The 144,179-nt window shown below is 40.8% G+C and overlaps 2 protein-coding genes and 1 long non-coding RNA gene across 10 annotated transcripts; 1 reads left to right on the top strand and 2 right to left on the bottom strand.

Moving 5' to 3' along the window:
* Positions 1–28,508: 28,508 nt before the first annotated feature.
* Positions 28,509–99,504, bottom strand: RNLS (renalase, FAD dependent amine oxidase). Of its 3 annotated transcripts, none has more exons than XM_057415728.1 (6): positions 99,360–99,504; positions 98,333–98,475; positions 97,880–98,041; positions 46,301–46,474; positions 33,849–34,024; positions 28,509–28,804 (listed from the first exon to the last, which is right to left on the bottom strand). In XM_057415728.1, the coding sequence occupies exons 1-6, from the start codon at positions 99,455–99,457 to the stop codon at positions 28,652–28,654; spliced, it is 906 nt and encodes a 301-aa protein (XP_057271711.1). In that variant the 5' UTR covers positions 99,458–99,504; the 3' UTR covers positions 28,509–28,651. The 3 variants fall into 3 exon arrangements, with proteins under 3 accessions (XP_057271711.1, XP_057271712.1, XP_057271713.1); XM_057415729.1 differs by having other exon boundaries at positions 97,880–98,038; XM_057415730.1 differs by lacking the exon at positions 46,301–46,474.
* A 2,054-nt stretch (positions 99,505–101,558) lies between these two features.
* On the bottom strand, positions 101,559–125,974 carry MARCHF7 (membrane associated ring-CH-type finger 7). 6 transcript variants are annotated; one of them, XM_057415725.1, is made up of 11 exons: positions 125,881–125,974; positions 120,472–120,628; positions 116,202–116,360; positions 114,141–114,312; positions 112,430–112,597; positions 108,498–109,614; positions 108,091–108,260; positions 106,838–106,947; positions 105,349–105,462; positions 103,483–103,531; positions 101,559–101,709 (listed from the first exon to the last, which is right to left on the bottom strand). In XM_057415725.1, the coding sequence occupies exons 2-11, from the start codon at positions 120,616–120,618 to the stop codon at positions 101,684–101,686; spliced, it is 2,232 nt and encodes a 743-aa protein (XP_057271708.1). In that variant the 5' UTR covers positions 120,619–120,628; positions 125,881–125,974; the 3' UTR covers positions 101,559–101,683. The 6 variants fall into 6 exon arrangements, 4 of the variants coding, with proteins under 4 accessions (XP_057271708.1, XP_057271710.1, XP_057271709.1 ...); XR_008972954.1 differs by lacking the exon at positions 103,483–103,531 and having other exon boundaries at positions 106,815–106,947; XM_057415727.1 differs by lacking the exon at positions 116,202–116,360.
* A 226-nt stretch (positions 125,975–126,200) lies between these two features.
* Positions 126,201–143,945, top strand: LOC130602638 (uncharacterized). The gene is made up of 3 exons (XR_008972950.1): positions 126,201–126,335; positions 138,394–138,513; positions 143,682–143,945. It is a non-coding gene; the product is annotated as an uncharacterized LOC130602638 (long non-coding RNA).
* The last annotated feature ends 234 nt before the right edge of the window (positions 143,946–144,179 follow it).

Genomic DNA, 144,179 nt, shown 5'->3' with positions numbered 1-144,179 from the left:
AGGATGGAGCCACAAGTTTCCATTAGCAGACAGCTTAACAAACGAACACACATGCTAAGAGCTGAGTCCTGCAGCACCAAACTCCCCCTGTGCACTAGCCTGTATTGTATTCACAGAGAATTTTTTTTTCTTTTTTGCAACATTCATTTAATTCCTAGATTTGGATTCTTTGATCCAAAATTCCTGATCAGCAGAGTGCTCTGATGCTTGGGAATTCTGCTGAAGCACAAATTAGGGGTTTGTGCCAATGTAAGTTACATCCATAATGAAGGATCAGCAGATCATGGTTTGGGATGGCTGGAGTAAAGACCACACAGCATCTGTTTTTTCCCAAGGGAGTCACTCTCTACAGGAAAGCAAAGCCCACCTTTGCCCTGAATTCATGCAGTAGTAGTAAAGGAAAAGTACACAGCTGTTGGGGAGGATCATATGGGCTTCAGATTTTGGTGGTGAACTTCTTCCAGCTTCCTGACCTGGCATTCCACATTTCTAGTACATGTTTTTCTATGGAGGTTGTGTCTGGCATTAACACTAGTTCTAGTCTAGGCTCACAGTGACTCACAAGTGACAACCTAGTGATACAACAACAGATATGATTTACAGTCCATAATGACTTTTGCATGAAGCAAAAGGGCACCATAATTAGAGAATCTGGGTCCCTATCTGCTAGAATGAGGTAACAGTGATGTCTGCAAATCATGTCATGTTTTGCTTATGTTGTCCAAATACTTGTGCCTGTAATTTTTTAGTAGCTGGGAAGAAGTTAATCTAGGCACCGTCATGCCAAGAGGCAAAACATACGTGCTTATACCAGGCTCCGCGCTGGCCCCTTAGTACACCAGTGTGCACAGTCCTTCCATGTACACAGGACCTAGAGAGGAGTCTGTCTTCTGCAGCAGGTGCTGAATATCCAAGCAGTGAGAGCATGCCCAGGTGGAGGTTTGCAATTTCACTTCTAATTCAGGTTTCTCAGCAGCAGCACACCTGAGGATGAACATACGGAAGACTTGAGAGAAACAGGGCAGAATCTTGATATGAACGATGTGGGTTTAAATGACCACAGAAAATGTGGAAAAGCTGAATCTGTAAAAATACCCTCTGCTGTTGAGAAAAGCTTAGCAAAGAGATTTGCAGGTCAACAGTACTGTTTTCCTGAAACATAAGGGCATTACTCCTGCTTTGTTTCAAAGCATTGTGCTGTAAAACAAAAAAATTCAGTTTAGCTGTTTAGTTTGTAACTGCATGCAGCAAAGGTCATGTAAGGGGAATGAGGATTCCCCCCACCTCCCTGAGGATCTCTTTCCCTCTCTGAGTGCCTCTTCTCTGATCCTGCCCATGCCATGGTCAGGGACTATTGTGAGACCTCTTCAGAGTCCCTGTGGCCCTACCCAACAATCCCAGCTCCTTCTCATCAACTTGTAGGTTGGGTGCTCCAAGCCCTAAGCAATTTGATAGAGGATTATCTTTAGCAATCTTTCTGTCACCTCTGTTTCTTGAGGTAAATGTACAGGTGCACATTGCATTATTGCACTTACTGCTCCAGGCCTAACAGCAATAAAGCCTCCTGAGATGCACGTGTATTTGATTGCTTGATTTTTCTTGGAAGCAAAGAAGAATTTCCCCCTCCTGCAGTGGAGCCCATGCTCTCCAAGTACCCCCTGCAGTTCAGGAGGTGAAACCTTTCTTAGCCCGTGGGCATGGTAGGCTTCTCATTATAGTCATGCAAATCTCTTTCTACTATTTCAGCAATGCCCTGTGCACCAGCTGTCATGAGCTCTCAGGCTGGCATCTCATCTGTGTATGCCTGAGCTTTGGTGTTTGCCAGCCACCCTAAATGTGGTTAGCTGCACAGAAACCCAGGGTTCTCTCTCAGCAGCCAATCACGTTGTGGAGAAAGACACCATGGTTTGAAACTGCCTGAGTCCTTCTTGTCTTCTGATTTGTGGTTCTCAAAACCTGTTTTGATCACTCCCTTCACTCTGCCTAACAGACACAATGTTAGATGCTGTGCTTCATGAGCTGCTGTTGATGATTGCTGCTGGACTTGTCTGCTTTTCTCTCTTTCTTTTTTAAGCATATCCTCCTTAAGCATATTCTCACAGGTGCTTCACTTATCTCTGACCAGCCCATGGCCCCTCTGCTATCTTTAGGGGTCCCTGAATGGAGAACTGGTGTTCATCTGTTTTCCTTCTTATGTTCTAAGCTGGTTTGAAGGAGACATGTACATGCACTTGGCTGGACTCCAGATACTGCCTCTTTCCTGCCCAAGAGGTTAAAGATAAAATCAAAGCAGCCCAAACACAAAAGCGACTCATGCTTGGGAGTATGAGTATGACCTCCTCAAACTTGGGAGATGCAGCTTGACATCCAAGGGCATATTCAAGGCAGTGAGACTGATATGATTTCTGAGGCTTGTGGTTTTGTGCCCTTGCCATGCCCAGTGTGTGGTTTGTACATTGAGGCATCCACACTTTTTTCCTTCTTTTGAAGAACAAAGATGTTGGCCTGTGCTTTAGCTGAGTGGCCACTGACTTTCTTTGAAAGCATGTCATCCTATATTACCAGTTCAGGCAGGATAGCTCCTATAATTTGAGTATAGATTTAGTCCCAGGGACTCAGGGAGTTCCTTGCTCAGTATTTACCCTGTGTAAGCCTGAGATGGTATTAGAGAGAGGAGCAGACTGTGGGTTTGAGGCCTGCTGCTGTAACTTGCCTTTTTCACTTCCCAGCAGATGTCCAAGTCACTTGGATGTCTGTGAGACATTTCCATGTGCTCTCATGTTCCCATGGTCTTCACACCAGTGTCTCCAGATTTCTGGGTAGGAGATGCTGAGGTACAAGAGAAACAATTGGAGATGGTCTTAAGTCAAAGTGAGCATGGATGGGATCCTGACACTACTTGGGGCTAGATGAAAAATTGCCAGTGCCACGATTTACTGGATCTTAAGTCACTTTGGAAGCATTTGACATGGTGCTCTGAAAAAAACAAAAGCTAAAGACCTCAAATGTTGCAAAATTCACATCCCAAAGACAGCAACCTCTGCTTGCTTTCCCTGGCGGAAGTGATCCAGCTGGTTTTTGGTTCACTGAACATCAGTTGGGAGTCTTCTTTCCCACTGAGTGCATTTACTGCTTATTTATCCTGGTGAACATCAAGTTTGGAGAACGGTTTTGCTACTGCAAACAGTAGAGATCAAATAATGATGCTGAAGTGCTGAACAGGGGAAGAAAACAGGTATTGACACTGGATGTAAAGACCGCAGAGTAACCTGGTAGGAGGTCCACTCTGTAAGAACCATATCTAAATTATTAACAAACCCCCACACTGCTGATGGTATCTGGATGCAAAATGGCATCTCTTTCTACAGCAGCAGTGGGGCAGCCAGGAGGGAGCTGTCAGCCAGGTGGAGACTTCCACCAGTCTTTGCAGGCTTCTGGGAAATTGGACCTCAGCCTGTTGATGTCAAGGTGTATATTAATAATTGATACTGAAAATCCTTCATGATAAGTAGCAGGTGATGGAAAGCCCACATATGTATTCTATGAAGCATGGGAACCCAAAAAGCTCAAGTTTAGCACCCATTACTTACTGTTTTAGCTTTACATAGTTATTTTTCTTGCCTAAATGATGCAGTCCTGTGCTTAACGTTGTGTGATAGACCTAATTTCTTTCTGTGGCCTGCCCACCTTGGAGGCAAGGTCATAGTTTGCTGATCTAGCAAGCCCTGATTTTTCTTTTTCCTACCCATGATCACACAAAATAGCTTCTCAAACATATGTGTCATGCCCTCAATTTTGATAATCAGTCTGATTAACGAAATAGTTTTCTCAGAGAGAAAGAGGAAGCTATAGGAAGGTTCTGCTCTTTTCAGCCTTGTTAGTGCAGGAGCAGAACAAACTACAACCTGCAAAGCACTGCAGGCTGATGTCCTGATGATGCAGAGTCCTCAGCCCATGAAAAGCAAGAATGGCTAATAGCACAATGCAAGCAAAACTATCAATTTCTAAATAAGTGTCTTCCTGTGGACTGCAGTGGAAAGAACATCTACCTGCCAGGAGGATGCTTGACATTAAAACAAGTGTTGAGGGGTATTTCTTTTCACAGAGGCAGTGTTTCCACTCCTGTCATTGATATTCAAATGCTGTGGGTCCAATTCTGTTTTCATTTCATGCAAAAAAAAAAAAACTTGTTGAAAGAATAAAAAACAAGTGGTTGTGAATCTTCAGGGCTCAGCAAGAGTCAATACATAACAGCTGAGCCTCTGTGCCAGAAACTTTTCTGTATTTCCCTGCCTCATTGACATATGTTGGTCATGCATTATGCCTGCCTCTAGTTTATTATGCATTAAGTAAGTGCAATGCTAAATATAAAGATTTAAATGTTGTTTAGGTTTTACAAAAAGTCCATAGCAGTCCCTGCATCACACTAAAAGAGCAAGGAAGCCTTGCCAAAGAGATGCCTTATGGGTGATTTCACCAGGGCATCCTTGTGCACAGCCAGGCAATACCAAAAAAGGTGTCCTGTATGTGTTTTCCAAATGCATTTTACACAGTATTGGTTCCTGCATGAAGCCTTTATACCCTGAGTTGTGATATGATCGTGCTTGAATTGTTCTGATATGCAACATAGAAGGTAAGAGTTGCACTGCAGGATGGGCAGGGCATCATGCATCTTCCAACAAAGATGTGGTAAGAAAGCACGTGAGATGATAGTACATTTTCATCTCAGATTCAGTCCAAATCTGCCACAAGATCAGCATTTCTGGTCAGATAAAACAGCTTCTGCAACTTTAAAAAAAAAAAAAATAGAAGTGTGTGTGTGTATATATATATACACACACACATATGGAACTTGGCAGATTTATTTAGCCCAATGTTTTGGAGCATGCTCTCTTCTCTCTAAATTATTTCATACAGTGGTGCCCACTGCAGGAATCTGTGGTCATCACTGAATTAGAGCTTACATGTAAATAACATAAGCATCGGGGTGACATTATTAAATAAAATAATAATTAGACTGTCCTGATGAGGAGGTCCAATTCACAGGCTGAAGAGTCAGGCCATGCTACAGCCTTGTACCCATTTCCAGATGCATCCTTCCCTTCCTCCTGGGGCTGGCCTCCCAGGACATCGCCATGGCTAAATCCTCAGGCAAAAAAGTGGTCCCTGGGTGGGTCCTCAGTGTGGCAATGAGGGAGTGCAAAATTCCCAGCTGTGACGCACGCTGGCCCTATTAAACCTATAGCTAGTCCCCGTCCATGCCAGCAGACCCACAGAAATGATTCTGTGTAGAAGCAGTTAGTAGAAAGAAACATTCATCCACTTCTTGCCACATGACAAAATGTTAATGCAATCCATATGCCCATACATGAAAAAGAAACTGTATCTTATGCAAACCAGCTGTCCCTCAACAGGGAACAGCCTTGGAGCTTCCACCTTGTCTTACATTTTTTAAGAGGGGTGTAAGGTTGATGAAGAAATCCCTGTAACAGCCTTTTGAAGTAGGGGCAGCTGAGCTGAATCCTTCCTCTTCCTCCAGCTGTCCAAGTGCCTGTGGCAGGGCAGGTGGGATTAGAGGCGGCACTTTATGGTTGGAGAAAGAGGATGTCACAAATAGATGGGAGCCCACCACAGGGAAGAGGGTTTCCTGGGCTGGTACACACGGCTGGCAGCTGTTCTGCCAGAGGAGGCTGGTGAATCTGTAAGGAAGCCACTGGAGATGTCAGGACCTCCTGGCACCTCAAAAGTTTTGAGCAGAGCTCAAGCTGAAAAGGCTTTTCCTGTGTTGCATTTGCTTTTCCTTGGGTTTTCAAAAAGGATCCCTGCAAAAATGACTTTTCTTGAGCTTTGAACAGTGGCTAATAAATGAAAAAAAGTACTGGAATTCCACTTTCCACTTGCTTAACTTCAGCATCTTCCCAGGCATGCTTCCAGAAAAGTACATTAATATAGTGGTTAAACCAAAAGATGCTACTACAACTCTCTCACTGTCCAATACTGGATACGAGGACATACCTGCTTTAGCACACCAGCTATAAAATACTGATATAAAATATAATACTGATATAAAATCTCCCTAAGTTGATGATTGCCTTGGTTATTTTAGTCTTAACAGGTTTATAGCCATTTGAGTGATGGAGACCAAACAGGCCCTGGTGTAAAATAGAAAGAATCCTGCATAAATGAGCATATTTACCTTATTTACAATTTAGCTCATTAACTAGGTTAAAACCCCGGCTTGCTGCCTCTGTGAAAAGGCAAACCAAAAAGTCAGCTAGAGGTGCCCCCATCTCCATTTACAAACCCAGGCATGGGGAGAATATGTGTGCCAGCGACACCAAGAGCCTCTGCTTTCAGTAAGGATTTCAGTATTTCTAGTGAGATTTGGTATTTGGGGCCGGACTCTGCTCAAAGGGGTGCAGAAAGAGCCCCAGAGACACCAGCACAAGCTGCAGCATGGGAAATCCTCTGTAGCTGAAATCCAGGCTTTTTAACACATTTGTTAGCAACCTGGTGCTCTGTTTTGCAGAATGGTAAAGCTGAGGGACAATGGTGGAGAACTGGAGATTCGCTAACTGGTTGCAAATTGATGCACAAAGGGAAAATAACTCAAATGCCACGTATGAGATAGCAGGCTCTGGCTGATGATGAGCACTGCAGAATGAGATCTCGATGTGTTGATGGATGGCCCCATGAAAAGCGCCAGTCCGTTGCTCAGGAGCATCAAAAAAGGCAAAAGAATTACCAGGAAAGGAAAAGAAATCACCACAATGCTAAAGCACAAATCCACCATGCTCCTATGTTTCGGATGCTGGGGGCGGTTTTAGTCTTCCCATCTCAAAAGGGATACAACAGAGCTGGGAAATATTTGGGGAGGATGAAATATCTGTAATGGCTTCTGTAGGAGGGACTGTGTAAGCTAGATCTGTCTGGTTGTATATAACCACTCTGGCTATAAAAAATTAGAGTGCACTAAATAATCAGATGGCACTAACTTCAGCTGGAGGTGGATTCAGTTTGGACAAGAGGAGGGTGTTGTTCTCATGATCTGTGCTTCCCCTGCAGGGTCCCATCATGCATGGTTCTGGGGATGTGAGGAGGTTTTGTGAGTTTAAAAAGGTGATGAAGAGGTTCAGAAATGAGGAGTTTTTTCAAGGGTACTGCTCACTTCCAAAATGATCTATTCCATAAAATCTCTGAGCAGCAACATACCAGAAACTGTGAGAGCACCCAGGTGAAATTTCCATGCATGTTTTTCTTATTTTTAAGCCCTTCCCCAGGTTTTTGGCTATAGTTTCAGTCAGGATCCTGGGCTTAGTGGATTTGCACCAATAGAACCATTTTCATGTTCTTCTGATACAGGAAATCAAAGAGAGGTACCCTTGTGAAGAGGATGTAATGAGCAAGCCATCATGCATCAGTGATTTCTGCTTTACATCATGATGCAAGCTAAACATTTAATGATGAAGCCCTGAATTCAGAGATTGAAGGATGGATAAATAAAAAGCCCGAGCATGTGTGAAAGGGTGAAAAAGCATTCTCTTTCAATAAACTTGTGTTGTTAGGTTTCTGAGTAAAAGAACTACAGGATATCTCACAATCATTCAGTCATTCATGAACTGAATCTGTAAGCAATATTGACAAGATAAAAGCCACTTGCACCAAAATGCTGAATAAGCAAAGAAACCTATGCAATTTGCAGTGTGTTCATGGCTTATTTTGCCAGCAGAAAAGGGTCTCAGACTTCTGGGTGATTCACTTACTGCTATTTGGCTCCACTTCAGAGGTGAAGGTTTCGGAATTACTCACTGCCCCATGCTAACGAATCGGAAGCCATGTAACGTTACTGAAGTATCTTGCAGTTTTGCCTCCTTTGAACCTCCAAGAGGTACTGAGCAGGTGACTTGACTTAAAAATGAGACCTCACTACTATCTTCTTTCCCAGCTTGATGCAAGTTTTATTCCAGTTTTAAGCAAGTCCTTGTTTTAGACATACTGGTTTGCTCATGGCTGACACTAATGAAGACTCAACAAAACAACTTCAGTACTTCACTGTAAAGAGACAAGTGGGTTCATCATTGATGATACAGTCATTATCCAAGCATCACAAAGATTTTTCCATAGTATCAAAGCCTCTCTTTTCTAAGACAACTCATGCAAGGAAGGAAAATCTTTGGTGCACAGTGTCTTTGGCATGGGGCAGGATCTGGCAGAGATGGGGCAACATAGAGTGAGAAAGCTCAGCTTCTAACAAGCATAATCCTCTTTTTACTCTATAGATGCCTTTTTCCCTACCCAAACTTCTTCCCCAAGAAAGAGAAGTAGTAAATGAGAAGGACATGTATTTGTTGGTGGGAAATAGGAAAAAGCGATAGTCCTGTCATGGAGGAGCTGGACTATTCAGTGCCCAGTTGTTAATGCTTGTATGTAGAAACTCTGCACAGAACAAACCCAGGTTTATTGTAGCTGGTCAGACCCAGGAGTATTAGAAACACCTGTTTAAGAGCTCTCTCACTCAGAGGAATATAGGAGTGTCTCCTCAGCTCTGCAAGGCTAGGAATCCTTGAACCAGAGAGCTAAGATCCAGTCTCCACTGTACTGGAGCAGACAAAGCTCAGCATTGTAACTTCATTGGTAAGGTACAGTTTCAGTGGGGTAAAATAGAATCATAGAATCATAGCTGAAAACCACTAAGTTTAAGTTGCTGTAATTGCACAGAATATTTTTCCTCACTCTGTGTTTAGTTTGTCTTTTCCCTAGACACCTATCTAGGTATGACTTATACAATCTTGAAATGCCTAGAGCCATTCCAAGTAGTCCTAGTTTTGTGTGATCTTCAACATGTCCAACACAAGCTCAGTGCACATTCGCATTGGAGTTGCATTTACATATGTGTAAGCATGATGCTTGTGCTGAAACTAGAATCTGACACGAAAGAACCAAAGAAAAAAAAGCAAAAAAATACCCAACAAAGCTTTCCTTAAGTCATGTATCTAAAACACTTGCAACAGGGAAGTTTGGAAGCCAGACAAAATTATTTGTTGTTCTGCTAGATACAGTTATTTTTAAAGCCCACATATGTATTCCTTTTCCTTCCATAGGTCTGTCATTAAAAAGCTACAATGCACCCCACACAGACCTATTTCTAAAGGTGTAAAGCTTTGCCCACCAGCAGAAGCAGAAGGGCTCACAAGAGATACTATAGTGGGGATCCTGTTGCAACAAATGCCTCAGACTTGCAAGGTTGGGAGCTGTAGTAAAAAATACTCAGTGGCATCTCATTCCATGTATATGGATTTACAAAATGACTGTGACTATGAAGCCACCCAAGGCTTCCCTGACAAGCCAAATTCTGCTTTCTAGGGTACAGGCCGAGCCTCAAGGTGTATTGCATGAATGTACCAGCCTGGTGCTTCTCTCCTGGGGTGGAGAGGCATGGTGACAGCAAAGCAGGCTCATCCAGGTTTCCTCTAATTGACTTGTGTTTCACCAGCAGTGAACGTGAGGCTTAAGGGTGGGTTGAACAAATCTCCTGCCTGCCCTGCACCTACTGTCTCTGGGCTGCCGTAGGTCATAACATGGATGCTACTGCTGCTCTTAACGTTATCTTCATGGATGGTGCCTCCTGGCCAGATGCAACCAAAACTCTCTAAGGCAGTGCAAGGCTCATCTTTTCTACAGGTTGCTCCTCCCAGCACTGGAGCCATCTCTTGTTGGATAGTGAGGAGGAAGAGCAGTTCTTGCAAGAATTCACGGGTTTCTCTAAAAGCCCTGGCTTTGGCCCATGTAGGACTCCTGGTGACAGTGTTCCTAGCCTCTGTGTTTCTGCTGGGAGTAGGCCTTTCAACTACATGGTCACCTTTGTTTGCTCCATGGAGCCTCCTTGGCCAAACAAATATTTTTATTAATACTCATCAGCAAAAACATAAACAGATACTGAGTTATATCCACAGGCTCAGTTCTGATTATTTGACCTCTAGTTTCTATTGACAACAGCAAAGTAAACAATTTCTGTAGCGACTCAATGCTGTTTTCAGCCAGGAATAAACAAGAACATGAGATGCACACAGTGAGGTATAAGTTATTAAACCAGAGACCTAAAGCCATTGAAACCAAAATGCTGCTCCTTGCTCATCTTGCAGGCTTGTTTTAAACCACGACAGTTTGTTCAACATGTTTAACATGGACAATTTGTTTAACAGTGGTATAGATTTGAGCTAAGGCATCTTCCCCCCTAACCATTTTCATGTCAGGTTTTCAGATGGGCCCCAGAGTCAGCTGCAACTTTTAGGAGTGTAAATGGGCAGTGAAGTTTCTGGGAAGCCTGTAAATGTACTTTGTATGTACTTGCAGAGCTGGGTATCTTCATCTGAAAACTTGGCCAGCTCTCAGCAGCTCTTCATGTTTCTGAGGCTGTCACCTACAAACAATTAAGGCAAGGTAACACTGGTAGATGCACTGAGGACACATTCTAGTAATGGAGGATTTCCCCAACACTGCAAAATAGAAGGTGAAAGGAGAGCTTTGCAAATAGCTTCATTCTGGAGGATCCCCCTTGGGTTTTGGTGCTTCTTACGCCATCTCAATTTTACAGAGGGGCTCAGCTGGGACCTAGGAGTGGATCCTTGGCCTCCCATCTAAACTGGCTGTGTTTGCTGTGCCTTTCTGCAACCCACCAAACCCTCCCGCCAAGACCAGCTCAGAGTGGTTTGGTCACAGTAACTGAATGATTATTTTAATGCAGATCTGCCCAACAAGCGAAGTTGCAGAGAAGGATGTCCTTGCCAGATCAAAGTGAGTCTGAATGCCTTGTTAGGAGGAACAAATCAGGGTGTGCTCATACCTGTAAAATATTCCTCCAAACTAAAAAGTGTTTGGCATGACTTAAGGTTAACTCTTGACCTGATCAAGTATGTGGAACTGTTGCAACAAGTCCAGAGGACAAGACCAGAGGAGGGCCATGAGGATGATCATGGGCTGGAGCACCTCCTGTATGAAGATGGGCTGAGGAAGTTGGGGCTGTTCAGCCTGGAGAAGAGAAGGCTGTGTGGAGACCTCATAGCAGCCTTCCAGTATCTGAAGGGGGCTATAGGGATGACAGGGAGGGACTCTTCATTAGGGACTGTAGTGACAGGACAAGGGGTAACAGGTTAAAACTTAAACAGGGGAAGTTTAGATAGGATATAAGGAAGAAGTTCTTTACTGTAAGGGTGGTGAGGCACTGGAATGGTTGCCCAGGGAGACTGTGAATGCTCCATCCCTGGCGGTGTTCAAGGCCAGGTTGGACAGAGCCTTGGGTGACATGGTTTAGTGTGAGGTGTCTGTGCCCATGGCAGGGAGATTGGAACTAGATGATCTTGGGGTCCTTTTCAACCCTGACTGTTCTGTGATTCTATGATTCTATATTTTAAATTTAAATCTTAAAAATAAACCAGAAAACCCCAAGGTCTGGATTCCTGAGAAACTCACATCTGCTCTACTTCATAAACTTACCTAAGCTGCACAGGTAAGTAAGTTTGCAAGATGACAACCCGAATACCTGGTGTCTGCACAAGAGCAGCAACTATATCTGCAAGATAAAGACAGTGCCCACTGCAAACCCAGCTTTCAGCTTGTATGAGAAATCTTTTAGGGGAGACAGCTGTTTCTGGAGGTTGCACTGAATAAACCCTGGCTCTACATTCAGATCCTTCAGCAGATAAGTGCAAAATAATAGTTAAAACACCAAGCAAGCCACCATCCTTGTGCTGGCCAGATGTGGTGGTCCACTTTTTGATCTCAGGCAGCACTTCCCAGTTTACAGTTTGTGCTGTGTGACTTGTTTAATTTTCTGCCATCCCAAGGCAGCAATGTTTGCAATACTTCACAGCTTTCCTACAATAAACAGCCACTTCTAATGCTGGAATAAGAAAAAAGGTTTGTGGGAGGTGAAGTATGGAAATTCAGAGCTCATCTGCCAACACCACCCATGGAGAACCTGGTCCCTATGAACCCTCATCCTCTAGACTAACTGGTCCTGAAAGGAGGCATACTGATAACAAATAGAAGTTGGATGAATCAGAAGCAAGTTAAGTCCTTGCTCCAGCCTCAGAGTAGCCTCTTCAAAAATCATCTTGTCCAGCTGGCATTACATAGATCTCCTGGTAAGGAGATCTTCAATGCACAATGGTGTAAGCTCTTCTTGATGGTCACCTCCTGTAGGACCCATCCCTCCTTTGGCTGAAATGAAGGATGCTCTAGCATCTGATGCACCATCTGCTTGGGGTTTGCCCCAAATATAGTCAGATGCCCTGTGATCTCTGTGAGCTGTTTGAAAAAAAAGATGCTCTTGTCTTGGTTGAGTCAAAGCCATTGATTTCCACTTGTGGCACTGGAAGAGCAACCCCTCTCTGCTCTTTTTTCTTTTCGAGATTAAATAATCAGTATTGGCTTTTAAAGAGTCACTGTCAAGGCTAATTCATTGCCGCAGTGCACATGTATCTCTTTCTGAACTGGTGCCCCTTGAGTTTATGATGCATACCTTTTAAAGCTGCCTTTTCAGGCTGCAAGATACTACTTCTGACATGCAAACCAGTGTTTTGGGCCAACACAAACCCTGGATTAAGACGGAAGCATTTGCCGAAGTTTCGTTGGTAGTAAGAAAGGAAAACCCAAAAATACCCAGGCAGAGGAAATAACAGAAAGATATCCCCAAAAATGACCCAACAAAATTACTCAACTACTCCACGGGCAGGTCACAGCATGGAGTGCAAGTCACAAGGCAGGATGCCCTGGCCTGCATTTCTGTCTTCAGATCAAGTAAAGACAGTGATCATGCAGTTCGGTTTCAGGGTGTTACTTAGGACTTACCAGAAATATTCCAGTGGACGCTTTTCCTATGGAAAAAAAAAAGATAAAATTGCAATCTGATGAGCTTCAGACAATTTTCAGAGTGAAGATCTCAACAGACTTTGTGCTGGAGAAACGAGTGGCTTCCCAGGAAGCCTGGCAGGCGGGTTTCTACCAAACACCCCCAAATCTCCTCCACCCCCTGGGATCCCAAAACGTTAGAGGAATCACACTCCCCAGTTTTGGAGCAAAACCAAGGGAATCAAAGATCAGAGAGGCTGGGGAATGAGTCTTCATGGTTTGTTGAAGATGTGTTTTCTTCCACATGCTGCAGTCACATTCAGCCACACTGGACGCAGAGCAGCAGTCAGTGCTTCTGGCTGGTTTTGCATTTTGATACAGAGGTTTCTCAGGAATAGATTTCAGGAGACCTGTTTATCTGTCCTGCTCTCTTTCCTACCACACCAACCTGTCTTGTCAAGCTCCTGAGACTATTCCTTGGTCTTTGTGTTCAACCAGTAAGTAAAATAAAATCATAGAATCATAGAATAGTTAGGGTTGGAAAGGACCCCAAGATCATCTAGTTCCAACCTCTCTGCCATGGGCACAGACACCTCACCCCTTTGTCCTGTCACTACAGTCCCTAATGAAGAGTCCCTCCCCAGCACCCCTGTAGCCTCCCTTCAGATACTGGAAGGCTGCTACGAGGTCTCCATGCAGCCTTCTCTTCTCCAGGCTGAACAGCCCCAACTTTCTCAGCCTGTCTTCATACGGGAGGTGCTCCAGCCCCCTGATCATCCTCATGGCCCTTCTCTGGACTTGTTCCAACAGTTCCATGTCCTTTTTATGTTGAGGACACCAGAACTGCACACAATACTCCAGGTGAGGTCTCACAAGAGCAGAGTAGAGGGGCAGGATCACCTCCTTCGACCTGCTGGTCACACTCCTTTTGATGCAGCCCAGGATACGGTTGGCTTTCTGGGCTGCAAGCGCACACTGAAGCTGGCTCATGTTCATTTTCTCATCGACCAACACCCCCAAGTCCTTCTCCGCAGGGCTGCTCTGAATCTCTTCTCTGCCCAACCTGTAGCTGTGCCTGGGATTGCTCCGACCCAGGTGTAGGACCTTGCACTTGGCATGTTTAAACCTCATGAGGTTGGCATCAGCTCACCTCACAACCATGTCAAGGTTCCTCTGGATGGCATTCCTTCCCTCCAGCGTATCAACCAAACCACACAGCTTGATGTCATTGGCAAACTTGCTGAGGGCGCACTCAATCCCACTGTCCATGTCAGCAACAAAGATGTTGAACAAGACTGATCCCAACACCGATCCCTGAGGGACACCACTCGTTACTGGTCTCCAGCTGGACTTTGAGACATTGACCACAACTCTGTGTGCGGCCATCCAGCCAGTTCTTTATCCACTGAGTGGTCCACCTATCAAATTGATGTCTCTCCAATTTAGAGACAAGGATGTTGTGTGGGACAGTGTCAAATGCTTTGCACAGTTCTTCCATTCCCACATGCTAGTGTAAAGTAGTCTATAAAGTGAATTATCTCTAGAGCTATGAAAAACAATGACCCCGTGCTCTTGTAAGTAGGTCTTCCATATGCTTTTCCACAGGATAGTGAGAGAGAGATACCTTTTAGTGGCTGGGCAGAGCTCTCCATGGATCTCTAGTTCTCCTAAGGCTGTACAAGGAGGCTTGAAACTCAGGAGAGCTTGGTGTTGGCTGCAACGTCCCTAAGCCAGCCTCATCTCTCCAAGCCCATCTCTAAATGTGCACTGAAGGATTTGCTGCATTTCCCAAAGCCCTTAGCAGGGAGCTGAATGATTAACAAGTTTGAGGATGTTGCTAGATAAATTAATGTCTCCAGAGAGCAGCCACCTTAACCAAAACCTCCTGACATCATGCCATCTGACTGGCATGACCTAGGCATTTGCACGAGAATCACAGGAAGGGCATTTTAAGGAAGAGGGGGGGAAAGTAGGGCAGTTATGCCTTTGTAGAGGAATAAATGAGAAAAGCCAGTTTGTTGTGGTGGAAGACCACAGCTGCTCGTAGTTATTAATGTCTTTCATTTTCAGCACAGAAAGGGTATAACCTGTGGTGCCTCTGCCATGGGCACCTCCAAGAAAGAGAGCTTCCCAAACCAAGAGGAGCAGCCTTTCGCCATGATTCAAAAATGGGAAGGGCATTGGCAAAAGTCAGTGATGTGTGGCTGAGGCTTGCCTGGCATTTCAGGGAACGGCTTGGGTGGGTTTTAATTTGCTTTCAGTTTGTTTGGATAATGTTACCTCTTTCACTGGGCTTTCTTCTTTTCCATGCTGGGAACCTTTCTGCTCCCACTCCCATCCAACTTGTCTTTCCTTAAAACACAACTTTCCATGCAGAGTAGGGAAGTAAAACTCTGGATTCCATTGCTTTATGACCAGTTAGAATAATGTTAATTGCTCACAACTAGCCCAAAGAAACCTCAAATACCAAAGAACCTGCAATAAAAGGCAATGTCTTTGAAGACTGTGCAAAAGACCCTGGTTTTAGTATAATGACTGCTATTAGCCAAGAATAACATGCATGTATCAGTCTAATGTTCTTAAATCTGAACTGCAGATGACTAATTAAATAGACAATTCAATGCCTCATAGAGTTGAAGGGTTACAGCAGCTCCATGCTCCGCACTGACCTTTCAGTAGTTGCAAACTGGCTGGCTCTCCCATCCCTCCCCCACAGGCTGGGACAGCTGTAAACATCCCTATAATAATGAGACAATTGTAATATCCTATTTATTTTGCATTAAGAACCAGCCCAGCAGAGGCTTAGGTGGCCCCAGGGGCTGGGCAAGCAAAGTCTTTCTGTGCCCTCCTGCCACGACCTGGCTGAGGCTTGCCCTTAAACCCATGAGAGCACCAGGGACCGCTGCATGCAGAGAAATGCCTCTGGTGCTCTTGCTCTGCCACTCCAAGCAAGTCCAGCTCCAGTATCTCCAGGAACCCTTCTGTGAGATTAAAATAGCGACCCTATTCCCTCTTTGCCTCTCACCAGCTCTTCCCATCCCTGATTTTCCCCCGGGTGCAGGAGCAGAGGGTGGGGAGGAGAGCAGGAAGTTGCTGACGCGTGTGGTTGGATTTCAGTTTGAACACTGTCCAGAAAGGAGCACCAAATATTAGTAAACAGATCAGGAAACATCTCTGTGTTTGGCGATAACTCTGCTTTTCCAAGGCAGCAACCTCCAGTAGTTTTTCTGCTAGAGAAGAAGACCTGCTTGGTCACTTTGCTTAAACTGAGGCAGCTCAGATCCTGGACCCCCTTCAGACCACGACCTTCAAACTCAGGTCTCTCCCCTTGGGGAAACTTGCTGTACCTCCTGACTTCGTGCATGGAGCCTGCACAGCAAAGGGTGCATGCTCTTGTGCATGCCCAGGGGATTACAGAACCCTGCCACCATGTCCAGTACCTTTGTAATGATCCAGGCTGAAAAGGAAAGGATCAAGATGGTTGGCTTATTTTGCTTTTCAAAAGAAGATTATGAAGCAGTTTATTTGCCATGTGTTAGACAGGGAATTATTGCATACCAATGGGCTCTTTAGAGCAACGAATAAAAGCCTACCAAGTCCCAGTGGTTCAAGCTGCAGACAGTCCCATTTGAAAAAAGACCCAGGAGTGAAACAAGAACTGAAGCAGGTAGCTGAACGAAGTCCTAGTTTTACCATTTATCAGCTAGTGGATTTGAGATCAGAGAGGAGTAAAGTCATATGCTTCATAGGTAGAACACGTCATCAGCTCAGAGAAGCACATAGGATTGGGAACTACAAGAGGGATAAGATAGCAAACAACATTGTCTTCCAAGGAATTAGCTTGCTGAAATAAACATCTAACCTTGTCTAAATCCAAAGCAAAAGCCATAGATCTTCCAGTGGAAGGAGGACATGGCTGGAGGACGTGGGTGGCATTTCTGAATGCTGCTTGACACTGAAGGAGTGACTGACTCTTTTTGAAGAACTACCCTGACACTACTGAGGTTACTGGAGGGCTTTCTATTATCCTAGCCATTGAAGATACACCCTTCTTTTTCATTGTAAACATTTTACCCAGCAGTGCAACTGCAGTGAAAATCCTTTTGATTAAACCTGCAGATAGATCCCATCCAAGGGGACAAGGCACATTGTCTTGTGAAGGTTCATGTGTCAATTAGTGTATGAGCTACTTCAGGTGAGAAGAATCATCCCGAACAAACACATCTCCCTGGTGATGCTAAAGATGTTCACATAAGGTCCTCACCGAAACCCCATCAGAGAACGCCCCATGTGTGTGGGTCATCTCTCTGTCGAGTCATCCCACTGTCCGTGATGTTATTATTAATAGTAATTAGTCCACTACTATTATTACTACCAGTAGCAGTAGCAGCAGCAGCAGCAGCAGCAGCAGCAGCAGCAACAACAACAACAATAATAATAATAATAATAATAATAATGCACTGCATTTAGTAATAACACTTTTGTGGTTGTTGCACATATGCCTTCTGAGAGACCTCTGGGCTGGAGCAGGGGATTCAGTTTCATCCACCGATGGACAACATGAAGAGTATAATGCACCCAGCTTCCAAAAGGAAAGCCTCAGCTCTGCACATACCATCAGCCAAGATGTCTGGAAGAAGAATTTTTGATCTGGCACTCATGGTATAGTTATGTTGAAAGATTTTTGCTGCACAGTCTTCCCTCCATGCCTGCATGCGCTGTCTACATGAATTGCCCTGCAGAAGCATGCAAGTGGGATCTGACTGCTTTTTCTGGTGTATTTTGAAATGATCTTATACCACACTGCCAGACTGGGAGGTATTTTATTTCTCCAGAAGGCGGGGAAAGGAGCTACTGAAGCCAAAAAATGCCACACCATCTCACCATGGTGAGAGGGGAAGTTGCACCCACTGTGCCATGCACCCCTTCCTACGGCACCATGACACCCTCTGTGTGCTACTCCCCTGGCTTTTCCACCAGGTGTACAAGATCAGCAGTGATTTAAAATGAGGCAACCAATGCTGTCTACAATAATTAACAAATGACATGTCCACTGAGATGACACCTCCACTGAGATGCCATCACACAAATCACCTTTTGCTTTTGCCATTTCAGTCACCTTCCTACACTTCTGTCCTACCTTGTCTGGTTTATACAGATAAGGCTCTTTGGGCACAGAGAACCGCTGTTATAAAAGAAATTAAAGGGGAGCCCACCTCTCCTCCATCCCCTCTGGGTCTGGCCTGGCCATCCCATGCGTGGTTGTGTGTCCTGAGTTTGCAGGGGCTAAACCCTGCCAGCGCCCACTGGGGTAGGACCTGTGCAGCGGGTCAGAGTGGTCTAAGGGGACCTCCGAATCACAGGCTGAGCGCAGGGGAGTCAAAGCAATGGATGCAATTAGCAGCCCGGCACCTCAGCAATGTGTAAGGGTGGATTAATTTTTGGAGTAGTCTCATCCTTACAGGCAGTTTTGAGGAGGTTATTTTCATTGCACCACTCTCTCTCTGCAAAGGTTTTCCTCCTGTGACCCTGGGACTAAGAATGAGATTAGGAACAGTTCACATGCACTGAGATTAGACCCCAGATTTCCCGTCTGTGGTTCTTTGTAATGCAGTGGCATGCCTACATGCATTTCTAGTTCCACTTGTCCTCATTCTTCTGTCAGCGATGAGAGATGTTACTGTAGGGAGGCGAAAATTCCCTCTCTTGCACCCCATCCTGGGCATCCTTTATCTCCAGCAGTGCAGGGTTAGGAAAACGTGCAGGTTTAGTGTCCCGAGGGAAGCCTGCAGGACCGGCTTTACCATAGATCATCTATAATCAGCCCAGAGCATATGTTTTGGTTTGGAAACACCAACTGAAAGCATCCCGAGGAAATTCCTCATGCAGCCTTCTAGTGCAGCTGGGAAGTTAATGCACAGATTCAAGGGGCTTTGCTGGTAATGGGCTGCAGATTAGTCATGCATTCACCTTCTGCAGGGCTCATCTTCAACTCTCATTCCCCCAGTGAAAGGGCTAAGCGTGCCAACGTAATTTAACAAGGTTTGCAAATAGTTTCTATCCATCTAGCCTGCACGTCAGGCTTACATGCAGCAAACAAAAACTATGCTGAGGCATAGGATGGAGACTGAATCTTTTGCTGGCAACGGCCAACTGGGAATAAGAGTTACTTCTTTACAGCAGATGTGTAGCTCAAAGTTCACCATAAGCGCACTCACATTGACAGCACAGCATGTATTGTTCTACAAAAAGGCTAAGCTCAACCCTTCAAAAGACTATGGAACAACTAATTTCATTATTTGAAGAATAAAGTAAACGAGAGAGAGTGACAAAATTAACCCTCTGTTCGCTCTGTGGAAGCAGGGATTTCTTTAATGACCGTGAGTTAAACACCTGCGCTCACACATGCATGCAGAAAATCTGTCATATGGTCTCCTGTCCCTGTTTTTCTCACTAGTTTAGGGGTTGAATATATCATATTCCTTCAAAAATGACTAGCTGGACCAAGGTCAGATAGAGCATCCCCACATGAAGTCCTCTGTGCATACACTGCCTCAGTGAATAAAGCTTGGGATTTTCATCTGCAGTTATGACCTCCAGGGAAAATCAAAAGCAGCAAATAATGTTGTTTTTTTTTGCTCAGAATTATCCATACAGAAATAGATTGTTCTCTTACTGACCAAATGAAAAAATACCTGCAGGCAAGAAAGGTAAAAGAAAACAAGTCCCATGGGAAAACTTCACCTGGGTATTTTTAGGTAGATTTGAGCAAAGAAAAGTACATTCCTACCATTGTCAGCAAAACCACTTCTACTGGTGGATCTTTGCCTATACTATTTATTTGTTCAGAGGAGGAGATGAATGCACTCCCTCACTGCAACACTGATTTTAGCCTGGTGCAGTTCCCTCTCATTCAGCGTGACAAGATTCTGCCCAAAAGCTGACCCTAGCTCTTATAATTTGTAAAAACTGCCATAACAAACCACGTGTATCTGCTTTTCTGCAGCCATGCTCCAGCAGCACACCAGTGACTGGGGATAGGGAGGTTCACCTCCTGGTGTTTTCCTGGGGCATACATCCACCTCCTCAGGCTTGGCAGGACATGGCCCAACCACAGAGTAATGCAATGCCAGCAGCAACAAGGACCAACCACATCCCCTCCTGTATACAGCCATGCATCACTTGGCCATGTGGCTGGTGCATGAATTATTCCTGAAATTCTCTCTGCACAATCAAATTCCTCTGTCTGGAGCTAAGCTGTTCACACAGCATGAGTCCTACCTGCAAGTTTAGCACTAATGGAAAAACTCAGGAACACTTCACACCTAAAGAAACATCCATCCCAGATCAGAAGGTTAATAATGGGGGGTTGTCAAAGACCAGCTGTAACATGTGTCTGCAAGGGTGCACACGTGTGGAGGGGTTTGGCAGAAAACTGATGCTGCTGCTCCAGATTTCTCAGTGAACAGGACAAGGGAGTATATCATCTACCAGAGCTCTCCTTTATCCTCACAAATGCACCCCACGCAGTGATTCCCCACAAAGAGAGGTAAGCCCCACCCCACCCCCAATATCTTCTCCACTGGGTGAAGTCAACTCAGGTGGCCCGGAAGCTGTGAGCAGGCTGGTCCCAGGGACACCCAGCTCGCACAGGGAAAGGCTGTTTTCTTGGGGCCCATCAGGGTTTCCTGTGCTGCAGTTTGCAAATGCACAACTGTGTCCTCTCATGGGCTCTTTTACTTCCCTGGGGGAAGCTCCCCTGCCCCTGGGAGGGAGCATCCCTGGTCCTGGTGTGGCTCTGGGTGGTGCAGAGAGAGGAGGGGGCAATTCCCTTGAGGTGTTGCTACTGATGCCAGAAAAGACCTGGGGTGCTGGTTGCATTGGTGTCACTCTGCCAGGACGGTAGCAGGTTGGTCTGCCTCACATTAGGATGGTGAATACTCAAGGAGGGTGTCAGTGAATGGCATCTGTGTCCGTTGCTATAGTGGGGACACATGTGAAGCAGAGGACATGGTCCTTGGGAGTGGGAGCTGACTTGTAACCACCCTTTGTAGCCTCCTCATGAGCGCCTGCCCAAAAGCAGTCAGCTCCCCCTTGCAGAGCAGCAAAGAAGCAGATGGGTCCCTTTCATTTGCTGTTTTGCTTCCACTTTCCAGTGCTTGGTCCTGAGGTTGCAAATATGACAATCTCTCTTACTTGGCAAAACAGCCAGGAACCACATCTGGGGCAGAAACCCCAGCTTTCTCCATAACCCAGAGTTGTGTCCTGCTCCAAAATCCCTTCGCAAGTCCTTCAGCAAGGGCCAGGGTACTGGCTTAAGCACTGGCCTGTGATAAGTTAAGAGCTTTACTTATACTTGCTCCAATCCCACTGTGCTTGCGGTTCACATTCCCTATCTGGACTCCAAAACTGTCTTTGAAATAAAAGGAGTGTGGGATTTGCACTGTGCAGGTGCGCTGAGGGAGGCAGCAAATCCAAAATGACCAGGGTGTGCAGGGTGCTGATAGTCCAGGATTTGGACCAGAATTGCTCCAGCATCTCCCTATGAAGAGCACTAATCATGCACAGCCAATGCCTATTTCTATAACACATTTGTGAGCAGCTTGAGAACAAAAATCTCTTTGTTCCAGAGGATTTCTGAAACTCCATTTCTCCTGTGATGGGGAATGGCCACATGCATGCTCACTGCTTGGTGGCTGCAAATGAAACGCCAGCTGTGTTTCACTAAGCTTTGAGGTACTGAGCTGGGATTTTCTGTGCACTGAAAAGGTGGTGAAGGAGAGTGGCTGAACCCCTCCTCCCCTGCCAGCTCATCCCCTTTCCCTCTGCTCTGGGCAAGGAAAGCAGCTGCTGGGACAGAGGCTGACCTATATTCCAGTGCTCAGTGGTGCCTCACTGGTCACCACTTTCCCATCCCCCCCAGCCTGGGGTTAAAAAGGCAGAGATGGCCAAACCTGTGCATGATGCGAGCATCCCTTCCATGCCCTGAAACAAGCCAGAGGAAACAAGACCTCAGACCTTGCAGCAGGGCGTGCTTCACTTTAAAGATCATGATGTGCGTGATCATCCTGGAGGGAAGATCTGAGTGGACGATAGTGCTGAGAAAGGAAGGATGTTTCGGCACTGGCACAGGTGAGGGAGGAGGTGCCATTCAGCTCAACAGGAACCCTGTGCTGAAGAGATAATTTCAAGCTGAGCTGTGGTTTACCGCAGCGTCCTTGTGACCGGCTGAGCGGTTGGGTGGCAGGGGTGGTGGGGGACGCACTCATTTTCCCACAGCCGGGTCCTTGCGCAGATGTGTCAGTACTTGGCTGGGGCAAAGCAGCAGCTTTCTGCCCACCCACGTGGCCCCAGCTTGCATGAAACCCCCGTGCATTAAACCCCCTTCCCCAGATTTCCAGAGGAATCAGGGAGAAGGGTGACAGCCACACACTGTGTGGTTCACAAGGACCTGGGTTTCTTCCCCCACTGGGACAATGTGCAAAGCTTACAGTGATGCTCAGCTGTTATGGGATGAAAACTGGGGAATGACAAGAATCACGAGGCTTTTCAAGGATCTTTGCAGACCTCAGCACCACAACCTCCAAGATGACAGCAATCTGCTGAACACCTTCTTTGCTCAGTGCTAAATCTCTCCACTTGCAATTTGGTAATAGCTCTCCTAGGGTTATTTCTCACCTGGTTTCATTCATTTGCTTCCAGAGGAGAAACTTTGCTCAGCTCTTTCCAAAAAGAAAGCCAGTCACTCTCACTCCTCTTTGGCAGACTGTTTCACTGTCATGTACAGCTGCTTCCTCTACAGTGGCTGCAAGCCCCGGCTGCGTTGTGCATCATTGCAGCAGTGTCATCACTGGCTGATCTTGAAGGTGCCACCTGAATGTGAAAATGAAGCAAAAAACCCCTAAGGAAGCAAATAGTGAGGCAGTGTGCTGAGACAGGCAGAGCTGCAGAAGGCTCCAGGATTTCAGGGCTTCAGCTCTGCCACGCAAAGCCGCTTATAGATGGCACATCCGAGACAGAATCTGGATTAGAGGCAAACCCGGCTCTGGCCCCAGGGAAATCTCTGTGCAGCAGCTCAAGGTGCTTGCTGGGCAGCTCAGGGAGTGCCCTTATCACCTCTGAGAGACCTTGGGCTCCTGATCCCAGCACCAGCCTCCTAATGGTGTGTCATCAGCCATTTGGAGTTTGTTACACTGCATTGTGCAGCATGGAACAGCCGAGCAAATGCTACCTTTGCCCAGGCACCCACAAAGCCCTTCAGTGCCAGAACTCAGTCTGCAGCTGAGGTCAGGAGTAATAACCCAGACACAACTGTATGATTTGGTTGGTATGGGGCCAGGCTCCTCTTCTTTGCATTATTTCAAAGGGGAACTCATCTGTCAGCATTGCATGCCAAGTTGGTGCTGCTGCTTAGTGATGTCTGCTTTTGAGCAGGTGCTGGGCCAGTACAATGCTGTCACTCCATCAAGAAGTGTGGTTATGGTGGAGGGTGGGGATGCCCACAACTTGCCCCTATGCAACCTGCTGTAGCTGTGGCATTGCTGGGAGCAAGGTTGGGCCAGAGGCCTTCGTTCTCAGTCACACATGCCCTCTAGAACAGCCAAATATGATGATGCTGGCACATCCCAAGGACAGCAAGATCTCTAGCAAATCCTAGCCTCTGGGAGACCAGGTCTGGCTCCAGTAGCTTTGGCTTCTGGGATGTTTCACAGCTCAGTGCTATGGAAACCTGTCGTGTATTTTCACCTGGGCAGCACCTCCCATCTGCAGCTGCTTTTAAAAAGTTAAAAATAAAATAAAATCTCTTATTTTCATATGCTTGCACAAAAACATGGCTCAGAACCTTGGAGACATGCAGTTTGTAAATCAACGTGAGCTGAGGAGCTGGGCACTTGTCTCCTCTTCCTAGCTCTTTTTAGAAATGGACCAAATTCCTACAAACTGCACTAAGCACTAAGCAAGAGGTGTGCAGATGGTTTTACAGGTCTGGGAGAGTTATTCCAACTAACAGCTACAATATGCTCCCGCGCAGGCAGGGTCGTAACAAGACATCCTCTCTGCAGCCTGGCACATGGGCAGAGCAGCCCTGGTTTGGAGGGAAGGGCTGAGGAGGGGTTGGAAAGGGGTTCCCCCCAAGCAAGCATGACATGGGATATGTCCACTGGACATGGCAGAGTCCTGGCCTTCAGCTGAGAAGGTGCCTATGGACTTAGGCTATCATATGCAGCCACAGCTTCTTACCCTGCAGCTCACCTAGAGCTAGTTTAGCCTAGAGTGGAATGTTTTCTTCCAAGGCACTGCAACTCACATGATGAGCATCTACACTCAATATCTTCCTTGCCTTGGGAAGGGAGAGGTCTCTGACAGTGGGACACAGGATAAGCAGATCTGTCCTTGCTGGGGCTGCAGGCTCTGACGGGCTCTCAGCAGTGTCCTTTGGCTTCCTGTTAACACCTGGTTTCTAAAAGACTTTTATCTAGTTCACAGTACTTTTAGTCCATCTGAGGGATCTGCAAGCAGGGTCAGATGCCAGGAGTGGGTAGAGACCACTCTACCCAGAGTGCAGGGTGGGATCCTTACCCATAGACTTTAACCTTATGCCAGAAGGATGCCCTTCAGGAGAGGGTGTGCCACGACTTCAAACCCATCTCTGCCAGGGTCTCCTCCAAAATTTGTGATGGCATGGGATATGACGGCTCCACCTTAGTATCCCTGACATGGTGTCAACAGCATGGACATGTGCCACATATTCTGCCCACTGCGCTGAAAAGCACCAAACATCTCTTTGCCCATGCCAGAGATTTCAGTCGGTACTGTTTCCAAAAACACCTCTGCAAGAGAAGCATGTGGATGTACCTCCTAGAAGGAAGAAAGGCCTGGAAAGATTACCAAGGATGGCCTATGAGTGGAAGAGGTGGCAGAGTAAGGGGTCTGATGGGTCAGTACAGCACGCTTGGCTTTTTCAAATGATTGAGGACCATGCAACAGCTATGATGCAAAAACTGCCTTACATGGAGACAAATGTTGGGTGGATCATATCTGGCTGAGCCACAGGTCTCACGATGTTTCTATTAGCGGGAGATGACAAGGTGTACTTGTGTCTACCAGCCCTTCCTGACAACCCCTAGTCTGCTATTTGGTGAACAGTATAAAATCTTTCCTGGTGAAACACACAGCTGATGCCAGTCTTGGTAGGACAGTAACCAATAAGGAAAGATTGCTGTTAGAGACCTAAAGGTATAGTTAAACATTCAGAGATCAGCAAAATGCATCTCACACACCTGAATACATTACAAAAGCATTTGATGCCACGGGCCAGCCCTTCAAAGCAATGTTCACCAGGTGGAAGTTAACACAACTGTGAGTTTAAAGTCTTTGAGCATTTATGGGCCTGTCTTTCCTTGTGATAAGGAAGACAACAACATCGTCATCTCAGAGCTGAAACGCTTTAATTCAACTTTGGGCTCTAGCTGTGGCTTGTGACATATAGGAGATCAGACGCAGCTGTCACCCTTGTCTGGGAACGAGGAGATAGTAGTTGTAATTGATGGATCTGCCAGTTAATCGAAAATTACGTCCATCCAGGGTAAAGCCCAGGAAATAAACCAGACAAGTCTCCTCTGTTGCCACCCTTTTGGATACAGTGGACTCTTTGAAACATCACCACTCACCACCCGCCTTGCATGGGAAAGTTAATACCGTTGTCTCCCTGTTCACATCTAGAAAATGAGGTATCGCCACAGGAACCCCACAGAGACCTTAAGTGCCTGCTGTCTGGAGCGTGTCCAGAGGAACATGTCCATGAACTTTTCTACTCCACCTTAAAAAAACAAGGTGGTTTTGTTTAAATCTTCTTAATCTGGGAGGAAGCTATAGGAAAAAGGCATTTTGATAGACTGTAATGATAGAAGGAAGGATGAGAGCAATTTGAGACTCACTGTGATTCACATTTGAAAACCTCTGAATTGAAAATCTCGTAGTTCAAAAAATCTCTGAATCTGTGATTTGCTTATTAACAGGTATTTTGAGGTCTCACAAGACCAAAGCTGTAAGATTGCTGAAAGGATGGGGTCAGAGACATCTCCACTTATCTGTCACTTGTGGTATTGAAAACTGTTGCTGATATAAAGCCCCTGTGACAGCATCATAGCTCTTCAGAGCATGCCTGTTTGTGATGCAGTGAGAGGAACAACTCACAGCATTAAGTCAAAGATGCCTCATTTCCAGTTTTCTGCAAGTCACATTCTTTCAGAATTGATCTCTATTTGGAGTTTTAGTGGCTTGGCATGCTTCCATTCAAAATGGAAGAAAGAGGAAGGAAGTGGAAAATCTATCTTTGCAGAAAGGAGCAGAAAACAAACAGTGATGATAAGAAAAACAGCACAAGCAAAGAGTCTGTAAAGATCCCCTAAATTTACAGCCTGCTCCTTCACCCTTGCAGGAAAAGGACCCACATCCTTCCCTGTGCACTAAGGCAGAGCTTGCATGAAGGCAGACTGGTGGGATGGGTCCTCTGCCTGCCATGGTGACATCTTCAAAGGGAACTGATAATCCAGCAGAAAACTCTCTTGTGCAGCGTGTTACTCCTTTGGGGGTCTGCAGGACAGCCAGGTCAGGATGGAAACTGAGGAGCACATATGAAAAATGGGGCTTGGATGCTTCCCTATGCCACCCTCTGCAGGGCAGGGCTCTTTGATTAAGGCTTTCCAACACTGCAACATAAACCCCTATTTCAGCTGGCACTTTGGTTGCTTTCAGACTTGTGCTAAATCAAGCCAATGCTAAATGCTTCACCAAACTGGATTTATTCCATGACCATGCGGCTCTTCATGGATACTTTGATCCATGGAAGGCAGGAGTTCACATGCCTTTGCATGTGAACATGCATGAGCACCAATCATGAACATACATGAGCACCAATCTTCCCCGTTTCTCCACAACACGCAGTGATTGAAACCTGAGGGTTTGAAGCTGGTTGGTTCAGACACAGTAGCAACACCTAATTTTAAACTCAAGGTCTTCATGGAAAGAATAAAAAAACATCAGTAAAACTGTATGGTGTCATGTATTGTCCTTCAAAGATGTTTTTAAAATTAATTTAAGTTTTAAAGTTCTTACTGTCACTTAAAATACTGCATTAGAAACAGTCAAACGAAGCAGACAACAGTGTTCAGTTACTGTGAATACAGGATGTCAGATATTTGTGAAATGGAGGGGTAGAAGAAGCTGAATGTACTTCTCTAATGGTTAAAATTCTGTCTGCTGAAAATAGCATTTTGTTATTTTTAGCGCTGTAGTATAGAGAGGTACTAAACTTGTGACACATGATTTAAGAGGAAGGGCAAGTTAAAATCAAATTTAGAATAAATAAATTATTTCCCGGTTAATTTCTGAGTAATTTCAAAATTTACTTCACAAACACAATTTAGTACCTTAGAAATACCTGAAACTGTGACCAGTAGCACTTTGAACACCATTATACTTGCTGATTATTTTTTAGTATTTCAAATCAAATTTCTTGTTCATTCACTCACACATGTATTTATATCCTTTCCGGGATCTGTCCCTCTCTTTCTACATCTGTTCTGCCAAGACAAGGTATAGAGCTGTCTAGAACTCACCTTTCTTTCAGACTGGCTGTTTATTTCAAACTAGTTTAAACTCAAAGGGGTCATGATGTAACTGCCTGATATGTCAGCCCAGTTTTCATATTAACACACTGCCATTGACCATGCTTAGATACAATTCTTTTCCTCTTTCCTCTTGGCATTTGCCAGGCAAAAAGCTTCCATACTGGCTGCTCATACCGTGACTCCTCCACCACCTGGAAGGAGGAAAGGGCTGCTCTTTGTTTAGGGAAACCTGGACCAGCAAAGAGCTACGATGCACTGGCAAATACTGAATTATTTTAAGTTCACCCACTTTCCTGGCCAGTCTGCTTTACTGTGTTAAGCTCACGTCACAGCCCAGATGTCAGTGTCTATTCCCAAGATGACTTTGGGATAGCAGTTCTGTTGCTGTGAGAAGCATACATGTCTTCTCTTTAACATTCTTGCTTTTATGAGCACAACTGGGCTGATACTGTTTAGACCGCATCCAGGACAGGTACCATATTTCAGTGGCACACCATGGCCAGTAACACCACTGAACTCTTAAATGAGCTCTTCCAGCAATCTACAACCAGGACTCCAGAAAACTGTGGGCAAAGAAAGCTGAACAGCAGAAAACTACTATCCCTCATTTATACGTTGTCCATGCCTGGAGACATGGTTAGACTTGCATAGGCCATGCAACTTGAAAAGCATAGCAAGGTATGCCCCATCACTGATTCCACATGGCCAACACCATGTTAACACAACCCATGACCAAGGCTGATCTGCATCAGAAGAAATACCTGCATGTACATATGAAAGCTCTGGGATCAATAGTGCATGTTCCTTCTGTCACTTCCAGGGCTCAAAATGCTTGGAGGAGTAAACTCTGCAGCTCCATGGGGTTTTGTGCTGTTTTAATTCAGGTTCCCCTCCTTGACATAATTTTCAGGGGCTGTAAAAGTATCAGGAGACTGTCTGAAGCTCAGTGCTTCTGACTAGAGCCAGAAAAAGCTCTACTTCAAGCAAAGTAACCACGTAAAATTAAATTCAATTCCATCCCAATAATTATTAAAGCACAACAATAGATCTTCCTTTATTTATTTTTGCAAGATAGAGGCCAGTAATGTTAACACCAAACTAGAATTCAATCCAATATAGTAAAGTTCATCATAAATCTAGACTAAATTTAGCAGCTGACTTTGTAATTGCTATAAACGAGACTTCACAACCTCTGCAAGACTCATAGCAGAATCTATGCAGCCATCAAAGTTGGAACGAGTAAATCCATCACCCCCACAAACCAGGAGAGGTTGAGTATGAAGAATCATTTGTCCCAGAGAATTTGGCACAGCTTTTGTAACCTGCAAAAGAAAAGCATACATGGAGATGGAAAATAGAGTGGTTTATTTACCTGAATTTCACACCAGAAAGGTCTGTATTCCTGAGAAATATGCCTTCAAAGAAAGAACCCCTTCCACCCCAGACTGTAGGTCCAAGCATCAACGATCAGCATACCATAGCAAAATATGGTATTTGTCTTCTGGAGTTAAATAATTAAAATAAAGCTTTCCTAAATGTGGAAATTTAGAAACTTTACAGCCCTGCCCTGTCTCATTCTCCATCGGTCTCAGCAGAAATGAATTGCCTGACCCTGGATAAATGAGGTATGGAGATCTCTAAGCCAAAAGGTATGAAGATAAACAATCTCACATCAGTAAAGGTGGGCTTGTAATAACTGTCATGATGACCTGCCTATGCTCCATGTTGCTGAATAAGCATACACATAGCCTTGGGACAACTCACCCTGTCTCCAGCTCTGTTATGCTGGTCTCCTTTTTCATCTGAGTAGCACAACAAATTTTAGACACTGCTAGAGATACAACCAACACCTTCTCTGTAAGTAGCATGGGACAAGTTCTGAATAAAGCTGCTTTGACAAATATTTAATATCATTCTCAATATATGTACTGTATTCATTTTCAATATAATTTCCCTGGCACTTCACCCTCAATTAAACTTTTATCTGTGGAGTGGCAGCTCTTGAGCAGTTCTGTATAATATTTCTAAAAGGGTATGGACTTTGCTTTGGCCAGTACCTATTAATCTGAAGATACCTGGAATTCATGTGGAGAACAAGACCTTTTGATGTTGTATTTCACGACAAATACCAAAGTATGTCAAATGGCAGAATAAAAGTATACATCATTTGTGTTTTTACCATGCTTGGCTGTGTCACACATTGTTGTAGCCTGTTTCAAACCTGAGTGTCCACACTGCACTAAACCAGCGCATCCCAGAGCAGCAGTGTTGAATCTCAGAATGGAGATAAGGCAGCAGCAATGGCCTAAGGATAAACACGAGAGCAAGGCAAACTCAGGCAGAAAGGATAAAAAAGATAATAAAATGTGGGACAACTTGATGATGAAGTGATGAGAGGAGGAAGGTGTGAAGAAATAGTCTGAGAAAAGGAAAAAAACCCCAACAAGACCCATAAGGATGAAATACTGAAAAAGAGGAAAAAACATCTAGAAAGACAGAAAGAAACGGATGAAAGAGCAGGAGCACAGCAGTAGACCAGCAATAGTGATCAAACCCTGAAGATCATAAAGAGTGATGAGCACAATTTTTTTCAGTTGTTTCTTGACTTTCTGCCTTTGATCCAAAGATATGTTTTAGATCCAAACATATCTTTTGGTCCAAAGAAATGTTTTGGATTCCTGTGCAGTAAACCGTTACTGTATCCCATCATACAACTGCCAGCTTTGGTGAACAAGACCTGAAGTCCAAGGCATCCTGTTCAGTCCAAGGAATTTTTCCATTGATTCAAATGTACACTAAGCTAGCCAGTACCATTCTGTTATCTGCCATTTCCAAGTATGGGTCAGCTGCAAAACACTCACATTTATGTTACTGGCTGCATTTTGTGTTACTGGCATGTTAGCATCTCTTTAAAGGAGGTAATTATCTGAAATTAAGTTGCAGCCAGTTGCAACCAATTCTCCATTATTTAACTTAGCAGAAGAGTCTAGCCATGTATGGTAAATCCAGCTGGAGATTGTCTTTCTCAGCACTAATTTTAGGTCAGTAGTTTATTCCCGATTTTTTCTTACAGATTGAGGTCACTAAGCATAAACAACAAAGAAAGGTTTAGCAGAAAAAGGCTTTTTGAGTGTCCTTCCTTCTTGACTACCCAGTGCGTATTTGATGCTGACTGTACCAAACAGCTTCTGGTTTGTCATACTGGTTTGACCACAGGATGAGTATTTTCACATCTCAGCATGCATCTTCTTGACTGTGTGGAAGATTTTGTGCTCAAATATAGCAAAGGCCACAGTCTAAATATAGGGACTGGGGAAATAAATGATCCTACCCTTTCTGAAGGTGTTGTTCAACATAAATTCCAAATTACCCTCAGCTATATGGCCCAGCCTGTTGGATCTCCATCCTTAAAGACTTCAAGACTCAGCTAGACAAAGCCGTGGTTGAGGTCACCTAGTACTGATGACAGTTCTGCTTTGAACAACAGGTTGGACTAGAGACATGAAGAGGTCCCTTCTGACATCCCCTCTGAAGAGGTCAAATTTCTATGATTCTGTGTTTTCCCAGTATCCCTTATACATATAAAGTGACTCTTGCCAAAGCAACATGATGGGTTAGGGACTGTTGGCTCTGAATACTAATAGTGTCGTAGTGTAATTAAAGCAGGATCCAGAACTGCAGCAGTAGAGGTTTGGAAGTCCTAATCTCTCATCTGCCATGGATAATTATAATGTCTGCATTTTAATCCCAGGATTGTGTTTGGCCACGTGAAGGATGTTACAGGCAGATTTAATTAACAAGTAGGATAAATCCTGTCTAAGAGTCAAGGGAAACATCCACCTATCTTATCAGTTCCCTTTGCTTCTGTGGCAACAGCTTATTATAACTGAAAGCAAATATAGCTTTAAGAGAAAGAGGGAGCTCTGTCCCAGATATTTAATTTAGGTAGTGACTATTTTATAGGGTGGCATTAGAGATCTCTTTATTGAGATAACAGATCTGACCTACACTGACCTGTTTGCAATCTAAGACATACTGACATTGATCCACTGAACTAGAGACTGGTGATAATTCCTCCTGTGACACAGCCATAAGGCACAAGCAGCTGCTGAAGTCCGTGGTATTGGTTAGTAGCAGCATGGTCAAAAGCAGGCACAGAGGCAGGAGAAAAAGGTGGGAAGAGCTGTAAATTGCACAGTGGTTAGAGAAAATAATAAAGTATCATTCAGTGGTACCATATCTGGATGTAATTTTTAAAAAGATAATCAGAACACACACCTAATGATTTAGGGAGAGAATAGTTTTGAAGCAGTTGTGAAAAATCAGAGTTAATTCCTACAGTCACTGTTCCAGCTACCTCTAAAAGATGAAGCAAAAGATATGATTATAATAAATCCTGTATGGCCATAATTTTGAAAGGCTACAAAAAGCATAGTTGTTCGGTAGAATGCAATTGAGAATGCAGTATTTTTTTATTCAGTAGCAAGAAATTAACTGCCATTCTTGTATTTTCCTTTATTCATTTACAGAAAAGATCCAGAGCACCCCTGCGGAGAAGGACTTGGGGGCGTTGGTCGATGAGAAAATGAACATGAGCCGGCTTCAGTGTGCGCTCACAGCCCAGAAAGCCAACAGTATCCTGGGCTGCATCAAAAGGAGTGTGACCAGCAGGTCGAAGGAGGTGATCCTGCCCCTCTACTCTGTGCAGCCTGGAGAAGAGAAGGCTACGTGGAGACCTCATAGCAGCCTTCCAGTATCTGAAGGTTGCTTATAAGGATGCTGCGGAGGGACTCTTCATTAGGGGCTGCAGTGACAGGACAAGGGGTTAACGGGTTCAAACTTAAACAGGCAAAGTTTAGATTGGATATAAGGAAGAAATTCTTTACTGTAAGGGTGGTGAGGCACTGGAATGGGTTGCCCAGGGAGGTTGTGAATGCTCCATCCCTGGCAGTGCTCAAGGCCAGGCTGGAAAGAGCCATAGGCAACATGATTTAGTGTGAGGTGTCCCTGCCCATGGCAGGGGGGTTGGAACTAGATGATCTTAGGGTCCTTTCCAACTCTAACTATTCTATGATTCTATGTTTTCATGGTGAAATGAATCAGAATGGGCCATATATGATGCATATGCTCACATGTCACTTTTGACACTAAGCTAAAAGTGTAAGTAGGGCAAGGAAAACACAGATTAAGCCCTTTCATTGCAGACATAAACAAAGCAGCTGACTTTGACAAATTTTATGATAGAGCTCTGTGATAGCAGCAGTATCTGGGGTGTACTAATTCTGTTTAAAAATATTTGTTACTTAGTACTCCCTTTCCAGAGGGGTAAACCAAATGTCTGTCTATTGGAAAGACACTTGTGCTCACAAGTAGTTTGAAGCAGGCAGGTAACAGAACAGAAGGAAAGAGCAGAAGTCACAACCAGAAAAAGATAATGTAAGAGTGACAACTGTACAAAGATACTGTTACTAGCAAAAAAACTCCGAGAACTGATAAAGAGCAACATAGAAAACACACCACGATTTTTGTATGAGTCAGAAAAATAAACTTTGTGTTAATGAGACCAGGTTTCTAAACTGGATGCAGATCAAAGGGTATGAGCAGACTTCACAACAGTCATCTCCAGTAACTTTTCCAGATTTCATAAGAGGAAAAATTTTTAGGGGACTGCTTTAAGTAAATATTTTGCATCAACTTCCACACTGAATTTCACCAATGTAATTTAACTTAAGAGGCTTTGGTAAACACGTAGATACACTCCAATACTTTAGGAAATTGCCAACAATTCCCTTGGATTTCTAAAAGAAGTCTGTAAATTATACACATTTTGCTATTATTACTCTTAAGTAGTTTGCTTTAAAATATTTTTTGCATAACATACTATTAAATTGAACTGGACCAAATCAAACAATAACAGTACATCTGAATGCAAGGACTTCTGCTACTCTGCAGTAAACTGGGAATTTTGCTAATAATGCCACGTACTTTCATATACAGAAGAGACAGATCAAATCATATTTTTAAATATCAGCTAAAATCCCACTGAAGCATGTGGGATATACTTCCTGTGCACTGCTCCTGTCTCTGCTTGCCAGGAGTAGTGCAATGTACCTTTCATCAAGGTCCACTACATAAAAAAAATGACTAGAAATGATCTGGCTGTTGTTGGCCAGCCTTAGGTGCTGTTCATGGCTACGTGGAAGAATGTATTATGGATATCAAGCAACTATCCCGTTCCCTCTTGCTCACTGAGGATGAAAACCACTGAGTTGTATGATGCCCTGTTTCTTGCGATGCCCTGAAAGTCTGTACTACAGCACTACCCCAGCAGCATCATCCCAGTTGACTGATATCACCTGAGAGTACCTGAGAGTATCTCCATTTCTGACACTTGATGCTGGATGGTTTAGGTAGGGATGGCACAATCCTCTCCAGGTAACTGAGAATTAACTGCTGCACCTCTGTAGGGTCTGAATCCAGGTATTCGCTTCCAAACGTCACAGTTGTGTGAACTACAACTGAGGGCCCAATTTCAGGGGACTCTGAAATAAAGAAGAGAGATGTTTTCAAAAGATTACTTATTAATACCTGCCTTCCCTGCATGCTGACAATGTCCCTCTAGCCCAGGCCTCAAGAACAAAAATATCTGTGGCACCACTGTGTTCCTCCAGCTGGAAAAAAACACAAGGAGTAACAACACAAGTTGTTCACAAGAAGCACAGTGAAGAAATACAGGCTTTTTGTGAAATCTGTGATGGTTTTACCATTGCAATAACCCTAGCTCTACACATCTCCTAGAGGAACCTCAAGGCATTCCTATACCCTGTAAATAGCAGCTGGAAGGAGCAAGGAACACACTGGAAGTCAACTTTTCCCGTTTCCTCCAAAGCATTTTAACAGGCTCTACAAAGAGGGCAACCACCTGGTAACTGTGGCAAACTGGCAAAAGAGAACAACAAGAAAAAACACGTAATTTGTAGACATTTTTCCATCCAGGTTTACAAATAGTAAGAATTGCTGCCCCTACAACAGCAGTGCACTTGGAGGCATGTGGCTGCTGCCACTCATCTGCAACGTAGTTGGGTTGGAGGTGAGGCTTCTTAAGGGGCTACACTAGCATCTGGAACTCATTTAATCACTGGCAGTGGAAAAGGGGAAACCCTTTAAAAAAGCCTGAAGCTCACCCAGCTGTATGGTAAGATTAAGGCATTTAACATGCAACAGTGTTTACATGGTTGAAAGACTAGAACAAAACCAATACTTTATCTTCGTGGAAGGGAAGAAGTGGAACAGAAGCCAGGGCAGGTTAGATTGAGAAATCAGCACTTCCTTTTGTCCTGCACAAGTGAACACAACAAATTTTGCTGCTCTAGCAACTTTCAGGAAATCGAAATGCATTCGTCGACACGCACGTGTTGGGGAGTGTGAACTTTCAATAACTTCTGCCCTCAGGCACATAGGTGCAAATGAGCAAAACCAAAAAAAAAAAAAATAAAAAAATAGAACAAGTTGTCCCTTAAAAATCAACCAGGCTGCAGTGTCAGGGGAGGAACTGAAGGCACCTCAAGTGCTGGGGTTCATCCCAACAGACTTAGCCAAGCTTCATTACGACTGGGGCTGATTGTAGGTGCTCTACAGCAAGGGACTTTGGTCCCTGATGGCATGTTGGCTTGGCACTTTACAGACACCTGGAGAGCCAACAACCAGTGGCCAGAGACACTGCCCAGAATAGGGGATTTTCAGGCTCAGTGATTTCCCTGTGCCAAAGCATGATGAGGACCCAGAAGATTCTTGTGTGAGCCACTCCTACTGGGGTTGTTTTACTTCAAATAAGCAGGATGCGTTTGCTGGTGCAAGGACACAACCTGGGTTCTGCTGTATTTCAGCTGAGAGCTCAAACTCGACAAGCTGGTTGTTAAATTAAGCAATTCCCTCTCACGCCGTCAAACTGAAATTTCACCTTTTGGAAGCTAAATGTTTGAATTGGCACATTCCTAGAAAAATATTTTAGTTTCAGCAAATGAGCATTTTATGACCAAAGGATCCACAAAGAAAGAGGCAGCTGAACACTTTCTGACTAGTTCTGGCCAACCTTGATAGAATTCTTTATCTCTCTGTTGGTGATGTCCAGCTCCAGCTCCTCCAGCTGGAAATTCCCTTTGAGAAGATGACAAATTCCAGCTTTTCAAAGGCAACCAAAATGCCTTTTTCTGATAAGCTTTCTGTCCTGGGCTGATACTTCAGAAGACACTACTGAGGTGCAGCAGTACCGAGTCCTAGCACCCACAGCAAGCATGAAAGAAATGGCTTTAATGTCCTTAACTTAAGGAAGGATCCCTTAATGAGTCTCTTGGGTTGACAGCTCAGTCAGCCCTTGCTCTCAAAAACTGTGAAAATGTGGCAAAAAAGGTGGGAAGATGTTTCCTGGTTGTGTTCAGAAATGCACCCTTACAGCCCATGTCTGCAGGCACCAAGCCATGGTGCTGCTTTTTCTTAGAGTTCTCCTTTTCTACATAAGGCACTCCTAAGAGCAGAAGATCATTCACTTCACTCCCTGGGCTGGGCTTGCAAGCTCTGTTTTCAGCAAGTACTACAGCTCTTTTCCTGGGCGATTTCCTGAAGTGTCTAGAAACTGAGTTTGTTTCCTATAATCTGAGGTGCTGATTTTGCTCTTTGTATCTTGGGCTTGAAAGCCTGAGCTACTGGGGATGGACAGGCCCAACATACCCACCCAACAATGGATTTGGGATGAAGGCAAGGCAGATCTGGGGACTAAGTACTATGAAACAAAGATCACTCTTGTCTAGAAGCAGAGTCAACCAAACAGGCCACCTTCTTCCCTGAGCTCTGATTAACTGATTGCCGAACATCCAGCCTCAGCCTCAGCCTCATCTTCCTGAGATTTCTCCCACCATCCCAAAGCCTGGTTTCACAGGCTAGCACAGGGCATATCTGTGTTCACACAGCTTTTCCAGTTGTCTGGAAAAACACCAGAAATGCTACTCAGTCTCTCCTTCCCATTTTGGGGGAGAAAACAGGTATTCTGACATTCCTACATACAGATTCAGGGACAGCAGACCAAGTAGGGAAGCCTATTAGGTGTGTTGGAATTTATTACAGTGTGCATGGTATTCTGGCAAATTCTTCCACATAAACTTGGCAAAAAGGCTCACTAAAAGACATCTAACTTTTTAATAACCTAAATACTCATTGCTTGCTGTGACTTGCTATAGCCAATGGTTCTTGGACAGGGCCGCCTTCTTTCAAATCTCTCATCTCTTCCACAGCATGTACAAAACAAGTTTCAGGAGAACAGGCAATTCGTTCAGTTTTTGATTTCTCCTTTGAGCTACTGATAGCTTGGAGGGCTTCCAGAGGCCACTGAGTCACAGCCTTCCAGTACTGAAATATGCAGCCTGCAAGGATCAAGTTTAGCCTGAAGCCCTTTTCTTTCTCCTGCAAAAACACTGGCTTAGAGGGCAGTTTAAAATACACTTTTCCCTGAAAACAATGGGTATATCTCACCCTTGATGCACTGGGTATGAGCGGCTGTTCAGCCACGGCAGAGATAAAACCATCATTTTTCTCCCTATGCATTTAGATCAGGCTGCAACAGTTAGCTTAAAAATTATAGCTTCTGGCAGGGCTTGTCATGAGATTTTAATTTCTTTCATCTGTGGCAAGAATGCAAGCCACCTACAGTCATGCTAGTAGATGACAAAGTAGCATGGGAGATGTGGCATGCCCAAGAACACTTGGCAGTGTGAGGGGTAATGATCTAAGGGTGAATGGAAGCAGAATAAGAGCTTTCAACTTCTCCCAGCTGCATGGCAATTAGTCTGATCAGTTGACGCGGTGGAAGGCATAAGATGCCAGGTAGATCACACCTTGAATGAGATGGCAGAGTTGGCTGTAGCTTATACCTACTTGCATAATGAGCAAGGAGCCACGTTGCCAGAGCTGGCAGCAGTTGCTGAGGGACCCCAGTGAAAAACTACAAGCAACAAACTTGTGCCTGGCTCTCCTTCCTTTGTGAGCTGCATCACCACAGTGGCAAGATCTGGTGCCTACCCCGTGTCTTCTGGTCTGCCTGTTGATTTGCACCAGGAAGAAAGTGACTTTTTGTGCAGAGATCTTGTTGAGGCTGCAGCCAGGAAGGAAAGTGCTGGTATCATTCTGTGCAGCAACAGCAGTTTGGCAGACATAGTTTCTGCCCAAGCTTCAGACTTTCCTCCATGGCACAGGGAATATGCAATACCCTAACTACAGATTTCCTTCTCTTCTGCATTAAGCTTTCCTCATTCTACTGTTAATTTCTTTTGTTCTGCTGCACTGCACATGACCAACACAGGATAGTAGATGCAAAGCGAGAAATGTGAGAATAAACACTTAACATTCAAGGTCCATGTAAACAGAAAAGAACTGCATGATTTCTGGCTGATCCAGCCCAGCATCCACTCTGTGACAGGGAAGGTGTCACAGCAGCTGCTACATCCCTGCTGGGCCCAGCAGCAGTAGCTGAGGCTGTGCAGACCCTGCAGACTGTGGAATAGCTTGTTCACGGGGATGGGAAGAGTGGTGGAGTCAGGCTCTGATGTGGGCCCCAGATTTAACACGGCCACTATCTTTGGGATGTCTTGGCTCATTCTGAGCAGCCTGCAAGGCTAAGCAAAGTAGTAGAGATGAATAAATCCCTTTTTTTTTGGTCTCAAAGTATGAAGTTCCACCACTCCCCCACAGAAAAGTCTAGTTCACAAAGACCTTATGGGAGATGCTGAAGCACCTTAGGGCAAAAGTCCAGCTGCACTGTCAGTCTGATCAGCAGTGTTTTCCCCTCTTAGCAAGTCTGAAACCACATACATGGAAAAGGAAATGGATGAATTGAAAATACAGGAAATAAAACAAATGCAGAATTAAGTAAGTGGGGAATTGAAAAGTGAGGTTCTAACCACATCTTCCACATCCTAAAGGGAAGGTGACAGAGATGACACAGCCAGACTTTTCTTAGAAGTGCAAAGCAACAGGACAAGAGCCAATAGGCACAACTGCAACGACAGAAAATCCCAACTGGACATGAGGATCCAGCCCTTTCCCATGGGAGTGGGGCATTCCTAGGATGGGGCCTTGAGTGGTGGTGGGGTCTCCATCCTTGAGGTCTACTCTGATTCAGCTGGACACCTGCTATAGCTGTGATGTTTGCTCTGCTGGGAGCAGGGTCAGACCAGAAGCCCCAACCCTGCTGCCTCCAACTGGGGCCTGGTAGGTTTGTATAAGCCCATGAAAACAGACAAGGAAGACTTCCAACACTGAGTACTGTGAAGGAGAAGCTGTCACAGGTAGAAGACGTATGAACTATCTGGAAGGGGTGTCAAGGACACAAAGCACGAAAGCAATTAGAGTTCACCATACACTGCACTTCAGCCAGTTATAACTGAATTAAGTACTGGCAAAGTCTCCCCATGTTGAACTCTCTGGGGAAACTGAATTTTAACCTACAACCTGGAAATGAGGGGAAAGCTGTTTGGACTGTAAGCAGAAGGTGGCCATCAGCTTCTTAATGTTTTGGGACTGTCTCAACACTCGTCATTAAATCCCAGCTAGAAGAATCACACAGCCTGGGTAAAAAAGAGGACACACTGCTGACAGCAAGAATTTATGCAGGATTAAGCCTGTTAGGAGTATTAGCTTTCAGGAAAAGGATGGGGCTACTAAAAGATGTCCTGAGGAAAAGCATAGAGAAAAGCCCAGGGCCGCATCCTCAGCATAGTGGCTTGCGGCTCAAGAGCATCTGGCATCAGAAAGGTGGCTCCTAGCTTTGAATAACACATTTATTGTAGGATAATAGGTAGAATAGAAGAGCACAGTGTCCTGGGTGAAGCGTTCAGCAAAGCTGCTTGGGCTAAAAGTGCAGCTGTCACTGTTATGGTGAGATAAAAAGACTTGTGGGCAAATTCCTCCACACACTCTGTATTGCAGGACAGTGACAATGTGAACAGCCCCCGGTGCCAAGTTCTCCCATGAGGACCTTCTTCTGTCCTGGGAAGTTCTCAGACGTTTAAAGTCAGTTTAAAGTCAGCTTCTGTGGTGGCCATGTCCTCCTTACCATCAGTCTAAGGGAAGGAAGGGGAAGGAAAGATCACCAAAGGATAAACACCTCAATAAAACAAAACATAACTTCTGTCCACAAAAATCTTTGCCCTTGCAAAACGTAAAAGCTACTCTTCCCTGGTGAATCTATGCCAAGGTCAGGAGGGTTGGACTAGATGACCTTTGAAGGTCCCTTCCAACCCAAACTGTTCTATGGTTCTGTGAAAACCTGAAGTCAGAACAGATATTGACAAAAAAACCAAGAGATAGTTTTGCTTCCTGCCCCTCAGGATTTTTGAATCTTACTGGGGAGATGTGTTTTGCCATCCAAAACCCATTCTGGTCCTGGGTAGCATGAAGAGAAGGGGAAGGGCTTCATCACTGCCACATCAAACAAACCCTCGAAGCTAGGCTGTAAAGGAAATACTGATGGGTTAATAGGGAGGGCAGCATAGATGCTGGAACTGTATCCTTACTCCCTGGGAGGGGTCAGCAAGCTGCCAAAAGACATGCATGTAGGCCTTATAAAACTGTATCTAAAATAAAAGAAAGAACAGGATTAACTTTACCACACCTAGCAAGCAAGCAAGCGAGATAGAGGTTTGCTTTCAAAATGCCATACTGCTATTCAGCAAAACAGTTAGCAAGCTTTCCAAGTTATCCTCAGAAATTCTTGCGGTTCATAAGGTCCTGTATTCTCCCTGGAATAAAATCTGCTCTGTCTTGCAAAGCACATTTTGGAAGACTCCATGTAAAGAACAGCACTAACTTTTTTATATTCACAAATTGGGTATTCCATTATCCTTACAGGCAGCTTCATTATTAGCTTTCTAAAAGGAAGGCAGGGCAGACAGGGGATTATGAAGAAACTGGCCATGTAATGAGGTGAAAACCTAAATAACTCTATAACTCTTCCATCTTCCTAAAAGTTCTCATGTCAGTACTGAGAAGATAAAGGCATGTGTATTTTAAAATTAAAAAGGATACTCAAGAATTACACTGATCCTGAAAACCTGCAAGACGAATCTTCCCTTTAAATTATATAACCTTACAATCCTGAAGCAAAATATTCCGTTTTTATCTGTCATCTATCTTTAGACTCCAGAATGTAAAGAGATGCAAAGACTGCAGTATTACTTAGATATGGCTTGAAATATTTTATACTGAAGAATTCCCACTGTCCCAATGACCAGCTATAAATATTTATGGGGTATTTGAGGCAGCCAATCACACAAATATTTACTATTCATTCATACCACACAGGGAATTCAACATACAGCTCTTGTAGGCTCTTTCTTAAGTAATGCTTAAGCACATTACCTCTGCAGACAGAGACGCAGTTTTAAGAACAGCAGCTGAGATCCTCAGCTGATGCAAAAAGCCTTCCTTCTCAGAGGATCAACACGCTCCAGATTACAGTGGTAACAGCAGTACAGAAAACAGAAACAACAGCTTCACTATTGATACTTCCACGTAAATTGAGAAGAAAACAGATGTCACCCATAGTTATCTGTAAGGAACTAGGCTGTGTCACAATGAAGCCAACTAATGGTGGTAATGTGCTGCCAAGAAGAGCTGCCAGGGACTTCCCTGGGTGCCTTCCCCACCCAGCAGACTAAGCTGTGCCTGGGTCAGGCACACTATCTCCTCCCCATCACAGCAAGGGTTAGTCCATCACAGAAGATTCAATTCCTCTCTAACAGGGCAAACAAAGACAAAACTCTGAGAAGTCAGGCTGCTCTGTTTCACCCCCCTGGACTATCAGAAAGACGGCTTGTTCTCCATTACAGAAGTTCATAGGACATGCTGATGAGAGTTACATTGAATGTGAACTTATGATTTAAAGAATACCATTATACATTAGATGTCTGAAGAACCAGCAGCCCTTGAGCAGTCTGCATAAAGAAATCAAGGGGAAAAGAAAAAGAGAGGGGATGCTGCCATATATCCTAGCCAGAAGAGGTCTTATGAGTCTGCAAGTGCCATGCAACAAGCAGCGATTCAGAGCTCTGCAGCTCATCACAACACAGCAAGGTGCCAGTGGTCCTGGGGGAAGTGTGCAACTCTAAGAGCAAGCAAAGGCTGAGATTTCTACAGAATTAGACTGCAACTCACCAGCTCTGCTAACAAACCCATTCTATTGTATAATTATATCAACAAGGCTGTTTCAGGTATTTCACTGATAAAACGTGAAACTTGTGTAAGAGAAAGTTTTATTCTCTGCTTTAACAAATGAGTCAAAACGGACTACGGTATCTCATAGAAATGAGAAGGACAGTTGGGACTTTCACAGTGAGGGCTAGACTTTCCCTTTTAATCTTTGAGGGCTACACTACTTGCCTTTAGGTAGATTCCATATAGATGGAGCTATTTTTCTGGATAGTTACGTGTTTAATGAAGAGTCCCTTATCAGAAAGCTACAGCTATTTCATTTGGATTTCTATAGTTCAAAGCTGTTAACTAAAATGTTAGTATTTGGGTGGTAACAAGGGTTAAATAAATCTCCTTAACTGCAGATACATCAAAGTATGTGTAGAAACACCAGAAAAATCAAATTTCAGTTTGTGTCTGATCCATTAGTCAGTTTTACTTGTGCTTAGAGAACTGCAGCCACGCTCCTCTATCGGTTGAGGATGTACACCATGTGATAGGCATTGCAGTCCCATCTGATGGGCAGCAAAGCAATTTTCCCTCTTAAGATTATTGCAATGGAGGGATGCATGCATGCAGGTGCTTGAGAAATAATATACAACTGAATATACAGGGGCAGTGTATATGGCATAGGGGAGGAATGGTGGAAGTGGGACCATTCAGACATGTGGTTTAAACCCAGTCAGGTAACTCGTTCACTCACTCTCCCCCTTCTTTCCCTCCTCCTACTCCCGGAGGGACGGAGAGAAGAATTGAAAAGAATGCAACTCCCATGGGTTGAGATAAGAACAGTTTAGTAACTAAGGTATAACACAGATCACTACTGCTACCACCAATAATAATAATGAAAAAGGAAATAACAAGGGAAGAGAATACAACATCTCAGCACCAGCCAACTGATAACTCACTCCCCAGGCCCGACCAAGCACCGACCCATACTTCCTCCAACCCTGCAGTCTCCCAGCCCTTCTGGCTAACTCCCAGTTACATCCTGGGCATGACGTGCTGTGGTATGGAATACCTCTTTGGCTAGCTTGGGTCAGGTGTCCTGTCTCTGCTTCCTCCTGGCTTCCCCTCCTCCCTGGCAGAGCATGAGGCTCACAAAGTCCTTGGCCAAACCAAAACATCATTGTTATCAGCTCTGTTCCCAGGCCGAAAGTCAAAACACTGCACTGCACCAGCTACCAAGAAGGAGAAACATGACTGCTACTGCTGAACCCAGGACAAGACATCAGCTGGAGAAGGTGATGGCTTTTTGGGAAGGATGACTACCCTGAAAGATCTCAGCTGCTTCACCCAGGAGATCCAACATAAATCTTAGCCTGAGCATTTCTGCTGTCTCTCTCTGAATGCTTACATTTTCATTTTCACCACCATATTCTTCAAATGAATCACAACCAATCAAGGTTGAAGAATGGAAGAATGGGAAGTATGATGAGTGGGGCATGGTGTTTAAACATCAGCAATGGGACCCCCCCCTCTCCCACCAAAAAAAAAGAAAAAGGGTGAACAAAGGACAGCAAGGTGCTGCTGTACCTCCCACTGAAATGTTCTGGAGGTCAGGAGCATGGAAAGAAAAATACAAATGCAAAATATTTGCATATGTGCTAGAACAAGCATAAAGGAACTTCATATTCAAGTGTTTTGGCTGCAGTACTCCACACATGTAAATAAATTTCACACTCAGCTCCTCTTGCCCATGACTTCTTGAAGTATGTATGTGTGTGTGTATCTCTACTTTCAGCAGAGCTGTGCATGCATTTGAAGTGAATCGCTTGGTGATGACTTCTGATTTTTATACTTCTTTATGTCAGCATTACTGAACACAATACAGGCATGCTTTCCAACCCTCCTGTGCTCCACGCAAGCGCTCACAGCCAGAAATACGGCTGCAGCTAACATGTACTGCTGTCTCCCAAGTACTACTTTTCCTGGAACAAAGTGTAAATCTGCAAAATGCAAGTTCATCGGAAGAGACAGCACAGTCAAGGCAGCTGGTTGACTGTTTATATTTCAGAAGGAGAGACCTACCAGAAAGAACCCATCTTCAGTTGCTGGCCCCCAGCTTGTTTCAGCCCTGTGAAGGTATATAATTTGTTCTTCTTAGAAAATTTTGTTCATATAAACAGATCCCTCCACAATACGAGGGAAATTGCAGTGAGAAAGGTATGTGTCAACACTTATGTTCTGGTTGTTTCTATATATTAACAATATAGCACAAATAATACACTTTCTATTTGGTTAAACTGCATTTGGAGACAGCAAAGACACCATATTCGGTATTCAATAATTCCATTATAATTCCATATTTGCTGGTGGCACTTTGAGCTAATATATGCAAGCAGTTGAGGAAAGGACAGGTGAATTTCTCCCTTGGGCTGTCTTCTTCGGCACAGCTAGAATCAGGCAGCAGGGACTGACAACACCAGTAGGTGCTATCAACTATCAAGTACTTATCATCAAACACAACAATGGCAATATAATCTTACATGCAAGAAAATCTCCAGCTGCGTATTGTCAGTCACAAGGAAACAATGCCAGAGAAAAAATAAAATCACTCTGTATTTGGCTTTTCTTAGACTTTTTTTTACATATTCACTATTGGTCCCTCCTGGAGAAAGCATATCAGGGTAGCTGCATCTTTATTTTGCCCAGTTCAGCCGTTCTTTTGTTTCAAAACCTTTTCCTTCTTTTCAGACCAACAGGCTAAATTCTTAAGAAAAATAATAAAACTGGGCTTCCACACTGGTGACTTGATTCATCTCTCCAACACCTTTGCTCCCAGCATAAACTACTGTTTCTGGAGGCAATTCAAGAGCTATTGCTACCCAGCTGGCTTTGGTGCAAAGAAGGACATATTTGAAAGAGCCAACTTGAACTTTGCAATTACCACAACAAGGAGGAGTGGAAGGTCCTGTGTCTGACACAGGACAACCCTATGCATTAACTGTGCTAAGCAACAGACCTTTCTGAAAAGATCCTTCTGGTTATTGGTGGATCAACCATTGAATATAAGCCAGCAGTACGAAGGTGGCAGATCACATCACATCAGGACCTTGAACAACATGACAGAATTTTGCAGCTGGATCTAAATTCAAACTTTGCATGGGGATAGGACCAGACAACCTCTAGTCGTCCTTTCCAACCTGAAGAACTGTGAGTCTTCAACTGGTAGAGGCAGGCAATGGAACAGGGGGCGATATCCACAGGCTGAACCTTGGGAAGTTCAGATTGAAGATCAAGAAGCATCTCTTCCTCCAGCAGAGGTGCAACCATGGGACAAGTCACCAGCAATGTGGGGGATCTCCATTCTTTTTTATTTTTAAGCTCAGATAGACTAAAGAACAGCTGCCCCGACCTTGTGCTAGCACAGCCTGCTGTGAATGGGAGCTGAAGCAGAGATCTTCGGAGGTCCTGGCCACTAGAACTGCTGCTATACTGTCATACATCCTTATGATAGCTTATTACATCAAATTGCATGTTTACGGTAAAAAGAGGGAAGGCATGCTCAACCTTATAGCTGTTTTCTAGCACGGTGACAGTGTGTAGATATAAGGGTGATGGGCAAGGTTTTCAGTGCCCCGCCCAGACGGTTCTAACATAACTGATGTCTGCAGACTGGCCAGAAAACAACAAATCCCAGCTGAACACGGAAGACTGCAAACAGAAGTCTTCCAGGTCTGAATCTCAACATGCTTTAGCACGGTGAATTTGGTAATACGTAATAATTACATATTTAGCAGCAGTCGATTATGAAAACCCTTCCTTATTCTGGGACAGTGAGTAACAGTGCTTTGTAGGTCACCACAAAGGTGGGTAGGCTTTTACCCCTACTTCACAGATGTGGTTAAATCTGGGCATCATTGCAACGTGAGCAAGTAACAGAACTGGGAAGCGGTTTCAGCTCCAAATGAACTTGATTAAACTCAAATGCTAGTGTTTTTTTCTTTAGCTATTTTGTGCCAACATATTCATGGTATATGAAATACATTTAATAAATAAAACATATACTTTCTCAAGTGCCATCTTCCAGAAACAGATGAGATGTGTCTGCCTTGTGGGCTGGTCTCCAAGCTTTACTGAGAAGCTGCACTTGTAATGGCGCAACCATTCCAAGGGTTCTCCGTGATTATTAAAGCACACTGGCTAACTCTAAATTGGACTGAATAGCCTCAATTATATAACTCATTACTACTTGCAAGCATGCTTTGCGGAAAGAACAGGCAGGAGTTGTACTGTAATAGATAATGGGAGATAAATTGGCATGTGTGTGAATCAATGTTTAAGAAAAGGAACTCCAGCTCTTTCTTGGAATAGCAATATTTTGATGTCTCAAATCCCCTGGCACTGGTTTTATAAATGCAGTAACGTAAACCATGTGCTGGGTGGTGATTTTCTGAGGACCTTCCCACTTTCATTGTGTATTTTATTATAGGCCAAATGTGACATGAAATGCTATCCACTGTGGCGGAGTTAAATAATTGCTCTGTTGAGAATAGCAACACTCAATTAAACAGCATTTTTCATGATCTACACCCTCTATTGTCACTGTGTTTAGGGGAAATAATGGGAGCACTGACCTATATTGCGTTTCTTATTGTCGATGGAGATGAAGCGTATGCAGGGATTATCAGTGATGTACTGCGCAGCCCAGGGGACATCAATCCGTGTACCGGCTTCATAGAAAAGTCCCAGAGCGTAGCGGGAGGAGTAGCTCACAGATTCCAGTTGCTGCTTTTGAGTTTCATTAATTACTGGGGAAAAAAAAAAAAAAAAGTAAGTCAATTTCTCTTCTCTCAGAACATTAAATATGTGAATGCTGTGGTTAAGCTGATTATTCCTTCCTGAAAATGACCAGACTGCTACGAAGAATTTAATATTAAGCCTAGTGCTTTGTAACATTTTTTCTGGGACACTTCTTCATGAAGTTTTAATGGTGCATTATGCAGAGTATGGCCTCCACATGCAACCCTCCCCCATCTGGTGACAGCTTATCTCCCAGTTCTCCCCTAGTTGCTTCTGAGTTGAAATTTCACTTATGGGTGACTTTTTTCCAAATCTTTTCTCAAAGGGTGAATAAATGGGAATAAGTGGCTTGGGTTGCCTCTAGCACATCAACTAAAATATTGTATAACTCTTCAAAACCTCAAATGACTTCACATATCAACAAAATGAACACATGGGACTCTTGAACCTCTGGGGAAAACAGCCCTGCAACTTCTGTGTTGCGACTCAAATGAATGTAGAAAACACTTCAGTACACAAAGGGTTCATAATGAAGTTCAGTTCCTTCAGCTGAAGGTACTTTGCAGCAGTTTAAAACATTTCAGAGCAAATACGAATCCACTCCTCCCTATGATTAACTCTTATATATTCTAATTACAGTAAGATCCGCTTTTTGCCTCAATTTTATAATCTTCATAAAAAGCTGTACAAAGTAGCATTAGCCTCACTGCGCATTCAAATCCAATTTTATTTCATGCCAAAGAGAAGTACAACAGTTTGATTAATTGTGGAGTTAGGTACCACATCTCTTCTTCCTACTGAATGGATGGCCAGTGCTTCTGTGAGCTGGAGCAGGATGCGCAAAGACAAAAAATCACAATGGTGTTCCACTTGTATGTGAAACTGCATGCTCAGTTGGGCTTGTTTGGAGATTTGATATTGAGAGGTGAAAGAACAATAACTGAGGTGCTTCATTTTATGTACAATTTAACTGACATGATGAATAGCTTGTATGAAGAAAGGAGCAGCTGACGGCTATATCTACCATGGCACTTCCCACAGGCAGCAGGCTAGGTGTTGAGTGGTATCCTCAGACAGACTTCAGCAGAAGTCCTGCCCCAAGACAGTCCAGCCTCATGAGTGGGACAGGCTGAGGTGGGCTGGAGGGGGCAGCTCTCCATGCAAGGCTCCACAGGTGAGAGGCATCTGCAGACTCATGCACGCCAAGCTGGCCAGGAGTCACAGCAGTGAAGGCCAACTAGCCCAGTGCGAGAGCATCCAGCAGGTCAAGGGAAAAGTATTATTCCCCTCAGATAAGGCCAAATCTGGCACCTGGACACACTGTGCAATTTGTTGTGCCCCCAGTACAAGGGAGACAACAACAAACTGGATAAAATCCTGTGCAGGGTCACTAACAGGGTCCACTAAAGGGGTTGTCCACTCCCAGGAGATCAGCCAGACACGACCCCAAACAACTTGCTGCAGCTGCAGCATTGCACCTGCTGGGAGCAGTGTTAGGCTGAAGACCCCTGCCCTGGTGTCTCCAGTCAGAGTTGGTGGGACTGGACGATTCTGTGTACCATACCCACACAACAGTTACCTCTATCTGATTGCAGTTAATGTGCTTTGAAGAAGAACGCTGGTGTGACGTGACCGTGTCATGACTAATGCTGCTCCTCAGAATCTTCATCTCACAGTCACTCCACCAGCACATTCTCTCCCCAGAAACTGGTATTTCCTGCTGTGCCAAAGTGAGAGTCTGGGAACCAGGGCTGTAAATCAAACCTCTGTTCATGGTGCCAGGATGCAGGCACTCCTGAGTCATGCAGTGCCAGCAAGGGGCAGGAGCCCAGAACCGCTGGCAGAGCGTTTTCCAGCAGGATACACGTTTGAGAGCACATTCAGTTATGCTGAAATCCTCAACAACTGCCACAAACCTGTAAAACCTACCTACCACCAATATGCATCAAGCTCCATTCCCACCATCACTACTGGTATACTGCTTTCTCAAACAGCACCAAGGCTGCATGTATTATTAGTCTATTTACATACCAATGACAACAAGCAGGGGAGAGTGTCACCCCTGAGTCCATCCTGGTGGAGAGGAGGGCTGGTGTCAACACTGATCTTACCAATCTGTGGGTGACCATTTCAGTCTACAGGTTCTGAGTTCAAAGTCTTTGCCATGACTAGTCCAGTCAGGCAACACTTCCATGTGGCCTTCCAACATATGTAGGGACACAACTCATGTCCCTGTTCAAGGACCTCTGACAGTCTCATTATGTAAGCCATGAAGTCTACTATGTCTCAGAAGCCTTGGTGAACCACCAGAGAAGATTCACTGAGGATACTGAGGCCACTCATCACAGACAGGTGCCTTCGAAAGGAGGATGCGTGGTCTGCAGACTCTCACAATCTCTCACCTAAAAACCCACCAGTCTACTCTTAGGTCTCTGCCCCATCCTGTTGTTTATCAAGTTGTGGATTTTTTCCAAGATGTCTCTCCACATTATTCCTCTGTACTTCATGGAGAAGACCAATTTCAGAGGCTGCTTTTTGCCTCCTGCCCTGAAGCAGTGACCTCAGGTACAGAGTGCTCTCCTAACTGAGGTTACTGACTGGTCTCCCCCACCTCACATAACATCCACTCCCATACCAGCCTTACCTAATCACCAGCACATGAGAAGATCACTAGTTAGATTCCATCTCAAATCCCATCAGATATAAACCTTGAAATGCCTCATAAAAGTCATAAAAAGCTGGGGAGAAGAAAGAAGAAGAAATAAGACATCTTGCACCTAGGGGGTGGTGCTGGAGCTGCCTGACAGAGGAATCCAGAGGACAGGCCATCCCAGGAGAGCAGGACTGGCTGAGCAAGCATGATGGGGTTTGAAGAAGCTCCCTTTCCCTCTGCAGTCCAATGACCCCTCCAAGAAGTTGTTGAGGCCATCTGCCTCCCACCTTGCCCTTGTATCTTTCCAAGGAAGATCAACTCCTTTCCAGGGACCTCAGGAACTCTGCTAAGCACTGGGTCAAAGACCCTTAAACCTCTGCTGTCACCTTCCCTTGGCAAAGCTGCCTCCATGTAAGTTATGGCACAGAAGGGTTCCTGTTTGTTATACTGCTGGTCTGCAACCAAGATCCAGTAACAGTATAGCATGGAGAATACTGGTGGTACGCTACTGCCTTGAACAGGCTTTTGCACCACACATACATGCTCTCTATAGAAGAACAACCCTGTACAGCATGTTCCAGAGAAAACCAGAGAGTTTCGATTGCAAGAACTTCTCTTCAAGGTCATCTCTTCTTGCTTCATCCTGAGCATGTCCCAGATGAGGAACTGTTGGTTCCCATCTTGCCCCAGGAATTCAAGACATGATGTAGACCCTCTGTCTGTGTCTGTAACCTGGATGGCTGGCTCTGAAAACCATAATGTGCAACGGACACTGCTCGGGCTCCCTCTGCCTTCATAGATCATAGAATAGTTAGGACTGGAAAGGACCTTAAGATCATCTAGTTGCAACCCCCCTGACATAGGCAGGGACACCTCACAGTAAACCATGTCACCCAAGGCTCTGTCCAACCTGGCCTTGAACACCATCAGAGATGGAGCATTCACAACCTCCCTGGACAAGCCATTCCAGTGCCTCACCACTCTAACAGGAAAGAAGTTCTTCCTTATATCCAGTCTAAACTTCCCCTGTTTAAGTTTGAACCTGTTACTCCTTGTCCTGTCACTACAGTCCCTAATGAATAGGCCCTCCCCAGCATCCCTATAGCCCCCTTCAGATACTGGAAGGCTGCTATGAGGTCTCCACGCAGCCTTCTCTTCTCCAGGCTGAACAGCCCCAACTTTCTCAGCCTATCTTCATACAGGAGGCGCTCCAGACCCCTGATCATCCTCGTGGCCCTCCTCTGGACTTGTTCCAACAGTTCCATGTCCTTTTTATGTTGAGGACACCAGAACTGCACACAATACTCCAAGTGAGGTCTCACAAGAGCAGAGTAGAGGGGCAGGATCACCTCCTTCGACCTGCTGGTCACACTCCTTTTGATGCAGCCCAGGATACGGTTGGCTTTCTGGGCTGCAAGCGCACACTGAAGCTGGCTCATGCTCATTTTCTCATCAACCAACACCCCCAAGTCCTTCTCTGCAGGGCTGCTCTGAATCTCTTTCCTGTCCAACCTGTAGCTGTGCCTGGGATTGCTCTCACCCAGGTGTAGGACCCTGTACTTGGCATGGTTAAACTTCATAAGGTTGGCATCAGCCCACCTCACAACCATGTCAAGGTCCCTCTGGATGGCATTCCTCACCAACAGCGTATCAACCGAACCACACAGCTTGGTGTCATTGGCAAACTTGCTGAGGGCGCACTCAATCCTACTGTCCATGTCACCAAGAAAGATGTTAAACAAGATCGGTCCCAACACTGATCCCTGAGGGACACCACTCGTTGCTGGTCTCCAGCTGGACATTGAGCCATTGACCACAACTCTTTGCTTGCGGCCATCCAGCCAGTTCTTTATCCACTGAGTGGTCCACCTATGAAATTGATGTCTCTAAAATTTAGAGACAAGGATGTCATGTGGGACAGTGTCGAATGCTTTACACAAGTCCAGGTAGATGACACCAACTGCCCTACCCCTGTCCATCAGTTCTGTAGCCCCATCATAGAAGGCCACCAAATTGGTCAGGCAGGATTTCCCCTTAGTGAAGCCGTGCTGGCTGTCACCAAGGACCTTGTTGTTTTTCATGTACCTTAGCATGCCTTCCAAGAGAATCTGCTCCAAGATTTTGCCAGGCACAGAGCTGAGACTGACTGGTCTGTAATTCCCCAGGTCATCCATTTTCCCCTTCTTGAAAATGGGGGTTATATTTCCCTTTTTCCAATTGTTGGGATCCTCACTTGACTACCATGATTTTTCAAATATGATGGCCAGTGGCTTAGCAACTTCATTTGACAGCTCCTTCAGGTCCTGCAGATGGATTTCATCAGGTCCCATGGACTTGTGCACATTCAGATTCTTAAGTTGGTCTCCAACCAGGTCCTCTCCTACAGTGGGCCTAAGGTCTTCATTCTCACAGCCCCTGCGTCTGCCTTCCTCTGGGCCAGGTTGCTCCCCTGGGGCACAGGGCTCTTGGGTGTGTAGGGCCACATGCCAAACCTCCAGAGCAGCCTGGCAGGGTGGCCACCCTAGGCTGTGTCAGGACAGTGCTTTCATCACAGCTTTTCATGCCATTCAAAGGTTTTGTGTTGACCCGGGCAATGGCAGGACTCCCCCAGCTCCATGAGTCTCCTGCAAGCTGTCATCTCTATCTTCCATTCTTACCCTCTTCCACAGCTTCTCTCCAGCTTCTGCAAGCACCCAGGACTGTGAGATTTCATGGTGTGGCACCACTGCTTAGCAAAGCCTGTGATGAGGAGGCGATTAAGCAGGGATGCAGGGCAGGCTGAAGGTCTGTCCTGGAGGAAAGGATACCAGTGTGACAGGACGTCACACATCCCACCCCACTAGAAAAGCTCCCTGGCCTGTGTTAACTTCCTACTCAAGCGATGAATTTAAAACCACAAGCATACAGTGCCAGCATCCAGGAACCATCCCGGGGGATCTTTACTGCCAAATCGGAACATGATGTTAGCAATTTCAGCAGTGCTTGTTCCAGTTCCTCCTGGCAGATCACAAGAGTCTGGACAGGGAACAGACCTGCTGCTAAACACACAATGCCTGGCAGAAGGGGCAGATCTCATCCAGAAACTCCCCCTGTCCTCTTTCAGGTAAGGGCTCTGCACAGCTGGGTTTTGAGATGTTCATCACCACCAGGCCCCCTTCTTACAGCTATAATAAATAATCACAATGTGTTATGCATTCTTGCTGTGCTTCAAAAGAACATAAAAGTCCTATAAACAAGCAAATAAATATGAGGCTGTAATATCCCATCTAAAACACTACTCTTTGTCCGGGTTACTTCGGCAACTCATTTCCCCTCAGGGAAAAGAAAATAAACAAGAACTCCTCCAGCCTCCAAAGCAAATTCCCCCAGCAAAGCTCAACATCCAGGAACCTCTGCGCTGTGGGAATGCATCTGAGATGAACTGCCCAGCTGGCGGGGGGACTGAGAGTGGCCTCTGCTCCGCAACACACATGGGCTGCTGCAGGGAAAGGGACTGGCGGGTTTTAGTTTGGCTTGTTACATGGAGCACTTCAGCAGGTACAACATTAAGTGTCACCAAAGCCAAGCCAGCCAGTTAGCTCTGAAGTACCTCTTTCAAGACTTAACATTGGTTTATGTACCCATCTTTGCAAGCTATAAAGTTTCAGAAGGTGTTACGGGTCACTGGAGATGGATGCTGAATAGCACTGTGGTAATCAAAAATAAGTTACAATTTTATCAGCTCTAAGTACACAGGTACACAGGGAACTTGGCTGGGGCATGTTGGCGAAAGTGGGCGAGGGAAGTCAACGATCCCAGCTGAGCAACTTCCCTCCCAGGAGAGGGATGAAGAGGGAGGGCAGGCGCTTTGAGGGTGTGGGCACCAGGCAGACTTGACAGAGCTGTGACTTAGTGGATCAAAGGGCTGTAAACAGCTAGGGTAGGCTGCTCACAGCAGAGAGGGAAGGAACAGCTTCGGGAAGAAGTTCCTTTCCAAAGCCTTGGGGAGACTGAATAATGTACAGAGTAATGACACCTGGTTATACTGCTCAGTGGCAGAAGGCAACTCACTGACAGTGATAGGCTGCTCACTGACAAGAACTGAAGCCCAGAAACACTGAGGAGTCTCTCCACACTCAGTCCTGCCCTGTTGTTGGGTAAGCCAGAGCTGGAGGGAAACCTGCAGGGTAGAAACAGACGGGCAGCGTCGCAGTGCTGGCCACCCCACACACAAGTGCATTGGACTCATGGTCAGCCTTAGGTTTGAAGCAGCTGCAGTAAGTCATCGGGGGCTATATAAGGGTAAGTCAGGACATTCCTGAGGATGGGGATCCCCAGCTGCTCTGGCCCTGTCGCAGGGATGCCCTGCTCACACCAGGAAAGCATGCTTCCCAGGGGCTGGACAGTTTCCCATGATGCAGCTTGGCTGATGCCTCTGGGCTCTTTCTGACCAAACAATAAACCAGAAATGACTAATACCCATTGTCCCAAACAGTCATGTTTATATCTCAAAATTTAAAAGTGCAAGAATTACTGATGTACCTTTGCTAAACAACTTGTTTAATTATTGTTTAGGTTTTTTTAAAGTAATGTCTGATTTACTGGATTCTAAACTGCTTCAAAGTTATAGAAACTTTGGTTTTATAGCTTGATTAGACAAGTAAGATGGTGATGTCAAATTTGAAATCCAGCAACAAAAAAGCTGAACTGTATGCTAAGAGCTGTAAGACTGAGGTTTTTCCCCTACTCCATCCATTATGCATTTTAGCAAGGCCAACAAGTTGCTCTCAGGACATGAAGTAAGCCTTCATTTTGAATTTCCATACTTTTATTGGAAAACCAGACTGTTGTTTTAATATTGTGTATGAAGCCACAAAACTATTATTTTTTCCCTTTCCAACAGAAATGGTTAAGATTATTTTAATAACATTTTGGAAAAAAAAAAACCAACCAGCTCTCAGACCACAGAAGTGGTCTGCATAAGAATCAGCCATACTGGTATTTTTAAAGCAATGAATGAAGGCATGAAAATCTTCTATTTTCCACTGAAAGACTCAGCTACAGCTGCACTGCAAATGCCACTGAAGTAAATGTCCTCTGGAGATTTCATCACATCAAAGCAAGGGGCATGTATACTTTATTTGCTGTTTCTCTAGACACTGACAGCAGAGTGGATTACTTATCTGTAACACGCAATAAATACAGTAAGGGCCTTTTATCTACTGTTCCTGTACTTTAATGTCACCTTGCTGCCTCACTCATGGCGTGTGAAGGAGAAGACAAGAGATCCCATTAGAGCCAGCAAGAGAGCCGACGCTTCAGCTGGCAGGCTGGGAGCACAAGCACCATGTCACTCAGGAGTCCAGAACTGAGCCCTGCCTACCATCACTGAGGCCAGGGAAGCAAAAATAAACCCAGCTGCTCTGATGGCTAAGAACCAACGAGGATGATCAAGGTTTAACCCTCAATGTTTAGTCATTTCCCAGCAAGTAAGGGAGGGTACTGCAATATGCACCTTTATCTGGAGAAAGGCACTGCAGAAGCCAGAAAGCACCTTTATCATTCACCACTAGCAGTTGTTAGAAGCTTTAGCAAGGACTGGACTTGCAACTTTGAGCAAGCAGAGATGGGGAAAGAGACATGGTGGGTCAGTAAAGGATTCAGGTCAGTCTGGTAACTGAAGCAGATAGGTTACACATACTTCACACAAAGTCCTATGTACTTGTCACTGTAAGTCACAGATGCTGGGTACAGGGAGAAATCATGTTCAGAACTGCAAGTAAAGGCAGATGCTACAATGTAAGATGCATTTTAAATAATACTTGCTTTGGAAAGTTTTGTTATTCCTAATTTAGTACTTCTAAAAGCTTGTGGATACTTACCTCTCTCAAGCCACCACATGATTTCAGAGCTCAGCTGGGATGCCTGCATCCAGCCCTTGCATGCACATAAGGATGTGTAGGCAAACTTGGGTAAACAAATTGAGATCCTGGTTTGAAAGACTTCCAGGAATGGGGAGGGAAAATGTTCTTATATTGGTCCACCATCCAGTCCTGATGGTACAGAGGATGTTGTATCCTGACAACCAGCAGCTCCAGAAAAGACAACAAACAGCCAGATACTGCTGGTGTTTTAATGCACACATCTATCACTTGATATGTTCAAAATCACTTACTAGGTATGCCAAGGTAACTGTAAATGTAGAACCACCTAGACTTTACCAGCCACTGAACACTGAAAAAATAAAACTTACAGCAGTACTTTAAAGGAATGATAGTGCTATCAAAGTAGCAAAATATGAGGATGCTGGACTTGCAGGTTTTTTTCAGGAAAAAATTGCCCTTTTTAGTCTTAACTTGTTGTACTGGAAGCTCCTAATCTTCTAATCTGACAGCTTCAGCTTTGGTTGTAATAGCATTAGAGCCTGGCTTGAGCTTCATGAGTTTTTCAGAGTATCCTCCCAGTTCAGTGTAACTCCAGCTCCTTGTGGGCCTGTTTTCAGCACTTTCTTAAGACATTCCTAGCAAGCAGTCTGACACAGGTGTGTATGATGGTGCTAGTAGTTTCTGCTAAGCACAACAGCCCTGCTGGGGCTGTAAGAAATCAGAAAAAAATGAAAATACTCTGAAGGATACTGTGATTTGTATCAAGGGATGTCACATCCCCCTGTATCTGTCCACAAGGACTACAGGAGGGAAAAGATTCTTCTAGTCACCCTGCGTGCTTCCTCCCTGAGTTTTAGCAAGCAAAAACTTCAGCTGAAGCTTTGCCAGTGACCACGGCTTATGCAGTGCCTCAGAACCAGCTTCCGCTTTGTCATATTTGAAAAGGAAATATTCCTTTCATCCCTAGAAATGTTCACCATCAAGGCTGGATGGCAAAAGGTCCCTACAACCTGGGAGGAAACCAGCTTTTATCACTGCCCAGCCGCCCCAGTTTTTAGGGCCTTTGCTTCCTCTTCTGAAAACAAAATCAGCCTTGTACAACTCCAAGTGCCAACCTGCCATGGGATGACACAAAGAGAAAGAAAATGTCCCGTCCATTTCCTCTTGTTTTCTCTCCCACCTTCTGGAACATTCTGTCAGACACACAGATTTAAGAAAATCTGACAAATTCATGACGGATTGTGGTAGGTGTTGCTTATTTTCCAGCAAATGGATAAGCTGGTGCACAAGCCCCCTTTAACGCCTAGTGCTCAACTCAGCCTTTGACTAGGAAGGTTTCTCTCCACCTCCTTCATTTTTTCCATACCTTATTTCTGTGCCCACACGCTTCTCTCACAGCTACATTGTCAGTAACCCTGCCACTGACTTTAGCCTCCCAAAGGTTTCATTATTTCCTTAGACTGCTTTGCTTAAGATTTTATTTGCAGCAACTGACAGTGACACGCTGACAGCGAGTCTAAACGCATCAACCAGATGATGCTGGTGACAGAGTATTTGTAAGTGGCTAGTGATCACCATGATTTAAAAGTTCAAGAGGAAACTGTGGTTAAACTGCAACAAAGATATTTTTAGCCTAGATATCAAGTTAAGAGATTTTTAACACAACTCTTGCCCAGCAGAATAGGCAGCTCGGCTAAGTACCTGGAGATACAGTTTACTATTACAGCTGACAGAGGGCTGCCATAGCTCTGTTCAGGAGATGAATTATTCAGGATGGCACATTATCATAACCTTCATGTAACAAAGCCTCCTTGGATGACAACCTCTTTTTCCTTAGCTGTCTTGTGCAGGCCTTTTCTCTTGGAAAAGAAGGCACTGCCCTGAGCTCTCTCTAGTTGAGTCGTGACAAAGGACAGATTTCTCAGGCAATCCCCCTCTGCACAGTCATCAACCCTGACACTGCGCCACAACGCTGGCCCTCTGCCACCGTAATGTCCATTTCAAGATGCAGACTGTTCCTGCTTCTGCCTTTGCGTAGGAGGGAGCAGAGGTTATGAGAAAGTCTTCAGTTTTAAGTCCAGCTTCCTTATCAAACAGCTCAAGAGTATTTAAAAAGCACTATAACAGTTAAATGCAGCCACGCCTATACCTGCATTAAAATACTAATACACCATGTGTTACTTTTCCTTCGCTTATTATGCTCACTTTTATTTGAATAATCCTGCCTGGATGCAACGCAATGCTCCCTCCTGCGTGTATGCAGCATTCAAACTAAAACGTATTTCAAATCACTGCAGTCCTGGCTGACTTCGCACAAATCTTTATCTAAAATTTGTCGCACATGAAGGTAAGGTGTCTTTAGAAACACAAATGATTAAATGGAAAAGAAAGATGCTGGGGAAAAAAAGACAAGTTTTTTTTATGAAGTTTATGATTTTGAGAACTAAGCTTGAATACCTGTCCACCAGCAGCTCTTGACAAGATGATTAACAATTCACTACTACACTAAAACCTTCATCAGTTTTCACATGAAACATTTACAGTAGTCTCCTACACCACCACACACTCTGAGTCAACTTTTGCTGTCATCAGAGAAACGAAATTGCACCATTACTAGGACTGGGGACAAAGCTGGCAAGCTACCACCACGTCCAGCTTCCTGGATGAAGGGCAGATGAGAAAGCAGGAGAGATAAGGAACCAGGGAAGATCTTGGCCAAACACTGGACTGTGCTGCAGCTGCTGTGCTAACATTCATTTAGCAGCTCTGAAAGGGCCATCCTGCTCTAAGAGCTGACGCATTTGGGTGCGTGCACCCTGCCATCACCCTAAAGGCCAAGCCCAGTGCCTGCCTCTTCCAGCCCAAACTGGCAAATAACTTGGAGTTTTGTTGTAGGAGACTGGTATATGAGCATGCTGCAAAGCTATCATTGCTTTCTCTCCCTTTAATTACTTCTGCTCGGGTCATACTTCTTACAAAAACAACCAACCTTGGTCCAAAGCAGTATTTGTTTTTTACTTTTAATATATAATTCAATTTTTAAATTTAACAGTCTTCTGTCCTCTTTCCCCAATTCCATAGCTTCCTCTTAACCTGTACGCTCAATTAGACACAGCTGAGGAGCTCCATGCTGTTCTCTTCAGCATATATTCTTGGTGTCCAATTTGCAGATGGCTTTAATGCATTGACATTAGATTCACAATTTTTGTGTTTTTATTTATGGAGAACTTTTCAGACTCATTATTTGGATGACTGGGTTGTAAGCGCAGAACCTGACAACCAGAAATCTAGTAATTGCTTTGGTGATGCCATCAGAAGCAGCACAGCCCCTGAAGATGCGTACAATGACAGCACATAACTTTTTAGCCTCACGAACTTGAAGCGTATGCAATGCTCACACACAACACACCACAGAAATTCCATTCACTGTTGGTTTTTGTATATATGGTTTTGATTCAAAATTAATGACATCTTGGTTTAAAATATGAATCTCTGTTAAGCTTCCATCTTGGAAAGAATAGGATATGACATTATAAGCAAATAAAACTAAAGGAGAAGACAATAACTGATTTTTCACATTCGAAACTGTTCTTACACTTACACCACCACTGGGGAAAGAAAGACAGTCTCGTAATGGTTCAAAATGCCTATGATTTAGCTGGGAAATTTCTTCCAGTTTTGACTGGGAGTGAGAAGAGATACCTGACAGACTGGACAGGTCAGGACAGACTGACTCCTTCCAGCAAAGGAATGAAACCACCCAGGATTACCCAGGGGATTTTGGACATGCTTGGAAATTAGAATCCCGTACAAAGAACCCTAACAAATTAGTCAAAAAAGTCCAAATAAAATATATAGCACACGTGTACGCTCCAGTTTCTAGTCTGCAATCATTCACAGGTAATGCTATAGAATATATATATGACATGCTATCATACAATGCTCAGTAGCATGACTGCAAATGCAGTTTTCATGCTATAGGCAGAGCAACATTTATTATGTGTGACTCTTCTGCAAAGCCTGATAGTCTCTGTGATTGAAGACAACAGAAGCTGAAGACATCTTTGACAAAATCTGATTTTATCCTGAGACCTCTGTATAGACTTAAGATCCCATCTTTGAGCTAAGAGACTTGGAAAATCTTACCTAAAAAAATTATTAAAGCTCACTGTCACAATTTCCTCTGGATTAATTTGCAAATTAATTTGCAAAAGTTACTTTGTAACTTGATGTAGGAAGGAAGCTCTTCTAAGTCCTCTGTAACGACATGGCACAGCAGGAAGATGAATCTGGATTAATTTGCAAATTAATTAGGACTTAGAAGAGCTTCCTTCCTACATCAAGTTACAAAGTACTACACACAGTTCTGTTACTCTCTGGTGCCAAAATGTAAAAAGCTCATTATTTACATAATCAGCATCATAAAACATTTAGCAAATAACTTATGCACCTACTGTACACAGCACTGAGCTGAATAATGAAGTTGAGAGGATATATTTTATTTAAATATGACACTAGTTGCCAAAACAGCATTAAAAGCTTTTCAAGACAACAAAGAAAGATGTTGACTTACTGCTCTGTGTTTTGACTCGGGCAGAATAAACACATAAATAAACTGAATTAGATCTACCTGACCTTTCTGGCTACTGGGCTGCAGCTCCCCACTAACTACAGTGGAAGACACTAAAGGCATGGAAAGCTAAAGCGTGGTAATTGGAGGCTCATCCACAAGGTCTTGGTAGAGACTGCTTGCAATGCTTCCCTATTACTAAACTGAAGTCAGTACCTGTATTGGAGTATTACCCAGTGGTAATGCACACTCACAGAATCAAAACGCAGCTTTAAATAAGGGACAACACAGTTATTTCAATTTAAATAAGTACTACATAAAATGCTCTCTTGTATTAATTACTGAGGAAGGATTCAGCTGACCACTGGAAATTTCTACTTAAGACCAAAAAAATTAACATATTTTTCTCTTTTGGAACACATCTACTTCATTACCAGGAAAAGGCAAAAGGCAAAAACCACAACTGTACACAATATCAAACTTGCAGACACACAAAGAACGTATCTAGCAGCATCATGATATCCCCCTCTTCTGTTTTCTGTTTATTTAATTCATATTTAACATTCATTTTCTTTCACAGTCCTAGGGAGAGATAAGCTTATATTTTCATCAGATCTCAAGTTCTCACTGAAGTTGGTCAGATTACGTGTCTACATCAGATACAGGAAGTTAGGATTGTTCTTTTCAATCACTTTAAACATTTACATTTCTGATCATAAAATGAAAGGGGAACAGAAAAAAAACACTGCCGTTTGCAAATAAAAACAGAACACATTATAGAGACTAGCACCTGTATTAACTTAAACCAGTAACTGAATGGAGATGGTGGATTATGGTGAGAAGCAGCAGCGCTGGAAGCAGTGCAGACACGAATCCTGGAAATGAGTGGAGGAATACCTCCAGAAGATGCTGCAATCAACTTGCATCCTACTTGAGCAGGCCAACTAGACAATTACACAACCAAGAGAAAAACACTAGAGAAAGAAGTCTCTCCCTTCCCATCCCTTCTGCTAACAGTTACCTGGCTTTCTGTCACAAGGAAGACCCAATGTCAGCTCTGAGTGCATCCCAGCCCACCATCAGCACTTTTCTCGCAAGTTATTTTGGTACTGCAAGTTTAATAATACCTTGTATTTCCACACATTTAGGTAAGGAATACAAAACCAGGAGGTGCTCAGCCTAATGAAACCTGAACAGTAGCCAGAGTGCTCAGCTTTGGTCTACATCCTCAGCCTCTGACAATGACCTGTCTTGGGCAAATCATGTAGCCTTCTTATACTGAGGTTTTTTAGTGTTAAAATGAAAATAATTATAATGATCTTTTTCATAATGTTGTGGGAATTAATCAATCAAATTCCTTCACTGACAGCAGATGTAGTAGAACTGAAGTAGATGTAGACAAGAAGTGGTTTGCTGCCAGTCCCTTCCCCTGTAATAGTACAGCTATAGTTTCCATGTTTTATATTGGTAAGGAAAAATTGTGTTAAATACTGGTGGATCCGTCTACGGTTTTAACTATTTAAGAAAAATGGTTATTGGGGAACTAAATGACCTTACTTGTCTGCAGGGAATCTTTGGACATCTTTTACTAGAATTAATTCTCTATATTTTTGTTTTCTCAATTCATCACAAATAGTCACAATTTTTTAATATTATTAATGGCCATGAATTTCCATCTGCCACATAATTTAGCTTAAATGTTTCCAAGCTGCTCCTCTTCAGTTCATTAGTTTGGCCTGAAGCTACCTATGTATTTTATAATCCTCAGACAGGTCATCTAACACCTCTGCTAATTTCTACTCTCTTCTACTGCAATAAACCTGGACCTATTGACAAGAACCTCACTGCATACATCTCTTGTAAAGGAGACTGTTGGACCTAGCAAGAATAGTGCTCCTGCAGAATTACTCTCCTGACACATGCCTAGGCACATCTCCAACCACACTCACCTTGCGTGGTCACTTCACTGAAGAAATGTGAATTACTGTATCCAGATTTTGCAATACCTTGAAGTTGGACACCTGACTTCTCTAAGAGATATAAGCCATGATTGTACAGTCAAACTTGTACATAACTATGAACATCACATGGTACGGGTGGGTGGTTTGCGTTTTGGGGGGGTTCTGGTTGGGGTTTGTTTTGGTTTTTTTGATCTGCAAAGAATGATTCCCTTATGGAGCAAATAGGAACCAGCTGCCTAATCTATTCTGCTTCCACCACAACAAAGCTGAGACCAGTATTAATGCAAAGAAGCAAACAAAAAGCAGTATGGAACCAATCCCAAAGTGAAAAGGGATTCTGAAATTAGTTTTAGTAAGACAAGTCCTGAAACTTCTTAGATGGTTCTGTCCTTTCCCTTAGATTGTTGAGCTGAAAATCAGTGAGCAAGAAATATTGAATCCTACTGTTCATGTCACCATATGCTGAGGAAAGTGTCCGCTAATTAAAAAGCAAAAGGATCACGATCAGAAAGCTACCAGTGAGAAGCAGAAGAATGGCACTGGCACAGAGTAATGCAAGTATTGAGGTGCTAGAAAATTCATGGCAAATCACAGACAAATATTTGCAAAAAAAAAAAAAGACTAAATTATATTTGGCGGAAGTCTGTGATTTTCTACTGTTGGGATAAATCTCATCACAAGCTTAAACACTGAATACATTTAAATGTAATTTAAGCTGCCAATGAGGCTTTCAAGTCGATGTTTTCAAAGGCATACAAATTATTTCAAAGGATGGGCTTGTATTCTACTACAACAAGACAGAGAGAACTGCGCTTGGTTTGTCATCACACTTACTTATAAGACAAACGGTAGGAAGATGCAATAGGTTTCACGGGAATAGAGGAAGACATAAGGTAGAAAGTGAGAGACACTCAGAAAGATGACACAAGTCAAAGACACTCGTTTCTCACCTCACCTTACGCACACACCTGTAGCACTAGTAGCTTTCCAGTTATCAGCCTTTTGCCTAATCACATCCAAATGCTCCCCGTATTAGAGGACTTTTATGAAGCCTTTAATTCACCCAAAATGTTTTTTAAAAGCAGCCAATAAATGCACCTGCCTAACTTACTAGGATTTTAGGGGACTGCGGGGAAGGAAAGAAAAGCTGAAACTTTATTCTCTCTGAAGGAAAATAAAACTTTCCTGAAGAGCAAGTTTATTATAAAACGTATCTAATGGGAAAGTTTACTTTTAGAACCTGTCTGCACTGTAATAATTAGTTCAACAGAATCTGGGACAAGCAGTTTCAGGAATCCATATCCTGAGATAAAGCTAAATAATACTTGGAGTGTCACAGGGCTGATGATCTTTATAAACATGTCATTAATATCTACAGATCCAAATTTTGACAGAATTTAAAGCTTAATATTCACAATATTGTGTAAAAAATGTTAAAAACCATCAAATCCATTTATTTTAATTTGAGAAATAGCTAAGCAGTCTTGAAAGATACAGAAAATCTACTTGCTGGGAAGAAGAATCACATAGATTGTGGCTATATTTCTTTCTGGTTTCTATTTTGCTTTCTCCCCCCCCCCCAGCTGAATTAGTTATATATAAAGTTTATGGGGCCTTCCTCCCAGAAGTTCTAATAAAGCAAAGACTGAAAAGCTGAAACAGTTTTATCCTTTTACTATTTATAGAAGCGTATTTGAATTCTTATGTGCATATTTCAGTAACTAAAAGGGCAGGGGAGTGAGGAAAACATTGTTTCCGATGTGTTCCAGCACTGCAAATGGAAGAATTTGATGCAGTGTATAGAAAGGGATATGAAGGAGAGAAAAGGGAAAAAAACAGGGCTGAATAAAGAAATATAGAAGAGCAGATGAGAATCAAGGTACCAGGCAGTATGTACAGAAGACAACATGAAATACAAGGCAATAGGGCCTGAGAAGACAAAAACATTTACAAACAAAAACATTTAAGAAATATCACTTTTCAAAAAGCAAGCAAAGAATGAACCAAGATAAACATGAACTAAATGAGAAAAACTTAGAACTGAAGTTAAGAGAGAGGCAGACCAGAATGAAGGCTCACAGCTGAGGTTAAAAGACACTTTTGTGCATTTCCATGGCAGATGTTTCATCTCCCTAAATTTAGAAGAGACAATGTGATGAATCCTTTTGCTGAATTGGCAAGGTACTTCATTTTCAATTATGCGGCTCAAGAATTAAAGTTGCCTTGGCGGGTACTAAATGTCTAAAAGCCTCAACCATATTCTGGTACCTTCACTGTAGACAATGTGGGTTTTGGAGATATTGCTTCTGCTAAATTAATTTTACTATTTTCTTCTTCAACTGCCCAGTGTTTTGCAGCACATACCAGTTAGAGGGTCTGCATACTTTCTTCAGGTCCAGACCTTAGCCACATAAATAGGCAAGCTCTTTCCCACTGAAATTTAAACATAAATTTAATGTTGAAACAAGGGACACAAAAGATGCACTGGTGGCATAAATCTAGTTTGTTGAACACTGCTGAGATTCTTATCAGTAGGAGTCCATCCAAACGGAGACATTTAAGTGAGGTTTACAGATGTCACTGGTGCGTTGCAAAAAAAAAAAAAAGATGATTGGAACTTATTTTGTTTTTGCAGTTGACTTAATCTAAAAAATCCATAGCATTTGCTTTTAAAATATCTCACACAATTCAGGCAAGCTCACTTGACCACAGTGAACTCAACATTTAATGCAGGATTGCCTGCAACTGCAGAAAACTACACATCATGCTCTCAGTGGACCACAGCAGCCATGCTGCTACTGCTAACATCAGTATGTATGATGAGGACTGCTCTGCTTCCCCAGACAGCTTTTGCCTGCACCACTTCATGTGTTAGAGCTCAAATGGGAAATAAGTTTATGGGGCTTTATACTGGATGCCTCCTATCAACCACAGCTTAGTGCAGCAGCTGTCATAGTTACCTTTAGAGTTCAGGGTTAAAACTGATGTTATTGTCTTAAATTAAATATCTCTGCTTACTGATGTAGTTTAGAGGAAACCTGCAGTCACCAACACTTCACTGAAGCGAAGACAGCTACCAGTTTAGAAGATTAAATCTTTTAAAGATTACTCTCCATAACTTAGCATTTAGTTGCCAAATATAAATTAAAATTTCCACCCACCCACCCATCCTCCAACAGGGAATATCTCAGGTTCCAGGAGACATTGTCAGAACTTAAAGACACCTCTTTCATGATTTCCACTGTAACTCATAGTCTAGGGAGCTGCTTTTCTTCCCCCAGATATGTGACGAGTTGCTATTTACTCTTCTGAACTGCAGAACCACGCCAGAATAGATCTATCATAAAGTACCTTTAAAAAATTATATTCTGTAACTGAGTGTGCAGTACCAATACCAGACCCAACAAGTTTCAATTTCATTCTACAATTTTAGGAAACAAACCAAAGGCTAAGAGAATAAACAAATAAACCTGAATAATGTTTCAAGCCCACAAGTAGATGCAGTGGTAAAATACACTAAAATACAACAAATGCAGAAATGTTCATTTGTATTATTGTCCAAATACAGAACAGGAAGAAGACTTATATCACATAAGGGCAGATGACAAAGCATCTTCAAATACAGAAATATAGAAGTACTGAGAAAGCCGTTACTATTACAAGGACTTGATTAGCAACAAATAATAGTGGCCTCTAATGCAAATTTTTAACTTATCCTGGAATTCTAGGGAAATCAGAGATGTGGAAGGGTTTGAATATCATGCCAAAAAGAAGTGACTCAGGTAGGGTGCAAAAGCCGACATCAGTCCCCAAGCATAGCGAGTGAAATCTGATAAGGAGCTCACTTATTAGAAACAACAGAATTAAGGTCAACATGATTCCAAAATAGGTCTTCCTGAACAAACCTGATGTCTCTTTGGAGAGACTGCCCATTTGGTTGATTAAAATAAGTACATGCAGGCAATACATGAATCTCTGTAAGGTACACATCTTAGGCCTTATGTCATAATGCTTAAAAGAGAGCACCATAATACAGTGCTAAAGCACATGCTAAACAGGTTAGGAACTGGTGGGCTTGACAGGTCTTGAAAAGCAGCTGTCAGTGGATCTCTGCAGAGACTGGTAAGAAGCTTAAAAGTATACAAACAATTTAATTGTTGAAAAATTAACGGCAATGAAATTTGCTAATGGCACAAAGTCTGTCTGAGTGGGCAGCCATGCATGATCTGTATCACCATGCAGGAAGCTAAAGCCGCAAGTAGGAGGAGAGCTTAAATTTGTGTATAATACTTATCAGATGCATACTGAAATGCTGCGTCCAATTTTGATCTTTAAAAGGATCTGGAAGATGTCTTAGGTGGGATAATTAAAGAAGCTCAGCACTTCTCTAGAACGAGAATTGCCATCACTAGGAAGATCTGCAGCCAGCCCCGTAAAAACACTTCAAGAGGCAACAACTAGACAGAAAAGATTTCAAAAGCACAGTTAGTTAACTAACAGGTGCTTCATCTTCGATGGTTTCTGCAAACCCAGAATGCTGAAGTGCCAGAGGGAAACCTAAGTATGCTTTATTGTCATCTATGTTACTGAGCTTAATATATAGATGAAAGATGATTGTCTGTGACATACCAGCAAACAGGCACTGATCGAACGATCTGCTTGACCCTTTCAGACTTTAAGCAATTCATGAGACCTGTCTGGTGTCAATCCACAGTTGTCAATGAGTTTGAAACAATTTCATGTTTATTCCTAGGTACAACCTGCTCCTCATCAAAGCAGGGAATGAATTACGGAAGGGCAAGCACTCAAAGTCTGGCTTTCCTTCCAAAGGCTTGGTTGATTTATGCTCTGGAAACATACAGAATGTGCTCTCATAAAGAAAGGGAACTCAGATGAGGAGCAGAGGGGAGTTTGCTGCACACGCCTTTTCAACCACACCTTTAGACAGGAGCTGTCTCCTTCACCCTACTGCATCAGCCCATATGACTCATGTAAGTCAAGATCAAAATGTGACTTCTGCACATACAACAACTGACTTTGTACCAAAGATATTACATGGTTCTTAGTGATTCTGGTTCTTCATACTGTATGCAGTCTGACAGAGGAAACCCAGTACTCAATTACTGACTAGATCAAATAGCTGCTATTATTTAACAAAACAGCTTTCAAGAACAGTTATCAAAAAGTCTCTCATTTCAAGAGAGTAACTGTCTGGCACTACTGAATAATTCTTAATGAATGGACAGGCCAAGGAAACTTCCCATTTTTGGCAATAGAGCCTTAGCTGAAAAGAAATCTTAAGTTTGTATAAAACTCTGTAAGGAGGGGGAGGGAGAAAGATGGGAGGAAATACCTTTTAAAAAAAAAACAAAACACCCAAGTGTATCTCAGATTGCCTGCACGGTAAAAAAATGTCTTAGGATGCGAAGAGCGGAGGTGAACAGCAACTGGCATCAATCTGTTGTGGCCCTGCCACTTAACTTAAGCTTGTCCCACTGGCATTACTGCAGCCTCACTGCCCAGACAGCATGATTCTCTCTTCTTCACCGGGACTGATTCACATAGCCCTTCTGCCTTACCACTTGCGACCTGGATGAGTGGCTATGAGAGGAAGACGAGAGCCCACAAGGAGCCGGGCATTCGAGCTCAGAAAACAGGATGCAGGATCTGTCCCTCGGCCCGCGTACAGCCGCGCACAAAGCACTGGTAGCACCGCCATCTGCTGCAAGAGAGCTGAACGTCAGCCAAAGTCATCGCTGCAACACAGCCTTACAAAGCACCTTCCGTCCTTAGGCATGAATGGTCACGTAGGAAGGTATTAAAGGCAACCGTCTTTGCCGTGTGAAGCATTATGTAAGCATCGAACTTCAGCACCTCCAGCTCCCGAGTCAGGCATTGAAATGAAGTATAGGGCTCTGCCTCTTTGCTTTCCGAGTCTTCTTGTTGTTTTGTGGGTTTGTTGGTTGTTTTTTTTGTTTTTCCATATTTCAAACTTCTCTCACAAGTTACACAAAGTATAAAAATAAATTTATAAAAATAAATTTTCAGACATGGTCCAAGTAGTTTAGACTGTAAGGTGACTCTTTAACTCTGGATTTAGAGAACAAACCAAAACCAACCCCCCTGTTTTTTCTGTATGTTGCAGAATAAACTTGATACTGCTGTAACCACATGAAAAAAGTACTACCATGATAGCTGCAAAAACAGTATTTCTATTTCTCAATAGTTGTATGATACAATCAAAGCTCTGCCAATAACTGCTAGAGAGAAAACTCCTGCCACCCCACGCTCCCCCCAACACGCTCAGGGAGAAAAAAAAAAAAAGTTAAAAGTGTTAGTAGAACTACACTGTGAGATTTAAAAAACAAAACAAAGCAAAACAAACAACCCCCAAAAAACATCTTCTGTGGAGTAGAATTACATTTCAAAACAAAGAGCAAGCTCTTGATCAAGCAATACAAACTTGGGACCCAATATCTCGACTCACAGCAAAAACACCACTGATGCCCACGGGAAGTCTATCTGGGCCAAACTGTTTACTGAAAAACTATGTAGGTTGCAAAGTAACCGTGGCGATATGCACCACTTCATTGGAAAATATGATACTGATCATTTCCTGGGCAACATTTAACACTGCCCTTTTATTATGTGTTGCATCATTGTTAATTCACATCTAGTAAGGAACAAAGGTTAAAAGGCCTTCAATTAACACACTTAAAGCTGAATAAAACTGCCACTAGATCTTCAGGCTACTGTTTAGAAGGTTCGCTCTCAATCACTAGGATTGGAAATGACTTATTTTTGGCAAATCCCTTCATTCTGTGGAACATGGACTTGCCACAAAAGCAACAAAAGCCCACTATGTGAGTGGTCCAGGCTTTGTGGAGTATTATGTTCCTTTCCTGGATCAACTTGTGTATGTTCAAATGTAATCCAGAATAAGCAGCTAAATGTTATCACATTAATAGTAAATAACAGCAGTGCTTTTCAATTTAAACAGACAACCCAAAATAGGAAACTTCTTTTTGAAGAATAAACAGTCAGGAAAACTTTGTTATGTTTCAGAGCATTCTGATGAAAACCAACTGGCATAGGTTCTTGTCCAACAAGAATCTTGGAACAACCAACTTACCACTGGAAACCGATCCAGTATTTTCTCACCTAACTAACCAGAAGTCAGAAAGACAAACAAACAAAACCAACGCCACCACAAGAAAACCTCTCTCATTATGTGGAAGCATTTCTTTCCAAAAATCATGTAATCATATCTTGGCCATTAACAGATGGTCTGCCTGTTAGTTCATACATAATGCACCTGCTTAATTAAAACACATTATTCTAGGTTTCCTGCTTATATCTTTGGCTAAAAACAAAGCAGAGCAAGTAGATCCTAAACATGCAGATGTTGCAATTTATCTCTCATGCTCATTCACTTAGCATTAACACATGCCCCTTCCTACCCTTGCTCTGTTTTGATTTATGAGAAGGGTAGTAAAGTACAGGAATTATTTCTTCTGATGTCTGAAATCAATCTAGTACATAAGGTCCAAGTCCTAAATGAGGCTTTTTATACCATCACACAAATAAGAAAAGAGACATCAGTATTCAAATTACATCAAATCACAGAATGACCATAATGGTATTTCATGGTAAGAAATACCCTAAGCAACAGTCAGTATCAGCCACTTAAATATGTATTGTTTATAAAACAGAAAACTCTTCTTTTTATAAATAAAATGTTTACCTATACGATTGACATTTCTTTACAGCCATACTTAAAAAAAAAAAAAGCTTTTTAAGTTAAGAAAACACTTGAAGGTTGAAGCTTTCCTAGTCCAAGTCTCAGCCTGCAGCAGATTTTGCAGTTGAGTAATAAACCCTTTTAAAATATGGTTTATTACGGAAATACTGTCAGAGCCGTAATTAAAAGTAGGCGCCACAACAGTAGAGCTGCTTACACAACAAATGGATTCTGCTAAGAACATCTGGCACATGCTGACCGCTGCACTAAGTGCTTTTATTTCAGCCCACCGTTTCAAATGGCACTGTCGGTACAGTCATCTCAATGAGATCATTCATACATCCCACTGCACAGCCCATGGAGCACTTGACAGAAATGAGAGAGATGAAACGGTTGCTAATGTCACTAGCAGCAGTTTGAAACCATGAATGTGCATATGTCTCCCACAACAAACTAAGGGATCGCTGTTGTCTGGAAAATGAAAAAGGAGCTTTAAACCACACTTTCAGGTCTGATACTTAATTCAACTTTGGCTCAATTCTGGTGCATGGGTCACAAAGAATTGTGCTCCCATGTCAACAATATTTGTTTTCTTAAATTTTCATAAAGGGTGAAATCCTGGCCTCACTGAAGTCACAGGAAATTTTGCTAATGGCTTTAAAGCCCAAGTTTTACCCAAAGTTAACCAGAGAATCACCTGCTCATTAAAAAAAAAAAAAAAAAGCTTTTAGAAAAATGATGCTTAATGACAGAAATTCATAACATGATGATGAAATGGATCAAGACTGATAGAGAGTCTGATAAATGTAAAGACAACCTCAGTATCCTTCTATCAAAGAACTTTGGAGTCTGACTGTAAAAGTGTGCCTGTCCCAGGCAAGAATGTTCCCAGAGCACAGTGCCTCCCATCCTACTACAGCCTTCATTGCAACATGCACACCATGTGTCTAGGTTTAATCCCACAGTTCCTTATCCTGAGGCAAACAGGATTCTTTCCCAGTCAATTATGTTAATTGCAAAAGAACTTGTCTGTCCCTAGGGAAACTGTGGGAAGATCACTGCATCACCACGCCAGCGATTCTGGCCACATCCTCAGTACCACTATAAAACTGCAGGGAAGGAGAGAAAAAGAAGGGCTTTTGCTTCCAGGCTTAACTAACGCTGTTAGCTGTACAAGCTGACTAGTTTCAGGAGGATGCAGAAGGTTGTCTGAATAGATGGTATCCCAAGACACAGGCTTTTTGTTTGTTTGCTGGTGTTTTGTTTTTTTTTACAGGGTACAATACAGGCACAGTCTCCCCTCAATTTTTGCAAATGTACTTGGGCATCAGTACAAGTGTCCCCATGGCCAAATTCCTTTTGCATTTGGTCTTCCCAAAAAAAAGGTGTTAGGTGTGTGCAGGACGCCACAATCATATAAAGCATGCCTTGACATTCAGGTTATTCAGTGAAAGAAATGTAGTGCTAGTACATGAAAGAAGCCCTGTTTAGGAATATACGAAGACACGAGATTGAAAACCATGTCTGCTAATGAAAAGCTCACAGACTGTGCTCTATCCAGCCCACAAAGAGAAGACCAAGGAATAACTTAATCCCACTGGGATTGCATAAGTATGGGAAACAAACATTTAATAGAGGACTTTACACTTTGCCATACACTAGTCTAGTAAGATCTAATGGCTAATTAAATCTAGACTCATTTCAAAGCACGACATAAAGGGAGAAATAAATCAATCAAAGGAAAGGAAAGGAAGACCTCTTGCCGTTCCCAAAAACTGGAAAATCACAAGCCAGAGAAAACCCTACTAAAACACACCAAGCATTGTTTGGATCCTCCATCACTGAAAGTGTTTATGCCAAGATTGCATGTTTGTTTCTAGACTGGCCCCAGTTAAAACAGTATTATGGCCTTCAGGGGACTGTTTTATCTGGTCATAGATGTCCTTCTGGGCTTTCTAATCTGTAATCTGATTTTCAGTCACAGAACTGCACTATTATATTCTCTTCGTTGGCTCCATCCTTGGAAGTGCCATGCAGTGCAGGATGTGGTAAATAAAAAACACACAGCACTTAATCTTTAAACCTGGCTGGGATGAGATATGGTGGAAAGACTATTTGTGGGCAATTTAAATGAATGTACTATGTTTAATTCACAACATACATCAGGTAACACAGCAAAAGGCACATAACAGGATCAAACAATTAAGATTTACTGAGAAAATACACTAATTCTAGTTGTTTAGGAGTAAAGATGGCCTGCCCCTCAGACAGCCACTAGATTTTTATTTTCCATTCATCAGTTTCCCTCCAAAGCCTGGGACTGAAATAGGTATTCATGTTGGGTTTAGTGACATCACATTTAAGAACATATACATTCTCTATCACACTGACAAATTTTGGTGTGTGAAACGAGAACAGAACTGAAAAATACGCATATCTGAGTACAGTCTTTATGTTTAGCATTTAACCAGTTCCAGCTTGCTTCTGATCACTTTTAATTCTTTATGGATTTGCCAGAGTGGAAGTGGCCAAGTGGCTCTTCTACCTGCGCAAGACTGCTATGCTGCTCACTATTTCAACACACTTGGCACAATAGGGGCAGGGCCAGGTCTGCCAAACGCTTGGGTAGATTTTTACAATAAATAATGTCTGCTTGGCCCAAGAATGCATTTTATTCAGTAAGTGCCCTATTCTTTCTCCAATTCTCAACGTGATCAACAGACAAAAAACGCTCTTATCTTGCATTTCGCTTTGAAAAGAATGTCTGTAATTAGAAAGAAATTTAACTGGTACAAAGTTAGCCCAGTGGAAAACTGCAGGAACAGTGAAATGATCAAAGTCATTTGTAAAAACAGACAAAAATAAACATTTGCTTTGTTTATCCAATGGGGCTCCGGAAAAGACATATTAAAGAACATTTGAAGAGTACATTTCACAGCCTAAATAAGCATGGAAAAAATTTAATTCCAAATCTTGAGCAACTTATCTTTTGTGTATAACTTAAATGATTCATTACTGCTCTGAAATCAGTAGCCTCCTACTTCTTGTAGGATAAGCAGATCCCTGTTTATTAAATATCAAGTAGCCAATTTTAATTTCACAGGAGTTGTATATACAATTACTTTAAGTTTTTCTGGAAGGCAGCACTGGAGTGTTCTCAACAGACAGTCATTCTTTTAATCCACTGATGTCTGTACTTTATGAGCTTATGAGTGGGAGCTCCTTTAAAATTAACATGAAAGAACTATACACACATAAAGAGCATATTCACAGCCAGACAAACAATAAATAGCTCAATGAGGTCAGACTGTGATATTACAGCAAAGACTTGTCTAGCATGTGTGTGTGTTATTTAAAAGTTCAAAAAGTCACACACATTTTTAACAAACTGAAAACATACATTATGACTTGATTACCATCGAGTCTTTGGAGCAATAGCTTAGTGGACTGGAATAATAACCCAACTTGAAGTTCATGATGTCCCATGTTTTTGTCTGCCCTAAAGGTTTAAGTCCCATGCAGCTCTGTAACCAGACAACAATACCCACCCTTTACTCACTCAACCTGGGATTCCCCTATATGACAAACTTCCTCCACTATAACTAAGAGAAACTAAAACCAAGAATTATGCAAATATCTCCCCAACACACATATCTGTCTGAGAAAAAGGAAAATGAAAATAATTACTCCACTGTAGTTTAAATTCTACATAATTATTTTCTCTCACTTCATTTAGCATGAGAGAAACAGGAACACTCTGACTGCTTTGTGGTTAAGTCTCAATGCATTTAGCAAACTTCCATGCCTGCAGTAGATTTAAGGCTCATGGGCTCTGTTTCACATTATATTAGAAATTCCAGAGTTTTGAAAAAAATTAATAACTCATCAACACAGAGAAGTGCAAATGTAGCTGTTTAACCACTCTGACGCCTTGTTTAAAATAAGTCTATTTCATTAAGTAAGGAAGTAAAAATGCCAGCATCACCCTCACTACATTTCCTCCAGAGTGCTGTGTGTGTGGAGCATGTCAGCACGAAAACCAGGCAGCGTTGTCAGCCCACAGAGAGAACTGTGGATATTTGCACCTCCAAAACCTGGGACTTGTGCACAGGGCCAGGCCCATCCTGGGTAAGCCATCACAGGGGTGGTCCTGCTGTTCCCAGCTTCCTGGAAGCCTCACTGAAAAGGGAGTATTTTTGCTGTCAGTTTGCAGGATTTGGGAAAGACCCTGGAGGGGGATTCCACCATCAGACTATGCTAAAATGTTGAACAACCTCCCCACGGGAAACTCAGCTGGTCAGGGTTTGTTTTGACCTTCTGTTTCACAGACTTCATGTTTCTGAGATTTTGAAAAAGACTTCTGCAGTACAATCCTGCTGGTGGCCTCACCTCCCCCCTCCTTGTGCCAGCTGCATCTCTTGAACAGCCCTTAGAAGCTGACCCACTAAAGCCATCCCTATAGGTAGGTAGGTGGCTGAACTTTTCACAGGAGGAGCAAGCGTAATGAAACTCCCCCACATTTGCAAAGGAAAAGGACCACCAAAATACAGTACATCCTCTGGGCCTCCATGACAGAAGCAAATGGGGAAAAGTAGAAGCTAATTTTCATTTCCCCTAGTGCACGCCTTTGTGCCATCTCTGGGAGCACACTCGCAGCTTTATGCATATCCAGCTACTATAATACCTAATATGCTCCTAATTGAACCAAGTATCTCTAATGAACAAAAGTACAAAACCTGCTCAGTAATTTTAAACTGATATAGTTACCAGCTTCAAAATCAAATGTACCTCCAAACAACATAACTGCTGACTTTTATAAAACCATTGACAGAAATGCCCAGTGGCGTCTCTGTAAGATCCACAGTTACCTGTGGCAGCAGAGGAACCTCTTAAAATAGTGTTGCATCCTTTGTTTCATCAGTTGAAATTACAGTGATTATCATTTCCAAGGGACCTAGTCTGTACCTGAAGTTAGATGTGCTTTCTCTGCTTGCTTTATTGTTTAAGTTTTAGCTGGTGACACCCGTTGGCACAGGACAGAGCCAGCCATAAAACTACTGCTGAATAATAAATCACTGCTTGCAGTCCTCTCTATCGCTGCCATTCCATTTTAATCATAACTGAATTTTTGAAAATTGTTATTGATACTCCAAGAATACCTGTCCTGCATCAGTGATGAGATAAGATGCAAAGAGCTATCTTTGGTTAACGGTTGGACTCGATGATCTTAGTCTTTTATAACCTAAATGATTCTATTATTCTACTCATTCCGGCAAGTCCCTGATACCACTGGCTTCCTGCACAGATGCTTGAGGATGTCTCAGTCTATTCTAACAAGCATTTCAGCCCAATGGGCCCGCAAAGGTCTGTTTGAACAAGCCCCAGCCTCCAGAAGCTCCAGGATGTCTGCCAGACAGAGAAGCTGTCTGTCAAGTCAAATCCACCAGCCTCACTGTAGTTTGGAGGCCACGACTTCACTGCTCCCTTAAGACATGGTAGATGTATGAGTTTTCTGCTTAATTGTTTTGAAGGGCTTGAAGTATTTCCACATGGCCCCTTATTTTTACGCTGTATAAAATATCTGCATTTAAAGAGCTATAAATTAAAAACTAAAACAAACAACCCACACGCACTGATTTTAAGGTTTTTATAAAGACTTGTACTCTGTCCCTCAATTTGTAAAATGTATACTCACATGGAGGGTGCCAGCGGGAAAAGTCTCAAATAGTTCATGCATTCACATTAACCAGTAAAACAAATATGAACCACTTAATAGAATTCCTTTTACCTTAAAAGGGGTGGAATTTAAGATGCAGTTTTCAAACTGGCTATGCACAAGACTGCAGAAGCACAAAACCAGGTAACTAGGAAGTTGATCCAGGCTACCTGAAACACCATGGGCTTCCCTCAACAGTTCTTCATGCAACTGATGGTACTATCATCAACTGAAAATTAAGTTTAAGGCCTGCACTCACAGATAACATTGCTGCACCTCAGCTTTGGCACTATCAGACTGAGCATGCCAGCTGGCAGTATCTCATCTGAAAGATCACACACATACTGACAATTTTCAAGTTAAAAATCAAGTTGCGTACACATGATAGATGAACAGTGAGGCAGTTTACAGTTCAAATCACTTGCCCAAACAGGCCTGTATTTAAAAGCTGAATGAAAAAAGTCTCATGTTGATTTTATGTACTGTGACTAGCTGCTTCTAAAATGAAACCTCCATCGTGATGTGATCTGATCACTGTATTGTTTAACCTGTCACACTGGATTCACTCCAAAATTTCAGGCAGTCTGTTCAAAATTATCTAAATTGAAGCTCGCTATAATCACATCTGATTTAGCCTACAGCTGTGTTTTACCAACTTGATTAAAAGAATGAAAACAAAGGCCCAGTAAAAACCAAAGCCACAGGTAGATCTCACCTTCAGAATCTAAGCTCAGTATTGTTCTTCTGCTACCCAGCAAAAGTCACTAATGTTGCTCATTGTAATAAGGGTGGATGTTAAGGCAGGACTTCATTTAAAATAGCCTACAAATGAGAAGCAATAGTCAATAAGTATCTATCTGATATAGTGAACAGCAAAACGCAAAACACTGTAGCCAAAACAGCTCATCCCATCTGAGGGCTGAAGTTATTGCAAGCCTCACTTGCAAAAAGTAGTATTAGTTACCATATCAGAACATGCAATAAAAAAATAAAACTACCCTCCCCCCACCAAAAAAAAAAACAAACAAAAAATCCAACAAACAAACAAACACAAACCCCACACACACAACCAAAAACCAAATCAAACCCTCAAGACTCAAAGAACATCTGAAAACACTGAGAGACAGCAACAGAGACGTCCACTCCCATGCTCACAAATAAAGACTACTGAAGCATTTCTTTATTCCCAAAACCCCGACATGCTACTGCCTGGACACAAGCACATGAAAATGATCCCCGAAACAAGAATAAGAAAAAAAAAAAACAAAAAAAACACAAAACCACTACCACCAAATTTTTTTTTTTTAAAAAAAGAAATAACCAGAAATTTGTATTTGCCTATCTTCCAGAATGCGTAATGCCCTATTATGCTTGTGCACATGAAGAACACACAACATTCTCTTCATCACGATTCTAAAAACAGGCAAAGTTTCAAATCACAGTGAGCATCTTCAAGCCTTGCACAAGATTTCTAATCCTAATACAATTGATGACTCATGATTTGTAGTCTCAGTAAGTGAAACTGCTGACATCAAGATCATTGCCAACTGTGAGCTGGCAAGATAATTATGTTCACTTAACTGTCAGCTAGCCAAATGCCTCCCAAAAATAGAACCAGAGATATGAGGTCTAATTAGAAGTGTCTGAATTACCAGGGTTCCTGTATTATTAACAAATTAATAAATAAATAATTGAGGAGAACTCAGCAGGTTTCTACTCCACTACAAGCATGCTAGTAAATTATTTTCTTTACAGCGTTCAGAGTATTAAAACTCCAATTTAATGACTGAGCCTGTGAAAAACTTCCTGCCTGGCAGTTCTGTCCTTTGTTCAGAGTCGAAGATTTACAACTAACTTTATTTTTAATGAGATGCACTGCAACTAAAGCACATCTCATTCACTGATCACAATGATCAGACATCTGTAAAGAGAAGATACATACTATAAACTGTACTGAGAGCTTTTGAAGTACAACCCACTGTAAGCCTCAGCTGATAATGAACTATTAATTACCGTGCATTTGTAAAAACATTTAAAATTTAGTGCTGGTCAGATTACACATAACCATTACTATGAAAATGCTTTTACCACATGTGTGCAGTACTGGATTACTTCCTACATTATTAGAAAGCATCCTAAGAAAGTGCAGAATTGTATGTAAAATTGTAGCCCATATGTAGATGAGTCTTGGAGGTCAACACAAATGCAAACTAAACTCCTTCAGCAAGGACCTCATCTTGCATCTATGCATTGGAGCCTTCTGCATTAAAGATGTTTAATTTAATCTCCTTAGTTTTCTTACATCCCCAGGACTCCCATTTCCAAAAGTCCACATCTCTTCTGCTACTGCCTGATTTGGACAACAATAATACGGGCTTACAATAGCTGGATATCACCTGTCATTTTCACTGCTTTTTATAGTATCTTCAGATGCTCTAGGATGAGCCAGTTTGGGAAACATCAAGGCAGCAGTTTCCACTTTGTGCTCGAGATGAGATATTGCTGTCTAAGCAGGACAAAGGCCTTCTAACTCAGAGCTCTGTTCCCTCTCTTTATGGTCTCCTCATTCTACATCCCACACTGCTGATGCCCCCATGCTCCACACCCCATGTTCCCCTCATGCTTATTCCTCTGAACTTCTCCCACCTTCCTTCCATTTCTCCCATCACACTGTTCAAGCAGAAACTTCTGGCAAGCCACCCAGGACTCATCCTGCAGACACCTGCATGCACAGCTTCATTTTATACACAGACAGTAGAGATAACGGAAAAGCAAAACCTTTCATTTCCTAAAGGCGCTTGTTACAGCAGCCACTGTGCAAAATTCAGCAAACTTCAGTGAGGTGTTTAATGCTGCCTTAGAGATCACTGTTCTCTACCATAAATATCACCACCTTTGAAAAAATTCTCATAAAGTGCAAAAACTTAGTCAAGCCACAGAAAGCAATATTTGCACCACACTGAAATGAACATGCCAAAATGAAGCATTTTTGGTACCAACTGGTTCCCACAGAAAGGGAACACTCACTCCAATTTCCCCAAACAGAAAAAAAAAAAGCAAGGAAAGGTATTTTTAGCTTGTACAAAAATACAAAGAACTGATATAACCAACAAGGAAGTGTGGCTTGCGTGTAACACTATTAATCTAACTTGACTGAACAATATGTATTTTTTCATTTCATTCTTCCGCCTCCACTTTTTTGTTTGCTGTTGAGGACAGATAAGTGCTACTCTCTTGGCACAGGCGTTTCACTAAACAGTAGGCATTGTATTAGCAAAAAAATCTTAGTCCCTCAGATTTTGCAGAACTTTACTTCAGGTCTATTTGACTGAAAGATCTCAGTTCCAGGTTCACGCTGAAAAACTATTTACAGAACAGCACAAATGTTTCCTCTGTAGAAGGTGCTAACCCAGTCATATGAAGTATTTTTAAATTCTGATTAAATTCTATAAGCTTCTGCCAATCATGTACTGCAAGTAGCAGTAATAACTGAGACAAAGAATACTACTTCTCAAAATCAAGTGGCATGTACAATCAGAAGTATGGCTGGTTGAGCAAGGCATGTAAGGAGACCTAGCACAGAAACAAAAGCACTATGGTCAAGTTAAAAGACTGGTTATTAAGCTGGAGACTGTTTTGACCCAGGCTAGCATTTAGGTGCAGCGCATTTAGGTGCAGCACATTTAGTACAGACACAGAAACATTAACTGTAATTTGGACACTGAACAACAGTGTTAGTAGCAAAAGTTGATCACATTTTCTAACCATGGAATTATTATTTGTCTTCCTCTTGTGGTGGTGTAAAAGTTACCAGAAACACAAAAACCTTTACTAAAGGTAAGGTGAAGCAGGTTCTGCATGGAGAGAAAAACAAGTCCTGTGACTGAAAATGCCAAGGCCAGGCTAAAGGAAAAACAGCAACATCACTATCTTTATGGAAACCTAAGTGCAGAAGATGCATCTTCTCATTACTATGCTTTGCAAAAGACAACTCAAATTACATGGGAACCATATCTCTTGGTGCCAAGGCAATGGTGGCAGAGATGAAGATCTGCAGAACAAGTGCCACACTATGCTTCCAACATTGGCAGGAATGGACAGAAGACCAGATGAAAATCCCAGACCATTCTGTAAACATTAAGTCATGGTACCGCAGCAGTGAGAGTATCAAATTGACCCTGGAAAGGACGGTGTTTTAACAACCACAACCACCCAGCAGTAGTTTACTTCTAGATGAAATGTAGATGGCTCGATCTTTCAGAGCTATACTTTAGACCTGACCAGAGTGGTGCCCGAGAAAGCAAGACTGACATGCGGATAAGACTCCTGGCTAGCTTCATGAACCTGGAGAAGTCTCGGTCAACCATAGCACTCCATAAAGCCAAGATGATAGACATCTTGCTTGAGATGTTTTAGTCTTCCCTTGGGTGAGGCTGCACTGAAGACTGATGGTAAGATTATGAAATGGATGGGGAGCTCTTCACTCAACCAATGTGAAAAACAAAAAAAGCCAATAAGCAGCAGGTGACACATTAGGAGTTTTCCTATGGAAAAAGATAGAAGGGACCCCATTGTTCTAATAATTATTCAGAATTACAGTGTGCATCTATTCTTTTTTAAGGGATTTTTCAAAATCAGTTCACAGCTGTATGATCTTTTGAACCAACTTTGTCAGGCTACTAAATTTGCTTTTTCTATTTACTCTGAAGTGTCTTTTTAGGGAAGATTTAAAACTGAGGCAAGAAATAAAAATGCCAAGTCTTCTTAGACATGGAAGTGTCTTAAATAACTGTCGCTGGGCCTTTGATCATTTAAGGGCATAAGTTTGACACATGCTGTAGACAGAAGTCACAGCCTCTTATTAGTTCAGCAGATACAGCACAATAAAAAGCAGACATACTTCCAAGGCTCACTAACCTTGCCTGCTTTTATCAAGTCTGAAATAGAAGCTGTAATTGTCAAACTAAGTACTAATTGAGAGCAACTGTTCTGATTGTAACTTGATTATGCTTATCTAGGAACAGTTTAGGTTAAAAAAAAAAAAGATAATTATTTGTCCTTTCTGCAAGACTAATGCATGCATCATCTTCCTCTTCGCTAACATCCTTTTACTACACAGGCATCTACTACCTTTTCTTTCATATTGTTTGACTGAAATACAGCTGTGCTTCCTTAGGCAGGATGTTACACAGGTTTGGTTTTAATTTTCTAGTGTTCTGCCTGTAACAAGCACAACCAAGTTCCTCAAGGCAGCCTGGGGATTTCAGACATACTTTCCATAGTGCAAGGTGGATGAATCCTGTAAACGGCACCAAGTGCCTCAGTCACATCTGAATCTGAATGGGATAATACAGCCTCTGGGCTATAATTTTGCCATTTGTTTCCTAGGAAAAAATCAAAACCTTTTGCTGTCCACACCTTCAGCTGGATTTATCCCTTTCCTGTTCTCAGCAGTTCTGCAAAACTCATCTTCTTAATTTCTGGCTTTTTTAGATAAAAGAGGCAATTGCATCCTTCAGTACTCAGTATGATTGAAGAATGCAACAAAGGCAAAATCTAGTAACGATAAAAGAGTCAACAGAAACTGTGCTATCAGCTATGACCAGGAGGAGTTGAACAAACTGTCAGATCCAGTATCCTCTTTTTTTCTCATTATTAATTTGTCACAGTATTATTTTTAAAGTAAATTTAGTTTTTCTATGTACTTTTACAGGATTTTCTTACCCCTGATTTATCACAGTTCTGAGAAAGCAGGCATTACTGCATATTCATATAAATATCCAGCACATGCTCGTAACTCCTTCTGGGTTTTTTTCAGATGCTCAAATTTTCCATCAATTTTAATAACCAACATTTCTTCTGACTGCTGCTCAGTTCTTCCTTCTTGTCCTGAGTTCAGAGATTCCACATTTTATTTCCTCTTTTTCTTTCTGTTGGGACTTTTTTTTGTGTGGACAGTTCCCGAATTTTTTACTTTTCACATTTACCAAAGTTCCCCCAAGATAATTACCTAAACCCAGAAATTCATACTTAGTATTGCCTCCTATCAATTTCACCTCAAATATTCCATGTACAATTAAGGCAATTCAGTTTAAAATTACTTTTTGAGTAAAACAAATACATATCTCTGAATTGCAGATACACATGTACCAAACCTGGCAGTGCACTTTTTCAGTGAAGGACATGCTATAAAGTGTGAAGAGGTGACAAAGACATAAGGAAGAGACTCAAAATACCTTCCCACAGGAATACACAACCCAGTTCTTTACTGCAGTCTAAAATACACCTTGTGTTTTGATTCCAAGTGCTTCAATCATTTTAGCCTATCGGTCTCATGGAAAATTAGCAATCACTCTTATTAAACTCCACCAATAATGTTAATGGAGGAAAAAAAACTCTCAAAGTATAGGTTTTCCTAGAGCTAAACATATACTATTATAAAGCTGCTGTAACAAAAAGGGAGGTGCCAGAAGTTTCAAAAAGAAATTGATAAAACCATCAAGAGTCCATTAAAATCCCCCCTGGGAATAATCTGCAATCTGCTCTACTTCATGCAAACACCGGATTAAGCATCTAAGTGTAAAACATAATCTAGGATTTTATTTTACTATGTGTTTCCTTCCCCTCAATCCCCCCATTTCAAGTGATTCAGCAGAAGCACTTTCTTCACACTACCAGCAGCCCTGTTACTTTGAGGAAGAAGGATTTAACTGATCACAGCATCACACAAATTTCACATATGCCTGCAATCCTGTTGATAGCATCAGTCCGCACCATGCTCTCTAAAACCAAAGTTCGGACTCTGCTGCTTTACCAGATGGCAGGTCCTCCTATCTCACTCTTATTTGGTGCAAAAGTGAGATGACACCTACAGGGTCCTTCCTTTTCGCCTTCCTTCACTTCCATCCCTTTTCACAATATCACATTTACACACTTTTCCAACCTACTGTCATTTTCACTGGCTTTAATGCTAGACATTCTAACAATTGATTTCTAGCAGCATTGCAAAATATTCAAATGGCATTTGCTCATGATGGCTCCAGGCATACTATAACATCTATGTTATACAGCCTTTTTCATAGATCATATCCTGTTATTACTATAACACCCTACTGGCTGTGAACCTGCCTCCCTCCAATATGTTTCAACGAGTTGTCAGCTGCATTTCAAAGCAATCAAAGAGTGAACAAGGCACCTCAAACATAACAATTTATTATTACTCATCACCTTGGGAGAGGATATGCTTTGGACTCATGAAAGCTGATAACTGTCTTCCACTTCCCTCTTTCATAAAGCAGCTTTATGTGAAATAGACAAAACCTGCGGGCTGCTGACAGTCAATGGGATTGCTATAACAAAAAGGGAGAAATACAGTAACAGAGTTCTGAGAAAATACATGCAGGAACATGCATGCTAAGTAATACTGCAACTCTAGCATTAAAAAAAAAACAAAAACAAAAACAAACAAAAAACCAAATCAAAACACACTACCAAAAAAAGAGAGAAGCAAGAAGCAAGTACAGGGGAGAACTTCAAGGTCAAAACTGGAACTAGAAACAAAGTGTACCAATTTTCTGTAGCTGTCTACTCTTCTGGAGTTTGACTCAGCAGAACAAAGGCTTTTGTCTTCTTTTAGAAAGAGTCCATACTGCACAGGAAGTGGAACAAGACCTGCTGTCTGGAATGTGACCACAGTTCCATTTGTTTTCATGGGGACGTATCACAAAAAGTCCCTAGCTTTATAGAAACAATGCCATGACCCTGTTCTACATGAGCTGATCAGATCATGATAAGGTCTTCTAGAAAACTCTAGTTTTCCTGTAAGCATGGAGAAGCAGTCAACAGAAAAATAGAAATTTGTAGAAAAAAAGATGAGCGTGATGGTCATAGCTGAAAGAATTCAATTTCTTACTTGCACTTAATGAATCTGCAAATACCTGTATTTATAAATTAAAATAGAAAGAAGACTCCAAAGAGGACACAGGTACAGGGCAAAGCCCGTGCTGTTACTGCAATCCAACACTGCGTAACAGTCATCATGAAAAAACTGCTAGCAGGTTTAAGACTAACACTTATATTTGAAATATTTGTACTTCCCTTTTTATATCCTGTCACAGACATAAATGTTGAAGAAGGCTAAAATGGGAACATGAAAATCAAACAGTTTTGAAATCATCAATTAAACAAAAAAACACAAAACCAAAACAAAACAAAAAAAAACCTTGCTTTAAAAGTGCCAAGAGATGTTGTTATTCACTTGGATGTGATCAGACAAAGAAGCTGTAGTTTATTAGTGTGTTTAAGTCAACATCATAAGGCAGAAAATGCAAGCAAGCAATATGTTAATTTAAGGACAGATTTTTTTTATATTCATACACACACACTGTATTATCTGTGTTTGGACTAGTCTCTATCACTCTTCCTTCTTCTCTAAGCATTCCCATATCAGTCATCAGTGAATTTGCTGATGAAAACAGCATTATTCCACAGACAGAAATTACCTGCTAAAATACAAAGCAGCATACTGTCAGTTAAGCGCATGTTTTTTCCACTATACAAAAGTTCATTTTCCTTACCTTAGTGAAGTAATGTGCACTCTCAGTTTGATACAATAAAGTTCCATCTACTTTCACGCACTTTTTTGTTGCCGTTTTTCTTAAAAATGCGACTGCCCGTATTAGAAGTTTTTGTTTGCTTGCAAAGTGAACGAATGGGAGTTTGGTACACAAGAAAGCTCTATGAATGTCACACTTGCGATACGTGTTAAAACCATATGCTCTTAGATGAAATTTCAATCCTCCCTTTTGCTGCCTGCTGAAGGAAGTGCTGGAGTAGACCTCAACGCAAGAGTGAGGACCTGCAAACACACATATGCTAAGCTTTGCAGAGAAACTGACAACAGAATAATTTCTCTAGTTGTTCTGCAGGGTGAGTACGTCACACAATTTTAACAAGAATGATATGATTTGGTTTCCTCTTATTTTCTCACTTGAAACAATTATGAAATGGTGTTAACTGGTACCTGTGATAGATGCCTGATGTTTCAATATCTAGTACTTCAAAGATTTTCAGAGCACGTACCTGATGATGCGGAGAGAAAAGCATCAATCCACTGTGCTTGCTAAAATAAGTGAATTAATAACTGATTTAATCCAGAACTGGTTCGAAAGTTTTGTAGTTCGACCTACCAGACACAAACTTTAATGATGCCCTGTGTAGCACTCTGCAGAAAAACTATGGAACCCAACAAACCATTTTGTTAATTCATTGTAGCACTTTGCAAAATATGCCTCTGACATGCCATGGTAATGATTTCTTTTACTGAAACCATGTTCTTCTTTTTCCTTCCTTTTTTAAATACATGCTCTCGTGACACAGGAAGGCAAACACAGAACATGGTCAACGAAGATAAACTAGCTCATTTCTCTCTTGCAACATGAGTTCTTTTAGTGACCCAAAACATGCCAAAAGGGAAGTCACATAATTCCTTTCAATCTATTTAATTTTCAATTCTTGAGTTACGCAATTATCTCTCCTGTCAGCAGTTTTCTTTCTTTGGCTAATATTACATAATATGCAGACATACAAATCTATGTGTTACCACCATGTTGAGTTTCCTTCTACCCTTTTGTATCTCATCTACTATTAAGGTTGCCCTTAATAAAAGGGGCAACAATAAAAGCAACACTTCATAAATGCTGCAGTCTAGCGATGGAAAAATTAATACTGGAAACACAAACAGGCAAGCCTAAAACATCAGATTATTCAAATATGTGAGAGAGGTAGCGGAAAACACCTCGAGTCTGACAACAAACAGTCACAGCATTATACAGGGCAAAGATTAATACAAATAAATTTAGAAAACACTGTATATTTTACTAAACATTATGCTGCATCTCTGTGTTCATTACCATCTATAACTGAGTTTGACTGCAGAGCTAGAGAGTGGAAAAGCACCAGACAGGCTTCCTTGTCTCAAAACTGAGTCTTAATTGAACCTTCCTATCTCTGTGTTCATCTGTGTGGTGAGCATTAACCTCCACTTGCACAGGTTGAGATACTGATAAAGTTAAGCTTTCCTCAAAGCTGCAAACAGCACTGGCATACAAACCACATTCACACTACAGAGTTAACAAGTGTTGTCAGAACATGGACTTATGAATACTGTTCCATTAATAAGTGGTTTTTTTGTTTCTTAAGCAAAGATGATCTTAAGGTCCTTTCCAACCCTAACAATTCTATGATTCTATGATTCTATGACTTGTAGACAAATATATCTAAAATATAATCACTAATAGAAAAGAGCAAGAAATGGAAAAAAAAATAAAGCTGTGTACATTTTAACACTTCACCCACAATCAGTACATTGTTTCATGTGGCTTCAACCATATCACACGTTCTGGATGCCTTACCCATTTTATTTCTTTTGTTTTATCACACATTGTTTTATTTTACATCCTGTGTCTCATCTCAGACTTTTCAAAGGATTTAGACATACTACCAAGCATACAACTTAAAAACCTGGTTATCCAGTCTCTTCTTTTACTTGTAAGGTTATTACTGCTATAAAGTATTAATGCTCAAAATGTAACAGTGGAAAAAAGAAATTGGCTCTGTGAAAGTTACTGACAGTTCAGCTGCAACCAACAAGGGGCTTAAAAAAAAAAATCCACACAAACCCAGATGGAATTAAAAATAATTAAAATAAAATAAAACCCCTGCCATTACTACATCATACCAAATGCTGTATTGAAAAATCAAATTCTCCCATCCTCCTGCCACAACAAACCATTGATTGGAAAATTGTTCATACCTTTTTCAACTATTAATGGTGACTATCGATTCTAACATCTAAATCGGACAAAGACTGCTGGCCAGACTTATCTCCCTCCAAATCCCATTTAAAAAAAAAAATATGCAGGTACTCACTGAAAATTGAACCTTAAACCCCACAAAGTGCATCCTTACATTTGACTTTACAGCAAAACACAAGTACTGCTGGGGTGACACCAAATAAAAATTTAAATAGGGAGGTAACATTTATGGATAAAGGCAAATGACAGAAAAGAACAAACACTGATTTGAAAGAAACAAAATATGCATCTCATTGCCTATAAGCACATGCATATCAGCAGCAGTTTTATTACCAGCATATTTTTGGGGGCTTAAAACATACAAAGCCAAAGGCCCTAAAACTGGTATCAATACAAAACACTGCTCAGGCCAGCAAGCCACCCGAAATTCCTGCTTAGAGGGGTTCCAAAACCCTAGGCTACTTTAACAAACCTCAGACTGAAGCTGTTCATAAGGAACTACCAGACTTCTTTCCCATGGGATTACGATATCCTTTTACCACCTCCTATGTGTTTAAAAAAAAAAAAAAGAAAGAAAAAAAACCCAAACAACCAAAAAAAAATATCAAAAACCCCAGATGTGTTACAGCCATTTTCCAAATATCTGATGGTGCTTCTACTTTTTCCACTGCATCCAAAGCAGAAAACATGGCATTGCAAGTTACCATCAGAGAGGAAAGAGCTAGAAAAAACACACATACTTCTAAAGAATGAAGGGACAAAAACTGTGAGAGATTGAAGTTTAAAAAGTGCTATGTCCTTTGCTTGCCAGAATATGACCTTTCACAGTGTTTTAAGCAGTACACTAAGACTAAAATGCCTTCCTGGAAGCATTTTGACAGCGCCATAAATACATAATTTATTAGTCTACCTTTTCCCAATCTTACAGATGCTAACCACGCCTGGGTACTGTAACACAAGCATGATGCAAACAGACTTACACTGACATCTAAAGGTATCTGTTATGCGATGCCACATAAATATTTTTGGGAAGTGCTATATAAAGTGCCTATATAGTGCTAACAATACATAGATTTAGAAATGTTAATTCTTATACCCAGGAGAAATTACACTTTCAAATATGAGATACTTTAAAAAGTTTAAGTTTCCATACCATATCCCAAAGAGACAGCCCTCTGTAAATGCAAGGGAATATTGATATACAGAGTACTAAAAGTTACCAGAAAATTGTATTTCTGAAGTTTAAGCAAGGATTTACTTGGTAAATTTACATAAGCTGAAATATAAGTATGGGAAAAGACACTAAAACCCTAGGAATCTCAATTCAGTCAGTACTTAACTCTTCCAGTGATCCTTTGCAGATAAACTAAAAATATTCAAAACCCAAATTTAAGGCAACTTTCACTGTTTGAGTAAGAACTACATAGCATTTCCTTCAGAGTAGAATATTAAGTTTTTACTCAGATGATTCTATCTTACAGAAACAACCAACCTTTCCAATTGAGCTGGGCATTCTAAATTCTAAAAGTAGTTCAGCTATTTCGAAAACAAGTTTCAAAGTTATTTTTTTCCTGTTTCTAATTTGCCTTTAAGCATAACACATTATAAAATGCCAATGTTGGTTTCAAACTTGTTTGCAACAAGCATGCCTTAATGAGAATAGATGAAATGGGGTTTGACCAATGTTCCAAAATACACTTTCTACTGTGCTGGTGAGAAAAGGATATGCAAACAGCCAGCAAATCTATTTCTTTTATGCTTTACCAAGTCATATAACACTTTCTTGTTCTGCAGTCACTTACTGTCTGCAAGATGCTTGAACCACTTGCTAACTGCATATAGTTAAATTAATAAAATTTACTTTGCTAAAATTTCCACAAGCAGCTACCCTGTTTCACTTCAAGAATAAATCCCAATGAACAGAGGTCAAGCAATCCTTTATGTAGAGGTATATACTTATCCTCTTTACCTGGTCTTCACAGAGGAGCACCAATCACCCACATATCAGTCCAGTTGTATTTTTAAAGCATTACTTTTGGAAATAGACTTGGAGGCTACTATTGGCATGTCCCTTATTCTTTTAAATAAATAAAGTGAAAGGACAGCTTTGATCCCTTTAAATAAGGCGGTGAGTTCTTTACATCTTTAATAATTTGTAGCAATTGAGACCATTGCTGTAATATAGGGTGCTTTATCAACTAAGTTAATGAAGTCAACGAATCACATCTTTGTTTCTTACCTAGCCCATTCCATTTCCTAAATTAAATAATCTCTGGGACTGCAAGACTGCCTGCTTACTCTGTTAGCAGTAGAATGGGAAATCCACTTACACACATGATGCTTCCTGAAACATAACCAACATTCAAGCCCTCCCTAATCACCCTAACAGCAAATCCTGATCAGTGAAATCCAAACACTTACAATGACTCACCAGACAGCTGCTAGTAAGCTACTAACTAGTGTTTTAAATCTTCTTTCTCTCAAGTTTTACATATGTGAAGACTTCTCATCTGGAGTGAGATAACTCAGCATTTCAAAGATTAAAACTTCAGTTCAATAAAATAAGGTACAAAAGTAAAGCTTAACACATCCTTGGGGCAAACAGGATATTTTTGAAGTTTACTATTCAACTGCTATATTTTCATTATTCAGTCCAGGCATTACAAGCTATATGAATTTAAAAACAAAAAAAAAACAACAAAAAAGCACAACACACACACACACAAATAACACCACAAAACCCAACAATAATAAAAATTAAGCCATAGTTAGAGACATTCTGCAAACCCCATGTGAAAAACATTCAACCCCTCAAAAAATCACAAGATGAAGCACTTATGGCAGATAGTAAAACACCTGCTAAAGAAAACAGAAATTCAGATAAATTCACTTAAGACCCAAAGATCTTTGGGAAGTCTCACATGTGATGTTTATTATAAAGCTCAGACAATATTTATGGTTTTCAAACAGATTGTTAAGGTATATGACAAACACAAGACCTTAAGGCACACCATTTGACACAGCATGCTCATTCACAGAGACTTTAACATCCACTCTTGGTCATCTAATTTAGGCACAAGTGAACACCCCTGGTCATCTGCTAGCTTTCAGGAAAGCCATGTGGGTCAGAACAGCAGAGCGGCTCTTATGATTACGAGTCTTGGAACAAGGCTCATTCTGTCAAACATACCACCAACATGAACCAACTTTTTAAAGATAACTCATGTTACAAGATACTGGAAACAACAGTTAACCTAGCAGGGAACTCAAATCATAAGAAAGAGCAAGGCAACCACAGTAAACACAACCGCAGCAAATGCGATTCTAAGGCAATGCAGGTAACTCCAAAACACCACACAGCTAAAATACTAACAGCCTATGATAATATCCCAGATGGAAATTATGAAAGGGCCACTGTTCTCAGCTTCTCTGACAACATAAGCCACTGCCAGTGCTGTCTGGTCTTTTCTGCTACTACACCCCCAGCCTAATTTCAGTTCGGTTGACACAGCTGCTTGCTGGCCATGCAGGGAAGAGGATTAAGGATCTGACCCAGATTTTAAACTGGTAAGGAACAAAGAGCAGCCAAAAAGAGAGGGGACAAAGGAAACATGCCTGTATCCTACATTTCACAGTCAGCTTCAACTGATGCAACTGCAAATTGCTAAATAGAAGGGTGTTCACATCTCTCGGGTTTGCTCAGCTTTAGAGGCCCCCACAGCCACAGACTAAACCCGACTGACCTGCTCATACAAACACAAACTCTTTTTAGCTGTGGAATTTTTCTCCTAGTGCTAGTTTTCAGCTACATCAGTGAGCTGACACACCTGACACCTTTAAGGCTGACAATGTGCACTGCAAGGCTTTTGCAAAGTAAAAATGTTTACTATCTACATCATCTCACCTGGGGGCACATGAAAAGAAACAGATCTTAGTTTCTACAGAAAGTGCCCGAGGCTAAATTATTGCCGAGGGTTTTTTTGATACAAGAGCATACCATATATTTTTGGAAGTTATGATGCCAAGTATGAAAAGCTGACTGCAAAATCAATGCATATTTTATGTTTGACTAAATGGAGCCAAAATCTCATTAAGTTTAAAATTAATATTAATTTCTTCTTCCTGCTTTAATCCAGTTGTGGACTGCAAAAATAACTTACAAGTTTGCATATGTATCCATGGGACATAAAGATAATCTTTATAAAGCACAGTCTCAACTACAGTGATGTCAGTGGCCAGCAACAATTAAAAAAAACTAAAAATCCACAAAACCGCATCAAGTCTAGAGGCACCGCCTAAGCTATGAGAATATAGCATAAAAAAATGCATTCCAGTGAAGACTTGTATCTGCCTATTTGACTGCGGCACTAATAAAAAAAAAATAAATCCCAAAGCAAGCAATGAAATGTTAAAGCTGTGTGCAAACCCGCACCAGATTTCTTAAAGGTTTTCAACTCTATAAAAACAATAGCTGCATATTTCACATCAAAACAAAGGCTATAAAGTCAAAGTCAACCCATGGTCACCTTCACACGTTTCTTTCCCAAGTATGCTGAGCAGGTGTGGTAACAGAAAAGGACAAAGAGCTTTTCTAAATGCATTTTCCCCATCTTCTCTCCCTGCCCCCAAAACAAAAAACAAACCCAAAACATATCAAAACACAAGGGCAGAAGTTAAAACAAAAAAAGAATTTTACTCAAAGGGAGAGGCAAAATGTACATTATTATTGTTTCCCCAAGATCAACCATCAAAACTAGTTTAGATTCTGGATCTAAAAATTCAAGTCTGAAACAAATGACTGAAGACTTCATGAAGAGTAAGTTTTTAGTAGCACATCCAAGCTTCTTAGAACACAGAAACTATCAGCTCATTAAATGCTCTTCCCATGAGACACAAATAAAGAAGTTTCAAAATTGCTCAGTTTGGTCACATTTTTTGGCAGGGAACTTACACCACCACCACCACCGCCCACCTCTAGACTCATGGCAAAAAGCAGCTTTGGAAAGATTTCTCCATCTAAATACAATCCTTGGACAGTACCAAAGACTGTGCTGTTGGGAAAAACTGAGAGGTATCTGTGCTTATTGTTGAGATAAACAAATTTTAGAACATTTATTTGTTCTGTTCCAAGTATGTCCTGTGTTCAAATACCATCACCTTTATTATTTAGAAAAGGAACGTAACATGTGCATACACACATGGGCTCATGTCTAGCTGATCCAATATTCCCGTGGTCCCATTCTCTATTTTGAGATACACTACTGGAATAATGTAATGAGACAATATAAGCATTAAAGTTCTGTGATCAAGTCCCCTGGTATTGAAGCACTCTGCCAACCAGCACAGGCACTAGGGACAGGAAGAAAAGCACGTGTAGGTTACGGTAATTACAGGTAGCCAAATTAGGCTGAATTAAACGTGTTAACACGGAAAAGCAGCACTGCCTTACATGTCAGAAGTTAATGTTTCTTAAAACATGGTTTAACTAAATCAGCACAATCTTCTGCCAGTTTAATGTGCAGGTGCTCTGAATCTCTCCTGGGACTACACAGGAAACGTAAGTTCAGAATTCAAACCACAGATTCATGAGCATTTCTTTGCTCACTCGCACAGCCCCTGTGCTACTCTCCTATCCTTGCTGAAAAATGCATAATAATGTATAATGTGCCATTATGTCTGTGGGCCACATGGTGAACCGATGATCACACGACTGCTAAAAATAATTCCCTCACATTTTGGGGAGGACAGGGGGAGCTGCATTATTGTTGTCCCACTTGCTGGAGATAGGGTAGAGCAAGTAATAGGGACTGCTGGAAGAAATGTTTCTGCAACATCACTAGGCACAAAAAAGGGAAAAAAAGAAATAAAAAAAAAATTGGCTGTGATAGAGAGAGACCCCCCCCTCTACAAGGTTTCTTTTTAAGGTCATCCTGGTCTGGCCAAAGAATCTAATGTAAGTTCTCCCTGGAGTGGGAAGCAGTCGCCACACTCCCTCCAAATCTTAAGACAAGGCAGAATACTTTAGTCTTCCAGCAATGTATCTTGCTTTTTATCTCCTGTTTTACTCTGAGATCTGCCAAATCAAAGTTTCAGCTTTCCACCAAAGGCAAGAAGTGTTGACTGACAATAAAATGCAAAGTAGCTCTTTTTATAATAAATGTTCTATTTCATTCTCCTTTTCAAACTTCTTATGCTCACACACACCAGATTTAATCCTCACACTTCTCAGACAAAGAGAGTCACTGGAATCAGTGTGGTAGCCTGATTTTTGACAGGCTTTCAATGTGTTCAACTAACAGCTGCAGAACGAGTCTATTATAAGCACTCCAGATAAAAAGAAACACCTAGAAATGGGGTAAGTCAAACATACTTTCATGAATACACATGCCTACTTCACCTTTTCTCTACAGTTTCAGCTCCAGTAAGCATTTAGAAAAATACTTCCTTAGAAGGAAGGCTATACCTTAGCTGCAGAAGGCTGAGAACACGTAACAACTGCAGCTGCTTTAAAGACTGACATAGTGGTTTCAGTGCAGCTGAACAGACAAGTGTATGCTGCTGTTCGTCCTTAGACCCTCCTGCTCCCACATGTGTAGTTCCACGCTCTCATTTCTGCCTGCATTCTCATGCCTGCAAGATCATTCCACAAGCTAATCCAACTCCTTGACTGCGCAAAAGCACCCCCAGAGAGAGAGAGAGGGAGAGATCCTTGTTGATCCGTGCATCGAGTCAACTCGCAGGAGGGTACAAAACACCACAGTGGAAGGTTAGAGGTGGAGCAGACACCAGCAGTGCGAGGTAGGGACAGGATGCCATTCACTGAATCACAGGTGAAATTCACAGCTAGAAGCAAAACAGAGAACAGCTCATCATAACTGTAACAGCTCTCCCAAGGGCAAGGACAGAGGGTTTCACTACTACAAAAGACAACCTAGGTTTCTGCTGCAGCGCTGATAATCCAGAGTGTATTGCCCAAATTTACCAACACAGAGCCTTCCAACATCACAACCTCAGTCAGTACCAGGATGCTTCCATGTCAAATGAGTGACTGGTTTTTAAAGACCACATTAATATCAACAGCTAGTCTAATGCAAAGCTAATAACTTCTGTTTCCAGAAATGACAAATATTTGCACTGTGTGACCTCAGCTCCTAAGGTCTGATAAGTAACTAACAAATCAGTGTACATGCTTACACTAGATGTTTCAGATATGCTATGTAATGAGAGCAAACTCAAAGCCTGGATAAGCCCTGTTAAGATTGGAAATGGAACTACAAAATTCAGAATTTGTCATCATGCTATCCAAAACCAAACACACACTCAGCAACCACATTGGACTCATGAAAAATTATCAGTTGTACTTTCCTAATTCATATTATAAAGCCCCCCTATGCAAATACAGGCCTGCTTTGCTCCTATCTTCTTGTCAGCTTGTATTATTTAAAACATGTGGGACATTCACAGAGATGGAAAAAAAAAATAGGTCAGGCTTGAAACAGAAGCCAAGCCATTCTGTTTCATTAGCAGATTAAACATGCAGAACTGTTATTTTAAATTCTAAGTAAAACAACTTAATGAAAACATTCTGAACACAGATAAAAACTACTGTAAATTGCTGCAATCTTTATTAGCCATGTTGCCAAATGTCATACTAGAAAGAGAACAAATAGTTTGTCAATCAGATTTCAAAATGCACAGAAAATATACTGCTTAATGATCGTATGGAATCTGGTATATAAATCTAGGATTTTCGTAACATCAGCAACCAACAGTCCAGTATGCCTGAAATACTACTAGATGATGAACATTAGCAAAATCTAGTCCTTCCATTTGCAAAGATCCTACTTTGAAGCAAACCTGCTCCTTTCCCAAAATCAAATTTGCATGACAAAACTCAAACATTTTCCTTTAACCTTCTGTGCAATCACAATACTTACTACCAAATACAAACAAGTACACTAAATTTAATTTATTTATTCAAGCTAGATGTCCTAAACATCATTTGACTGCTGCCACCTATTGCTGTTCCAAACATGTTGCAAGGAGGTAACCCTCACCCTTCTGCCCCTATCCTATACCAATACTCTGCTATTTTAAAAACTTTAAAATTTACTAACTCTTCACATGCAGCATGTCACCTAAAGAAATGAAAGTGGTGGAAAATTAATACATTTCAAAAAGACTATTTTTTTTTATTAATTTTGTTTGGTAATTCCGCTGTAACTTCAAGTAAGCACAGGGCAAACATGATTTCTGAATGAAAAACAACCAAATCAAACCAGTGAAGGGTAATTTCACCAGATACCAGTGTCAAAGAACCCTAAGAATGCCTGTTTCACAGACTACCAGTTCAACAACTTTACTAGTTTAAGTTATTTCAAAGCTTAGGACTTCCAGCAACTGATGAGTTTATTTGAGCACAATAGCTATAGAAGAAATTAATACAGGTTGAAAATGAAGAAGAATAAAGATAAATAAATCTAAAAAGACTGGCAATAATAATAAGATGTCCTAAAGACACTGAAGATACAAGTTAGCATTTGCAAATGGAAGAGCAAATCAGCCACCGTACCCAAAGGCAGCTACATTAAGAAAACTCAATTGCTTTAATGCTTTTCTTGAAGCATCTAACTACAAATACAGGAGCCTAAATTTCAGGAGACATCTCTGAAAACTTAGTCACAGGTGTCCAAACTGGTTTGCTGTGGAAGAAACATACTGCGGGTTTATGGCAATTATCTATGGGACCACTGCATAGAAACACTCAACTATTTAAATATTCTCAAGCAAAGGACCAGTACCAGTATGACAGAGTTAATCTTAAGGCTCAAATAGGAAAATGGTGAATTCCTGCAAGAGGTGAACTACCACTTCTGGTTAGTCATTTGAACTCTCCAGCTCAGGTTCTTTCACGTGAAAATACCAGAAGCTAATGCCAATGGATCAAAGCATCACCTACTCCACACAGCTGTTCCTTTGCACCTTCCCTTATTTTACAGCCTTTATCTATACATTAATGCTAACAATCCCTCATCATAATCCATTTAAAACTTCATTTGGCTTTGAACTGAGAGATCCAATTATACCCAAGTGGCTAAAACAGAACCTGGCACAGGTCCACAGTTTACAGTTCAATCTCTAGTGTGCAGCAAAACTGACCTGAAAATGCATCTCTGAGAACAATCTTGGATAGAGAAAGCAGAGGAAAATTGTGGCAGATATGGAATGTCTTTAAACTAGCTGCCTCTAATTAAGAAGCTGTCAAAGTAAGGATGATACACTGAAGTAAAGGAGGGTATGCAGTAAAGATGTCACAGTCAAAAACAGACTGCTAGGGAAACAGACAAAGCCTGTTCCATTGACACTGCTTGTCACAAACCACAGCAGTGACCAAGATTAATACTACCACAAGGCACCAAGTCACACCTCATTTAGCTTCAGCATCTGCCTTCTATATAATAAAGGCCTGCAAGATCAGCAATTAAGGTAGCTGTGCTCCTAAATCCTGCCCCTCCTTCACTTTAAGCCCTTCACCTACAGCCTCAGGCTAGTTACACGTGACCTCTGAGCTAGCCACACAGGCTGCTGTTGCTAGATAGAGAAAGCCCTCCCCTTCCTCCAACTCTGCACATCCCTCATTTTAGCTGCAGCATGAGCACAGCACCAAAATGATTCCTCTCACTCTGAGTGACAGCAAGGGGGAAGCCTTCAACAAGGAGCAGGAACCTCTCCTTCCAGGAGCGGCTGGAATTGCTAGTTTGCATACAAGGAATGCACAAATATGTTTTTCATTAGAAACGTTATTTTTGCCTCTGGATTTGGAAGACCAAAGCATACAGATGACTAAATTGCTTTAAAAGTAAGGAAGCAGCTTCAGCATATATGCAGGCTAATACTACCAACCAGGGAGTCAGCTGGCGAGTCAGATCAACTTGCATAGCCAAGGGAAAACTAAAATTTCATCTGCACCAGAGTCAGTTTTGCGTCAAAACAGGGTGCACATCTGACTCCCAGCATGGTACCCACACAGTACTGCTGGCAGAACAGGCAAAAGGACAGTGTCATTGTGGTGGGGAGCCGACAACTATTCCTTTCAGTAGCTGTCCACAGCTAATTACCTTAAGCTCAATGTGAAATTGCATCTTAAATCCTGAAAGAGGTGGATCCAGGAAAGCACCCTTCTCTGTCAGCAAAATTCAGCTCTTCAACATGCAATCAATACAAGGTTGAGATTTAGAGACACAGTGATGTACCCTGACCCTCTGAAAGTCAGAAAGCACCAGACATCTACACCCTATTCAAGTTCTGAAACATTTTCCTCATGTTCTCCTCACCTACTGTCCCACTGCTTTTTCCCTCAAAGGAACAGTAGTAAAGAAGTCAATAGCTCCAATGCTAAGGAATCCTTTAGGATGACTAGGGAGTCAGCCCTGTTGCCCAAGATAAAGAATTAACAATTGGCTGGGAATCGGGAAGCCAGTCTCACACATGGTACAGGCAGAAAGAGGGAGAGAAAATGGGAGGAGAGGAGGAAAACACAAAACTTGCTCAGTTCCCTCAGATAAAAGTTAACCCTGAAATTATACAGTAGATTAAGAAAAGTATGTCATGGAAAGCATCTGCTAGTTCTACCACTCCACAAGCAAGTGAAATGAACTGTTAACCTTAATTACATCTTCTGAAGTGAACCTGCCCACTTCTTGAACATGAAAGGACTTAATCAGCCCAAATAAAATAATCTGCAAAGGTGTCAACTGACTGAAGAAGGCCTCGAGATGCAGACTACAGGAACCTCAGGAAGACTTGGAGAAAACAGTACTACACTACCTCTCATTTTCTTCTGTTCCCAGGATATTCACTATCGACCACTGCTAGAAAGGACAGGATGGGACAGAGCCACTCCTTCAGTCATTTACTCCAGTAATGACACCAGTGAGCAATCAGTCACCTCATTACACCTGACTCCACATGCTTGTACAGTTTGGGCTGTTGAGGTTTCCCATTTGCTCTGAGCTGATGTCTCTTGCAAACAGGGGAATGGCCCAACCCACTGTAGTTGTTATACACCACTCTCCTCCTACTTTCCAACGCCGGCAAAACCATGCTTCAGTTAGTGACCAGTGTTTTCAAAATTAATTTACTGTATCTTCATGTAGCAGAACAGAACACACATGGCTATCAAAAGGAAAATGTGTAATTATGGAAAGGGTATCTATACATTTACCCCACTCACATGATTCAGAGTATGAAGTGAAAGAGCATGCTTGCCAACCAAGAAAATTCAGTGGTGATGTTCTTACTTTCCATGGTAAAGGGACAAGGAAAATGGGAGATCTTAGAAAACAATGAATAGCAGAGAAGTTCTGTTTTTACAGGATATTCACCTATCTAGGCACAAAGCTTAAAATACAAGGCTGTAATGAAAATGCTTCTCTCCATTACCGCAATCAGACATCAGGCACTGTTATATATACACCCCAATAAATCACCAAAGGATAACTGAAATTTACTCACATCTGAGGAATACAACCCTCATGGGACAGTCAGAAACAGCAAACAAGCCAGAGGGTCTGAGAGGCTTTCATCCTATAAACTAGAGACCAAGAGCTCCAAACCAAACTTTTTACTTCCCTGAATTTCATATGCTTTTAGGCTCACTCACTACTGCCCTCACAATTTTCCCTACAGCACAGCTGTTATTCAAGTCCTACTCTTCTGGGTCACCACTACTGCAGGCATACCAAAGGGAGCACTGAAAATCAGCATAACATGTCAACAAAAGGATAGTGACAAGGAAATTAACACATGGGGGCCAGCTGAGGCCCTCGTCCAATTCACTAAATATTTTCAAGTTACAGAAAAACAAGTCCTGGTTTAGAAGTAAAAAAAATTAAAAACTGGGTTGAAAACTGACCCATCTATTTAGGCATTTTTGCTATCAAGCTCACATACCAGGTATACAACCTTGAAATTATCCACCTCCTATCATTTTCAGATTCACCCTATTAACAGACTGATGAGTGCTTCTTTGCTATACAAGATGCTCAGTTGCCATTTTAGGTTAGATACCTGCGATTCTGAGGTATTAACTTACTGTTTACAATGTCACCTTGCAGGTGAAGAATTTGTGGAACAGGCATTGTGAGAATAACTATATCAAATAGTTCTGGTGGTCCCATTTTCCTGGAGACTTCCCATTTCCCATCTCGGAGAGATATGTGAGTTACATGCTGCTCATAGAAGACATCTGCACCTGCTTGGAGAAAGAATAAGTTAAATACATGTAACAGGGAATTCCAGAGAATTCGTATAGAGATGCTTATATGCCAGCAGTGCAGCCAAAGTCAGTGAAGAGCTTGCAGGCCTTAGAAATTTACAGAGCTCCCAGACATGTTTGTCCGTATCAGCAACTTCAAGACATATATAAACAAAAAAGGAACTTGAACTGTTTTTTGTATTTAAATCTCAAATGAGAATGTTCAAGAATACCATTAAAACCACAGTCATTAAAACCTTTCATTTCATACAATGGCATCTAAAAAGTTACCTGACTGCTTTAAATAATACTTGACAACTGAGGAGATCCCCTGGGGTGCCACGTAATTACATGAGCCTTTTTTCACTACCATTCCTTCAATGGGTGCAGTCAGCTGCTGCAAGATGCCGTGAGACAGAAGTTCCTCGTAGAAGCTTAAATGAAGCAAACAACACAAAGATGAAGATATGCTGCATGTAAAGCCATAGCAGCTGCCATTATTTTTCACAATTAAAGTTAAGGACTACCTAACTTTCAGATTTAGAGAACAATTTTTAACGATCCCATGCAACCTGCATTTCAAGCAAGGCTATGCAAGAATAAGAACCATAGCTATAAAACAACAAACTAGCATGCTGTTTTATTAGTGGCTGAGCTTTTACACAAGACCAAGGCTACCTACCGCCTGTAACAGAAACACTTAGCACTTCGACCTGAAGGTTGTCAAGACTAATCGAGGCAGGAGCACAAACGACAGTTACTTAAAGCTCTGAATATCAGCACAAACTGCACTGCTACCATGGAAAGCAGGAATAGTCCAGCAGCTGGACGCAGGTGCCTAAAAAACAGCTCTTTTCCCCTGATTTCCGCAGAAATTTTGCCGTTTTACAGTGTAACGCTGTTACATCACCATCCCCTGCCCCAGCCTGAGGCAAACAAGCCTACACACCCAGCGAGCACAAGCATGCCCCGCCAATGCAACCTTTCCCTATCCCTGCAGACAGCCACCACTGCTCTCTGGGGCAGACACATCACGCTTCTTTCATACCTAGCTTTCCAACATAACGCTCAGGCTACTCTTTGCTCTTCAAAGCAAAGATCTCTGGTTTTAAGCAGCGGGACCATCAGCACCTGCGTTCCCCGCAACGCAGATCTGCACCCCGGCTGAAAACAGCCGAGCCGCGACACCTGCGGGCAGGGCGCCCGGCCACCGAACCCGCCCGACCCCGCGTACCAGCCCCCACCTCCCCTACCCCACTTCGCACTTGAGAGGGGCGGGGTGCGGTGGGAGGCAGCCCAAGGCCGGGCCGGGTCTCACCTGCGGCGCGGCTCGGAACGCTCCGCCTCGAAGGTGATGTACTGCGCGCCCAGGTCGGCGGTGCTCGCAGCTTCCCGCGTACCGCGGCTCGTGCTCATGCGGCCCCCTGCGCGACAGCCACTCAGAAACCGCTACGTCACGCCGAGCTCGCGAACCTCGCGACAGCAGCGAGCGTGGCACTGTGCATGCGCTCTCACACAGGTCTCGCGATAGGAGCCTCTGCTGCGGGCGGCTCTTACTGAAGCGAAAGAGCTTCTGCATCTCGATAATGCGCGCTCGCACACATCCGAAAGACAGCCACAGGGCTAAAGGCGCAGAATGGCACCGAGCACCACCCTTGGTCCATACCAACCCTAAGGTGAGATAAGGCAATCCACACCGCAGCATTCCCAACAGCATCACGATGCTACACCTGCAGCTCTAGGCACAGCCCCGAGGATCAGGTACGCACATCTGAGAACAGCTAGAATCAGCAACGAACTGTAGCCATGCCCTCCGTCTCCAAACCCAGGGAGAAATATGGTGCAAAAAGGAGACAGCATGCTCTGCTCCTCACTGCTTCCGCCACACTATTCCCCAGTGTTACTCCTTCATTCACAGTGAAGCCCAACAAGGCTACCACAGTTACTTACACATCCACGGAATGCTATGTGTTATAAAGGCAGAAAAAAATCAGGAATATCCTCCAACTCATCAATTCATTAGGCTAGAGGAGCTCATGGTGTAGCTCTAAATCTAGAAAGTGCATATGAAATACTGTCTGCTTCAGTGTATGGTTTTATTAAGCTATACCAACTGACTCAAGGGATTAAACATTTTATTTTTATTATAAACCCAATTCACTTCCTTCAGAAATAGAAATATCTTCACATATACCTACACCTTCAGTTTTCAAATGAAGGTCTGAAAGAGAGCTGTATTTCAGCTAATTGCTAGAATTATACTTGCACATGTTAGCAGTGAAACTTAGCCAATGCCTAAGGTTACCAGAATGAGCACAGAAAGGTGCACTTCCCTTAGCATTTCATTTTCTTTCAAGTTTAAAAGTGACAGACCATCTCATGTAATGCTACCAAACTAAAAATCACACGAGCTCATTTAAGCTGCTGAGGCACATCCTTTCTTCCATATAAGTTAGTTTCATATGCTGCGACAACTGAACTGAAGATTATTTCAACATACTGCGCTCTTCACAAAGACACTGTTACTGTAGTAATTAAAACCCCCCAACAAATATGCATAGCAAAACCAACCCCAATACACAACAATTTATTGTACCACTATTCATATAAAGCATTTCAATCCAAAATGGTCAGAAACAATCTTAAACATCTGCATAAGAATTTATAAACATTAGTAAAGATATACCACAGACTATAGCTTTCTAAGTTTTCAAGTGTAAGTTCTGGTAGATATCCATGTTTAAATGAAATGGACAATACCAGTAGAGATGCATACCTCTATCACCTTTATTTATAAAGAAGTGACAACACTAGAAAAAACACATTGATAGCCAGTGCTTTGAACAGTGAAGGTGGGATCTAAAAAAGTCTGATTAAACTAAACAACCTTAGGTCTTTATCAAGTTGCATATCTGCCAGGAATGCTGAAATGCAAGAGTTTACACCTGCAATATTTCATAATGGAACAGCCACATAATATCAAATATAGTCTCCAATTTCCAAACCAATACATAAGAAAAAAACCATCACTAAGTATGAGAAGACCTCTGCAAGTTCTTATTGCTTTTTGAGTTAAATAATCTTCAAATAAACCAAAATCAAACAAACAATCTCGTCAGTATCTTGCTCATCCTCCTGTTCATTCATTAACACTGGAAGCAATCAGTTATTATATGATGCAGCAACACAGGCATTTAAAAAACAAAACAAAAAAAAAAATCAAAACCAAACAAAAACTTATTTAAGTACATGGACATCCCCACCCTCCCTGCCCACCCTCACCCTGAAACCCACTTACTGCCTGGAGAGGACCAAAACTCGGTAGACAAAACCAGAAATCTGACTACAGGAAGAAGGAAACAGAGGGAGATATAGCTTCCTTAAATATTCAAAATCAGATGTCTTCCAAAACAAAGCTTTATATCTAATCCTTGCACATGCTGAGTAGTCCTCAAGTCCACTGAGTTCCACTGTGCAGCAGTCGATTTTGAATTCAACAATGCTTCAAAACCTACAGTAATATTCAATACACTTTTTACTAAGGAGAGGAAAAATTCAAATGCATGTTGATGTTGTTCTTGCCAATTCAGCATTTCCGCAGCAATTCCATTTGTCTCTTGCAGTATTAAAGTTCTAACAGCATCAGTCTTCAGAATCGTCCTCAGAAGCTGTCGGAACAACACAGTATAATCAGAAGCCTTGACAAATGCCTGTGACTTTTTTTCCACTACTTTGAGTGATAAAAATAAAGGTAATTTTATAATATTAAACAGCAGATTATAATACCTGCCTAAACCTTATGTAATTACACCGCTTAATTTTTAAATGCATCTCGTCTGAAAATTACAGCATTTTCAAATCAAATCTTGACATTATGAAATGCAGCGTCCTCCTGCTGTTCTTCCTCAAAATAGAGGGAAGAAAACTTAATTACGCCAGAGATTCAAGTTTTGTGTAGTGTTTACAGTGGCTAATTCCAACAGTAGAGGAGAATATATTCAATCCATGACAGCAGCACCCAACACAAGGGAAAGAAATGACTTGAAATTAATAATTTGGATACTAAAATACCTACAAAGATTCAGCAGTCCAACCAAACTTTTTTTTGTTTACTGTATATATACTGCTTAATGCAATTAAGTCAGGCCCAGTTGCAAACAGCTCCTCTCTCCAACCCCATTCTTTCAGCATATGCAAAATGAACATAAAGCCCACCTATGCACAGAATTTTGTTGCTGCAAGGTGACTTATAAAACAAACACATACTTAAAAATAAAAATCAGCACACATCTACAATAGGCTTGTAACGTCTTAAGCTTGTCTGTAACAGAAATTTAATCTGTCCTCTTAAGCAAATTCTGTAGGCAATGAAGTATTTATATTCAAGTAACTTGCTCCATCTCTGTACACAAAACAAAACATTTCTCCAATTCTTCAAAGAGAAATGTAACCAAAGTACCATCAATGATAAATCTAAACCTCAGTATTCCTCAACTGCAAGTTAAGGCCTGAATCAAACATAGATTAGATTACTGTGTAAAATGGCACATAACAACATAATTTTTACTCTAACAAGGATGTACATAACTCAAGAATAAATTCCAAACTTAAGTCCACCTTTGCTCTGAATGCAGAAATAATAATCTTCAAATCATCTTCTGCTCCTTGAACTAAAACTGAAGACACACACAATATCCCTTATCACAGTCTAAATCCAGTGCATTGAAAATTCACATACAAGCTTTGTATGTTTTCAAACATTCACATGCACACTAGGGAAAAAGAAAAAAAAAGCAAGCAAGCAAACAAACAACGGCAGATTAACTAGCTACCCTTCTACTGCATATTCATTGTGCCCAGCATATAGTTCTGAATTCAAACACACTGAAGAAGCTATTTGGCAAAAAGTAAGCTAGTCCTTTGCCAAAACTGGCAACTGTTAAATTTCATTCCTGAAGTAGGTAGGCCAGACCAAGGAATACATACAGCTGTGAAGTGTGGATAGAAAAAAAAAAAAAAGGGGGGGGGGGGGGGGGGGACGAGGAAATGGCAAGAGAAGTATGGTAATTTAAGTGCAGTGAAACTCAACTTCAAACATTTCTTTTCTACTAGGACTTGTGTAAATGGCTACAACCCGCAGGTCACCACCAGTTCCATAACTGTGTATTCCTAGAATTACAATAACCAAACTGTAACTAGTGAGGAATCTTGTTAACACTTGCAGAAAACGCTTCTGTGGTCCAAACAGAATGCTGTTGGGGAATCAATCATGGAGAATTAAAACCTTGGAATAATTCTACTGATAATGGAAAAAGCACTGCTGGGTAAAATCAAGTTTTCAGTAATTAAGTTCAGTATTATGAATCTTGGCAAGGAGGATTGTACTCATTTAGCTCCGAGTTGATCTAATGGGAGGGGAGAGGAAGAGGGGAAGCACCTACTTTCAATATCTTCCATATGTGCCTGAAGAGTTCTTGCAAGGTTAATAAACTAGAAACAAGGCAGAGAGAAAGTAGTTTAAAAGTTGCAAAGTTATCTGCAGAAATTTGCAACAAGTTAACAAAGTTTTCTTCACTTTTTCTTTAGTTTTCACATCCCAAAACCTCATCCCAGTTGTAAAAAAAATAAAAAAATCAATGCAAAATTTAATATAAATCCCACACATTAGGCTTCAAATTGCTATTTATTTCAGTTTCCACTGTATGTCAAATGTTTCTGGTAGCAGTTAGTGGCATCATCTTCATGTTCTACAGTCTGTAAAATAGATCAATTTTGAAAGTAAAATACATAAACAAGTGCCAGTGTTATGAAAACTGTTCCTAGAAATTGTAAAAAAAAATAATCACATAACCTGTAAGGACTGCATTATTTGGATCCATTTCATTTACTTCACTATTACTATGGCAAAACAGAGGCCTCTGAATGAGATTAATGAAAAATGCATAAATACACTTAAGATTTTAACTGTAAATAAGAAGTTTAAGAGCACAATTACTATTGGACAATGGTGGCAGCTTAATCTTACAAGGATGTAGTATCAAAATCAAAGCCAAAATCCCTAGGAACACAAGTTCTTCAGGCAAATTTGAATGTCTCAGCCACATTAGTTTTGGTGGTTTTTTTTTTTGTATGTGACAATCTACATGAGAGTTTCAGTGACAGTCCAGATGTTGAGACACAGCAAACAAAATGAAACAAGAATATAATGCTACACTTCCCATAGCTCAAGTTTTCTGTTTGATGCCAAGCATACGTTGGTGTTCTCACTAGTTTACAAATGCAGTGTAACACAACTGCATAATTTTGCCTCCTACCAGTAAAAACATCTTATTTCTGCAATACACTCAAGCTAATAACCTGCACAGGATGCTTGCTAATATTCTATATCTCTAAACCTGCAGCAGAGTAAAACTAGACATTTTGTTTGTGGATCATGGAATACAAGCTCTATGTTAGATGTGTATGGAAAAGAGAACCACTGTTCTAATACAGTAAGAGATTAGAGCACAGTCCTGCCTCTATCCTAGATGGCTAGTACCTGATAGCAGCCATTCCAATAAGCCTTGGACAAGCTAAATGGTAATATTGTCACTTTGTATGTAATAAAAAAAAAAAAAAAAAAAAATCACACCAGCTTTTCAGGAGCTCAGTTGGCAAAGGGTACCAAATAATTATCTAGAGTCAAACAAACATGTATAATACAGGCTTTCTGAATGAGTCACTATGCAACAATAACTTTCTATGATGATCTCTTACTGGTAAAATATGTACCTACCGTATTTGTAAGTCAAGTCATTTAAGTAACAAGAATCCAATCACATACAATCAATAAAAGTACTGCCTAACACCAGAAAACCATACTATAGCTAGTCAGTTTCAAAATGTAATATACGAATACATTGTTAGGCACAGTTCAGCAGAGAAGCACTGCAAGGCCTAGACCTTTGCAATGTAAACTGGCATAATGAGAAAAATCAATCAAATAAGGTAGACCAACATTCTCAACCGCATATTTTGTACAGAGGGAGGTTAACCTCCCAGTTTTGCATAAATTCACAATAACCATGATTACAAGCAAAGCAATGAACTACCAATAACCTTGACAAAAATAATTTTGCAACACTGCAGTAAAGTAGTACCCTCAGTTTAAAATCAAAACACGGTGTTACTGCATCAACAAACCCAGACATAAACTTGTTGAATAAGCATGCTTCCTGGATATCTAGTTCCTAGGTTGCTCAAGGTAACAATCTAGTTCCAAGTTATCTTTACAAGCAATTCCAGCCATGAAAACACTGCATACTTACTCTAACACGTGTGCTGGCCTCACTTGCTGTTCCTAGCATATCAGAAAAGCGCTGCTCACATAAGTGTAACAACACTACAAGGTAGAGACCAGAGCTGATAAATTCATAGTCTGCCTTAAAGGAGATAAAAAGAAACATTCAGAATGTCAGCGATGTCTTCACAGACTATTCAAGAAGTAGAACAAGAAATAAATTTTACGGGAAACTTTATATATTTGATCAAGCTGTTCCAGGAAATATAAAAAAAAATTAAATTTATATTACTGAAAAGCTACTTACAGTTCTGGTTCTTCCCACCCACCCCAGATCTAATGTTATCCTTGAAGATTATTTGTAGAACTTTTTCTATTCAAGTCTTACTAGCATGATTAAGTTCACAGAAAGAAATCTGAAAATCCAAGTATTGTATCACTGGGGAAGATAACAGCAACAAACTTTGCTGGTTTCTTTTCAGTGTTCCCAACACTTTACAGAAAGCCAAATTAAGGGAAATACTGTAAGAACTTTATGATGTTATAAATGTTTTGAGAAATTATTTCCCGTGTTAAGATAAGCTTTGAAAATGCCACTGCTGAACTGATCATTTAGAATCAATTCTTTAAGTAAGTTTCAAGGTTCTTATTTCTATTGAAATACAGTGACTGTAACAGTCAGCAGTGCTAAAAATTAAGATGGTGGCAGTCTTGAGAAAGACTTTTCACAGTCTCGCCCAAGTACTGGAAACTAGAGTAGTTTAGCTTCTGCTAAACAGTAAAAAAAAAAAAAATTAGAGATTGATGTTTGCCCTCAAAACTTGTGTCACTATTTTCTTTCAACTTCTGAGGCAGGTAAATTTCATTAGTCTTTCTGTATTCATAGAATAACTCGGAGAATAAGAAAAACTCCCTGAATAAACTTCACTAAAATAACACCAGCTTTTTGTTATTTGTTCGTTTTCAAACACTATACAACCCAGTAGTTCTAAGAGAATGTATTTTATATGACAAGAGTAAAACTAATGGGCCTTTGATTATTTTTAATTTAGGAAAGTACTTGAAGGAGCACCAAGAAGCTGTTAGTAAAGAGACTGGTTTCTACCACTCTAATGAAAACAATAAAAAGTTTTTTGTGATGTTATGTTTAAAACGATTACTAAGGCGTGTTAAAAATAGCTAAAAACAAAGACAATGACTTAATTTAAAATTAAATCTAATCATACTAGTAGTACTCCCACTGCACCCATGTGGCAGACACACTGGACTGCAAAACTAGATGACAGATCTGCAACCAAGAAAAGGATAAGATATATTACACTTACTGAAAGCTCAGCTATAGGAAGCACAGCAGGAAGATAGAATTTGTCTGAATATTAAGGAGAAAAATCTGTTCCATGTTGACATTACTTTATATGCATAACGGTCCTTCTGAAAAGGAGATGCATTTGCCCTCTCTAAAGAGCACCCTCCCAGCACTAAATCAACACTTACCAAATTAGGCAAAATATACTAACTTGTTCATTTGCATGTGCCCTATAGAGTTCATGAATGTCAAAGTCTTCCAGATTCAGATGCAACTTCTCCTTGCACAGTTCACAAGTTGTTACTGCTTCCAAAGAAGAACCTGGTGGGGAGGAGCAGGCGAATGTCAGTATCAAGTTACAACTATCTATGACATATGACAGAATTATACAAGCATGACAAACTCTAATTAAATCTTGACTTAATTTTGCAGAGCAAGGTTAGAAGAAAGCTTCTAATACAAATAGAGCTTCTATCTGCTAATATCGGAATTTAAAAGCTATAGCATGTTTATTCTCTGCCCAGCTCCACATATTTTGTTTCATGTTCATGCCTCTTACTGAAAGTCTGGCATAAAATTGTTGCTTGAGCTGTTTGAATTCTACAGAGTAATCCAAAAATACACAAAAGTAATAATAAATATACTGGAATACCTTAAAGTTATGGCCAGAGTAGTATTTTGTCTTCAAAGAACCAGGTTTAAAGCAAGCTGATCCATAGGCAACAAGATGAACAAAGGAAGTTTATGGTGGATTTCATGTCTTATAAATACCTCAAACTAATTTCTTCTACAGGCTGAGACTTCCAATATATCCCTACTCTGATGTGGGTCCTCTAATAACGAGTAAAAAAGTAGAAAGATGCTAGCACCTTCCTGTGGAAAAAGTATTCCATGACCTTCATGCCTTCGACCAAGCTAACTTTTTTTAAATCTTATTATTACAGATAACTTACATTACAAGCTTTACATTAAAAACATTTGTACTGTGTGCCATTTGTGAAGTTTCTTAAAATTCTACTGCACTTTGAAGTTGGTTTTGTTTGTTTTTTTAAACAGTTTTAAACTGCCCTGAACAGGAGGCAGTAACATTTTTGGACTGTCGAATCCCCACCACTCTGCTAGTCACCTGGCTACAAGTCTAAACAACTAGAACCACATCCACGAGAGAGTAGGGAACAAACTCACACAAAGTTGTAGAGTAGCTCTAGAGCTACGCTTCTGCAATGTTATATTCTGTCTAATTTCTTAGTAGACAATCCCAAAAATGCAAATGTCTACATGACAGTTATTTGATCTACTCACATGAGAAGCTGCACAGACATACAATAAGCGTGTATGTGCCACTCTTTTGTGTGTCCCCAGCTGTTTGTTTTTCAAATAAATACCTTGATACTAGAAGAGTAATTCTCCTGATAAGCCCCCCAGTGTAACTGGAAGTCTATCCTGGTCTTGAGTCTGCTTTACCTGAATTAATCTTGGACTGCAGCCATTTTTTCATGCACTCCTGGTGAACATACTGAAGACTTCCAGTGCACTTGCATGGCTCTATTAAAAGGTTGTCAGAACTTGATGAGGACATCTGACAGATTCTGCATAAGTCACCCTCCTCATCTTCAGAATCTTCTAAAAGCAGGCTGAATAGGAGTATCAACAAACAACGTGACACACTGTATGTAAGATTTTTTATAATCACAGTTCCATTCAAACTTTTCTCAAACCAACAAGGACTAAAACAGATTTCTCTGAAGACAAGTGAGAACACAGCTGACACAGGACTGAGCTGCCACTTAAAGTTTCCTCTTAACAAGATTACAGAAAACTCATGTTAAGTCAGGTACATTTCATTATCTCAAAAGAACATACTAATTTACCTCTCTTTAATTTTCTGGAGTCTTTCTGGGTCTCTTGATGGTGGTATTTTAGATTTGCTACTTTCTTGTCCTTCAGACTGATTCCAGCCAGAGGGAATAATATCTACAGTTATCATAAGATTGTCAGACAGACTGTTTCCTAATGTTGGAGGCACTGCAAAGCGAAAGAGAGAACCAGGCAGAATTCCAGAACTTCTCCTACTGTGGGTTGAATCTGGTGGGGAGGCAGTAGCTGTAGGAATACCAGATACTGCAGGTGTTGGTGGTCTGTTAACAGAAGCCCAAGGAGGGATATCTGATGCTTGAAGAGAGGTCTCCTCACCTGACTCTCTTCTTCTGAAGATATGTTGTGATCTAGCAGTTGTATCAGAGGTCGAGATCCTTGCCGATTCATCTCTCCCTTCTCTTCTTCTTCTGGAAAAGAGCGGTGTACATCTATTCCTCAAAGATGATGATAACCAGGATCCTGTACTCCTGCTTTCAGAGTCTGGTCTGTAACTCTCCCCATCTGAATCAGAGCTATGATTTTGTGAAACTCCTGATAAACCCCATCTTCGTCTAAGAAAACTAAATCCCTGAGAAGCTTCAGATGTCTGAAGTCCTGGAACTTCTGGAGTTGCAGCTCCATTACTGCTCGACAGAGCAGAAGCTTGAACTCTCGGGACTACTGTTGACTCTTCAGAGCCTAATGATCTGGTATGCAATGAGTCTTGGCTAGACCTTCGAGAGAAGAATGTAGATGACATACTAGATGCTAAACGAGACAGAAGCTGTCTGGTTGTGCGCCTCCCTTCACCATCAGCTGCAGGCTCATTCAATGACCTCTGAGAAGATAAAACCCTTTCAGAACCACTTGAAGAAGGAGTTTCATCTCTAATGGCAGTAAGAGAAAATGCTGGCTGCATGCTCCTCTGGGGAGATTCCAATTCATTTCTCCTTTGCCTTGAGGAATAGCTGAATCTTGAAGAGCTCATGTTAGAGTCTCTGTTGAAAAGAGATGGCTGATGATCAGAAGGCAACTGGCGGTTCATGGATGCATTCAGCCTCAAAGTGCTTATTGAGTTCTCTTTTGGTCTTGCTCCCTCTGCATACGAAGAGGCAGGCCTGTCTTGAAGATCTGTTACAGAAAAGCAGAGGAAAACAGTATAACAAGATGTGCTCTAATTGCTACATTCTAGATGGATAACTCTGCAGAGTTCCAATTATTACATTCCAGACGGGTAACTCTAAAGCATAAACACAAAAGGCAAGATTTTGTGCTCCTTAATCAAAATTGTTTCAAATTTGGCAAGTAAGATTCCAGAATAATACTAAGTTTACATTTACTTACCAGAATTCTGAAGTTAAACTGAAATCTAGACTTATTTTAGTCTGGGAAATCCATTTGGAATTTAATATCCCCCCAAATCTTCAGATTATCTCACTTTCTTATAATGCAAATATGAAATTCTGACCATCTGTCAGAAGTTATATCAGAATAGCATACAAATTAAGAACAGTACACAATACTATTTAAAACTTAAAGGTCCATTCTGCCTTTAGACTGAGAAAGATAAATCAAAATCTCAGCAATGAGGCAGACACGAGAGCACCCGAAACAAATGCATGGATAAAGCCAAGTATATTCCTCATCTATTACAACAAGCTACTCTTACTCTTCTCACCATAAAATCATCAACAGCTGCAGTTAAACACTTCTTAAAGGTAGCAGAAAATTATTGGCTTTGGATAACAAGAAACTGAATAGTATCTAAATTAGATGTGTATCTTGCTACAATAATGTTTTAAACCAAGAATGCAAAAATAAAAAGAATACCCTAGAAATACTGTAATTCCATTGCTCCAGTCTAAAAGGGTTATCTAACTTTTAGCAAAGAAATGCAACAACTAAGTTAGCTCCCTTGTTCAGCTATGCAACTGGTTTAAGCAAAATCAGAGTTACCCATTCTGGATTAGTAATCTCATCTGCTCTCCCAGTTAACTTTGATTACCTATACTCAAATAGACAACTGTCACCACACTTTTGTGTCCTCCCCTGCTTATTAAGCGTGGACTTGTAAGAAAGATTGAGAATAGATTTCTTTCAACAGGGCCTGTAGCAAGAGGACAAAGTGTAATGGTTGTAATCTTAAAGAGGGTAGATTCAGACTAGATGAAAGGAAGAAATATTTTACAATGAAGCTTGTTTAACACTGGAATAGGTTTCCTGGAGAGGTGGTAGATGTCCCATTCCTGGAAACATTCAACGTCAGGTTGGACAGGGCCCTAAATAACTTGATGTAGTTGAAGCCCTTGTTTATTGCAGGGCATTTGGAACTAGATGACCTTTGAACGTCCCTTCCAACCTAAACCATTCCATGATTGTTATAAGCATATTTTCCATAAATTCTGTTAAGTACCTCAACACACTGAGAACTCTACTGTAGCTGAACTGTAGTCAACATTACATGAAGCAGCTGAGCAGGCTAACATCAGCTAGTCTCCTTCTTCAAACGGCTAGATTGGAGGAGGAGGGGGAAGGCAGGGAGGGAAGAAAGCAGCTGAAGCCCACTGACCTCACTGAAATGGAAAATACTTCCAATATTTTAACTATGTAACAAGCAAAGATAAAGACAGGAGGCAGAAGATTTCTCTATGTACTCTCGAATTTAAACCTTTCATGTTTATAGCTTTGATGTCGTTGCTTTTTTGGGTCGGGAGGGAGGGGTTGTTTGCGTTTGGGTTTTTTGGTTGGGCCTTTTTCGGCTTTGGTTTTTTTGGTTTTCCCTTTTTTTTTTTAAATGGGCTGTGCATTGCAATCACTATTGTTGCAACTATGTGGCAGATTCTAACTAAAGAAACATCTGCACAGATGCCAGGCATCTGCCATATGGTTTTGATTACACAGCTGGGAACACAGTTGGGAGTTATTTTTATAGCACTTAACAGTGTCACTACTGCTAGAAAAGCAGCATGGACAGCACAAAGCAAGGGTCTCCACCCATCCATCTCTTCCATCAGGCTCTACCACGTAAACTCCCAACTGTCCACTTATTAAAGTGGCGTAGAGTATGACAACATTAAATCATACCCTTGTGGTAAGGAAAGACTGCAGGATGAAATGTGGAACTAGTTTTTATCTTTTCTATTTATCTCCTATAATTGTACAAATGTTTTGGGTATTTTGGGGGGTGTGGGGGGAGTGTTTTTTCTTGTTAGGTAGGTTTTGCTGGTTTGGTTTTTTGGGGCGAGTTGCACTGGGTTTTTTTTCTTTTACTTGTTGGTGGCTTATTGTTTGGTTTAGGGTCGTTTTGTTTCTTTTTTTTTATTACACATTATTAAGTACCACTAATGCATCTGCAAAAAGAAGCAGATCAAGACAGACAACAAGCTTTCTCAAAGACAGCTCTGAAAGGCCACAGTACTGAATAGAAAGTGAAAATGACAGTACAGAAGTCAATACTAGTTCTAGCAGTTACTGTGGAACAAGCCTCTAACCTAATGTGAAGTATGTGCTTATTCATTATTTTCAGTGTTCTAGCAGTTTCCCTAATAACTACTCAAAGAGAACCCAAATGGAAAGAGATCATGCAATATGGGCACCTTTATTAAAACCCCTTTCTGAGTCAAATTAACATTTTTTTCCCCATATGTAAATACAAAGAAATCTTAAGATGAACATGAAGCTTACTGACTACTCACACTGTTACAGCGGCAAGCACCAACAGCATTTTCATATAACTGAATGCATCTGTAAGCTACAACATTCATGTATCTTTTGATGGTTCAGCCAACCCACTGAAAGTAGCCAGCCAACTTCATTTAAAAGAGTACCCTAAAATTAAATAGATATTTTGGCTTTGTGTTTTGAATAAAAAATTCAAAGAATGCACAAAAAAGCTAACGAGCATGCAACCTATGGGTTTACAGGCTTACAGTTGTACAATACATACATGTTGCAGATGAAAAGTCACTGTTTCTGTAGCTGTGATCCACCAGATTATTAACAGACAGATCTGTTCTTCTTTCCAACTCTCTTCGTTCTCTCACCAGCTCAGTTCCAAGGGAACCAAGCATCACTGATGAAGATCTAGGAATCCTACTGCACCTCCAAGAAGAATCTATAAAGTAAGCAAATCTTATGTTTCTGTAATCATTTAGACACCAATTAAACCTGCAACTTAGACGCACATACTGGTTATACTATATCAGGTGCAAATTTACAATGTCACTAAGCTGATCTAGTGGACAAGAGTAAACAGCACTTACTTAATCTTGCTGTTAGTTCTGAAAGCTAAACAGGAAAAAAGTAATAACACTTTTGTGAAGTCAGACCATTTAACACTCATACAGGAGAGGAGGAGGAAGAGAAATAGCATCTTGCTTCTAATGGCAGCTAATTATTAAATAGGCTTTGCAATATGGCAAAACAGCAGCATGAAACTTAGTAAGTGCTGCCGTTCTAATGATGCTTTTAAAATTCTTTTTCCAGAAAGACAGCTTAAATGCAGCTTACACACAACTATGACTAATACTGGTTTTGCTCATATTGCAGAGTAAACACTTCAAAGGGGCACTTATTTTTTTGCCAACAGCTCCAACAACTGAATAGTGACCTGTACTTACTTCGTCTGTGAATAAAACCTGTGCTCTTCAATGGCTCTGAAAAATCCACCTTGATTTTGTTGTACTAACTTATAAATCCAAATTTAAACATTCATTGGTCAGCAGTAAAACGAACAACCAATCTAAAAATGGAAAGACACTATGGTCCTATACCATTATAAGAAACGTTAATGGTTTCTTACTTCTGGCGAATGACCATCATCAGCAATACTGGATTTTGAGCAAGAATTTTTTACTTTTTTGGGGGGATGGCTGCGTGGTTTCATAGGTGAAGCTAAAAAAGGAACATCCTTGCATCTTTGCAAGGGTAATCTGAACGAATTGAACAGTCTGCTTAGAATTTCCAATTAAGTTTTTCACTGTTATTTCCTGACCTTTAGGCTTTTGTTTGCATATTGTTTAACCCATACCTATCCAAGTACAGCATACTTATTTAGAGCTTTAATGAATACCTCACGTTTTCCTGAAGGAGCTCCTGGTGTAGAATGTTTATTTTCACCTAGCCTACAAAATGAGTTTAGGCCCACTTGGAAAAAAAAAAAAAAAAAAAAAAAAGAGAGTTCTTTCTTCCCTGACCCCTAACAACAGAGCTCTAACCAGCCATGACACTGTGCTTCTTGAAACAGAGAGTTAAGTAAAGTTAAAATTCCCTTTCTGCTGTCCCTGGCACACGTAGTTATTACTCATTATTCATATTACTCATGAAATAACAGTAGCTACACTCATTCTTTCCTCGAAATCTTAACCCATTAAGATACATTTAAACCATGAAGTTCAGCTTTAGTGCAAATGGAATAGGTACAGTTAACAGTTTTGAAGGAACATGAGTACAACTGGGTTTTCAAAAGACCACATTAGCAGCATTCTCAGAACTTCAGATACTGCCATCAGTGTGAGTATACTCTTCTGTTAGGCACAGTCTTTTAATATTTAGGAAAACTGAAAACATATTTCAAAGCAAGTTTTTAAAACTTGAGAAAACCTGATCTTACTAAAGACAATTTTTATGTAACTCAGCTCTAGTAAGCAACCTCTCACCTGAAAAGGCAGTCAAGCCATTATTTCTCACAGAAGAGGTAGATGTACAAGATAGCTTAGGTCTCTTTGAATCACTATCTCGCTGCTGGCCATGGAGTCTTGAATATGCTCCCTGAGTTCTCTCAGAGTCACCATAACACCCAGATGTGAAATGAGAGGAAGATGATGTAGACTGAAATAAAAAAATTGACACATTATTTCAGATGTACTTCCACTGAACAAAAGCATACATAATGCAAGATTCACAAAAAAGAACAATTTTAAGATGAAAAGCCTTTTTATCTATAACTACATAGGATTTATGCCTGAGCATAAATCACTATCCCCACGTTTATGCAATACAGTCTTACAAAAAAAAAAAAACAAAAACTCTTCTATTATAATCAGCATTATTTTTCCTTTATAGATAGATGTCGCAGGGGAAAAAGATACTACTGACTTGTAAGATGCCATAAACATGATCAAATATAGCTTTGCAGATCTCTGAGTAACCATAATTTTGCTGTCCAGAAACAGCAAAAACTGATCACCTTCATTTTTTTAACAGATTAACTAATCAAGCTTATTTTTTTGCCAATCCAAAATACACTTAGCTAAGGAGTCAGGTCTAACTTCTTGTAAGCTGTTTAAAAAATATTTCTATTATATCAAGCTCAAGTGTAACTGAAACGGTTCAGGGTAAAGAATGGGTACAAAGCAATTTTTGCAGTTGACAGCATTGAAAGAGAGTTTTTCGGTAACTATTACTAAATAAAAAAGAAATTTAAAAAAAAATGGGCTGTTTGTCTGGTTACTTGTAGTGAGAACATTTATTTTCTATTTGAATTTTTTTTTTATATATATAAAATTTGAGCTCAAAAAGCTCAGTTGAACTGTTTGTCTTCCCAAATAGTATCTACAGCCAAGATCTTTTAAGGATCAGCCAGATTAAATGTTATAGTTGTGTCTTACTTTTGTTATATTTTTTACTAGAGCTTATGCCAAAACATTTTAGTCTTTAAAAACTAAAAAGTATTTCTCTTATCTCATCATAAAAGACAGATTGGAAGACAGAGAAACTACAGCAAGTAAAAAGCCAGGTTCATTTCTCTCTTGAACACACAACTTCTCTTTTAATAATTTGCTGTTTGATAAGCAGAGATTTCAGAGTGTCTTCAGCAATGATGATCTGCATTAGAATTGAAGAGAAAAAAAAATAACCTTAATGGGAAAAAAAGTATAATTTTGAAAATTCTACAGCATTAACTTAACTAGATACATAGTCCACTTGCAACCACAGACTCCATCTGCATTTCATCAATAGAGACACCTACTGTGACTTCCTCCCTTGAAGGCCATCATCTCCACGCTAGTTCCTCCCTCCCCTGCTTATTTCAAACTATCACCTTTAAGTGACAGTAAGAAAACAAACAGGTATTTAAGGTGGTAGCACTTGCAAGTACCCAAGTATCTTTCGCAGTTTGAAAGTAAGCAGAATTTTCACTTGTCCAGTCTTCCCACCAAGTATCTTCACAGTTGTCTGCTTTTATCATTTTAGTATTCCTCCTACAATTGGAAGTAGATTTAAGGTCTACAGTGCTTAAGCATGTCAAAGAAGGAAACTAATTTATTTTTGGAGTTATAAAGGTACTTTCCAGAGCCTAGCTAAGGCAAGCTGTTAAGGCCCGAGTCTTGGATCACAGGTGACAGTTAAGCCTCCATTTTCTTCCACAATATGCTGTAAAAGCAGCATCTAAATAAGCACAGTCAGACTACGAACTCCACAACTAAGTTTTCTAAAGCACATCTCTAAAACCATGGACTTATGTTTACTCACAAAGCTGGTAACATGAAAAAAAAAAACAAACCCACACCTCCTAGAAATACCCGACAGAACAAGCTGAGCATAAATGGTATTAATTTTGCCATTCATCAGACTATAACATGAGTTAGTAATACCCTTTTATCCAGAAAGATTACAGTGAGCCCCTGCTAGCAGGTTTGCAGATAGAAAGCATCAAGGTAAAACCCTTGTAAAAGAATTAGAAAAAAAAAAAAGCATAATACATTAACAACTCTCACCAATCTGCTCCTGCTTCCCAAAAATCTTCCAGAATGTGGATGATCAAGTGTCCCTGAGTAGTGAGTTGGAGAGGATGTTGTAAGCTTCCAAGGAGTTTCACGGGTGTCTCTTTCTCCAATACCCCAATCTCTACTGGAACTATTCAATACACTGGATTCCTGAAGAACAACATAACTATCATACACAACTTATAACTCAAAGCTAACTTAATATCCAATTTGAATATTGAAAACACAGGGAAGTGGAAGTAATCACAAATCTGGAAACCCTTCATGAGAAACCCCAAGGGATACCCAAGAGGAAATGAAAGTCTTAAGAGACAACCACTGGCAAAAGAAGAGTTTTTTTAAATTACTTCCTAGCAATTATCAGCTCCTTTATCCATCCTCTCATTTGACTGCGGACAGTAAAAAGTTGAAGTGTAAGGCTTTTGAGGCATTACCCCAACTTAAGATACTCTAGCAACAGGAGAGAATTAAGGACCTCACTTCCGAGTGTTGAGTAAAAAAAACCTACACATGTAGAAAACAATTCTCTGTGAAAGCAAAAGCAGCTACTAATGAAACCAGGAACTGTTTAACACAGAAATCTGTCTGTCCTTAAGAGAACCTCAAGGAATGAGGTTCTACACTACTAGTTTCACTGAAAGTCAATGAACAAATGAACAGATGATAATTAAGGAAAGAGATTGCAATTTTATTTGCTCCACAGAATAATCCCCAAAATTGGTAAAATTAACGGAATTAACAGAAATCAAACTTTTTTTTTTTTTTTTTTTACAGCTAAGCAGAGTTTGTAAGTTGTGGAGACAGTGTTCTCACGGGAGAATGCATAATTGGTACATAAACGCTGAATAATCCTGAAAGATACAGCAAGGCCATGAGAGGCCCGAAGAAGCTTAAGCAAGCAAGATAAAAAGAAGCTGGAATTCACTGAGTTAATGAGAACTGTGGACTGTTGGCAAGCTTTCGAGGTCAAGTTCTCACACCTGTGCTTAACCAATTATATGTTAGTCACTAAGGGTCTTCAAGACATGTATCCAATCATAATATGCCAAATCACTGTAAGTGCATGTAAGAAATAGTATATAAGGAGTTAAGGCTTTGTAATAAATTTGGCAATCGCTTGATCACATTGATCGTCTCTGCGTTGTCCGTGACTCCCACGTCAACAGTAAGTGATTACTTGTCCATCCTCTTTCTAGGAACTATTAATACTACAACTACAGCAGTTTCTATCACCATTTAAAAAGTTGGAGAAATAGTAATTCTCATCATTCTCACAAGCAAAATTAAATCTGAAAATAAAGTATCAGCCAGCAAGTTCTGTCCTATTTCAGAGTCTCAGTGGGATTCATCAGGTTTCTTAATTATTTCATATACGGATAAACTGCCATGGGTACAAGACTACACAACTTTAAGAGAAAAATAAAGCTCTCATAAAACACTCTTAATACAAGCCATACCTGCACTTACATGCTCTTGAAATACTTTCCTTTTTCTCTACCTGTCAGATACTGAAGATTTGAGAATTTCATTTAATTCTACACATCTGGATCACCACAGTAAAGACTTTGACTCCAAGAACAATACACCTACACTAGCACAGCAATGAAAGCCAGTTAGCAGAACTACACCATCTACTGTTCTAATGCCAGCAGAGTCTGGTAGCTGTGACACCTCTGCACTGTGTTCATCGTTTCTTTGACAGATGTCCCAAAGCCAAAACAGAAAACAAGCAACATACTGGGAATCAAAAAAGTGGCTTTAAGACAAAGTAAATGATCTGGCATGGTGTCAGGAAAGCTCAAACTAACTACTATATCTGAAACTAAAAAAAAAAAAAAATTAAAATATATATATGTGTGTATATATATACATAAGAAATTTAAAAAGAAAAAAACCTCTCCATTTGCTTTCTTTCAGTTCATCTTAACACTATTTAACATCCCTTGTCAGACCCTCACTATTAAAGCAATACACCAGATAGTCTATTTTTGGTGTCTACTTTCAGTAGCAGAAAAATGTGTTCAGGAGAACATTTTTACAAATTACATTCGACCCTATCACACCATCTAAAAAAAAAACAAAAAACAAACAAACAAACAAAAAAAAAACACGGGAAAAAGAAAACAAAATAACAGCCAACAAACCACCTTGATGTCTCATGAAATGGTTAACAATATTGAATCATCAAGCACAGGATTTTAGATTTTTTTTCTACATACCATTACACTATTTTTGTATTGTAACTCACCCAGAAAAAATGCTGTCATTCAGCATTCATCAGATTCATTTACAATTAGCTTGCTTATTATGCCTCCTCAGATGAGGAGAGGCTACCACCTAGACTGATCTCAAAAATGTGTGACATACACACACATATTCAAAAGTCTGACAGCAGTCTCAATAATTGTTCTCAGTTAAGCAATTATCAGGTATGGTCTCCAGATGCAGAAATGACTTTGCATTAAAAAGCCAAGTCCCTACATTGTCTTTCCTCTATATAACCAAAGCACTACTGAAAGCCATACAGTTTTTTTTCTTCAAAATGACAAATTTTAAATTGCTTGGAACTGAAGCAGCTCTTAACATTTTAAGGTAGCTTCTTAAAGGATTAATCAAGCAACAAGGACCAACCATTCCACTCGTATCTGACTGGACTTAACTTTATTTAGACTATTTGTATCTTCTTGCCCTCGCCACCTGCAGTCTTAAACAGCTCTGTAAGTACCAAAGGTTAGTCAAGGAAGGGAGCCTCCCTATGCATTTATCACTAAGCACTAGTCTTGTGTAACAAGCTCACAGACTACTTTATGAATTAGAATAGAAGGGACACAACATAATCTGAACAATCATTTTCTCCTCTGTTTCAACTCCAAAGTGTTACAAAGATCATTTCTCAGATTAGAAATACTTTGTTCATTAGGAAATAAATAAACAGTGCAGTGAACATACTGCAGTTCATGTAATAAGAGAGGTAAAGTACATAAGTCTCCTGTGTTATAATTTTGTAACAGCAGTAACACATGTAACTTCACACCATCAATTCAGCTCACCTTCTGATGAACGGCTTTCAGTATGATATGTACACTGTGTGGACCCATAAAAGACTATAAAAGAGTAGGACTCTGTGAGTCAATTTTGCCGAGCAGACAGTCAGTGAAAAACATGCAGGAATCCAAAATGCAAAAATGACTGAAGATTTCCCTAACGTACTCTCTGTTGCCCATTCTACTAATGACCACATATATGCCTGGTATGGCAAAATAAACTGTGCTAAAAATAATTAGTGCTCTATTACTTGTAAAACTATTTCTGGAAAAGGCATTACATAATACAATGTTCCAGATAGCTTGTCAGCGGGGACCAAACTCGGAACTATTTTATTAAAAAATATGAACATTTAATCATATAGTTAAGTTTCTACTATTTCTAAGACCAAGATGGGCTTATATTTCTGGACTCAAAGTTGAGGTGACAAGAGCAGAATAAGAGATTTGAGCCAAACAGCCATCTGTTGTTTCCCAGCACCCAGAATAATTTTTCAAGTAGTTTAATCTCTGCTTCCCATAATACTCTTCCAATGTGAATGTATCTGTAAAGTGTTAGCTCTTACTCTTAAGCATGGCTGTTCTCCCCCACAAAAACAATTTAGTTAGTGAAAAACGTTGCATGTGAACAGTAAATGCTATTACCCCAGTCCTGTTTATTGCACAGAAAGCCTGGATATATTAGCAGATTGACATGACAGCATGATATAAAAGCCTAAAGGTCATCTTCTTGCCTACTGCCAATTCTTAGAACCACAATATATTACTGGAACTTTTGCATCATCCACAAAAGTGTAACACCCTATAGAGATCAAAGTTCAAACAAAATCCTTACCTCCCCACAACAGAAAACCCCCTTCATCCAGGTTTAAGACTGCAGTGGCTAGTGCAAAATAGATCCATGGTATCAGAATGCCCTTCATTCATGAAACAGCTCATTTTTAAAGGTGCAGCTACAAAAGTCACAAATGGCAAGCCTAGAACTATGAATTCACACAGCAGAATACTGTTACCGGTCTGGTTATTAGATCCTTACATCTTAGAATTAAACTAAATGCAAGGCCCTGCATGGGACTTTTTCCTGGGGGGGGGGACTTTGTTTTTTGGGGGTGGGTTTTTTTCACTTTTTTTGTTTTGTCTGGGGTTTAGGGTTTTTCTTGATGAAAAACAGACATTAAATTAACTTATACTTTACAGGAAGAGACATAACACATTACCTGGTATCCAGATTCTAATCTCCATGAAGGTTCTCTTGCACTGTATGCACCAGCTAAACTGTTTCCAGTCAATGTTCTAGACCCTAGTGAAGAGCCAGAGGCCTGAAGAGAGATCCTTCGAGGAATTCTTGAGGGTTTTGACTCCATTCTTTGTATCCTGTCAAAGAACACACCAATTAATTTTATTTTTAAAACAGGGACCCACATGCAAAACATGCACAAGTCATTCTGAGTGCATCATAAATACGATGCACACATACAAATATTTACACAGCCCTTTGGTATGATTATGCATCACCAAAATGGTGAAATGAGTTCTTACTCTAGCTTTTGTAACCTTTTCTTTACATGTTGTCCCATTCCATGTTAGAAAACTTATAAAAAACAGCAAAAGGGGCTATGTTACAGCATATTCTTGCTATTCTCTGAGAAGTGGAATGCCCTTAAGAACTCTGCCACACTAGTATTAACACAAAATGGGCCAGGAGTCAGTGAAAAGAGTCACACAAACACACACACACACAAATATCAGTAAAACAACATTTTCAGTCTACCTGACTCAATGAAGTATCTAACTTTTCTGAGACAACTCCCATTAAATTAACATATACAAAAGACCACCTGGTGTCCCATACGCATATGTAAATCTACCTTTGAGACACTGTTTATTTGCTCTTTTGTTATCTCTAGGCATTTCAAGATAAATGCTGGTGCCTTTTCTCTGTGAGAAGCGATCCTGTAGAAATTCCTGTCCTAGAAAGAATATTCTGACTTATTGTTGCTCAGAAACTCCAGATAGTTCGCTAACTGGCTTGCTAACATCCCCAGATTTTTCCTCCTCAGCATGGTATTGCCAGAATCAGACCGCAAAAGGTAGCTTTCAAATAAAAAGCTTAGTAGAACTGCAGTATCCTCAGTAGTATGGTGTGGAAAGAGTAGCACAATAACTAGCAACTCTGAAACAGATGGCAGAGAACTCCACTGGTACAAGGTGATTTGCAGAGGTGGTACAATCTGTTTTATTTAACTGCTTTTAATTCTGGCTTCAACTTTCCAGGAATGGGAATAAGCTATATCGGGGGGGGGGGGGGGCGGAAGGGAGAAATCACTCAGTAAAGCACATTTTTTCCAACGCATCAGCAATACAATCTGTGAAAAGCTGCTGCATCAACCCTGACATACCTCATGTTTGACTGCAGCTTCAAGTTGAGTTCACATACTTGGGGCTTTTAATCTTGGCTGAAAGTCATACTACATTACGTAATCTACCTGTAAAAGATAGTTTGTACAGAACCCCATTGATTGGGCAGCTGAGGTTAATTTCCTTAATGGAAGGCTTTTTTAACAACTGTTCTGGTGCATGCTCCATTGTGAGCTGTGTCATAGAGCTACCAACAAAGTAGCCTTAATACTCAATTTTTCTTGCAAGTAGAAATTTTGTGGGTTTGGGGTTTCTTTGCTTGTTTTTTTGCCAAATAAACACCACCTTCATCCCCAAAGAGAACATGAAGCATACCAACTTTAAGTGAACATTTATATTCTTGTACAAAAGACCTACTAGGTTGTATTATGGAGAAGCACACCAGCTTTTAGACCATGCTTCAGACATTAGCAACCCATTCACTTCTGCCAGAGACATGGTTGAGCTCTTGATCACTATTCCCAAGTTTACTCAATATAGTCCTACCAACAAAAGCTGGTTTCTATTACGATCAGTTAAACAAAACCAATTCAGGAATCTGAAATTCTCACTTGCCTAACTTTGGATTAGGAACCTGAAATAATGAATTCATTAAATTTAAACCTCTAAACGAATATTGAGCAACTGTATGCAATTATCAAAGTTGTAAATACAGCTGTATTTATAAGAATGCTCTAAGCAGTGTTCCAAAGTACAGAAGAACACTGCTCCATCATGAAAGTTTAAAAGAAATTTGGTAAGGACAAGTCTAATAATCTAAGCCACGTCACTTCAAGTGGATCATGTGTGCAATAAAATGCGTGCAATAAAATGTGACAAACATACTTCTTCACATTTGTAACATTAGATAAGACACTATAATGAAGCTTTGGAATAACCTGCCATAATATGCACTGCGAAGTCTAGTATTCATCTGATGCTCTAAGTGTGAAAAAAGTAACTACTGAAGTTGCAAACTGTGAAGCTAAATTAACGTCACACTAATACAGACCAAAGCGTATGCTGGACAGGACAGCAGTCTTGATGAGATCTGACACCCAAAGCACTGTTTATCTATATTTTACCCTGACACAAAAAAATAAGGGATGGACACACAGAATAACAGATCATATTTTTTAAGTACCTGACAAAAAGCAGCAGCATGACCACTTTTGTTACATATCGTTCTGCATAATTTTCCTTCAGACAGGTATGGAACCAGATAAATTAAATAACGCTGATAAAAAGCGTGAGACACAGACATGTAGCATACACGAAGGTTCTAGAAGGGATGGAAGCTCCTACCAGTAGAAATTCATGGCCAGATGAACAAGGGGAAGAGACACATGTAGAAAGTTGTAAGAACTTCAAGACTAACTTAGAGATCATCTCGTACTAACAAAATTGCTTATGAACCATCCACAGATGAGACAAAATAAGAGCATTCAGATAGGAAAGGATAAGGTGGAAGACTGTGGACACCAGAAAACTATCTCTAAGCTGAAATAGAGTCCAAAGTTAGTGAATTTTCTACAAACACACATAAAAAGACACAAGAGTAATTTTCTCCTCCAGAGGTAACCACAAGAGGACAATACTATCAATCAGCTTAATCTTTTACATTAGCACAGGTTCCTATTTTAACCCGAGTATGTTAGGATGATACCATCTATACGTTGTTTTCTTTATCCAAGGAAAGAAAGCTTACAGAAACTACACACAAAGATGTTTAGTTAAAGGCAGCATGTTAGAAAATGCAAAATTTAATATGTTAGTTTATGCATGCATATTATGATTAATTTCTTTAACACAACCATACACTTTTCCTGCAGTCCTGGCCTCAGCCAGCAAATAACACAGAGCTGCTAAAAGGATGAATCAGAGTTGGGTAAGAACAGACATTTCACAAGAGTAGACCTGCCTTGTTTGATGCAGAGGTGGAAACGAACTGAAGGGGGCGGGGGGGGGATGAAACCTTATGGTCTAATCAAAGAATTTCTGCTCAGGGAAACTGGATTTTATCTTTGCATTTCAACAAAGATTCAGGGGCATGAAGCATGCCATTCAAGTTCATTTAAAAAAAAAAAAACATATGGCTTACACTGATCATGGTAACACACTGAGGTGGGTCAAGGTGAACACAGAATCATAGAATCTTAAGCTATTACAGAACACCAAACAAAAGAGTGGTCTCAGAAAAGAAAATAAAATCCTATTATTAAACCTACAGTAATACTTGTCTGCAAGGGGAACACTGTTTTTATAGGGTATTTCAGAATGAGAATGGTTCCCTTTTACAGCATCAGCATCTTAAGGAGGTTTTTTTGAATGATCACAAAGACACACAAATTAAAACCTTGAACATTTTGTTTACTCACACGGGAATTCAAAAAATCCCAAGCGGTAATTAACATGCTGTAATATATTCTATAACAACAAAGCAGCCACCTCAATTTACACAAAAGTTAGTGAGAAAAAAAAAACAAAACAAAAACCAACAACAAGAAAAGCCCACAACCCTTAAATAACTTCTGAGCAACAAAAATAACAGCTACAAAAAAAAACAAAACAAAACAAACCCACACAACTAAATCACATTTCAATCTTAACTGATTTAAAAGCCTGTTATTGCCACAAAAAGGAACAGCTTACTCAAATATCACACCTACTGTGTCCTTCACTGAGCAACCTTAACACACAATCCTGACAAAACACACTTCTGGCTTCATCATTTTGACGCTACTCACTCTAGCATCCAACAAATGAGAAGGGGAACAGCAGGGTGAGAAACACTCAAAGTGATTTATTTCACATTCATGCCATGTTACACAACTTACCAACCAAAAATTCATGGAAAAAAAAATGGAAACAATTCTTGTGTCTCCTGGAATATGGGATATATAGGATGCCTCTCCAGAGTGGTAAAAAACAGAGTTCTGAAAACAAGCCTTTTAAATTTAAAGTTGTACCTGGGAAACACACTGCCAAGTTGTAACAGGAGGCAGAGCTGAACAGCCTATTTTGAGCACACAGCTCAAATGTCCTACCCTTCTTGATCTGTCATCCCTCCAAATATGACATAAAAGATCAACTAGGCCTAACACAGCCACAGATAGAGATAACAAGAGAAAAAAGTCCAAGAGGTCTTTGTGGGAAAGCACAGTAATCTCAGAAGGAAAAAATAACACAGACAGCAAATACATAAAATAAAAACCTCTCACCCCTCCTCTCTTTTGCCTTGACCCCTTCTACGGAAAATTGAGGGGCAATCTGAAGTAGTTACGTCTACCAGTAAAGAGAGCTTTAACTTCCACTCTTCGAGTAGTAGGTGACAGCATTCTTGTACCCTAAATCAGAAAGAAGCACACACTTCGCTCCCAGCTTCTAAATTCAAGTTTTCTATCTTAGAGCTATGCAATGGCACCTTTACCTAAGACTTACACTTCTACGTTTACAGATTTTCGTACAGTTTGATACAGAACTGTTGGCAAGTCTTTCTCCCCGAGCAACTTGAGATCACGTGTCCTCCTCAGTGTTTACTCACAACCATGATCTTATGACAAGCAAGATGGAATGCAGGCACAAGTCTCTCAGCCTGTGCAATCCTTTGTTGAGGTATTTTCTCAACCTTTAATCAAGGAAGGCTGACAAAAAAAAAAAACTCAGCAGCCTCTCAGGAGTGCCAAGAGCAATAAAAATATTTACAAATGCCGATCGTCTGCCTACGGTTCTGCAGCTGATGCCATGAAGGCTGGGCTATTCCCCCATATTGGAGCTAGTAGGTTCAAGACAACGGGCGCTCCACAGAGCCACTGAAGAGGGCACCATACACCTCCGCGCCGGGCTGGAAGGCAGAGGCTCTGCCACAAACGCTTAGGCCCCTACCGGAGCCCACGGCCGCACCCGCGCTGCAGGCCCACGTCAGGCCGAACGGAAGCACCGACCGCTCTGCCCCAGCCCCACAGGGGAAAAAGCTCCTCAACGGGAAGAAAGGCACTGAAGGACACAGGGCATCATACAGCTCCGCGGCCAGAGAAGGAGCGGAGGAGTAAAGCCATCAGAGGTGCTTTGCTCAAAGAAAGGCGGCGGAGCCAGGCGCCTGCCCGGAGACAAAATGGTTCCCCCCAACCCTGGCGCGGAGCCGCCGGCCCCGGCCCCGCACACAGGCACAAGCTGGGCCGTATGGAGCCATCCTTCCCTCGCAAACACCGTAAGCGGCCGCTACTCACTCTCACAGCACAGCCTTCGCGACGCAGACACCCAGAAGCTAAGGATGCACCGGAAGGGCCAAATCGGACGGGGCCCACAGGCCGCCGCACCAAGGCAAGGCAAGCCAGCCGCCTCTCCCTGCAACACAATGGCGACAGGGCCGAGGCTGCGCAGCCGTCAGTCACCGCCCGCGCCCCGCCCGAGCTCAGCGCTCGCGAGAAATGCTGCGGGAGGGCCGTGGGGCGGGGTGGGGGTCAGTGTTGTCGTCCGGCCGGGCCTGGGGTGAGAGGTGTTGAAGTGTTGTGGGGTTCCCTCAGCCTACCTCAGCTCAGGTGTTAGAGGATGCAGTTGAGGCACGTCGTGAAATGAAGGCGGTCTGAACAATCTTTACATTAAAGATAGAGTTCCTTCCTTTTCGTGAAGAAACACCCCAATAGGCACAGTTCAACGTTCAGCCTTAAGACTACAAGTAGAGGTTTGAGTTTCCTTCCTATGCTACCTACTCTTCCTAGTGTTAATATTTTATTATTTAATATTAATGTTTTATAAATACATACACCGTATCTCGTGAGCAGCCGCATGTAGCCTGGGTATGATTGCAGTTCCCTGAAGGACACGGTGGGATGAGGGTGTTGGAGGAAGCTGCCTCAGCTGCACGCCAGTGGAAGTGCCATTCGTTCGTTTCAATTATATTCATACTAGTTGTGTCCTTTTGAGAGTAATGGATATTAGCAGACATTTCTGCTTGATGGGAAAAATTTTACATGACTTCTGAAATTAGGAACCTTCACAAAATTTCCATCAATCCTGAACAAAGATAGTTTCCAGTGTCCCTACTCAGTATGGCATAGATCTCACTCATAGCAGAGATTTCACTCAGTTAAGTGTTTTCTGAACCAGGCTATGAGTAAGATGAGTTGTGTTACTACAATGGAGTCTAGGCTTCTATCACTGCAGTCGCAAGTCTCAGTATTTCACTGATCCGGTATCTGTCATCACTACAGCAGGGCTTTCCCAAATCCCAGTATAACAGTGAGTGCCCTGGATTGCATTGTTGCACATCAGATAAAGGGGTGTGCAGTAGTAGCAGGCTGGCCATTCTTTAAGGAAGCAGGGAGGAAAATAAAAGGAAGAAAAACAACCCCCCAAAACCAGAAAACACAACCAGCCATCCTGGCACAGGGCTACAACAGATACAAATTCAATATGTGCATGCCTAATAGCTCTGACAGATCTGGGACACATTTAAGACCAGCCAGGCTAGTTAGAAGCTAGCCAGGTGGCATCTCTAAATTACAGGACAGCCATGTATTTAGCAGTATCCTTGATTCTGTTTCACATTTATGCTTTTAAATGTGTTTTTCCATATGTGTTTGGATTGTGACAGGTTTTCTTCACTGGTTCTCTTCCATAGAGAAATGATGGGCAAAGTACTAGGGGAGAAAAGGACAAAGGGCTGGCAAGAGCTGTAAACAGAGAGAGAAGCAATTGAACAAAAACTGGTAGGAGAGAAAGGCTGATGGGCATGTTGCCTTTCACCAGCATACCCAAAGCAGTGCTTACTGGACTTTGAAAAATCTTGTCTATAGCAGCCAGAAGCAGGCTGCTGCCCCTGCCAATACCATTTATTTGGCATATCTGTCTCCAGGGAAAGAGGACAGCTGGGAATGGACTTCATTAATGATTTCAGCAGTAGCAGCTGCCCTTTTTCCTGGTTAGCAAACAAGAACACTTATAGAAAGAGTTAGATCTACATTAAATTAAATTCATAAAGGAGGCTTTCTGTCTTTTATGTGTGCACAAAACAACTGCAGTTCACAGATCAAGTAAAACTTGTGAATGTAGAGGAGAGAGCATACACCCCTCCTGCAGCCAGAACAGATCATGGCCACCACTAAGCAAGTCCGTTACGCTTTTTAAAAAAAAAAAAAAACAAGTTGAAAGGTAAGTAAGGTAAGCTCTATTTAATACAAAACTTCAGAGCTCTTCAACTCAGTCTCACTGTCATCAGAAGAGGATGTACTGGGTGTGCTAAGAAAGATGTTATACCATTCACTACATTAGCCCTGTCCAATACAGTGCACAATTTTTGTTACTTGAGGGTCAATGCAATACCCTTTTATTAGCAATCTATGAGCCATTTGCTGGCCATACTCTTGTCACAACTTTGTTCCTCTTAGAATAAAAACCCCACTATCATCTGAGCTCATAGGCTTCCTTTTTTTCTTTTAATCTGCATAGTCATCAAAGATGTACCCTGCAGTAATGCAATACCACATAAGTAAATTAATTTAATTGCAAATATAGAAAATGGGTAAAGGTCAAGATATAATGATCAATATTGCCACATTGAACAAAGACCTCTGCATTGTGAATCATTGTTGAAATGTGCTTGTAAATGGCAAAGCAGCAGGTTTAGAGGTCATCTGCTTCATCATGTCCTTTAATCACATCAACAACATGGAAATATGCAGATTCCAGTCAGATAATTATTAACAGAATTACTATCCCTAACTGACCATCCTTGCAGAAAAGCTGTTTTTCCACAAACGACTGAACTTTTCATACAGCGTGTCCTTACCTTCAGTAGATCATAGTCTGAAATTTTAACATGATTTGGAATCGTGTTGTCAAATAGTCTAGTTTTAATCTACCCATCTACTAAGTCATTCTTAAGTAAAATTGACTTCTAAAAACATCTGGAGATAGACACTTTCCAAAGAGTTTTCATAACATTTCTGACCACACTGCAAGAATTTTATTAGAGCACTATTTTTTTTTATAATGCCATTTAGATTACATCTTGAATTTTCATTTGTTATGAAGAACTTCAGGCAATATCCTAAGAATTGTGACCCTCTCCTTTTAGTGAGAAATGACAGCAAAAAGGTCCCAAATCAAGAAGAGGTTTTTGGATGTGGCATGTCTTCACACGTATGGTCCCAAATATTACAGCAATCATTCACATTTATAAAGCAGGGCATAGGTGGGAGGAAGACCTCCATGGAGGGTAGACTTGTGACCTAGAAAATGGAAAATGCATCCTTGAGTCAAAAGTCAGTCCATTCAACACTCACTCTGAAATACAGGTTTTGGAATACATTACCTGCATTTTATGTGTAGCTTAGAGTGCAGAAAAGGAATAGGTTGATGAACTTGCACACAGACAAAATCAGGGCAATCTCAAATAATGCTTTTAATGGTGGGTTTTTTTTTTTTCTGCAGTGATGAGTTACTTTAGGTTATACATGAACTTATTATTTCTGTTGTATCAACTAAAACAAGTACTATGGAGATGGTTCCTGTAGTTCACTCTATACAGATTGTGAGGGCTATATTCAGTTTGTATACCCCCTGCCTTTTTGTCTTTGTATTGTACTTTACCAACAGGCTGTCATATGCACTATAGTTATTGAGCATGACACTAAATGTACTTCAAGGTTCCCTGGCTTCCAGCTGGCGAGGAGGACTTGTGGGGTTGCCCCTACTTGACTTGCTAAACAGTAACACTGCACCATATAAGTAACCATAAAACATGTTACAGAGAGAAAACTGGGATGTGAGGAAAAGCAGAGTTCATGTTAGAATGTCTGTGGTAAACATTGTATATGAAAGATTTTTGAAAGTGGACTGTGAATTAGGAAGTTCTCCTCAGAGGACAAATCCAAATCGCATTACACAGCTTAAACAAACCTTGTAAGTATGGTGACTGTGAAAAGCTCATTCTAACCACCCAAAATGCCAAGTACACAGTAGAGATATGAAAAAACAAAATATATATATATATATCGTAGAGACAAAAGAATTTAGAACAGATAAGGCCATAAAAAGACTACTGTATTACTGCCAATGAGAAACACCGTATGATTGTTAAAGAAATAAATAATGTAACAAAATATATGTCTACCCTTTACAATACAGGCATTTTAAACATAGTATTTTTTTTTTTTTAAGGCAAGTTCAATATCACTGCTTTTAAACTGTTTGATATAGGAAACATGTAAATAAAAGCTAATTTTGGTATGGGAAACTGTGAAACTAAAAGACTTTTTAACTTTATTGAAATCAAACTGAAATAATTCTGGCCCAAACAGATGCCAGTTTTGTGAGATAAAACACTGTGGTACATTCCCATTTTAAACCAGTTTTCCTCTTGTTACTATTTCTTCTTGTTACTATTCCTCTTATAAATCTATTCTTTCTTTTCAGTATCCAGAAAAAAAAAAAAAATAATCGTTGTCCAGTGTTCCTCATAATTTTTTTTTTTTTGCATAAAAATATTTACTTCATTCTGTTACCAGTTAATTTTAATCGAGAGGGTTTTGTGTGTTTGTTCTTGCTTTAAAAGAGCGCGAAATAGTAGCCAATTAGAGCATATTGATAGATTAAATTTGTTAGGTAATAATATTGGATGTAGATGGACCAAGTTTGTACCCATATCTTCTTTTAAAATTGTCATTTTTGGCTATAGGTACATTTTGCGAGGTAAAATAACGCATCTTAAAAAATTACAGAAATATTTTAGACTTGTTAAAAATTACTTAGTTTTGTTTTATAAAGGTGGTTAGGTTTTTTTTTCTGCACTTAATATTTCTGGAATTTTAATGTTACAGGAAGTGTAAATGTTTTAAAATCTTTGTATAAAGTCTGCTTCCTTGCACTGCATACTGCAACTCAGAATGAACTCTAAAGCTCTATGAGTCACAAAATTCAACTTTTAGTAATGTTTTATTCACCAAGGAATTCTTACAGCTCATTTGAATTAAAAACATTGATCAAAACACTTCTAATGGTTTGTCTTCACAGAATGCCTATATTCGTATTCATTTATGTGGAATAACTAGTCTTCTTTCTAAAGCCCAGGCAAATATTAAACAGAGATATATAAACTTAAAAAAAAATAATTCAGAACTAACATATTCTTCAGCAGACAACAGGAATCGCAACTATTTATCCCCTTTCCAATAGCTTTTATGATATGCTTCAAAAAACAAGCAAACAAAATGTCAACAAAGCAAAATGAAAAATCCCTGTGTATTTTTATACTTTGTATACAAAAATCCTAATAAATAGGAAGAATTCTTCATCTGAAATCACATTCACATTTTTTAATATATGAAGCTAATAGTGAAAAGTCACAAATCATTTTAGAGAAATCAGAATGTTTAGACAGCAATGTTCTCTTCTGTATTCCTACCCAGAATGATGTCTTCAGTTTAGGGATAGTGCTTGCAGATTTCAGATTACCTGATCTCTGCAGATGCAGAAAACCCTAGGTGGCAGTTATTTTTTTTTGCTTAACCCAGACTAAAGGAGTGGAAATTTCTCCTTTGAAGATGAAAATGTCTTTACTAATTGTCATTTAGGAAGAATTTTTTGCTACTGAAAACTTGGATAGCCAGAAGATACCTTTCTATGTGCCTAAGTTATAAGAATCAAATAATTGTACAAAACTAACACATATATATGCAAAAACATATGTGGTTAAAAAAGTTTTTGAACAAGATGTAAGGTTTTATTGACACCTATCTGAGCTCTGTTACTGAGGATAGTATGAAGTGAGGGGGGGAGTACAGTATGGTTTACTGCTGTGCTGATGAGAAGGTATTGGAATCCAGGAACAGCATAATTATTGTTATTGTGTTACTGTGACTAATTTAGTGTTAAAGCAGAGAAGGAAGTAGGAGGAGCAAAGCATAACAAATTATTAGTCGTGTGTACACACAACATGGGAGTCATTGTGCTTTTCCTGTATTTGAAATACAGGCAGGAGGGTTTTCTTTCTCTCTCTCCCTCTCAAAATAACAACTTGAATTTATTTATTTACTTGTTTTCTTCATTTATATTATCTCCATTGCTTTTATGGGTAGGAACAAATGACTGATTAAAACAGAAAACTTTTTCAACTCTTACTGAAACTACACCTCTCTGTTAGTCTTGCTATATGGTTGAAAAGATAAATATCCCTTTTTTGATGTTCAACTAAGAAGAAGTCAAAATGAATAACTGTGGTTTTCCATACACTTAGTAAGAACAGAGTAAATCTCTTTTTCTTGTTCCTAACACATATAAGAAAATAAATATCAAGATTTGACTTAATAAATCAAGTGTAGTGCATACTGTTGTATGTACCTAGAATGTGTATTTCACCTGTGGAAGAGCCACTCAGCTACTCCCTGACTGCCTGACTTTCTTCTGCTTTACAGTGCAGATGTGGTAGATAAAGAATGTAATTTTTAAAAAGCATGTAATTATTGATTTAAAGCAAAAAGTTTTATACATAAATACAACAAAGGCCTCATTAGACTTTACCTGAAACCAGTGACTTGCACTAACACACACTCCCTATATTTTCTATGAGATAAATATATCGTAAGTTTAAAGATAGCTTAAGATAAAGAAATTGAAGGAGAAAAGAATATGTTTTTGTTTTGACCAAGGATGGGGAACCACCAGTCAGAGAGATAGGAAGAGAGAAGAGAGGAGTTGAGGCCACACATCTGCTTTTAGTGTAAGTTATTTTTGAGGTTTTCATCGGGGAAGCCCCTGTGGGCTTGAGACAGCATATCTTCTCCTTTGCCTCCCAGAGAGAAGATTGGAAGTAACAAGAGGACAACATGGACAATGCTGGAAACAGATCAGGGAGTAAAGGTGCTTTTTGACTTTGTGGGATATTGGACAACTGGGGCATTTTTGTTGCCTTTTGTTGAGTTTGCCTCTGATGTGATGATACACACTATCAGTGGTTCACTCTGATAATGGATGCTCACGGTGTTTGTGGGAAGAGACACCAAAAATCAGGCTTGCAGCCCAGAGCTATGCATCAAAACCACCTCTTCAGTCTTCATTTTTATGATGACTGGTTATTTTATCCTCACAGATACAGACTGATGCTACAAGATATCTATCTGTTCTTTTTCAGGTGCCATTAAAAATCAAGCAAAAAACATAACCAGTTTTAATGCCTCATGCCTTTTTTTTCTGAGAACATGCTATAGGCAAGTTACCTGAAGCAGGTTCTGCATTCATGTAATTTGCAGGAACTCAGGGGGTTCTCAGACAGCACACAAAGCTGTGTACTCCCGAGTTCAGTGTGCAGTCCCAGTAAGCAGGTCCAGCCTTTCCTTCTGCACTCTCCTACTCTTAGTGTGCTGAATCACACTAAGCTGTTCTGACCTCCATATAAATGTTCTCATTTATTTTTATGTCTCCCAATGGAACAGGCTGCCTATAGCATACTGCTATTATTATATGCTGACTTTCAGGATCTGCTTTTTGCCAGTACTTTATGTGAGGTCAATGTAATTTGCTTGCATTTGGTAGGAGAAAAAAAATGTTTTCATAGTATACAACTCTAAAATATTTTCATACTTTATAATTTGTCTGTTTTCTGCACTCATCATTCTTTGTGAGAAAGATCAGCTTTTCTGTTCCTTTCCACAATCCCACACTCTTCCTCATCAGAGCCCAAAACTGCGGACTGCTGCATGACTGTTAAAAGAAATCTCAGGGAGAAGGAGCTAGGAGAGGGTGTGTGTGTGCATGTATTGGAAAGGACATTTATAAATAAGAGACGTGAGTGTTAATATGGTGACTAATGAATGGGAAATACTAAGCGGCAGCATACCTGTGCAATTACAGTCCATATTGCCTGTCATGACTGGTAAAGCCCAGCATGCTTTGCATGTGAGCAGAGCTGTACTTTTATCTGTTTCTAAAAATGAGTATGACAGAAATAAAAATGCAGTGTGTGTCCTTGCCCTGGCACAATTAGGCATACTGTGCTGCAGGGCTGACCTGATAGTTTTGAACAAAACCAGCCTCTGGCATAGGTTCCCACATGCATACTATAATAATGGACTTAGTACTAAAGTCTATCAGAGCTCCTCACGGGCATTAGCTTCTAGGTAAGGATGTGGTCATACAAAGAGGTGTACTGCTAGTCTGATTTAGCATTATCTCTGGATCTAACATTACACAAGGATAGTTAGATAGTCTGTCCCACCCCTTGCAAGCTTTTGATACTTTCCATATAAGTGGATTTCCAAGGATAAAAATGCAGGAGTTGGCGCTACTTCTATTATCATTCTTTTATATTTATGGTGTTCCAGCTGTACTATTCTTAATAGTTTGTCACTAAGTGTGTGAAGAAAGCAGAGGTGGTTATTGTCTCTGTCTTCACCTAAAAATCAGCATGACTAAGAAGCAAAAAAGCTTGCAGATCTTGCAGTTCTTCAGCATTACCCCAACATGGAGCATACACAAGAAATTTCTACACTAATTCCAGCAGAGAAACACTTGTAAGTAATGTTTCCAATGCTGTTGTTCTTTTATGTTCTACACTTTTTTTTTTCTTCTGAGAGAAAGAAATGCATGTGAGTGTGAACGATGGGAAAGAAAGATTCCTACAAATTGAATATTAGGCTGCTGACATACTGTGATCAATCACTTTTTAAAATATGCTAAACACAAGTCTTCCAAGGGTATAAGCAAGACTAAATAATTTAGCAAATAATTTTCTTATTGATTTAGTGTTAATAAAATGTTAGCTGTCAGCTCTATCATAGGTCCTATGTATGGTCCTGTGTTTTGGATTTGTGATGAAAATAGCGTTGATAACAAGAATGGTTTATTGCTGAATAGTGCAATCCCCATTCCCCATCCCTCCTGCGCTGCTCACAAGGGAGGAGATAGAATAGTCAGAACAAAAGAGTAAAGTTGAATGTGGGAAGAATGGGGGTGGATGGAGGGTGATTTTGGTATTGTCTTTGTTTCTCACCATCCTGCTCAATTTTAAATCAGCAATAAATTAAAGTTAATCTTCCCCCAGTCAGTTCTGTGTTGCCCTGATGGTAATTAAGAAATGATCTCCCTGTCCTTATCTCAAGCTATGAGCTTTTTCTTCTTATTTTCTCCCTTTGAGCTGCTGAGGAGGGGGAGTGGGAGAGCAGTTTGGTGGGTGTCTGGCAGCCAGCAAAGGTAACCTACCATACTGGCCTGGATATGCTCATTTTCTGACCCTGGATAGGCAGATTTGTGTGTTTATTCACATTCTTTCAATGTCCTGTAAGTAGGAAAGGTGTCAAACTAAATCTCTGCCAATTACTGAGTTGTTCCTTTCTTGCAGTGCAAGTTTGATAGCTTTACTGGCAAGATGGCTCTAAAGCAACTTGAGGTGAGGTCTCTTAATTAGACTGGGTAGTTATTTGACAGAAGGAGAGTTAGAGACAAATAACACATAGCTGTCACGGAGCAAATATTTTTACTTTTTTCACTATGTCTGAGGCTATACGGCTGTTGGATATTTCAGTACAGCAAGTTGAAAGTAATAAGCTATGGAACATGGTGAACTCAAAATTGCAACTAATTTTGCTCAGGTCCGTGTATAGAAACATTTAGGTGCTGAAGTGGAATTTAATTTTGTACACCTGGGAGTAGGACTCAGAAAAGCAAAAACAAACCAAAAAAAACCCAGACAGCTAACCTCTGTTTCGTCTGTGTGCGGTTGAGTCTGTCTTTTCCTCTGGCCTTTTACACACACTTGCTGTTCTGCCACTGTACGTATCTAAAGACATTGCCACATACCTCCAAGACTCTTTGCGTGCACAAAATAGGCATTTTTAAGTCCTCTAATGATGAAGATTTGACAGCGTGCCTAGCACACAAACAATACATTCAGCATAGTGCACATTAACAATTTAATTCAGCTGGAGAGAAAGGTAGTGATCTCTACAGACAAATGAATAGTTAACTTTATTACTGCCAGGTATGTGCCCCTAAATAAATCTGAATCTGCCTGGAAGGACTGAAACCAAAATCAGGACCTGTAGTTAGTGACATACGGCTTTTCCATTTAAGGCAAGCTTGTGTGAACTTTGTAAAGTCTGAAACCAATTAATTAGATTATTTCCTTCCTAATACTATATCTAAAACCATTGGGTATCTCATATGTAGTGGTATCATACTGCCTTGATCCAGAAAAAAATGAATTTATATGTGTTAATTTCTGTTCCAGTTACTGTAGTACATCTAGCCTTTATCCACATGCATAAAGGAAGTGGCAGCTGTTAATACCCTTCCCTTCTTTCTTTTTATGTGCAATCTCAGATATGATTTTTGTCCTCTCTGGCATGCCAGAACAAGTGTGTGATCTGGAGAGGTCCTAAAAGATTTGACCTAGTGCCTGACCAATGGTAGACAGGGGAGAAGGATAGCAGGGCTATCCGGGATGCGCTGTTACATGTGAGGTAGCATGTTCCCACCCTGCAGATGCCATTTTCTTGGAGGCTTTTTTTTTTTGGCCAAAGTCCTAGGAGAAATACAGTCTTTACTGAATACAGGGCTTATTGCTTATTGTGTTCCATTTAGAGTCACATGCTAGTCCTCGGAGGTCTATGTTCATCCTGGAAATCAGGACCTAATATTCAGGAATAATTAAATGCAGGCTTCTCCTATTTCATCATGTGTCTTAACTGTGTAATTTGTTTTTCAGGAAAATAAGAATGTCTTTGTCTCCCTTACTGTAATGTAATTTATTTTTGTTTCTTTCTTAATTTTAAATGTCAAATACAATATAGAAAGCTTCCATTTTGATGCCTTGTACATATTTTTGTGTTGTAAAAAATTGTTTTATCCAAGCTTTATAGCCTGAATAACAAATATATAACATCACATTTATAAAACAGAATAAGAAAAATTAGGTCTTGCATTTTAAATCATATTCTAAATATAGTTATTTAGCACTTCTTAATGTTTTCATTATTAGAGTTTAAGACTACTAACAAATCTATTGCTTCCTAAAGAAGCCAGGAGTGGGTTTGGCCACAATGTGTGAAAATAAGAAATTATCACAGCTAGGAGTATCTGCTTTCTTTGTAAATGTTTGTCGGGTATATGGGAACTAAAATATTTGTGAAACAATCACATTTTTTGAACTACTATTCACATTATTGTTACCATAAAAACCGTAAGTGTTTTGACTGCTGATTTAGCTGTACTTGGCAGAAAGTCGTAGAAAGAAAATGCTTGGCAGAATATTAGCATTTTTACTTCTCATTAAAGATGTGAAGAATAAAAAATCTAAAAATGCAACCAGTAGCATTTTACTCCTAAAACAATGAAATGTGGGAGAAAAGGCTTTTACAATGGGAGCAGCTCTTACACACTGAATAGCAGCTGGTAGAGGCCTATTTAGAAGACTTTTGTGTGAATACTATGCTGAACAAAATGTGGAATTTAGGCTGTTGTTAAATGCAGATAAAGGTCAGAGATCATGATCTCCAGAAACGATTGTCTGCAATATTTCTGACTTCCTTTATGCACAGGAGGGATGTGCAATACGAAACTCTAGACAAATCACTGCAAAATAAGGTTTTCTTGGCAACCGGGAGGAATTTACTGCTCCTAACAAAGACCAGCATACAAATGGGTTTGAAATTCAGACACAGACAACTGCTGGAAAAGAAATGCAGAATAGTATTTGTCTTGCATCAGCTGGCTGCTAGGAAAAGGTTATAATCTTGTCTTTTTTTTTCTAGGAAGTTTCCCCTTGGTTGTAGGAGCTTGTTCTTATGAGTTCATACTTAGAATTTATAACTTCATTTTTAGTTGTAACCATTTACAAATAGAAATAATGTTACAAAAACTGTCGTTAATATGTATTAACAGACCTATCCCATTTACTTTTATTATAAACATGTGTCTAAACCTTCCTACCCGCACTGCTGCAGAAATGGGATAGCACTTACTATATACTATAATATATTTATCATCTTATCTATTAAAAAATGAATATAAATTATGTTTGGGTTTGTTTGCGTGTTTGTTTGTTATTCATATATCCTCCAGTGAATCACAGATACGTGTTTTGGTTTTGACCTGTTGTCATGGTTTAACCCCAGCCAGTAACTAAGTACATGCAGCTGCCCGCTCACAACCCCACACCTAGTGGGATGGCAAGGAGAATGTTTAATAGTTTAATTATAGCATAATAATATTTTTAATTAAAAGGGAGACAACAAAGAGAGAAATAAAACCCAAGAAAAACAAGCGATGCACTATACAATTGCTCACCACCCACTGACTGATGACCAGCTCATTCCCGAGCAGTGATCAGTGCCTTATGCCCAGCTCTCCCCAGTTTCTCTGCCTAGTTCAGGTAAGTTGTCCTGGCTGTGCTCCCTCCCAGCCTCTTGTGCCCCTTCTCACTGGCAGGACATGAGATACTGAAAAGTCCTTGATCAGGGTAAGCGCTACTTAGCAAAAACCAAAACACTGGTGTGTTATCAGCATTGTTCTCAGACGAAAGCCAAAACCACAGCACTGTAATTGAAAGAAAATTAACTCTGTCCAGCTGAAACCAGGACACTTGTGCGCATATTGACATCTTATCATGCTCTTCTAGTGAAAACTAATATCTAGTATCTGCTAGTGGAGTAATTACTGATAAATTGTAATTGATCCTGCAGACTTCACTTAAATAAATAAGCTTTGTATATGTAACTGACAATTTACTAATAAACTTATATTTACAGATGTTACTGACATCCTCTATATGAGAGCCTGGGATGTTCATATTTAGAGCTGTAGCTTGATGATCAAGGAGCTGCCCTTATATGCTATGTGTGTTATGGAATTTCTCACAGACCCTAAAGGTTAGCATACACAAATCTTTGTAATGCTAGAGGTTAAGGATAGCAAACTAGAAAATTTTATTGATACAGAGATACTGGCTGTACCAGCAATGTGTTCATAAGTTTGCAATAGGAACTTGGTCTTGGACACCACTGCCTCATATTAAAAAGCGTATTTTATAGTTTATTGAAAACATACTGGTTTTCTCTGGAAACAGTTTTGGAGCAGCAGTTTTAACTAGTTTGGAAATGTAGCCTTGTTTTTACTCACTGATCACCTTGAGATCTTGCCACCCTACTAGACCAGCTACAGCATTTTTTTTGTCTTGCAAAGATTGAGAAGTCTACTGCATTTCTCTTTTCCAGTAAGACCTGCAAAAAATCAGAAAGCGGTTTAATTTCCTTTTTTCAAGTCTACATCGTCTTAATGTGTTTGTATAAATGTACCATTCTAATTAATATCCATCTAATATATTTATGATCAAGAAAAATCAAGGATTCTAAGGCATCTTAAATCTTTTGAAAGAAAGTCAAGCTGCATGAGATTAACTTATGATTGTGATCATAATTTAAATAATTATTTTAACTGAAAATGTACGTAAGAAGAACTTGACATATGGACATGCACGGAAAGGCTTGAAAACATTTCTGCTTATATTGCTTGCCTTTAGAGCAGCCAGTAAATGTATTATTTAGCATAAAAGGCCAATCACATCTACTGGTAGCAAAATTACATAGCTTATTTTGTGTTTCAGGGAAGACAGAATTCATCATGTAAGCTGTTTCAGAATAGATATGTTTTAGTACATGGCTATTTTACCCATTTTCATCTGTGTTGCAGCAACTTAGAATTCTGTTTCATGTTTCCCTTCCGATGAAGCTCCCTGTACCTGCAACATAATGGGCTTTCACATTAATCAAAATAGAAAGAAAGAAATTTTTATTGCCCACAAGTTGTTTTATGCCAGTGAAGCTTTTCTAGTTTAAGGCCGCTATACAATGAAAGAATTACAGAATGTAAACTTGTTTAAGCAAGCTAGAAATTCACACCCCTCTGCTGAGTTTTCCTTTATGGTAATTTTCAAGACTGCATGGGGAAGCAGTGGATGATGCTAACATTCCTTTGCTCTAGAACAAGTAGGATGATCAGTTCATGGCAACCGATGCCGTTTTTCTGATCTACCAACTTCTGCATAGAAGTATTGGACTTAATAACAGATGAGATACAGTATCAGCCAGGTAGTAATAAAATGGTAGTTATCTTCAAAAGATATTGTAGAGCTAATTTAGCTAAAAGGTTTAGAATAGAATAGAATATTTCAGTTGGAAGGGACCTGCAGTGATCATCTAGTCCAACCGCCAGACCAACTGACCAATTCAGGGCTGACCAAGCTAAAGCATGTTATTAAGGGCATTGTCCAAATACCTCTTAAACACTGACAAGCTTGGGGCATCGACCACCTCTCTAGGAAGCTTGTTCCAGGGGTTGATCACCCTCTTGATAAAGAAATGCTTCATAATGTCCAGTCTGAACATGCTTTGACGCAGCTTTAAAACATTCACAGGCTTCCTATCGTTGTATACCAGGGAGAAGAGCTCAGCACCTCCCTCCCACAATTCTCTAACAGTGAGGTCACCACTCAGCCTCCTTTTCTCCAAACTATGCAAGCCTGAAGTCCTCAGCCACTTCTCACAGGACATTGCTTTGTTGCCTCATCTGGACACATTCAAGACCCTTCACATCCTCCTTAAACTGTGGGGCCCAGCATTGCACACAGTATTTAAGCTGAGGCCGCAGCAATGCTGAATAGAGCAGGATAATCACCTCTCTGGCCAGCTGATTCTGCTGAGTTTCATGCACTCCAGGACGGAGTTCGCCTTCTTAGCTGCCAGGGTACACTACTGGCTCACACTGAGCTAAACCGAAAAATGCCTGATCAGTCTTAAATAATGTCAAGTCATCAAAAATGCAAACTATGACTTGGATCTATAAGAGGAGCTAGGTTTATAATAAAGAATTGCATCTTTCTTTTACATATAGATTTTCACATCCAAGACATTTAAAAATTAAAGGGTCTGGGGGGGAGGGGGGGGAAGAAAAAAAAGATGATCTTAACCCCATTAACATGTAAAGTAAGTAGACAGGAAACAGGACACTAGACAAGGAAAGCTTATTTCTCACTAGATAGATGGTGGTCTTAGCGAAAGGTGATCATGTATTTAAAGACTGAATCATAAACCATATGTACAGGAGACCGATGTAAAGACGATTAACATGCAAGTGCTTAAAGATTTCTAAGTGTAAGATTCTCTTTATCAGGTTGTCCTGGAAAATAAATTGCTTATGTACAATGGCAATTCAGCAGATGGCACCCTTTCCCCTGAGGAGCTTAAGTACAGATATCCTGTTTTGTAATGGGAGACAGTGTTCTTTTACAGGTGATAGGCTATTTGTTTCTCAGTTTGGAAAATGCCAAGGTCCTTGGCATTTATAATCACATATTCTAGATCATTATTTGCAAGAGCTAAAATAGTGATACTTGTGTACTCCTTATATTCTCATTTAAGAACCATGAACCTCTGTCTTCCTTTTGCACTTTCAGATTTAACACTATTCCTCTTTGTTTGAAATGGTCTGTAATGCTGCTATATATTGTCAAATAGATGCTGAGTTCCACTTCAACAACGTTAGCACCGAGTGACAGGATCCTTATATGCAGTTTGCATCTTGGCTTGTTGTGTTGCAGTTATAAAATATTTTGACACTTCAGAATGAAAATTGCTATGTATATGTAAAATAATTATGGCTATAAAAGAGATACTTCAAAGCCTGGGTAAATAAAATGCATTTCTGTTTTAATTGAAATTTCAGTAGATTAAAAATAAGAAGACTACAGCCAGCACCAAATAAGGAGAGAACTCTAAAACATACAGGCTGTCAACTACACAAATCCATTGGAAACTTTCAGGTTTAAGACCGCTAGGTGGGGTTGTAAACAGTATTGAGTTGGTGTTATTTGTTCGATTTGCTAGATTTCACTGAAACTATACACTGCCAAAAAAATGTAATCTCTAGGAAATAAAGAAAGCAATAGTACACCAACAAAACAGAAATAAGGCTTTCATAGTAATTTATTTACCTTAAAATACCAAATTCCATATTCTAAAACATACTCTAGGCTCAATGACTCTATTGTGTAATCACACGGTATCATGTTGTGCCTTTTTTTCCCCCCTTTTTGTAGCTCAGTATCCATTTTCCTCAGTGATGCAGAAGGCTTTTTTCCCCTTTGTTGTAGTAGTTTATTAGCACCAGTTGACACAGTAACAATGACTGGTGAAATCAGAAACCTTGTGTTGCAGTAAAAACTGATTTTCATGTAATCTTCCTATTTCTTTTTCCCCTTGTGAGGAAAAACATTCAGATGAGTAGCTCTTGCTCTGAAAAGCTACACACTGAAGCAATTTTATAACTCAATTCTTATTGATTAACTGTATCTTAGTGATGTACAAAGAGAACAAGACCACACAGCAAGACAAACCCCAATCCTAATACTCTCAAACTGCTTTTAAATACCCTTTGAGAAATTGCTTTGTTGCTGCTTTGTTGTGTAATTTATGCATACTTTTTGAACGTAATGTGAGAAGGACAAGGTCACTTATTACATCACTGAAATGGCTGAGTCTGTATATTCTGGGGATAAGCTATCCTCTAATTTTTTAGCATATCCATTGCATCTTTTAATAAATTTACCCCTTTTCTTTGTCTCCCTTACAAATGAGGCTTGCATCCATGTAAATGTATGCAAACACATCAGTCTTGTTTGTTTATATGTCATTAGCAATGTTAAAGATTCTTTTTATAATATATGAGAGAATTTCTATTCAGTTACAATCATGAGGGTTTATATTATTTTCTTCTTGCCTTCTGAGTGTCAATCAATTAAGCACTGGTCATCTTTGAAATCAGTCATGGATTTTTAACTGTCTCCTGCTTCATCTTCAAGATCATCTGTCTTATTAGCTCAGGCTATAATAACAGCTTAGCATATTGCTGAACAAGTAATATTGTCTGGAATTTAAATAATGTAGATCCAGTCAGAAAAATATTTGCATTCGAGGAAGAATGGATCAAATTATGGATCACTGCTAATCTATGAAGATAAAAACCCTGGACTTGAATCTAGCTCCAGAGAGCAAGCTAAGGATCTGACAGAAAGAAAGCTTACATCTTATTTTTTTTATAACATAACTCCATCTACTTCTATTTACTGTGCAAAATTATAATATTCTTATGCTAAGATGTGTATATATTTCTGTGATTACACTTGACGTAATTCAGTTTAGAATGTGTTGTGTGTGGATGGTGTCATTTAGCCTCTGTGTTATTGTCACTTAATAATATAAAGAACAAATATGGTACAAAATACTCATAATTTCTCATAATTTAGGGCACATTCATGGAATTTGTTAAATCACTTAATATCTTTTATTTGATATCAAAACCATAGGTTCTTTTGTTTGCCTTAATATATAAGCATGACTGGCAATTTCATATGAGGAGATAATGCAGGGGAAAAGAGAATACATGATTTTAGTTCCATCACCAAGCTCTATGAGCTGCAAGAGGTGAAAATAAATACTCTGTTAAAGTAATCAGTATGTATTTATCATTGTCAGCTCTAACATAACAAGTTAAGGATAATGTTTACTTTATGATAAACAGTCATCCAAGCAATTATCCGAAACAAATACATGCAATTAACGTTGATTATGATCCTGAATCTGAATAGTTACTGACCTTAAAAAAAAAAAAGAAAAGGAAATAAAACAAACCAACCAAAAAAAAACACCAAACCCCAAACCAACAAATAAACCAAACCAACCACCCAAACACCCCAAAAAAACAGGGGAACTGGGTTTGCACATTACATCCTTCTAGCAATTTTGTTCCATTTGGGCAACAGTTCTAGAATTTTAAAAGCCTAGAGCCATGTGAAGATTCACACAGGATTTTTAAGTCTGGATTAAACTGATGTTCAAAGCCTTGGGCTCACAGGTGCCTATTTGATTGGTATAATACCAAGTGCTTTACAAGAATCCAAATTGCTGTTTTCTAAGACTAAAATAAAAATTATATTGTGGCTTTCCAAAGATCTGTTTACTAATAGGCTCGGTGCTTTTTGCAGTGTCTTTTCATCAGCTGGGTGGTTATTATCTGGTGTGATATATCGACGACAATGATCCTTAAAAACCATTAATCAGTGGGATTTCCTGTGCTCACCTTCACCTGTCATTACATGCTAAGACATGGCAGTTTTGGCTGAAACAGCAGTTGGAAACAAGTCCTGCAATGTGAGGTAAGTCCACTCTCTGTAGAAGGCTAATGTTTATGGTGCTGTCAGGACTGCTTCTGAATGATGGAGGAAAAGATGACGTACGACACAGAGAAAAAATAACCACTAATACAGTAATTCACTTAATGTTAGTCTTCTTATTCCACCCAACTTCCGCTGCACATCTCTTTCTGAAGTTAGTAAAATTGGGAGTCCTCCAAACAGGAACTAAGGTAGCTTTTTTAGCATTATACTTGACCAACTATTTGTCCACTTTTGCCAAATGCTTCTTTCCACTTGTACTTTATAATGGGAAAAAGGAGCATCCTATAAGAGCCAGCAACCAAAGAC

This window comes from Pezoporus wallicus, unplaced genomic scaffold, assembly GCF_028554395.1.
Source record: "Pezoporus wallicus isolate ANWC-B61680 ecotype Strahan unplaced genomic scaffold, APGP_CSIRO_Pwel_v1 contig_736, whole genome shotgun sequence".
Lineage (NCBI taxonomy): Eukaryota > Metazoa > Chordata > Aves > Psittaciformes > Psittacidae > Pezoporus > Pezoporus wallicus.
This window is presented reverse-complemented; position numbering and strand designations above follow the sequence as displayed.

Bases quoted from the DNA above. Each gene is read 5' to 3' on its own strand.
- MARCHF7 (XM_057415724.1), bottom strand. From the start codon at position 120,618: ATGGAGTCAAAACCCTCAAGAATTCCTCGAAGGATCTCTCTTCAGGCC. The intron at 116,361-120,471 runs GTAATGTGTTAT...GTTGTTCTTCAG, and splicing joins GATTAGAATCTGGATACCAG to GAATCCAGTGTATTGAATAG. The intron at 112,598-114,140 runs GTGAGAGGTTGC...CTTACTTTATAG, and splicing joins TGGCTTGACTGCCTTTTCAG to ATTCTTCTTGGAGGTGCAGT.
- RNLS (XM_057415728.1), bottom strand. From the start codon at position 99,457: ATGAGCACGAGCCGCGGTACGCGGGAAGCTGCGAGCACCGCCGACCTG. The intron at 98,476-99,359 runs GTGAGACCCGGC...GCTTCATTTAAG, and splicing joins CGTTCCGAGCCGCGCCGCAG to CTTCTACGAGGAACTTCTGT. The intron at 98,042-98,332 runs GTAACTTTTTAG...TCTTTCTCCAAG, and splicing joins GTATTATTTAAAGCAGTCAG to CAGGTGCAGATGTCTTCTAT.